The 123,144-nt window shown below is 51.0% G+C and overlaps 5 protein-coding genes and 1 long non-coding RNA gene across 7 annotated transcripts; 3 read left to right on the plus strand and 3 right to left on the minus strand.

Annotated features, from left to right (window-relative positions):
• Window positions 1-31,182: 31,182 nt before the first annotated feature.
• On the minus strand, window positions 31,183-39,440 carry LOC131584197 (uncharacterized). Its single transcript, XR_009278678.1, has 5 exons — window positions 39,357-39,440; window positions 37,785-37,835; window positions 36,594-36,709; window positions 35,492-35,604; window positions 31,183-31,332 (listed from the first exon to the last, which is right to left on the minus strand). It is a non-coding gene; the product is annotated as an uncharacterized LOC131584197 (long non-coding RNA).
• Window positions 39,441-47,726: 8,286 nt separating this feature from the next.
• On the plus strand, window positions 47,727-65,979 carry DELE1 (DAP3 binding cell death enhancer 1). Its single transcript, XM_058848791.1, has 11 exons — window positions 47,727-48,226; window positions 48,324-48,435; window positions 48,515-48,665; window positions 48,855-48,998; window positions 55,343-55,398; window positions 56,791-56,884; window positions 57,601-57,743; window positions 58,566-58,724; window positions 59,572-59,664; window positions 62,959-63,115; window positions 63,970-65,979. Exons 1-11 carry the CDS (start codon window positions 48,120-48,122, stop codon window positions 64,212-64,214), a joined length of 1,461 nt encoding a protein of 486 aa, XP_058704774.1. The 5' UTR covers window positions 47,727-48,119; the 3' UTR covers window positions 64,215-65,979.
• Window positions 65,980-66,824: 845 nt separating this feature from the next.
• PCDH12 (protocadherin 12) lies at window positions 66,825-77,079 on the minus strand. Its single transcript, XM_058849006.1, has 4 exons — window positions 74,035-77,079; window positions 73,509-73,603; window positions 72,203-72,390; window positions 66,825-67,537 (listed from the first exon to the last, which is right to left on the minus strand). The coding sequence occupies exons 1-4, from the start codon at window positions 76,885-76,887 to the stop codon at window positions 67,179-67,181; spliced, it is 3,495 nt and encodes a 1,164-aa protein (XP_058704989.1). The 5' UTR covers window positions 76,888-77,079; the 3' UTR covers window positions 66,825-67,178.
• A 6,036-nt stretch (window positions 77,080-83,115) lies between these two features.
• SMIM33 (small integral membrane protein 33) lies at window positions 83,116-85,177 on the minus strand. Its single transcript, XM_058848804.1, has 2 exons — window positions 84,926-85,177; window positions 83,116-84,485 (listed from the first exon to the last, which is right to left on the minus strand). The coding sequence occupies exon 2, from the start codon at window positions 84,467-84,469 to the stop codon at window positions 84,062-84,064; it is 408 nt and encodes a 135-aa protein (XP_058704787.1). The 5' UTR covers window positions 84,470-84,485; window positions 84,926-85,177; the 3' UTR covers window positions 83,116-84,061.
• Window positions 85,178-87,219: 2,042 nt separating this feature from the next.
• ECSCR (endothelial cell surface expressed chemotaxis and apoptosis regulator) lies at window positions 87,220-104,471 on the plus strand. Of its 2 annotated transcripts, XM_058849122.1 has the most exons (11): window positions 87,220-87,356; window positions 95,674-95,715; window positions 96,201-96,251; window positions 97,587-97,703; window positions 98,175-98,237; window positions 100,002-100,070; window positions 100,579-100,677; window positions 101,400-101,498; window positions 102,071-102,107; window positions 103,192-103,291; window positions 103,826-104,471. In XM_058849122.1, the coding sequence occupies exons 1-11, from the start codon at window positions 87,305-87,307 to the stop codon at window positions 103,832-103,834; spliced, it is 738 nt and encodes a 245-aa protein (XP_058705105.1). In that variant the 5' UTR covers window positions 87,220-87,304; the 3' UTR covers window positions 103,835-104,471. The 2 variants fall into 2 exon arrangements, with proteins under 2 accessions (XP_058705105.1, XP_058705104.1); XM_058849121.1 differs by lacking the exon at window positions 103,826-104,471 and having other exon boundaries at window positions 103,192-103,817.
• Window positions 104,472-105,911: 1,440 nt separating this feature from the next.
• On the plus strand, window positions 105,912-120,117 carry DNAJC18 (DnaJ heat shock protein family (Hsp40) member C18). Its single transcript, XM_058848369.1, has 7 exons — window positions 105,912-106,028; window positions 106,150-106,295; window positions 107,596-107,781; window positions 110,465-110,577; window positions 112,301-112,410; window positions 114,049-114,221; window positions 117,658-120,117. Exons 1-7 carry the CDS (start codon window positions 105,991-105,993, stop codon window positions 117,780-117,782), a joined length of 891 nt encoding a protein of 296 aa, XP_058704352.1. The 5' UTR covers window positions 105,912-105,990; the 3' UTR covers window positions 117,783-120,117.
• Window positions 120,118-123,144: the final 3,027 nt, after the last annotated feature.

Raw genomic sequence — 123,144 nt, forward strand, 5'->3', positions numbered from 1 at the left:
GGAGGTTCAGGTGCTCTGATAACCCCAAATCCAGAGTTCTGTGCTCTCCCCATGGCAGAGCAGTTGGGAACAGGCAGAGAAATCCTGGGAATGAAACAACTCCAGTACCTCCAGGCTTTCCTGCTCCTCCAGCCCTCCAAGGGAAATGATTGTGGTGCCATTGTTGAGCAGGGGCTGTTTGAGTTCCTGGAGGCTGCAGCTCATCACAGGTCAGCTTTGATGGGATTTTGGCCAACTGGAACTTCCCTGTGTTTGCATCACCCCGTGGAATCCATGTTCTCCTGGATTCTGGGCCAGTGGCAGCAGAAGCTGAAGCTTCCTGGGATTTTGGCTCTTTGAGGTGGATCTTTCCCAGCAATCCTGGAGAACAGGAAACCCTGAACCCCCACCCAAGCCTTTCCCAGCCCCTCTGGCTTCCAGGCTGGAGAAATCTGGATTGGATAGAAATTAGATAGAAATCTGGATCAGATAGACCAAAACTATTTAAAACAAGCAGGAAAACCCCATTTTCTGGGCAGGCCCCTGAGGGCAGCAGGAATTTCTCCCATCTCTATTCCGTGGTGTCTGGCTGGTTGTGCATGGGCAGCCAAAGCTCCCAGGCACCTGCAGGAGGGAATTTTCAGCATCCACGATGGTCTTGCACATTCCCAGCGTGTTTCCTGCCCTGGGAAATGCTGGATTTGTTCCTGAAACCCTGAAAAGAACAGGTTTTTAGGTCTTGCCAGGGAAGTCAGTGCTCTGGACAACAGGAAAACAACACAAGGTGTTTTTCCATGTCCTCAAGAGTGATGGCAAAGCTAAAACAGATGGATCAGATGGATCAGAAGCCTTTCCAGCTGAAGAGTTTGGTTTCCAAGCTTTGGATTTCAGATTTATTTTAAAAATTCCTCTCTGAGGGGAGGCAGGAGTATTCCACAAACCATTCAGCACTGTCCAAACCAGGACCTGTCCATTTAAAATAACCACCACAGACCCTCTGGAGCAGCCCTGCCATGCTCCCTCCTCGCAGGAGCTGCCAGGACACCTGGGAATCCAAACACGGGTCTGGGAAACCACCTCTCCATCTCCACTGAGGCTTTTTTCCCAGCTCAGGTTCTTGTCAGGCCCTGTTTGCATCCCTTCTTTTCTGTCCAGTGATTGTTGCTGTCAGCTTGCTCTTATCCCATTTTTTATATAGGTTGCTTTATTTGGTTTTATTGCTTCTTTCACCTCTTATCTCATCAAGGTGCATTTCTTCATTGCTTTTGTGATCAGCGTGGCTTTTTGGAACACATTTAGGGCATCTTTTAAAAGGGTCTTCAACAGCTCCAAATTAATCACCCCAATCATTCTGATAATTCTCCTGCCAGTCCCTAAATGTTTTCAGCAGAGCCTTTCCCCACAGGTATCCAAGCCCAGGCAGGGATTGTGTTTGGGCAGAGCAACAAAACCGGGGCCTGGTGGATGAGAAATGATTTTGTTTGGTGATCAGTTCACCCCAATCCATGGAAAAGGACTGAACCAGCAAGACTGGGAAGGTAAGGAACAGTTTGAGCTGGAAAATAATCAGGGCATGTTTGAAAAGCTTTGAGGATTGTGGTGAGGAGCCAGCCCCAATGCCCCAGGAGCTGTGCCTGGAGCCACCAGCACAGCTGGGAGTCTCCTTATCCCCCTCCAGCTGCTGCAAAACTGGAGCCAACCCCTCTCCATCTCCTTGGGTACAGCCTGGGGATGAGGAGGGAAATCCTTTGGAAGGGGACCCCAAAACCCCCAGCCCGTGGCTGCAGGCGGAGGAGCAGTGCCAGGGCTGGTCCTGCCTCTTTCTTCCGGAGCAAAGAAATCCTCAGCTCCCTTGTTTCCATTCCCAATAAACCTGCAGGCTGGCAGGTGCCTGGAGCTCTGCCACTGTGCTCCTGGGAGTGTCTGGAGCCTGGGAATGCTGGCTCTGGGTTCCAGGCTGACACTGCAGGGCTCTGGTGTTGTTTTCCTACCACTCCATCGTGTTCCCAGAGCATCATCATGAAGAGAAACATGAAAGCAGGCAATTTATAATAATAAAAATAAATAAAAGGCATAATAACATAAATTATGCACATCATTAACCCCAAGTGCTGCTCTGTAATGGACAGAGATTCTGCAGCAAAATCACTGAGGTTGTGCCATGACAATTTTCACGGAAGGACAGGAAGGGCAGGAATCTGTGGTGGACATGGACCTGTGGTGGACACAGACCTGTGAGGGACATGGACATGGGGTGGATGTGGACCTGTTGGGGACAGAGACCAGTTGGTGGACAGGAACCATTGATGGACATGGACCTGTGGAGGCCATGGACCTGTGGTAGAAATGGACCTGTGGTAGAAATGGACCTGTGGTGGCCGTGGACCTGTCACCCTCGCCTGTTTGAGGCAGATGAATCCTTTGCACAACTCATCTCCTGCAGCAGGTGCCAGGTGAGAGCAGGGGAGCTCCACACCACCCCAGAGCTCCCATTGTCCCCTCTGGCTGTGGAGGAACCCCACAAGTCCAGCTCAGATCCCTCACTTTGCTGTCCAACGCTTCCAGGAGCAATCCCAGGGCCGTGTGGATTTTTTTATTCTTGATTTTTGAGGAATATAAAGGAGGGGATGGGGAGGGAGCTGGTGTTGGATGTCTCCTCCCTTCCAATTCCTCCCCTTTCCTTCTGCTCACTTTTTTCCCTTTTCAAAGAAGAAAGAATCACTTGAAACTCTTTCATCAGCTCACTCTCATCAAAGGCAAGTGGGCTCAGCCTGAGTGGGATTTCCCAGCCCCCTCCCATCTCCCAGATTCCTAAAGCTGCTTTAAAGCGCCTTAAACCCTTCCTGCGTAGCGTTTTTCCTTGCAAAAATTAGACCTCATGAAAATAAATAATTCCCAGAGGAAATTTCAATTTGATTACAAATATTGACTTGCTTGAGGAAAGCTTTTTTTAAACAAAAATCCATTTGGAATCAACATTTTCAAATTAAACATGTATGTTCGCTCTGTCAGAGTACTTAACTTGGAAAAACACCAATTTTCTTTCCAGTGGTTGGGGATTTTAGGAGTTTCTCCCACCCATAGGTTTCCTTTTTTGGGTGAGAGCCGAACAAAAGCGAGGCCTTGAAATCGGGCGAAGTCGGGAAAAGATTTGTTTTCATTTCGAGGGATTAAAAAAAATGCAATGTGAAATGTTGTAAATCATTTTCATGCTTCTAAAAAAAAAAAAAAAAAAACCAAAACAAAACCAACAACCTACAAATGCAGAAATACATGGATTAAAGCTGGAGCTCCAGGAGGTGCCTGAGCTGGAGGAACACCAGGCAGAGCTGACAGAGGGTGCTGCAACTCTGATGTCACTTGGATGGTCCCCATGACCCCACTGCTCCCAATTCCAGCAGTTTGGGAAGGATTTTGCAGGGATTGCCAGCCAGGAGATGTGGGAGAGGAGCAGACAGCAGGGAAAAACTTGGGGGTTTGGCAGCTGAGTGGTGACATCAAGTTGTGCATGGGCTCTTCATCATTTCTGGGCTGATTCCAGAGGGTCCATCAGTGTCCCACAGGTGCTTGTGCAGAATTAGGGACTCCCAGAATGGTTTGGGATTGGGAGGGACCTTTAAAATCATCCCATTCCACCCCTGCCATGCCAGGGACACCTCCCACCATCCCAGGCTGCTCCAAACCCTGTCCAGCCTGGCCTTGGACACTTCCAGGGATCCAGGGGCAGCCACAGCTGCTCTGGGCACCCTGTGCCAGGGCCTGCCCACCCTGCCAGGGAACAATTCCTGCCCATATATCCAACCTAATTTTCCCTTTCAATTTGAACCCCAAATTCCCAGTTCAGTGACCAGTATGACCAGTATGAGCCCAGCTTAGGCTCCACACCCCATCAAAGCAGAGCTTCAGACGCCCCTTCTGGTGTCCAGCCCCACTTAACAAGGCTAAACCCAACTGCTCACAGGGTGAATCTTTGCTGTGTTTCCCCAAGACTCTTCCTGTGCTTTCTGGAATCCCTCTGCTCTTGGAAACTGGAATGGAGCTGAAACATTTGGGAAACCTCCCCCACTTCAGGACAGGGAGCACTCAGGTGTGAATGTGCTGCTTTTGCCACTTTACGGATTAAAAAATGGAAGAATAAATAAACTTATCTTCATGCAATGTAGGAGCTGTGTCAGGGGAGAGGGTGGATTGTTTTCAGTGCAAGAAGAACCCGGTGTCCTGCTCATTTTGGGAGGGGAAGGAAGAAGAAGGAGCTGGATGAACAGCGACTTCCTGATGCAGACAAGGTTTCCACACCCTTGTCCTGGGAGAGGTTCTGAGGGGGCCTTCAGCCATTGCCTCTGCCGAAACAGAACACATCCACTCATGAAAATAAATCAATTTCAGCACCGAAAGTGACCCTGGCAAGGGCTGGGGGCTCTCCTGGAGCCTGAATCGAGGGGCAGAGGGGTTGGGAGGGTCCCCAGCAGCTGCAGTTTCTCAGGACCCTGCTGAGATGAGGCAGCTCCAGCAGAGACTCTGCTCACCGGAGGCATCCGGGGATCAGCCAGGAATGACTCCAGATGCTGGAAGAGCTTTTAAGGAGCACTTTGTTAACAAATGCACGTGGGAAATGGCCGGTAACAAATGCAGCGAGCCCTGGGACGCCAGGCCTGCTGCCCAGGCAGTGGCCCCATTAGTCCCAGCGGGAGATCCGGGAACGGCATTCCCAGCAGGAGAGCCACACTCCCACATGAAAGCAGGAAAACAAATGCTGAACTGTTTTCTGTTCAATTCCAGCAACTTCTCAGCCACATCCCAGCAGGTCCAGCAGTGCCTGAGCCTGATTTACCCCACAGGGGCCCAGCAAAGCTTGAGGAGCCGCTGTGGCCCCCATGGCTGGTGCTGCTCCTTTTGCTCTGATGTTCCTCCATCCTTTTCCCAAATAATTGTGTTCAAGCAGCCCATGCAGACATGATGAAGCTGTTCAGGACAATGGATGTTGTCAGTGAGGACAACTTCTCTTAAGGTTAATTAATCATTTGTAAAGCGACCTTTGGGGGGATGAATTATTCATCAGTGCTCCTCAACCAACACAACACAGAATTTTCATCCAGAGATTTTGGTCCAAGTTTTCCATTTTCCCATAACTGAGGGACAGGAAGAGCTGTGCCCCTGGCTGTCATCTCTGTGTGGGACGCTCTTGCTTGTCCAGAATTTAAACCACAGCCAGGCTCAGGCTGGACCAAAGCCCGACCACTGCTGCTCTTCCCTACCTGTATTTCTTCCTTAAAGCCTGGCTGACCTTAAACTCTCTTGAAGACTCCTCTCCAGGAGCTTGACATTTAAAAGTGCAGTGACAGAAAATAACTTCTTCTAAAAATACGTGTAACTTATTTACCAGCAACCAGGAGAGGAGGAGAGGAATTCAAATGAAGGCACACATTGACATCACACCGCTGGTTGTGCCTTCTCCTGGGGGCAAAGCTGCTTCCTCGGCATTCCAGGCCTTTCCCCCACACCCAAACCTGGGACTGGCTGGGCAGGGATCAGGAGAAAAGGGATCCATCCCCATTTTCCTTTCCCCCATATCCAAACCTGGAAGTGCCTGAGCAGGAGCAGGGATGAGGAGAAAAGGGATTCCTCTGTACCCTTCCCAGGCTGCAGGGAGGGGCAAGGCTCCAGTTTTGGGGCAGACAAGGAGATGATTTAAGATCCCACCGCCTCCAAAAGTGGGAGGCAGGAAAAGACAAGCCAGTTTATTGGGAAAATATCCCATGCATCATTCTTTGTCAGGTTACAGAAATGAAGGAATAAAAGAAGAGAGAAAAAAGAAATCAAAGACAAAACACAGCGCAAATCTGGGAGCTCAGTACTTGGAAAACTGCTCATTTCCATAGGGAAAAGCTTTCTCCACCCCACATCCCCCCAGGAGAGAGCAGCTCCTGCCCAAAGGGGCTCCTCACCCCCTTCCCCACCCAAAACTCCAGCACAACCCTGGGGGATTCTCCTGAACGTGAGGCATTCATGTATCTTTAATTATTGTTTCAGCCACATAAATCCATGCAGAATTAAAATTCATGATGGTTCTAGGGTACAAGTGCAAACAATTTGTTCGGTAAACTTTGCTCTAATTGGCATTCTGAAAATTTCCTGTTAATCAAGCCCCCTGGGCTCGGTTTACCAGTGTAGCTGTGCCTGGGAACGTCGGTGCTCGGAGGGTGCACGCGCCAGCGCCGCTTTCAAGGGTCTTTAGACGATATTAACTCACACACTTTGTCCTCCCGTTAATTTGCAAGTAATTTTTTAACAACCTTCCATGGCCCTGTCTTTTATCTCGCTGCTTCGTTACTCGAGGCGAGCGAGAGGGAGAGCGCTGGTTAAACCTGAGACTAAATCACATCCGGGAGCCGAGCGCGGAACATTCCCGAGGGCACCTGGAGTTCCTCCCTCTGGGAGACGCATTTCCAGTGGTTCTTGACTCCAAGTGGCCACAGGAGACATAAAAAGCTGTTTGGACAATGTAGGAACCTCAGGAGGGTGAGGTAGGGACCCCAAAAATGGGGGTATGGAGGTGGGGACACCTTGGTCCTCTTGAGCTGAGGAGATGAAAGTCCTGAAGAGCCGAGGCATGGGCAGAGCTGATTTTCCATCCCTTCCGTGTGCAGGGGGAACAACGGGAGATGCCAGGCTCTGGCACTTCCCACACGCAATCTGACACGGAAAAATTGGCCAATTCCAGATCTCTGTCCCGCAGGGAGCTCCTTCTCTGCTCAGGGTCACCACCAGAATTCCAGGAGCTTTCAGCCATCCCCTCCCGTCAGTTTTGCAGCGTTATCATGCCAGTCCTTAACTCACATCCCGAGAGATTTGGGAGTTGGAGAAGCTTTGGATCACCTGAGCGTCTCTTCCCAGCGGCACAGCGAGGCAGGATGATAGAAATAACAAAATAATGAGCAGCTGACAGAGATCAGGGCTGCACTGGAGGAGCTCTCCTGGATGGGAATGTGCAAGAAGGAAACGCAGGAGAACTGGCGGCTCCCAGAAGACACCAAAGATGGTGCACAACAACAAACTGCTTCCCGGGAAAGCTGATAAGGAGCATAATTAGATGGCATTATGGCAGCAGCGGGGTCTGGGAGCTGGAAAAAATCATGTGGAGAGTGGGAACAGGCACATTCCTGGGGGGAAAAAAGAGGGATAATACAGGGTCACACAGTGAGAGCTGCTCAGGAGGTTTTGGAGGCAACCAGAAGGGCCCACAAATAAATCAGATGTAAAACGAGAACAGGAAGATGTGGAGGGCCCTGAATGTCTGGGGAGGCAGAACAGACTGAGCATTCCAAGCAGGGATTTGTCCCATCTCCATTGCTTCAGTCTTTATCCAAAGGTTAATTGTGGATGAAATGTAATGAAACAGCTTTGAAGGGAACCGTGGGGAAGGCCAGAGGAAGGGAAGGGGTTTGGAGCCATTTGGATGTGTCAGATGTATTCAAAACGAGAGGATCTGATGAAAAACACCCTGAACATTGAACCCTTGGTGGTTATCTTCAAAACTGATGAAGGTGCAGAGGTCCCTGGAGATGAGAGAAGCACCTCTCTTTGAAGAGGATACTTAAAATTAAAAAAAAAAAAAATTAGAAAAAACCTGAATAATCATTTTAATCTAAATTCCCTGAAAGAGGCTGGAGGAAAGGTTAAAATGAGCAACTTGTAAAAGGATGAATAAAATCAAAGAACATGGGTTTGTCAAGAGCCAGCCATGTCAACCCAATTTAATTTCCTTCTTTGATAAGGGAACAGGAGGACCTGATGATGGGGAGCAGCAAACACACAAGTGAGGAGAACTTTTGCATTTTCCCACTAAGAAAACACCCTCTAAATGCAATCAGAGCTCAACTGGCACAGAAACCACTCCTGAAGAGGAGGGGTCAGGGGACAAGGAGATTCTCCAGCCTCCACTTTGGCTCTAGAGGAGGGACTGTCACCTTCCCTCTCCATCCTGCCTTTCTCCAGCCTGGTAACCCCCAGCTTTGCCCAGGAAAATTGAGATTAAACCTTTGCTGTGCTGATTTTTAGTCTCTGGTGTTGGTTTGTCCTTCATTTCCCCACAGCCTCAGCATCCCCACAGATGTTCCAGCAGAACCACCTTGACGTAGCATTATCCCACAGTAACCTGGGACGCTGGCACGGAGCTTTTGGTGGAGCTTCAGTGACTCCAACCCGTTTGGAAAAGGTGCAAATCCCTACAAAAACAGCCTGGGAAAGCTGAGTGGGAGCGCGGAGGCGCCGGAGCTCCACTCCTGGAGGGCCAGATGGAGCGAGGGATGGGGACTCTGCACACCCCAGCCAGGGACTTGGGGAGCTGCAGGAACGGCTGCTGCAGGAGTGGAAGCTTTTGATAGAGTTTCAAACAATGTGTAATTATCAGGTAGCTGAAAATTAGCCCATCTGTGCCTCAGGAGAAGACAATGGGAAGTTGTGTGTTACTAATGGCTGAAAAGCGCTGGCAGCACAAGACAGGAAATTCTCAGGCAACTTTTTTCTGCAGGTAATGTAATTACACGGCATAATCCCCAAATCTCCTGACTTTTTTGGTGGGGTTTGATAAAGCTTAGGAGGTCTTCATCTCCCTTTCTGTTTCCTCTCCTCGCTGCAGCAGCACAGCTCTGGGGATTTCAGGCCCGCCTGGGCAGCAGCAGATGTGGGTGACATAAAACTGCCTTTAAACACCCAGCTAAAGACAATCTCAGGTTTTACTAAAGCAGATTGTAAATTCCCACCTGCCTTTGCCACAGCCTCGCTCTCTGAATGCAAAGCACAGAGCTTGGAACATTATTTTGGATAAAATTTTCTTGCTGGTAGAGTCGGTCAGAGCCTGATCCAGGTCAGTGCACACACAGGCTTGGGTCAGATGTGGGACCTCTTTTGTTTCCTCTGATTTTGGGCCCTGCTGATGCAAAAAAAAATAATCCCCCAAGCCCCCTTGACTTCTTTAAATGCCTCAAGGATCCGGTGATGAGGTCTTTGAGGGTCGGTGAAGCAAAGCTGGAGTGGCACAAACCTCATGCAAACAGTCCAGGCAGGGTAAATAGCCGATAATTTTATTTTTTTTAATATTCATACTTGTGTCTGAGGAATAACCAGGAGCAAATTGCTTTTCCCTTGCCTGGTTGGAATTATTCAGAGCAGGGGTTTTTTTCTGCTGATTTTTGCTATTCTCCCTTTCAAGAGGTTGGCACCCGAAGATGGCTCAGCCCTGAATGGAAAGCGAACGTTGTCTTCACCTTCAGTGAACTTTGAAGCGATTGATTTTCACCGGGCGTGAAAGAAAAGCTGAGAAGTGACAGCTCGTGGACTTTGGGGAGGGAGAACTCTGCCATTTCACGCCTGTTGGTGCAGGAGGACTCGGGGTGTCCCAGCACAGGTTTGACAGATGCTCCTTGGGCTCATCCAGCCCCGGCATCTCCCGCACGGGGGGTCCTGGCCCAGCCAGAACAGGGAGGAAAACGATCCTCGCTGGTTTTTGTCTGGTAATCTGAGGTCAGGAAAACAAAGTGCTTCCTCTCAGCTCTCCCCAGCGCCGTGGTGGGAAATACAGCCAAGCTCCAGCACCGAGAACAAAGCCAGAGCTGGCACAAACACAGCAGCTCCTTAAATGAGTTTGCCATTAGCCGGAAGGGCTGCAAATTGAAGCGAAGATAAGCCCCTTAGCATTTCCCTTCTTTAATCCCAGCCTCATAAAAGCAGAGATGTGTTCCTATTCAGTGGGCTTTATACAGAGGCAGGTATTTCATTTACCCAAAAAACCCCTGGATCGGATAAATTATTAATGTTATTTATAAAGGCAATTCTGCCATTCAGCAACTTCTTTTGGATCCCTCCGCTTAATCTCGCTGCTTAGCATAAGATACACTCCAGTTAAAAGGCAAAATCACATTCCCTTACAAGGCCTGCAAAATAAGGGAGCGCTGAGGTGCCTGGAAAAGGGTTGTAGTTGAAATTCTGCTCTAAAGATTAATACATTTATCAGTGGCAAACATAAGCCCTGATTTCTACTTGCTCGTACCCTCCCTGCGTGAGGATGGGGCCTCACTCACACACAGCAAGAGCTGCTTTAAGCTGCTCAGTGACACGCTGGTGCTTCCAGAGCCTCTGTGAGGCTGCCTGGGGGCTGGCTGGAGCCCTAGGGAGAGAAATTCGGCATCACTGAGGTTGGAAAATCCCTCCCAGCCCATGGAATCCCAGCTGTGCCCCATCCCCACCTTGTCCCCAGCCCAGAGCACTCAGTGCCACCTCCAGCCCTTCCTGGGACACCTCCAGGGATGGGCACTCCAAACCTCCCTGGGCAGTTCCAATCCCTGAGCTCCCTTTCCATGGGGAAATTCCTGCTGCTGTCCACCCTGAGCCTCCCCTGGCCCAGCCTGAGGCCGTTCCCTCTCCTCCTGTCCCTGTTCCCTGGCAGCAGAGCCCAACCCCCCGGCTGTCCCCTCCTGCCAGGGACTTGTGCAGAGCCAGAAGGGCCCCCTGAGCCTCCTTTTCTCCAGGCTGAGCCCCTTTCCAGCTCCCTCAGCCCTTCCTGGGGCTCCAGCCCCTTCCCAGCTCTGTTCCCTGCCCTGGACACGCTCCAGCCCCTCCAGGGCTCTCCTGAGGTGCCCAGACCTGGACACAGCCCTCAGGGGCCTCACCTGTGCCCAGCAATCACCTCCCTGGTCCTGTTCCCAGCCCCTCTGCCCCAGCCCTGAGCACTCCTGGGGTTGTGTGACCCAAGAGCAGGAGCCAGCAGAGCAGCCCGGTCCCCTCCCGTGGTGTGTCCTGCAGCTCTGGGACACCCAGAGCACAAATTCCGCTCTGCAGGCTCAGCCCTGCACCACCCCATGGGCACGTCCAGGAGGTGTGGGGAGCGGAGCTGGGATGCTCAGAGTCCCAGAACAGGTCCTCAGATATTCCAGGGGATCTGCCACCAGGGTGCATTGGGGATCTGGGCCCCAGCAAGGCAGCGTGGCACAGAACCGTGAGGAGCGGTGGAATAAACACAAGAATCTGGGAGTTCTGCTCAGCATCCCCCTTCCAGCTCCAAGAGCTCCCACATCCTCCTCCCAGCAGCAGGGCAGCAATGGCTGTGTTGGTGTTTTGGGAAGATCCAAGCCAGCAGATCCTGTGGCAGATGTGCCCCTGCGAGGGGAACAGCTCCTCGCTCCCACATCGGGATTTCACTGGGAATTACCTCCATCCCTCCCACCCCACCATCCCAGGAACATCCTGGGAACTGTCACAAGCCACTCCACATGGCGATTGCAGGAGCTTTGGAAAAATCCCTCCTGGAATGTTTCCTTCTCCTCCCGTTCCCTCAAATCCTTTTCCCAGCATTTCCCTCTCCCAAGGCCGCACAAGAAACGGAGCAGCCAGGGCTGGCTGAGGTTTTGTTGCGGCACAATTCGAACCCAGGCAGAGCATTCCTGTTTGCTAAACTCGCCCAACCTTTTCACAGGAGGGTTCTGACAGCAGTGTGTGTTTTCCATGTGTTTTCCATGGATTTTCCACGCTGTTTCCCCAGCCCTGGGGATGTTCAGGATGTGTTTTTCCTCCTGGGCTGGGTGTGGGGACAAGCAGGAGCTCAGGGGTGGCACCTTTGATCATTCCCTGGCACAGAGGGCTCCTGCAGCTGCACTTGGAGCCGGAGATGTCTCAGCTCTGGGCACCACAGAGAAGCTCACTTTTATGTCAAAATGCCTCCTAATAAGATTTTAAGTTTGTTCAGGGAGCTGGAATGAAATATTTAACCACGGCATCACAGCAGCATTTTATTCTCATGAAAATGCTGAGATGCCATTTGCAAATCAGAAATGTTTTCAAATTTTGCTTTGAAATCGCAGCGTCTTTATGCAACTGTTTTGTGTGGGGGTTTTTTATTATTTTTTATTTTTCTTTCCAGGAAGAAACAAATCATGGGGAAAAATGGCAGAGATCTTGGGCACTTCTTCACAAATCAGGTGTCTGCTCCTGAGTCTGTCCTGGTGAGGCTCTTTGGAGGCATCATTCCCACTTGGAGAAGGGAGAAGCAGCTCTGTTGTTGCATCCAGCATTCAAATTCCATTATCTTTGTTTCTTGCACTGACAACGAGACATTTAGGTTGGAGAACTCCACTGGGCATTAGTGCTGCTCTGAAGGGTTTGCATGATTTGAGATAAATGTCATAAAAGAAATAGCAAGTTCTGCTAGAAAAGCAGAGCTGTCCTACTTTTTTTTATTATTATTGGGGCAGTTTTGCCTTTTCTTTTTTTTTTCCTACACAGTTTATTCACTTGCAGTTCTTCATCTCCTTATATATAAATTATATCTTGTTAAACATGAGAATCCAGCTTGGATAATCCCTCCTCAAGACTTGGATACTTTCTTATCCCACTCCTTTCCCTGCTCTAGGCAGGTACCCAGAGCCATCCAAAATCTCTGGGTCTGGTGATGTTTGGTCTGTGAGTGGCTGAATTTTGAGACATGAATTAAACTGTTTCCAAAAGGAAAAGCAGGTTTTTTTAGGCAGTTCTGGCCACACACTGTATTTGAGGTTCAAATTGTTCTTAAGAAAGGGTTATTCTATAATAGTGACCAAAATATTCTTGAATTCAGCATCCTAGGATCAAAAAGCCCCAAATCCCTTAAGATGTCGCCTGAAGTTTATTCATGGGGGTTTTTAATACAAAATTCAAAGAACTGCAAGGAGAAAATGTTGGCAAGCAGCATAAAAAAACTGCTTAAAAATAACATATGAAAGTGTCAGAAGGAATGTGTATCATTTATCCAAAACACTGAGGATCCAAAATAGCTGAGAGAGGAGGGGAGTGGGAATCAGAAAAATCCTTCCCAACCCAAGGCAGGTCTGAACACGGAGAGGAGCCAGGGCTTGTCCTGGCCAGTTCACACTGAGGATGTCAGTGTGCTACGAGGTTTTAAGGCACAAAAGGCTGGGAATTTTCTGGTTCTGGGAGAAGCTGTTGTGCTCCTGGAGGACTCTCCTTGGATCGAGCTGTTCCATGCAGAACAAACTTTCAGGAAAAAACATCAGCAGCCTGCAAACACTGCTCCTTCTTGAGGCTTGGGCCAAACAGGGCATGGGGAGGCCTCTCAGGAGCTGGAAATGTATTGGGAAATCAGGAGATCAGCTCCTTTCAGCACTGCCATAACCAGGAGCTGGTGCTGGCTCCAGCTGATCCAAATTTCCCCCTTTTCACCAGTTCTTGATGTTTCAGGTCCTGCTTTGCTGCTGCTGAAGCTCCCCCAGCACCCAAAGCTGCTCCAGCCTCTCCTGCTGCTTCTCCCAGAGCTTCTCCCAGGGTCACCTGCACCACAAGTCAGGGAATCCAAGGGAATTCAGTCTGGAGGAGAGAAGGATTTGGGGAGACCTTGTAGCAGCATTTCAGTCCCTACAGGGAGCTTCCCAAAAAGATGGAGAGGGCCTGGAGTGCCAGGACACAGGGAATGGCTTCCCACTGCCAGAGGGCAGGGATAGATGGGATACTGAGCAGAAATTCCTCCCTGTGAGGATGGAGAGGCCCTGGAATGGATTTCCCAGAGAAGCTGTGGCTGCCCCTGGATCCCTGGAAGTGTCCAAGGCCAGGCTGGACAGAGCTTGGAGCAACCTGGGATAGTGGAAGGTGTCCCTGCCCAGGGGACTAATCTTTAATGCCCCTTCCAACCCAAACCACCCCACGATTCCATGAAATCTGGCTGTGATTTCTTCCACCCTAAAAGCAGATCCTGGTCAAAGCTGTTCCTACAGAACGATTTGGAGGGATCAGCACTTCCAAGGCAGCCAACACCTGGAAAGCTGCATCCAACTGGTGCCTTCCCCCCTCACCTGAGCCCTGCTGCTCCAAACAGGGAGGCAAAGCTCCCTGGGAGCACCGTGATTCCCACTGCAGAGGGAATTGCAGTGCTGAGGCTGCAGCTCCTGCCTGGCTCCTGGGAAGCTGCCAGGGAAAGGGAAGTACAGGCAGAAAATGAATAGCAGAAGAGATTGCAGGTAATTATGTTTCTTAAGCTGTTAACAGGATTGGCCATTTGATAAATGAGAGGATTTGGGAATGTTTTGTCACTGACAAGGCATTGTAAGATCCGGGTGGAAACGGGAACGTTTCTCTTCCACAAGCAGGAAATTCTCCCGGGATGCTCACGCACTGTGAAATCCATCTGAAACCTGGCTGCCAGCACGTGGAGGAGAGAGGACAGGCCCAGGACTCAGGCTGAAAAAAACCCCCCAGGTTTCTCACATATGGAATTCAGTTGGGTTTGGTGCCCCTCCTGTGTCTCCAGAGGCTTCTGCTCTTCCATGGTGAGCCCCACGTGCTCCCATATGGATTTTGGTGCCACCAGGGCCCCTCAAATCCCTCCATCTGCTTTGCAGTGCTCTGAATCCCTCTGCTTCCCTCAGCTCTTGGTTTGCTTTTGTGTTCCCTTGATGGAAAGGGAAGAGGAGAGGCAAGAGGGAGAGAGCAGAGGGAAACCAGCCCTGCTCTGTTTGTCCTGCTCCAACTGTGCCCCTTGGGAGCATTTGGATACCCCTGGAGCCCCTCTGTTTCTTTTGCTGCGCCCTCAGAGGCCTTGATGTGATTTTCAGGGTGTCCCAGTGCTCTCAAGCTGATTCTCCCAGGAAATCTGGGCTTGGGTGCCCTCAGGAGCTCTCTCCATGGGCTCCGGGGGCCCTCGAGACTCTCAGTCCCATCCCACAGCAGTGAGGCTGGGCAGGGACCCAAAGCAGCACAGTTTGTGTGCCAAAACAAAGGAAACGGGGAAGACTCACCCAAACCTCCCCCACAGCTTTTCACTGCTTGGCTTTGGATGTGTTTTAGCAGCCAGGAGCTGTGGGACAGGCTGAGGATGAGGAGCAGGAGGGCAAGGCCTGTCACAAGTAAACAGAGCATTAAATAAACCAAAAATCATCTTGTCTCAGCTTGTGGCTCACTCCATTTTTATTTCCAGGAGGAAAACGATCCCAGCATGATGGTTGGCTCCTGCTCAGGCCTCCTGAGTGCGACTCCCCAGCCAGGAACTGTTTGCAGGAGCCTTTTCCCCCCTGGGGCAGCTCCTTAAGGGGTAAATGAAGGCAGAATCCAGCTCCTGCTCCTTCCCAGAGAACCTTGGAGCAAGTTCTCTGGAAAACAAGGTCACTCTGTGCAGCTCCAGCTGAAGTCTAAAATGCTGGCCCCAAGCAGCTTGGAGGGCGGGCAGGAGGTGAAGCAGCAGTTTATTCTTAGCAATAAACACCTAGGAAAAGAGAAAGAGCAGCAAAGACACTCCCGGCACTTTTTCTTTACAAACAACTGGACTGAAAGCTCTGTTTTCACCCAGTCAGGGGCAGATGTGAGCATTGGGTTTGTGGATTTGTGCCCTTCTGCTCCGGCACCCCCAGCCCAGGCTCCCCTTCCTCAGCAGGAGGAAAAATCTCTGCTAAACCTGAGCCCCGAGCCCAGGGCAGCCCCAGGGGCACCGTGGCCACCTCCAGCACGCTGAGCTGCAAGCACAGAGAGGTTTGTTCCTGCCAGCACCACTAGAAAAGGAAGGTGGGTTTCCAAGATGTTGCTGTGGATGGGTGAGAGGGATTTCCCAAAGAGAAGGATTTCTCTCTGACCCACAGAGGCAGCCTTGGCTGTTCATTAACACCTCGCCCCTAATTAACTGGCTGGCTGAGGAACTGGGCACCAGATCTGAAGGCAGCTCTGAGTGATGGGAAAATGAGACAGGAGAGAATTACAGTTTCATGGAATCATGGGATGGTTTGGGTTGGAAGGGAATTTAAAGCCCATCCAGTGCTTTAAATGGCAGGGACAGCTCTCACTGTCCCAGGTTCCTCCAAGCCCTGTCCAGCCTGGCCTTGGGCACTGCCAGGGATCCAGGGGCAGCCCCAGCTGCTCTGGGCACCTGTGCCAGGGCCTGCCCACCCTGCCAGGGAACAATTCCTGCCCAATATCCCATCCAGCTCTGCCATTCCCTGTGTCCTGTCCCTCCAGCCCTTGTCCCCAGTCCCTCTCCAGCTCTCCTGGAGCCCCTTTGGACCCCGGACAGGACTCTGAGCTCTCCCTGGATCCTTCCCCTCTCCAGGTGAACATTCCCAGCTCTCCCAGCCTGGCTCCACAGGGGAAGAGCTCTCCAAACACCAGCCCCACTCTCCAGCCAAGGCTGGGAAGGGCAGGACCATCCTTGGGCAGCTCTTGAGAGAACAACTGAGAATTCCTCGTTAATCTACCGGAAAGAATTTTGGAACAAGGGGAAGGAAGCCACATGAATATGCAGCAAATCCAGTGGGAAGCTGCTGGCTGCTGCAATGGCTCATTAGAGCTGCACAGCCCCAGCCCAGCAGCACCACAGCTCCCTCTGAACGTGGCAGGATGTGTCACCCCAGATGGCTCTGCCTGGAGAGGCTGCTTCACAGGATGGTCCTCACGTTTCCATGGAATTTCCATATTCCCCAGCAGCCACCTCGTGTGAAGCAGCAGAATGCAGGGGACTCGCAATTAAAAGGGGATTACAGAGAAATAATCGGGAAGTTCAAATTGGAGAAGAAGGATGCCTGAAATGTTCTCACTGGAATCAGGTTAGGGCATCTCAGGTTTCCACGGGATTTTTTTAATGGTGAGTGTCACTCACAAAATAATTTTATGTACCTGAATGAAATTAATCAAAACCAGTGGAAGAAAAGCAGCACAAGATTAAATATCCAGAAAATAAACCCAGAGACCTCTTGGCAGGAAGGATGGGAGGGAAGGACTGGGACTCACACTCCATCTGCTAATAATGAAAATGAAGAGACACAGTGGTGGCAGAACAAGGAAAGGTTCACTAAGGAAAAACCCTGCAGATTGGGAGGGCTGCAAGTGGAGCTGTAAAAGAAAAGAAAGCCAGGGGCTTTCAGGTGCAAAGAACACAAAAATCCTCCTGCTCAGACCAAGCAAAGGGGCTCTCCCTGCTCACACCATGCGGCCTTTAGTGAGTGCTGTGGGAAACCTAACAGAGAGGACAAATAAAAACACTTTTCCTGGCTAATTGTCTGATCATCAGTTCCTGGCCTGATTTACAGCCCAAAGCAAACACCAGTGACACAAGGGAGAGGGCACAGGGCTCTGCGAGCCATGCAGGAGCAGATGCACCCAGGGATCTCTCCAGGCAGGAATTCTGCCTGGAATCAGGGAATTCTGATTGAGCCTGCACAGGGAATCAGCCAGGCCAGGGCAGACAGGGTTAGGGGAGGTGTCCTTCCCATGGCAGAGGGTGGCACTGGATGGGCTTGAAGGTCCCTCCAACCCAAACCAGTCTGGGATTCTGTGACTCCATGAGGAGGCTGCTGGGAAGAGGAGATAACAGCTCTGATAAAGGAATGAGATTTGATAAAGGATCTCTGGCAGCTGGAGATGGACCACGAGGCACAGGAGAGCCTGGGGAATGTGGGAGGGTTTGGAAAGGGATGGCCTGAACTTCAGGGATGATCTCCTGTACCTGCAGCACTGCTGGGGATGGATCAGGGGCACAGCACAGGTGGCCCTGAGCTCCTCCTCATGCACTGATGAGGAGGAAAACAGCCCTGCAGTGTCCTCATCCCCTTCTGTGAGATCTGCAAATAAAGGGGGTTCTGAGATGGGCAGGATGCTGTCACCCTTGAGAAAGACTTTAATTTGGCTGAATCTGGAGGCACAGGGAGGTGCTGGGCTCCATCCCACACTCTCAACAGGCATCACACGTGGAAAAGCACCAATTTTCCACCTCTACACTGCAGATTTTCCCTGGTCCCACCTGTGCCTCTCCAGCTATTTCTGCCTCTCTTCCTACCTTACATCTGTTTATCTTCTGCATCCTCCCTCCTGCCTTGGCTGTGGGCTCTGCTGGCACATCCCAGCCCCTCTGCTCTGCCCTGCAGGGCAATCCTGCTCCTGCTCCAGCCAGGAACGGGGCTGGTGTTGGCTCCAGAGCTGAACATCCACAGGCTGACATGGAGGGAGCCTCAGAGCATGGCAGATTTCAGAGGAAAAGGAAAAAAAATAACCCACACATTTTTCACTGGGGTTATTCCTTTCCTAAATTTCAAGCTTTTAATTCAAATGTTAAGACTCTGGCTTGGCAAATTTGGCATTGTTATTGGGGGGGTTATTTACATAATAAATATAAATAAATACATTACAAATGGAATCACAGAATCCCAGAATGGTTTGGGGTGGAATGGACCTGAAAGCCCATCCAGAGCCACCCCTGCCATGGCAGGGACACCTCCCACTGTCCCAGGCTGCTCCAAGCCCTGTCCAACCTGGCCTTGGTTGGCATTTCCAGGGATCCAGGGTTCCAGGGATTCAGCTTCTCTGTGCCAGGGCCTCCCCACCCTCACAGGGAACAATTTCTTCCCAATATCCAACCTAAATTTCCCCTCTTTTAGGCTGAACCCTTGTCCTACTGTGCCGTTCCTGATGTATAACACATAATAGCACATTATACAGAGATAGATATGTATCAAAAACACTGGGAAAATGGTGTCTTTTCCCTAATCCTCTTGCCATTTCACCTGACACTTTAAAAAAATATCACAGAGTCAAACACTTGGTGTGAAACCTTAAAAAAATTGACTGGCATGGTCAAAGTTTGGTGGTGACATCAGCAAAGGAAAACAAAGCCCCAAAATGTCAGACCTTGCTATGACATCGAGCTGGTTGTAAATCAATCGCCAGGAAAAACTCCTGACCTACATGAACAGAAGCAGGAAACAAAGAAACCTCAGAATAAAATCCATGGCTGACAGAGCTTAGCACAGGGAAGTTATGTTTGCAGAAGAAATCCTAGCAACAGTACGGGGTCACTGCCTGGTGCAGACGGCAGAATTGGGAAGGATTATGCAGAAAATGCAGGAGGGTTCAAACAGACTTTTAGTCGGGGTTTGGAAAGAAGGCTGATTTGCTTTCATTGCTCGAGGATGATGAAATACTTTCCAGTCTACCAGGAAGCGAGAGGGATGTTAGGATCTCTCCACAACGAGGAGTTTGAAATCAGCAGGCAGAGGAGCTTTGGGCCCCGCTGAATCTTCACAGCAGCAGATCTGGAAATGCCCAACTTCTCAAAATCCGTTCAAGCAGAAGGGAAGCAACAGGAATCAATGAGCCAGGAGGAAAGAGCAGCTCTGGGTTACAGTGAGGGAGGGGTTTTCTATCCTGTCTGTCATTAGCACGGGCAGTGGAACTTGGAGCCACGTGGAATCAGGGAATCACGGAGTGGGGAAGGCAGGGAGGGAGCACAGGGGTCACTGCTCCCCCTTCTGCAGCAGGGTCATCCCAGAGCACACAGCAGAGTTCAGAAGGTTCTGGAATATCTCCACTTCTGGCAAACCAAGCCAGCCTCCTCCCCAGGCTGGTGGCTCTGAGGTATGGGGATGTCACCCAGCACTCGCTCAGACCAGAGTTTTCTTCTCCATTACAAAACTTTGACTTCTTGGTCAGCTCAAAACGTTCTGCTGGAGGTAAGAGTCAAACAGAAAAGGCTCTGGGCTCGAGCTGTGCTCTGTTTTGCCCACACACAGGAGCAGGAGTTTCTGACCAGGGTTTTTGTGAAGCTGGTGCTGGTCCCAGTGTCTGTGCAAAGCTGGTTTGTGGCCATGCACAGTCCCAAAATGGGCACACAGAGAGGCAGGAGCGCTGTGCTGTGGCTCTCAGAGCCAGGAGCTCTCCCTCTCCCAAACCCAGAGCCAGCTGCAGAGCTGCTCCAGACAAGCTGGGCTCCCTGTTTTCTCCAGCAAGAGGTGGATTAAATCCTTGTTCACTTTACACCCCTGTGTAAGCTCCAAAGAGCTGAGGGGGCTGGGAAGCCTTAAGAGACACCAGAAACCTTTTCTGCTTCAGGGTAGCACCAAAGACCACCCCAAAAGCAAAAGTTTTGTGCATGAAACTTCCCCTTTGCGACTCCCTGGAGTTTTCAATCCCCCCAAAAATCGTTGCCCTAAACAAGGCTGTGCAGGGTGGAAGTTTTAAAACACTTTTGGATCTCCCATTAACGTAATGAAGCTCCACCAAAAACAGAGGAGCAGAAGAAAAAGATTAATCAAAACCCTACGTGAATTTATTTATGGATCACAAAAAAATGTTTCCAGAATATCCAAGACATGGTCGAGGGATAAAGTTAGATGAAGTTCGGATTTATCTCGATTACCTAACCTGGCATTAAAATCCTTTCCACTGATCAGCAAACAGAGGGATAAAAAGATTTTAGAGACATTATGTAGGTCTGGAATAATTCCCAGTACGAGTTCCTATAAGAAGAGGAATTGTGGGAGGAATACAAATATTAATCAGAAGAAAAGGTTCTAAATTGGGAAACTGCTCTGGCAATGAGACAAAAGTCTAAGTCATTAGTGTAACAACCTCTAATCCCTATCAGAGCAGCCAGTCTCATGACAGAGATGGACGTGAAATGGCTTTCTCCATAAATATTTCAGGTTTGATTAATTCTAACTTTCTATGTCTGGACGTAACAAATATGTTGTGAAACATATCATGAAAAAGCAGAGACATTTGGCTGAACAATCCAAAACCGTGTAGAAACCTCATTTTCGAGGAAATGGAGAAACACATTTTAAAGCTGTTTTCCTCTTAACTCCATGCAGAAAATTCCCCAGTGTCCAACTCTTTAAAATAACTTCTCCCCAAAAGCAGCAGCCTATCTAATTAAGTCCAGAACCATGCTACCAGTTTGACCCCGATTTCAATTGGCAACTCCCTGACAGGCACCAAAATACCTTATTAAATTTATTTTTTTTTTCCTAGGGATAGCAGTTCTGATTTATAGGAAAAGGAAAAAGAAAAGAAGTAAATATTTTCTAGGTCAGAAAAGGCGAGAAATGCCAGGAAGGGTCCTGCAGTGCCAGGATTCACTCAGAGCGTCAGGCACTAAGCTCAGAGTCCTGCTTTGGTGACAAGTCCTCATGTAAAGCAGATCATCCCTACCCAGAGACTGGAGCACATCCATATGCATAGCAAAGCTCCGAGATTACTCCCAGCACTCCCTTTTTTCCCTGTAATTACAAATCTTTTCCCTTTCAGAGGCTGCAGAAGAAATATTCTTCAGCGTAAGAAGCTCCACGACACCCCCACGGTTGTGACAGCTCTGCTGTGTTTGGGCTACACCAGATCAGGGTGGATCCCACCCATTTTTGGGGGGAAAAAGGACTTTTTGGGCAGCTCCATCTGTCCCAGACTCCTGGGCAGCCTCATTGTAGTCAAAGGGGACTGGGGACAGAGTGGAAACTGCTCACGTCTCATCCTGCAGTGGGAGAAAGGGTGATGGTGGTCTTTGGCTGATAAATAAAACAGAAATAAATAAATATTCCTTAATAAAGCAGGAGTTTCCTGTGGGACAGGGAAGCTGCAGTGTTTTCCTCCCAGGCTTGTGCACTTGGGGTTTTCTGGGAGAGGTTGGTGCCTCCTCCATCGGCACCAACACAATGTACAGAAATTTTAACTTTGAGCTGATGGATCCCAGAATCCCAGAATCCCCTGAGTCAGAAAGGACCCACGAGGATCATCAAAGTCCAGCTCCTGGCCCTGCACAGAAAAACTCCAAGAATCCCACAATGAATAATTCCTGACTAAAAGAAAATCCTGAAAGGACTGAAGGATTTTGGAAAAGCAGAGGGGCAGCTCTGAGCTCTGCTCCCTGGGACAGGGACAGCACCCAGGGAACGGCTGGAGCTGGGCCAGGGCAGGCTCAGGATGGATTTTGGGAGGAGTTTCTTCCCCCAGAGGGTGCTGGCACTGCCCAGCCTCCCCAGGGAACGGGCACAGCTCCGAGAGTTTGGACAGCGCTGCCAGGGATACCCAGGGTGGGATTGTTGGGCAGAGCCAGGCCTTGGACTGGATGATCCTTGGGGTCCCTTCCAGCTGAGGATGTTCCCTGATCCTGTGGTTTTAGCATGTTGCAGCTCGACCTACTTTACAATAAAGTTGCCATCCAATTTCCCCTCATCTAAAGGTTTCCACTTCTGATGTTATAATGGGCTCCTTATGTAACGCTGGAGTGCAGTTTAAAGGCAGCTGCATTAGATCCCAATTTTGCTTTTAAGTAGTGCTCCCAATCTAATTAAATCATCATTCCTCGAGTTTGCACCCTGCAGATGAGGAATCCTGCTTGCCAGAACACTCCTTGTCCTTCCCAGCTCCCCGAGCCAAAGCCGTGGCTGCCCAAGCACACAGCAAATACCTGCAACCATTTCAGAGCAGGTGGAAACACCCTGGGGACAGCTGGCACAGAAACTCCCAACAGGAACAAGTGTGCCTCTAAAGCATGAAATGAAGGATGAAAATACAGCTGAACAACATGGAAAACAAAAGCAGGATGGAAAGAGGGAAGTTTGGGATCACTAAGCACGGTTTTAGACTAAACCAACTGAGCTACAGTGGCAGGCACATCCATAATTCAGTTCTCCCCCATGTGGAGGAGCTGGAGATGCTCTCCATCCTTACTCTCCACAGCCCTGCACAACTTGTTAGCTGCTCCTCTGAGCCAATCCATGTAAAATCGCCGTGTTTGGATCATTCTGGATTGTGCTCACGTTCCGTTCAGTGACAAGAGCTTTGGGACAGGGGTCACCATCCCTGGAAGGGCTCAAAGAATGAGGAGATGTGGGCATGGGGGAGTTCACCCAAAGGCTGCATTTGATGTCCTTGGAGGTCTTTTCTGACCCTAACAATGGTGTGATTCCCTGATAATGAAACACCGCTCACCAGAGAAACCAGGGCGTTTGGAGAGAGGGAGATGAACCGGGCTGAACGTGGGTTTGAGCAGTTTCAGTCTTCAAAAAGCATCTGGCACAGCCCAGAGTTATCAGGTGCATCCCAGTGCCTGCATTCCCAGCCCCAGGCAGGAGCGTGTCCAGCCAGAATCCCTGGGAAGAGCCGCAGTGCTCATGGATGGTCCCAGCCCAGTCAGCCCCAAGGCGCTGAAGATCCTGGCTGCAAACTCTCCTGATTCCATGCTCTGGACATTCCCCCTACAAGGAATGTTGGTGGATGGCTGGCACTGATCTTCTCTCCTTTTCCTCTCTCTTTGCTTTTGCCTCTCCTTCCCCAAAGTCCATCCCACACTTCCCGCTCCCGAGATCCCAGCTGTGTTTCTCTCATCCTGGTGCCCCCCTGCTGGTGGGATGCTCCCCAGTTCCTCACTCACAGTGGCTGTTCTACCCCAAAAATTGCCTTTATCATCCCCCTCACTTGCTCCAGGTCCATCCCAGGTCCCTCTGCCTGGCTTTTGACAGCTGAAGGAGCCTCCCTAATTCCATTTGGCAGGACAGTGAGTCCCCATCAGCCTCCCAGGAATTCTTAATTCGTTTCTACTTTCGACCTACACACCAGCCCGAGGCAGTACAATTCAGTAATCAGTTATACGAGAACATCTGACTTTCTGATTTAGACCTGATGCCTCGTGATTTCATGGGGTATCCTGAACTTTTCCTATTCTTAACTTTTCCTGTTTCCTCTTATTTTTTTCCTAGCTAGGAGACCTCAAGGTTTCTGTCCCATGCCTGACTGTTTCCTGTCCTGTTCCCAAAACCATTCTGTCCTCACCTAATTTTTGAAGGTGGAATTCAGATTAAAAATCTTTGATTTCCTTGCTCTACCTCATAGATTGACACCTCCAGGTAGAAACCTGAATTTAGGAGTCTCAGTCTCTGAGGTAAAGAACTCCCACCCATCCTTTTTAGCTCTGTTTTACTCTTTATAGAGACAGGATGAACAGAACTGCAGATATTAATCAATAGGTGGGTTTGCCAAACATTTATACAGTGACATGATCACATAATCGTGTTTAACTTTTTTTCCCCTCTGCTAAAATTTTCTTTCTCATTCAGCTGGAATATTTTAGTGCTGGGGCCACTGCTCCAATGTTTTCATGGAGTCTTCCTACAGCAGCTCTGAGTGATAATAATACCTTTATATTCAGTATAATATAGAATGGAATATGGATATTCCCAGACAAACTATTCTGCATTTCTTAGCTCTGACTTCCCCCACCGCTCCTGAGAGCCACAGGAACCATCTGCTTCTCTTTCCCAGGGTCACACTGGACTATCCCAGCTGATTTTGTATCACCCCAAGCCTTGCCAGCGCCACCCTCATGGTGAAGCTGCAGAGCTCCTGTCTCTGGGAAAATCGAGCTTTCCTCCCACTTTTTGTCCCATTTTATCTCAATCTTATTTCCTTACAGAGGACATTTGATTACCTCAGCCAAACCACTTGAAGAGTCTTTAGAGAAAGACTTATTGACATTTGTTTGGGAGTCCATGTGCACTTTATCAGCCGCATCAGCCTTACCTACGAGCTGGGTGACATCTCCAAAGAGCTCCAGGAGATTTATGAGACACGGCCTCCTTCTGCAAGAACTGTAATGACTTCTTCCAAATAAATCACATTTATGAAATTGCCTCCTGGTTCTCTTCTTTATTATTGTAGTTTTTACCCACTTATTCAGGCTGAAGGGAGATTTACTGATCCTGCTTTTCCCCATTTGTCCTGGAGACCTTTTCCTCAAGGCTGGAGACACATTTGCCACCGTCCATCCCTCTTGCAGTGTGGTCAACTCGAGTGACACTTTTCATGCTACATTTAGCTTTCTCTTAATCTACTGTTTGAGGTCTTTCAGAGCTCCTGATCGAGTATCATCTTATCTTGTTGCTTTCTGACTGCACCTTTTATTGATTTGTTCCAAAATGTCCTCTGCTGGAACTTCATTTAGGGACAATTCCTCATGCCCTCCACTGCTTCACCACTAATGCACCCCTTCCCAGCCTTCCTCTGTAATTTGCTCCCTATTATTACAGTTTCCTACCCTTCTGCCAAGTTTCTGAGGCATTTATTATGTCAATAATTTCCTTTAAAATCAGTCTAGTTCACCTCTTTGGGGCTCCAGAGTTACAGCATTTGTATAGATATATTTTTACATTTTTTATTGATCTCATTGCCCATTTTTCATGGGACCTGCTTAGCTGGGACTTTAATTGCTGAACCCATTCTCTGCTATTTCCTTCCTTGATGTTATTGATTTCAGCGTCTTCCATTTTTCTAAATCACATGAATTTTCTTCTTTCTCTTGAAAGAGATCTGGAGCCATGTGCCGTTGTTTATTTGGTGAGTTTCCACAACTGCCAGCTATAAAAATCCCTCCTTGCTTTGGAATGCTAAAACCTAGTTTGCAATGTTGATTTATATAGCTTATCTCTCCTGTAAAAACTACCTCACCAACGACTCAGGATCTGCCTGTCTGCTGCTGTGACAATTTATAACTCAGTGATTTCACTTCCAAGTCTCTTTCCTACTCACTGCTGACGTTGGTACCCACATCCCTCACACCACCAGCTCCCTCTAGCACCAAGTGAGGACACTGAAGTCCAGCAGAGCTCAAAGCACTGCAGAAAATGAAGATTTTTTTTCCCCCCTCCCCATGTTTCAGTAATACATTTCATTAACACCTCCTGGTCTGAGACTTTGGCGATTGCTAACTCTCATTCAATTTTTTATTTCCTCTAATTCCCATGTCTGTTCCTGGCACGCTTCAGGCAGGCAGTTGGATCTTTTTTTATATATTTTGGTATCTGTTTCTCCTTTCACAAATGCAGTACAAAGCATTTTTTTCTATTTATCTGTTGATTTTTTGATCACTTTCTTCTCCATGTTAGAAAACCTGATCCCAACCTTCAAAGTGGTTTTACCCCAGCCTTGGAGCCAGCTCTCTGTTAAATCACATCGATGATTAATTAAACAACTGAACAGAACACCAGGACACACCAGCAGCATCTCAGCCCATCTCCAGCCTTACAGGGCACCCACACCACGATAAAAACCTCTGGATGGGGAACTGCCAGCTCGGAGCCGCCAGCAGCAGGAATTTGGCCGGAGCCAGGGCTGCCGGAGGGGCTGCTCTGGGCAAGTGCAGCCCAGCCTTGCTGGGAGCCCACCCGGTGCCTCTGCTCACGGACCTGCCCTCACAAGAGCAATAAATCTCCACCCCAGGCCCGTTTCAAGAATGTCTGTGACATCCATCAGGGCAGGGGCTGCAGCAGATGGGCTCTGCCTCACACAGAAACAAGGTAAGAGTCTGGCCCAGCCAGAAATGCTGGGCACACTGATCCAGACCATATTTCTTTAGTCTGCTTCTCAGAGAATCATGTGGAACAGTTTCAAAAGCTTTCCTAAAGCAAAATATGTCCCATCTGCTGCCTCCTCTTCATCTCCTAGACATTATTTTCTCAAGGAAAGAAATTACAGTGAGCTCGCATGATTAATTCTTGCTAAATCTATGTCTCTGCCTTTCTATCTCCTATTTGCTTTAAATTGATCACGTAATATTTTATTTTTTTTCAGACTTACTTGTTTTTATTTTTTTTTCAAACTTATTTCTAGTCCCTCATCCCTTGGTTTGTCTTTTTCAAAGGAGAGAACTGTGTTTGCCTTTGGACAGAGCTCAGTGATCTCACCTGCCTTGCAGGAGCTTCCAGGGCAGCCACTAAAGCTTCAATAATTGCTTCAGCTCCTGCCTGCGCTGCCCACACGGCTCTGCCAGCACAGCCCCAGAGCAGTTTGAGGCCAGAGCTGCTAATCTGGAAAGACAAAGAGAGAACAAATCTAAAGCACGAACCCAGTGTAAAAGGACGTGAGGGACGAGGCCTCGCTCACCCTCTGCTCTCCTCTCACAATAAATGGTTTAGCCCAGCGCAGAATCGTGCGATGGGTTGGGTTGGGAGGACCTTAAAGTTCGTCTTGTTCCACTCCCTGCCATGGTTCCAACCCTTCCAGGCTGCTCCAAGGCCTGTCCAACCTTTCTGTCCAACCTGGGGCGCTCCCAGGGACGGGGCAGCCGCGGAAGGAGGTGGGAAACGAGCACAAAGCCGCCTTCCAGCTGAGGAGAAGCTGCCATCCCCAGGAAGGCTCTGGCTGAAAATCCATTCTGAACTGAGAATTTTTGGTCAGCTGCACTGCCGGGGATTCGAGCACCGGGAGCACGGAGCTGCCGGATTCACCGAGCGCCAGGGAGAGCACAAAGGGGCCTCTCCTGAGACACCTGCCTGGAGATGCTGGGCAGCAGCAGGTCCTGCTGCATGTCACAGATGCTAAAGGGAAAGTGAAGCATCCTGGAAGGCAAAGCCAGGCTGCTGGCTGAAGATTTAGCCCCAGGGTGCTGTCGGCAGCTTTCTCAAACAGCTCCAATTAGGCACAGGGGGAGGAGATGCTCTCCGGAGCTGATGGGCTCCATCAGAACTCTGCAGAAATCAGGCTTTGGGAAATCAGGCTCAGGAAAAAATATAGGATGTGTTTAATTAAGTGGGAGCTGGGGGAAATCTGTCATGAGCTAAGGGTAAACAGATTGCTGAGGGTTGGTACCACACAAATGCTCTGTGTATTGAGCTAGTGCAGAGAAAGAGCTTGGTACAGATAATAGGGGGAAATTTTATATATCAGAGTGCACTAAGAAGTTAAACAAAGCTGCCCCCTTAATTAAGAACCATAAATACATGTACATAAAAATGGGGCGGTGTTAAATTAAAGGGAGAAAAAAAGCTAGATGGAATAAAACACGGGTGATAAAATCAGCAGCAAACAGCAAATCCCAGTGACAAACCCAACAGAGTGCTAAAATATATGGCCATAAACTACAGAAAAGTGAGTGTAAGTCATAAAAGTGAAAGATTCTTTTTTTATATCAAAGAGAATGTTTTAAGGAATCTAGTCAGACTAAAATTCTTCCTGGAAAAGACCATACCCTGAAAGTGCCTGGCAGTGAGAATGTAAATACATGAGCAGAGTTACCCCATCAGTCACCAGAGCAAGGAGACTGAGTGCTTAATGCTGAGAGGTGAAATACCAAACATGGGCCCCTCTATTATTCATAAAATAAATGGATATAATGGCACAAAGGGGAGAGAAGGGTCAGAGAAGCAATTTCCAGGAGCAGAGGCGGCCGTGCACAGCTCGCGGAGCCCGAGCAGGCACCCAGAGGCTGCTCCGCTTCATCTCCCGCGAGCTGCGAGAGGAGCGAGCGCCAGGAGAGGCAGGGGATGAAGCAACAGAGAATTTGGGCAGCTCTGGGAGCACCAAACCCCTCTTGGAGTGCAGATCTCAGAGGTCTCAGCGGGCACAGGACTGCCCACGATTCAAGGTGGAGCGAGATGAAATGGGAGTGGTCAGAAATAAGGAATCCACTCGTCCCCAGCAGCACTGAAACAGAATCCCACAGAATCCAAGAATTCACTGGGCTGGGAAAAACCTTTGAGATCATCGAGCCCAGCAGTGAAAGCTCCAGTACATCCAATTCTGGTGTTCCTATCGAACATGTGTGGAAGATTGGATTGGGGGCAGAAGAGAGCCATAAAAAGGATATGAGGAGAGGAGAATGTGTAGCTGGGAAGCTTAAACAGCTCAATTGTGGGGCAATTCCATAAGAACTTTCACAAGGGGGAAATATCAACCGAGGCTTTTTAATCTCGCCGAGACAGAAGAAAGACTGAGGACTGAAAAATGAAAGTGATTCAAAGCAGAAATGAAACCCACATTTTTTAACAGCAGTGATGATTAAATTTGGGAACAAACTACCACCTGAAGTGATGGATTTTGCAACTCTTGACATCTGGAACATATGTTCCCGTGAAAAGTTCAAGTTTTGATAAATAAGGATTTTTTTCCTTCCCTGAAAAATAATTTTGTCAGAAAATTCTTCGCCACTGTTCGGGTTTCTTGTCTACTTAAAAAAGATAAAAGATGAGACAGAGAAACAGCTTTGTACGTTGAAAGTTGGTCAAAATGATAATAAAAGCAGAATAATGGAATTCCTAGATAAGGAGTATGATATGGCAGGAGTTAATTATCACAGCGACTGTAATGAAAATTTCGCATCACTAATATTCCAGAACTATTTGAACATTTCTTTATAATAATGATCAAAAGGGAGCTGCTTGACATAATCTACTTGAGCACTCGAGAGCCTTCTGATAGTGTTTTTCAGGCAGGGCTAATCCCGAGGAATCCTGAAATTGTGGATGCTCCCAAATATGCAAAGCCCACACCGGGCACCAGGCACAAACAGGAATTTCCTCCCAGCTCGGGCTCCTCCTCGAAGGTGTTAAGTGGCATCGTTCCAAGGATCGTTTTTAATTGCAATCAAGGCACCGAGAACTCTTGTACAAGTGCTTTTAATACCCTACAGGAATGAGAAATGACACACGACAAGTTGGGGAGCATCATTAACCACACCACAGCCACTAACAAACGTGCCAAGGCTGCTACAGCTGTGTGGAGTTCAGGAGCAGTCGGGCTCCACATCCTTGGATTTCTTTTTTTTTTTTTTCCAGTCAGATCCTTCAGAAGAGTGAAGCTCATCCTGAATCAATAGGATGTGAAGCATCACCAAAAAAAAAAAAAAAAAAAAGAAAAAAAAAACCAAAAAAAAAACATCCTCTAGGGATTTTTTATTGGCCTGAGAATTGTGGCACTCCTCAGAAAATGTCAGGCTTATCAGTGCTGTGAGTAAGCATCAGTTAGCTCTCAAACGAGCTGACTCTGTTCATTTTTCTCAGAACTGTGTGTAATATTCTCCTGGCAAGGAACAGCTCTTTTAGTAGACTGCAGCACAAATTTGTAAAAGGAGCTTGTCTCAGCTCTGATCCAAAAACCAAAAGAGATCGAGATTAGATGCCTGTGGAAAGAGCTGCTTTTCGACTACAAAGCCCAGATCATTTGGAGTTAAAGCGATGCAAGAAGTACAAATTTCTCCTTTTCAGATCACGACAGATGCACCAATTGTAAGAAAACTTTCTTCCCCAGACTTGTTTACCTACTTCAAATTACATCAGTAGCTTCAAGTGTATTTTTGACCCGTGAGTGGTTAATGACATCAATCTCTCCGATACATATTCATCCCTTTCTAAAGACCCTCTCGTTATTTCTCCCATGTAGCTTTCCTCTTTCTAGTGCTCGCTGAGCCCCAGCAGCCTCGTGGAGAGATCTTCATTAGCATTCAAATAAAAATTCATTGTTTGCCTGTGCAGTGGGGAGAGGAGCCATCACGAGTGTTTACATTGCCAGCCCCGTTCTCTGACAAAGCACAGCAAAGGCTGCACAGGCTCAGGTGAAGGTTCCCCTGCTCCAGCAGCAGCTTTCCAGCCTGGATGATCAGGGAAGGGGTTTAAGAACACACCAGGAATGCAGCAGCGCCTTCCTGGAATGTTTTTCTGTTTCCCAACAATGTGTGCCTTGGGATTTTGCGAGTCACAATCCTTGGTTTTACTGGCGAACAGGTTCTGCTTTAACTTCCCTCCATTAACTTCTCCCGCTTCCCCCGGAGCACGAGTAAACTTCCAGCATCCGTAATACCCCGTGGCGAGGGATTTTACAGCTCCATCACAAGGTTTGGCAAGAGCCATCAACCACATCATGCTGATTTCCAGTTGTTGCTTTGGAAGAGACACTAAAGGGGTTCCTCAGTTTGGAGACAGTGAGGAGGATATGAGAGAAACCTGTAAAATTATGGTGAGGCCACAACTCCTGTGCTGTGTCCAGGTCTGGGCACTTCAGGAGAGCCCTGGAGGGGCTGGAGCATGTCCAGGGCAGGGAATGGAGCTGGGAAGGGGCTGGAGCCCCAGGAGGGGCTGAGGGAGCTGGAAAGGGGCTCAGCCTGGAGAAAAGGAGCTCAGGGGGCCCTTCTGGCTCTGCACAAGTCCCTGGCAGGAGGGGACAGCCGGGGGGTCGGGCTCTGCTGCCAGGGAACAGGGACAAGAGGAGAGGGAACGGCCTCAGGCTGGGCCAGGGGAGGCTCAGGGTGGACAGCAGCAGGAATTTCCCCATGGAAAGGGAGCTCAGGGATTGGAACTGCCCAGGGAGGTTTGGAGTGCCCATCCCTGGAGGTGTCCCAGGAAGGGCTGGAGGTGGCACTGAGTGCTCTGGGCTGGGGACAAGGTGGGGATGGGGCACAGCTGGGACTCCATGGGTTGGGAGTTAGGTCTCTTCCAACCTCAACAGTTCTGGGACTATGGCAATCTCTGGTCACACCTAGGACAGGTGGACAGTGCAGGCAGAGGAACCAGGGTCTCACCCATGAGATCATTTCTTCTGTAGCTCTGAGTAGGTCCTTTAGTGCCCTTTCAGGACCCTTTCACGAGCTCCAAATGTGTGAATTGTGGTTTCTCAGGAGAAAAAAAAATCCAAAATTGGTTGGGGTTTCTCCATTTATTCTGTTTTTTCCTTATTATTTCTCCTTCCTTGCTCAGCACAGCCTCCACCGTGCCCATCTGCAGTTCTGCACTTCACTCCTGGGGACCTTCTCCAGGGTTGTTGTGACATCTCCCAACTTCCATCCCTCCTGCAGGGAAACTGATTTAAGTGACAGGTTACACACTATTGTAGCTCCATAATTGCATATTTGTTTTCCTCCAGAGCTCTTGAGTGATTACCAGATGGTCTTGGTAATTTCTGACTCTTCATCTTATCAATTAGTCCTAAAATGAATTTTATTGTCATTTAATTTGAGACGGTTCCTTACACTTGTCCCCATAAGTTTGGCTCTCATGGGAGAACAACCTCCCTCAGCTACAGACAGCACCAACACAAAGCTCACTTCACGTTCCTCTCCGACAGGAAATCCTATCACAGACTGGTCATCTGTGTACCAAACCTCTGCAAAAATGGGATTCTGGCAATTTTGAATAGAGTTTTACAATATTTTTGTGATTCTTTATTGAGTTTGCACCTTAAAATTTTCCCTTGGCTGCCCTACAGGTTTAGCTTCACAGTTAATGGGTTTTTGGGTTTGTTTTTTTTGCCATAGTTTCTTTATTTGCTCTGAAACCCCTGATTTTGAATACTCTCTTTCCACTCTGCTGTTAGAATATTGCCTTTTTGGTCCCTTGTAGAATTATTTCACTTAGTGATATATTGCTCTGAGCTTCAGATAGGGTGGGTTTATCTCCTTTCTCATCTCCTGCATCCTTAGAGCAGCTGCTTTTAATTTCCTTTTAGGAAGCTCCAGCACTTTTGAATAGGTCTCATTTTTAAGTTAGGTGGTACTGTGAGGGAGTTGGGGGGGAAATCAAATATTCCTCAGATAATGTCATGAATCCCTCTGGAAAAAGAGAGGGGGATTCACCAAGGTTTCCAAAGCAGGGAGGAAAGGATGTGCAGCACCTGGATGAAAGGGAAAGGGAAGGATGGGATGGACTCTGCCCTGCAGGGAGCAGGACCTGGATGCCAGGAGAGGTGGGCAGAGGAACTTCCAACACCAAGCATCCAAAAGGGCCTGGTAAAAAACAGGGAAGGAATTCAGGGAAGCAATTCCCAAAGGAAAATTCCTGTTCCAAGCAGGAATGCACCTGTGACAGCAGAATGATGTGAACTCAACGTTCAGCTGGAAGGATCTCCTGTAATTCCAGTCACACAGAGAGGGAGTCAGGGACAGAGCTGTCACACGTGGCCTCTCCTCAGCATTCCAGGTCTGGCTTTAACAGCAGGATCTGGGGGGCTGTGGGAAGCTGGTGGTGAGAGCCTGAGTGCCCCCTCACCCCAGCACAGCTCCCAGTGCTCGGGAATCCTGCTTGGCAGGAGCTCCTGGCTCAGCAGTGCTGGAAAAGCACCCCTGGATCTTTCCTGGGTGCCAGCAGCTGGCCACACCCAGGGAAGTTGGGATGGCACCTCTGGAGCGTTGGGTACTGCGTGGATGGGAAGTGTGTGGCTGTTTAAATGAAAACACAACAAAAGCTGTGTCCAGGCAGTTCTGCCCAGAGCTGCAGGTGCCCAGGCCCTGGGGACAGGCTCCGAGCTGCAGTGACCATGGAACAGCAGCTGGCAGATCCCACAAACAAACCTGCCAGATGTTGCAGCCCCACAAGGGAACCACTCTCCTGTCCTGCTGCAGGGACTGTGCTCTGCCTCCTGCTGGGCTGGCTCCTTGCAAAGAACTCTGGAAAACAGGGCTGGCTTGACAGCTCCTCAAAACTGGTGCTACCACAGGTTTGTGGAGTGAGCAAACATCAACAAGAAATAAATCAGAGCTGGGAGAAAGGCTGCTCTCCACTCTCCCTCCAGCGTGGCTTGTTTACACTCTGCACTGCAATCTGAAAAATGCCATCTCTAATGAATACTAAATAGTGGGAGGCTTCTCCTCAGCAGCCTGGTGCTGAGGCTGATTGCTGTGCAGGAGAATGGAGGGAGCGGGGGCTTGGCTGTGCCTCTGTTTCGTGCAGTCATAGAAACTGTCAAGCTCAGGTGCCTCTGTGATCTGCAGGCAGCCTCGCTCCCTGCACCCTTTCCTGGCTGCCCATTTATTTTTAAAACCTTCCATTGTTACTGGTGCTCAGGTCTTGCAGCCAATTTTCACGTCATTATTATTTCTGCCGCTTTAAAATTTATCTACTTATGCAATTTTAATCCTTTTTTTTCCTTTTTTTTTTTCTTTTTTTTTTTTTCCTTTTTTCCCCTAAACCAATTCACAGTAATATGTTAACAGCTGCCTTGTAGAGGAAGTCACTGGGAGTTAATACTCCTGAGCCCTCTCTGGTAAGAACTGACTCACCTCAGTGTTATAAATCTGTTCTACACTGCCTTGTACCCCTCTCCTCAGAACATTCACATGGATCTGCTTCGTCACCAGGAACATTCCCGACCCTGCCTGTGCAGGGGACATTAAAAAAAAGGAACACCAGCAAGCAAGAACAGTTCTCCATACACAAACTGCTTTGAAAATGCTTCTGCAGCTCCCTAAGCTGTAAGGATGAGGAAGCAGAAGGGGATCTCTATTGCAGGAGATGGGGGATAATAAAGGAAGGATCATAACAGAGCCCCTGCTCACTTTTCAATATTCCTGCACGGAATATCTGCCTCTGTTCTGGGAGTTTGATGATATTTTTGGGTTTTTTCCTCCACTAGCAGTTCCATCTTCCCTGGGAGGGTGGGAGGCCCTGAGGGTGCCCAGAGAAGCTGGGGCTGTCCCTGGATCCCTGGGAGTGTCCCAGGCCAGGCTGGATGGGGCTTGGAGCAGCCTGGCACAGAGGAAGGTGTCCCAGGGGTGGCACTGGATGAGGTCCCTTCCACCCCAAACCAGTCTGGGGTTCTGGGGTTATTCCAAACAACCCAAGGCATTCCCACAGTGATAATTCTACACAAAATCTGTCAAAATCTGTCTGCAAAAACGCAGACAGAACAGGCACTGACCCAAAGACTTGTTGATGCACAAATAGCTGAGAGTTTGCTGGGTGATATTTTTTTGTGAAACACCAAATTCAGGCAAAATCAGTGTTTCTGAATAACAGCAAATCGCTCATCCCAACTGCAGTGGTTATTCTTTCTTCCTCCACTCATCTGCCGGAGTGTTCACATAAATATGCATGCACTTCCCACCCACACAGTATCAAACACTCCACAAGTGCTACAGAGCCCAGGATAATCCGTTGTTTTGGAGGGATCAAACCTGCAGCCACGTGTGTGCAGCGAGCAGGAGATTCTAAAGCCCAGCACAGGGGCACTTCTCACTGAGCTGTGCAAAGGTCACCCTGTGCTGTGATTAAGCTCCTGTCAACACTGAGCCTGTAGGAGAGTTCAGAAAACACTCTGCAAACAAGAGCCAGGCTCTCTGGGTTAAAAGGTTATGAAATTTAGTCTAATCTCTAGTTCTGTTTTCTTAGATGTTCACTACCAATCTATTACAGCAAAAAAAGTAGTCAGTGCACCCCAAAATTTGGTTTCCAGACTTCTTCTTTCACAATTTCTTCTTTTACATGGCCCTGGCCATATTTATTGTAGAATCCCAGACTGGTTTGGGTTGAAGGGACCTTAAAAATGACCTCATTCCTCCCCCTTCCATGGCAGGGACACCTTCCACCATCCCAGGCTGCTCCAAGCCCTGTCCAGCCTGGCCTTGGGCACTGCCAGGGATCCAGGGGCAGCCCCAGCTGCTCTGGGCACCCTGTGCCAGGGCCTCAGCATCCTCACAGGAAAGAATTTTTTCTCAATTTCTCATCTACCAGACAATTTCTACAAGGCTGCTCAGACTTGCAGTTCAAACTGTTCAGAATTCTCTCAAGACTCCCTTGAAATCTCTTTTTTAAGTCGTGCTGATTTGCATCATCATTTCTCAGACTGAAATGAAATAATTTCTTTTTGTCAAAACATTCCTTCCACCACTCTCTTGAAAACCACTTGTGACTCTGTGAATTATCACAGGAATTTCACATTTGGCACAGCATTTCTCCCAGTGAGAGATTGGATCTGTTGCCTTCCCAACCGTCCACAAAGTTCTCACACTTTCAAACACTGGGAGTTGTCCACAAATCAAACAGGACAAGGAAGATATCAAAAGATTTAACACCCAGGAAACGTAAAACAGCAGAATAATCAGAATGTTTTCTGTATAGAAACTAACAGGGAGATAAGTCCTTGTCTACATGAATCCCTCAGGAACAAAACAAGCTGATGCAACCCAACTCTGCTCTCCAATGGATGAGGCTTTGTGGGCAAGGAGGGAGCAGCAGATCCCACACACCTGAGGCTCTGACATTGTCCCACGTGACATCCATAAGTGAAGAATGAAAGTCCTGAAGCCCTGACACGAGTCTGGTCAGAATCTGCAGTCTGAGAGCAGTTTCCAATGGCTCACTGTGAAATGCAAAGGACAAATCGAACGGTTACTCAGCTGCTCAGAAGATCCATTCAATATTTTATTGATAGCCTGGATGAGGGAATGGACTGGGTGTTTATTAAATCTGCCAAGATTAAATCTGTGAAAAGCGGCTGCAAATACATGGGGGAGAGCAGTATTAAAAACTTTTGACAACTTGGACAAGTCTATAAATACAGAAGGCATCTTGCTGGTAAAAAGCAGAGTGGTTTCACTCGGGCAGGAGTAAAGTGCACAAATCCAGAACAGACAGCAGCTGGCAGAAAGCAGGCTGGAAAAACAAACAGGAGCACAGGCTGTCTGGGGTTATTATCCTGAGCAGGAGAGGGGTTGTTATCCTGAGCAGGTCTACCAGCAGAATTTCCTGCCAGACATCTCACAGGTTCTCTGCTCTCCTCTGAGACGCCTGAGAGCAGAGGCACAGCCAGCTTTGGGTGCTGCTCCTCGGGAAAGGCTGACAGGCAAAGCAGCAGGACAAGGAAAACACCACCTGAATCAGAGAGCAGAGCATGGAGAGGTGCAGGAACAGCCCTGACAGAGCAGGGTTGGTGCAGGAACACCTCAGTGCTGGGTCTGCTAAGAAAGCAAGGGAAACAACGCTCTGCACATGCCAGGAGCACCACAAGCAGTTCTGACTCTGCTGTGGAAGGAGGAGATGGACTCAGTGATCAGCTGAGAGCTCATCCAGCTTCACTTTTCAAGGGTTCTGTGCCCTTGAAGGCTAACTAGAGTTTGTGTGTCCCCAGTTTGCCCAGATGGACCCCAGCAGCTTCACACAGCATTTGTATCACTTCTGCACTAACATCCTCATTAAGGTTAGTGGTTTATGTTCATCTTACCATCTTAGGACTCCCTGTCTCACAAACACCTTATCAAAATGCTATTTGCCAACATGACTCACAGCTTATCCATCAAAAGCCATTTTAATAATTAGTCCTCAAATACTAATTCAATAAAATCTTTGTACCTTGATTTTCCTTCCCGCCCAGCGCAATGGGCAAAAGGGCTCGTAATCCTTTGGCACTGCTTCTCTCAGACTCACAGGATCCAGATCAGAGCTGCTGGTGCCAGCCTCCCATCCCACTGACAGAATTTTAGAAACAAGGACAATTTTAGAGAACACTGTAGACATCTGGGGCATCTCAGCTGCAGATTCTCACTTCTCTCTTCTCCAGAGACACCAGGTCACTGCTGCTGCCTCCAGCCCAATCCCTGGCACCAAGGCAGGACCAGCTCTCCCTGTGTCCATTCTGACATCAGGAAAAAAATCTTCAAATACTTTAATATTCCCCAGATTACCCATTTCAGTGATTCTACATCCTACATCAACCATGTATTCCTGTTGTTAGTGCAGTTCAGCCTGTTTTCTCCAGCCATTTTCCCATGGAAAGCAGTTTAAGCTGCAGTGGCCAGGCTAACACGACACCTCTGAGCCAGATGAATTGTCAGGGTGTCAGGGAAAGCAGTCCTGCTTTATCAAACAATTATAATCAATTACCAATATTGATCAGAAGCAGCTACAGTTGCAGGATCCATGGAATTAAATGGCAGTGCTGGAAGAAGAGCAAAGATCCCTGTGAAATTGTGCAGGTTCTGAGATTTATGAAAACACAGCTCGATTTCATTGGCATTCCATCAGTTAAATCAACATTATATAAACCCTTATATATAGGGGTTCTTATATAAAAGAAATCATGCAAGTCACAGACCTCGTTAGCTCTGTGTACCCTTCTACCACTGCTAAATCGAGTTGATATGTCAGAGAGTATAAACCCAAAAGATTCCTGATTTATCATCTTAATTCTTTACATCTCCTCTCAAGAATTCACAGTGCTGTCACTCTCTCCTCCATTCCCATTACCTTCTTTGTAACATATTGGCCTTCTTACTTTTACTGAATAATTCCTGGTCTATTATATCTATAATTATACTAATAATTAAGCATGCCTTTTCATCAGCTAGCAGCTAATTACTTCTGTTCCTACCCAGCTTGCTCAGAAAACAGTCAATTCATCTGTATCCCCATCACTCTCGCCGTTGCTAAGCACTCGGTGCCACTCAGCAGTGCCACTGTCACCGTGTGCGGTGGCTCAAGGTGCTCTGCAGCCTTTCACCCTCACAGGGGTTTCTCACCTTGGAGAAGGCTCTTCTCACCCACCTGGCATCGCTGCTGAGCCCCAACAGCTCCAGAGCTGGCCACGAGCAGCTCCTGCAAAGACCAAAAGAATTGGATTCCAAATCATCCCGCACCCACCCGTGGGTCAGAGCATGCCCAAGGCTGTGTTAGATGGGAACTGAAGTCATGAGGTCTAAACTCTTCATTATTTGGAGTTCTGGGAAGCTTTTGGCACAGAGGAATGGAGCACTTCTCCCAAGAGGAACTGGGAATGTTCACCTGCAGAGGAGAAGCTTTGGGGTGAGCTCAGTGTGGCCTTGCAGGGCCTGCAGGAGCTGCAGGAAACATGGAGAGAGACAATTGCCAAGGGCTGGAGGGACAGGACACAGGGAATGGCAGAGCTGGATGGGATATTGGGCAGGAATTGTTCCCTGGCAGGGTGGGCAGGCCCTGGCACAGGGTGCCCAGAGCAGCTGGGGCTGCCCCTGGATCCCTGGAAGTGTCCAAGGCCAGGCTGGATGGGATTTGGAGCAGCCTGGGATGGGGGGAGGTGTCCCTGCCATGGCAGGGGGTGGGAATGGGATGAGCTTTAAGGTCTCTTCAACCCAAAGCAGTTTGGGATTCCATGGTTCTGTGATTCTCTGGTGTGAAGAACCCCTTGCTCTCACACCTTGTCCCTCACACTGGATCGTTCCTGATCTGCTGATGTGACAGCTGGACATTGTCACTGTCCCTCTGCTCCTTACTCTGCTTCCCCCCAACACCTGCCTCAAACCATTCACACCAATTAGCACCAAACTCCAGTGGTTTGGTGATAAATCAGCTCAGATTGGTTTTATTTCCCCAAGTTTCTGTCATTTGGTTCATTGTAGGGTGCAGACAGAAGTTCCAGGGCAGGAATTTCCACCATCACCAGCACTGGCAATCTGCTCCTGCCTGTTCCTCAGGTAATGAAATCAGGGAAATTACCATTAGTGAAATGTTAATGGCTGGTATTTCCAGCCTTCCCAGGGACTGGGTTAGGCTAAACCCTTAATCCTTTTATCTGACTCATGACTGCATCCTCTGAAATGAAGCAATGTTGGCAAATGAAGTGGCTGTGCCTGATTCCAGCAAGAAGAAAATTGGAAAATGAGGGAATTTGTTACAGAAAACACTCAGAGTGGCAGCCAGAAAGGTAAAATGTTTTCAGATGGCAGGTAGACTATTTTAGGATTTTATATTGGAGGCTCAAAGCAAATGCATATAACCTGTCAAAAAAAAAAGACTTGAGAGGAAAACAAAAAGCTTGCATCATAAAACAGCAGGATCAGGGAGGCTCTTGGAAGTTAAAAGGTATCCTGCAAAAAGCTGAAGTTGTGTCTGAAAAAGGAAATCTAAAAAGAACATAAATTCTGGCAGACTAAATGTAAAAGCACAAGAACATAGATGGAAGAAAGAGTTTAGAAGCAGTTTGCTAAAGAAATAGAAAAGAATGTTATAAATCCTTCTTGAACACATCAAGAGCAAGGGGCTTGCAGGAGCCACACAGGTGCGGAAGGAGCACTCGCAAAACGCGATGCAATCACAAAAAATCCCAAATTCTTGGGTTTTTTATTTCAAACCTCTGCTTACCTGGTGAATCCTGGAGAATCCTGGAAACTCCAGGGCCAGAATCTTGTTTATAAGGCCTTCACAGAAGGCTTGTCTTCATTTAAGGGTGTTGAGTGGAGATTACAGAGCAGATAAAAGGAATAACAACATTTCACTGGGCGCCCGATGGAATTCACACGAGGTTTTTATAGAATGTTAAATATGAATCATCACTGAGCTAATACCCTGAGTATGTAACCTTTTGCTGAAAATTGCTGTGATTATCAAAGGACTGGAAGGTAACTAATAAGAAATAAGGTTTTTAAAATAAATCCAGTGGCGATTCAAGAAGCCTCAGACCACTAAGCCCAATGTCCATACGGGTCATGTTGGCTGAAGCTCCAGTAAAGAACAGAATTAGTGAATACATGAATAAAAGTAACATGTTAAGGAAAAGTAAACATGACTTTTGTAAAAGGAATCCAAGCCTTCTAAATCTGCTGGAATTCTTTGAAGGAGTCAAAAGCATGTAAATAGCAGAGCTCCAGCTGAGAATTTTCCCCTGCATTTCCAACTCACCCCAAGCTTCCAGGAACCTCATGCATAGAAGGTCTCATCAAAGGCTTTTAAATAAACTAAACCAGCCAGGGACTACAGGTAAGGACCTCACAGAGTTACAATTTAGCATTGGAAAAATAAGATTATCCTAAAGGATGAGTTTTCACAGTGGAAGGTGATCAGCGGTGGAGTCCCATGGGGATTAAGGTCCACGGTGTTCAATGTGCTCAGAAATGATTTGAAAAGTTGGGGGGAAAAGTGAAGAAGTTTTCTGATAAAAACTAAATTAATTAGAATAATATTTACTGCAAAAAGCTCAAGATGCCATGACACTGAGCAAGCCTCGTGACAAAGTGGAAGGTGCCCTGACAGCTGTAATCTGGGTATCCACCAAAAGCCACACTTTACACGCAGAGTGATGGGCTCTGAGCTAGTTTGCCCAATTTAGGAAATGCACCTCAACATTGTAACAGCTTGTTCTATGAATACATGACCTCATTGCTCAAGAGCAGGCCAAAAAAAAAAAAATAAATAAAACCAAAAAAAGCCCCAAAGTTTGGAATTGTTAGGAGAGAAAAGCACAGCCCTGCCCCTGTTTACGCTCACGGTGCCTCTGCTGCTCCAACAGCCAGCGCATCTCTGGTACCCTCACCTGAGACAAAAAGAAACTGTAACAGCAAGAAGAAAAGCTACATGGCAGGATGACAAACATGGGTAGTACAAAACTGCTTTCATGTGAGAAGCAGAGCTAGCATGAATGAGAGGCTGGGTAGGAAGGGATCGCTTGGCATTTGTCGTTGCCAATTGTGCCGAGCAGGCCAGGTGCCAGCGAGGGGAGACGGACACCGAACACGAGCTCTGTCGTGTGCCTCTTTGTTCAGCTGCTGAAGCCTTCATATCCTGTCAGGCAGCAATTCCGAGGGCTCCGGGAGGGCTGTGACAGCTCCGTTTCCTACATAATCCCAGCGTGCTTGCAGGGAGATGTAAGGGGAAAGGAGGAGAGGAAGGCTTGCAGTGCTTTTTGTGCCCATTACCTCAAAATCGTTGCTCTTTAGATGTCTCCACTTGCTTGCCCAGCTGCCCTCCCCCACCACAATTTCAGAATTAAAACAAATAAAGGTAATAACCTCACACACATGCTTTGGCTGGTGTTTACTACCATGTGCCCACGGTGACCCAGCTGCTTCTTGCCAGCCCCTTCAGGGATGTGCTTTAACACGGCTCCTCTCACCTTTTCACACTTCTCTCGTTTCCCAGCTCCTCTGAGCGCTGGGGGTTCAGGCTGTTAACTCAGCTCTGCCTTTCAGTCACTTGTGCACTGACTTGTAGCAGCTGGTCCCAAACCTGGTAACAGCCTGAGACTCCTGGCGAGCCATTAATAATACACCAGCAATCATTTTAATTGCGACCGGGTGTCTGGAATTTTGGAGCTGCACGCAGAGTTCCTTCTCCCCACAATATTATTGTCCCATTGTGCATTTTGGAGTTTAGCTCTCATTAAAAGTAATAGAGGGAAATAGTCTGTGGCAAAGTGAATGTGTTTGTTTTCACAGTTCACCTCCTGCTCCTCTGCACTCAAACACTCTCTTGCTCAGTGACAAGACCACAGCTGCTGCCATCGTTTACTTACCTGAGGAGTGCAATATTTAGCTGGAGGGACACTGGAGCTTTCTGTTTGTTAGTTATCAGGTCAACAACTCTCACCTTATCACTTCAGTTTCCATTCTGTTGATAAAACCTGTCAGCCTTCCTTGAGTGGTTCCAGGCCCTCAGAAGAAATCACATTAAATTGGCACAACCAAGTCAATCTGTAAGGGATGTGCTCCTGCCTAACCAAAGGGAAGGGGGGAGGGCTTGGATTTCTTTCCCTCTTCCTCCTTGCACAGTCCCAGTGTCCGAGCGCTCGGAGCTGTGTTGAAATCCTCCCTGAGGATTCAGCAGTTCAAGTCAGATCAGGTCTTTGACTGTGGCCCAGAGGAGATGTCTGTAGAGCCGAAACTGATATGTTTAAGTGCAAGAGACAATAATCATTTCTTCAAGTAGAAACTAAAAATACCCACAAGAAAGTGGAATTCATAATGGAGATTTTAAAGATCTGTGACACACCAGGGCCTGCACTGGGGTTTTAATGAGGGAGAGGCTGGTTTAATTGGGCAGGGCCAGCGATGCTCGGCTGGGTGAGGGGCTCTGAGGTCTCACACTGCGGCGTCACCGGACGAGCCGGTGTCACAGCCAGGGACAACCTCCGTCAGCAACATCACACGGCCCAGCCACGAGGAGAAGGCACTAAGAGGAGGAGGCAGAAGCTGGCAAAGGAATGTTCCTAAAGGTTCCTAAAGGTAATGGCAGCGCTGACCATCTCCATGTGCCGTTCTTTTCATCAGAGCTCTGGGAACGCAGCTAAAGCAGCCCGTTAAGCTTTAAAGCCTGTTAGGGCTGACTTAACAAGGTCTTGCTGAGCACCTCACACCCTTCCCCTGTGAGAAGTCTCCTGGAGTGCTGGTGGAAACCCAGAAATAACTTCTGTGGACCATTCAATTACAGACAATCACCACACAGAGCTCCCTGGCCTCATGGCACGGCTCATCAATCAGGTTTGCTGTCACCGTGTCTCTTCTCATAGCAGTCACCAGAAGGCTCTGAGCTCCCTCAGAATCCATGTGACATTTACTGTCAGGGGCTGTCAACACCAAGAGATTCTCCCAGGGCCTCGGAGTTCATCACAAAGCAACGAGATCTATCCCCAAAGCTGCTCCCAGTTCCAGCCCAGGATTACAGTGACTGGCTGAGGGGCTTTGCAGCACTCAGGGAACAGGGAAGCAGCAACAAGAGCTACAGCTTATACCCAAATACCTTTCTTTTCTCATTCTCTTCTCTTTTCCTACTGTACAGCTGCTTTAAGACAGCTCTCAGGCATGTGATTAATTAGTCTTCCTCAAAAATATCCCTTATAAACTTATTAAGAAGAAGCTGAGATTGTTTACTTGGAAATTTCGCCTTCCCATCTTTAGCATTGATCCTGCCTTCACTCTCTGTTTAACAACATAGTGACCTAGTGGAAAAAATTTATAAAACTTAATAAATTGCAGTTGGCAGTATTGACAGAGTGCGTATATGCGCATTTGGGTTTGTATGAACGTATTATAAGAAATCTAATAAAGTAAAACAAACACATTTGCTTTGTCTGTGAGCTGTGAAACGAGATATCCCCTGTAATTACACTGTTTGAAGTATATGTGGTCAAAGGGGGATGGCGAGACTTTTGGCCATAAATTTCTGGGTTTAGATTAAAAAAAACAGCTATTATCTATCAAAGTTTACATGGTCCACTAAGTTAGTTTGCTGAAGATGCAGAAAAATAAAAATGCAGATGAAACCTTAAGTTACCAGGAGGCCACTATAAGATGGAACCAGCTCCAGAAAATAAAGTTCCAGTGCCAAATGTGCCTGAAAAAAACAATCAAATCCTTGGAAATATGTCCATTTTTTCTGCACTTTGAGGGGGAATGGGCATTAATGAGTGTCTAAACCAGTGACTGAAAGAGTGATTTCAACTGCAAAGGTTTTTAAAAGAACTCACAATGTGTATAACCGTCTAGAAATTCCATGTCTATTTTTAGCTGGATTTCCACAACCAGCCTGGTTCCCTCTTCCAACCAAAATAAATATATTTCTTAAGGAGCACGGTATTTATTTCCCTCAAGAGCAAAGTATTTATTTTCCTAAAATTATCATGATAACAAGGCGAGTTTTTTCAGCCCCTTCTGGTACTTTCTGTGTGCTGCTAACCCACTGCTGACCAGCAGCTGAGCCCAGCAACCCAGGCTGTTTCCATCCAATTTACAGCACATTTACCCGACCCACAGCTCGCCCACCAGGCTGGTAAAATGACACCTCCGTGGCAGAGTCCAGTAAACAAAAATTAAAGTAAACCCATTGCTCTCCCCTTGTGCCCTGAGCCAATCTCATCACAGAGGCAATCGGGTTCCTTTGCCATAATTGTCCTTAAAACCATCCTGGCTGTTCCAAACCTTGCTTAAAACAGTGTCCAGCAGAAAGCTCCCCATCACCTTCCCGAGAGTCAGGTTAGATTAAATGTTTTAGAATTGTCCAATCCTTCCTTTTACCCTCCTTATAAAATCCCAAATTGCTTTGGGTTGAAGGGACCCTAAAGATCATCCAGTCCCATCCCCTGCCATGGCAGGGACACCTTCCACCGTCCCAGGCTGCTCCAGCCTGGCCTTGGACACTTCCAGGGATCCAGAGGCAGCCACAGCTCCCCCAGGGTCTCCCCACTCTCCCAGGGAAGAATTCTTCACCGAGTGTGTGCTGTTTGCCCTTTCTCAGTCAGCAGAATCCTCTCCTGATTGCTGTGACCTTGCAAAGGGGCCCTGCAATGACATCGGTCACTTCCCCCAGCGCCCCTGGGTGCACAGAACAAAATCCCTGCAGCAGCAGGCAGAAAAGCAGCAGCAAGACACTGCACCTGCAGCAGCTCCTGGGGCTGGTCACCTCCTCCTCCTCCTCCTCACTGTCCTTTCCACTCTGCCTTCAAGCTGCAAGGACACGAACGGGCTGAGCTGGGCAATCCCAGCAGCAGAACCTCAGGTGGAAGAGTCTGAGCATTCTCCTGCCTCAGCCTGAGCCACTCTTCAGCATCTCCTCCTCAGGCACCTTCCTGCACAGCAGCTCCCAACTCTGAGCCTTGCCAGCTCAGCTTTGCCTTGCTCTGGACATCCCTTCCTGGAATCTCAGACCAGGTCAGGCTGGGAGGGCCCACAGGGGCTCAGCTGGTGCCACCTCCCTGCTCCAGCAGGGCCATCCCAGAGCTCAGGACACAGGAATATCTGGAATATCCCCAGAGAGGGACACTGCACAGCCTCTCTGCACAACCTGCTCACTGCCCAGGGCAGAAGTTCTGCCTCTCCCTGCTCTGACCCTCCCTGTGCCCAGGAACACCCAGGGACACTCAGGGACAGCCAGGGACAGCCAGGGACACCCAGGGACAGCCAGGAACACTCAGAAACACTCAGGGACACCCAGGGACACCCAAGGACACCCAGGACTGAGGGCCCCTCTCAGCTTTGTCTCCTCTCCAGGCTGAGCAGCCCCAGCTCCCTCAGCCTCTCCTGGGCACGGAGATGCTCCAGGCCCTTCCTCAGCTCCAGGAGCTCCTGTCCCCGCTGTGCTGAGCATCCAGAGCTGGACACAGCACTCCAGAGGTGTCCCCAGGGCTGGGCACAGGGGCAGGATCTCTCCCTGACCTGCTGGAAAAGCACCCCAGGATCCCACTGGCCTCCTCAACCACTTGGTCCTTTCCCTGCAGAGCTGCTTCCTCATCTCTCAGCACCCCCTCACCTTCATCCAGCAATTTTCCTACTCCAGAGTCACAGACACAAACACACAACTGCAGCTCTTGGGGTATCCTCACACCCAGAATCCAAACAGACCAGCTCTGCTCGTGCCTTGCCAGCCACAGAAAAGACAGAATATCCCTCACCACCCGGCTGGGGACTTGAAATGAAACCAGGACCAAAGCATTAAAAATTCAGTGATCAACTGAGAAGATCGTGGATGAACCAATACCAACAAATGCAGGTTCCGTTTTTGGAGCATTAATTAGTGGTATCAACCTGATGAGCGAGAAAATTAAGGCAAGATTATGGAGTGGAGATGCTGATATTTCTATTTTGCATGTAATTTTCATCCCCAAACAAACTGTAGTAGCTTAGCAAACACCAGTCTACTAACATGAGACAATTACAGACCCATTTAGTGAAACAGGCAACTAAATGACTTTGTAATTACACTATTAAGCCAAATCTGGGGTGAAAAGGATAAAGGATTTGCGTCCCATATGACACTACAAAAAATAAAATAACAAAAAAAAACAACAACTGTGGAACACCAAGAGAAATTTGGTAGTTTAAAGCAAGTGTTTAGGCTGATGAAGGAGAGCGATTATGGATCTTCCACAGTTGGAATTAAACCTGCAGCCATTCAAGCATAAACCACAGCTAATACTGAACAAGGATTCTGAGCTCATAACAGGAATTAACAGCACAGAAAACACCACATTCCAGAAAGAGAGACAACTGCTGGAATGACCAAGAATTTCTGTTCCTATGGAGCAAAGAAATAAACCAGAGTGTTCAGCTGGAATGAGCAGGGCAATATTCCTACCCCTGATGGAAGCCCAGGGTGAGGAGGACATGGAGCTGATTTTTTCTCAGACCATGGCGTGGTCTCTGCTGGGTACAGCTCTGGGTAAGGAAAAGGAACTTTATTCAGTTCATAATGCAATAACAGGAATCCTTCAGCACTCCTCACTGTTAATGGTTCCTGTATTTTGTCACTTCCAGGGCTTGAGGAGCACTCACAGACTGAGTGAGACCCAAAGCCACAGGAAGAACCTGGGTGTGACAAGCCTGGGGTGTGTCCCTATCCCTGTTTTCCAAGGAGGAGTTATCCCCCCACCCCAAGCAAGAACAGATCCCCAGGAACTCTCCTGTTATCCCAAAACAGGTTCCTTCCCCGCTGTGCAAGAGGCTGATCCAGAGGGAGAGGCAATATTTGATTTATTTACAGTTCACATTTTAGCAAACAAAGGCAGCAGTGTTCACTAGCTACATGTCACCTAGTTCTCCTATTAATTAGTATTCTATCTTCTATTGGTTAACGAGTCTCTCGCTTCTCATGCTAATTAGTCCCACGCTCAGCCTTTCTCTTCTTTTGGGTCAGTGGTTTCTTGGGCCGTGGGTCAGTGGTTGTGACCGGCCCTGCTGGAATTGCAGCTGATTGCAGCCCCATTGCTGAGTTGGCTTTATCAGTTTCTTCCTCATCTTGTGGGTTCTGCCAAGTGTCTTTGTGGTCTATAAATTCTGCCTCGTGTCCAGCAGCAGTGGTACATCCTTCTTCCCAAGCTTCCTCAACCTCCCTGGGGACTGAGGTCATTGGAACATGTCCAGCCCTTAAACCTTAGCGAGGCAATTCCAAGTAATTTGTCCTTCTAACACTTGGACATCACTTAGAGCTTGTTAGGTGCTATTTGTTCCAAGGATTAAATCTCCCTTCTTGTTGATGTGGCTTAAAAGTATACAAAGATCAAGCACCAATCCTTTCTTAATTTTAATTTATTCCTGAGAGGAATGACGGATTTGTCTTTACAAACAAGCTGTGGGTTTGCTGGTAGATAAAACTAGCACTGAGAGATAAAAGAAACAATGGGAAGGATTCCACTGATTGATGAACGGGAAAAAGATATTTGCCTTTACAAACAAACTGTAGGTTTGCTGATAAATGAAATTGGATATTGAAAGATGAAAGAAACAATGGGGGAAAACTATAAATTCCATAAGAATTAAAAACTAAGAGGGAGGGTTATACATTATAGGGGAATCTCGGGTATCAGGCATTGTGGGAAGTCTGTGCCTCTCAAGTACCTCAGGCAATGAGGAAAGAGAGAGGGACATGGCTGGGAAATTGGGATAAAAAGGAGTCTGTGCCCTCCAAAAATTGGAGAGACCCCAGGGGAATGGCCCATGGCCTCTCCTTTTATTCAAATAAAGTCAAAGGACTCCTCTGTCTCTTTTTGGGACATAAACCTCTCGTGTTTGTGGACTAATTTTCCTGACATTCCACATTCTGCACCAATAAGAAACGTATATAAGAAACAATAAGGTTTCATAACCCCCTTCTCATTCCCTGTTACGTTGTGGATGAATTGTTAAGGATTTCTGACTGGAAATGTCAGCGTCATTAACAAGGTGACTCCACCAACGAGTGATGACTGTTTGCAACACCCGGCCACAACACCGAGCTCGAGAGCTGCTGTCCCACGGATAAAACCACCCTTCTTGTGGACGAGGCTGGGAAGCAGTCAGGCATCAAAGGCGTGTGAACACCTTTTCTTCAGAAACGTTTCACAAACTCCGCATTTTGCAGGCCACGGGAGGCCGGGCGGGTCCTGCGCTGCGGGCGGCGCTCTGTGCGCTCCGTGCCGGCGGGGCCGCTCTAGCCGCGCTCTATGGTGCTGCGGCCGCTCTGGCCCCGCTCCACGGCCGCCGTGCCGCTCTATCCCCGCTCCGCGGCGATGCTGCCACACGTCTGCAGCCGCCCTTGTCCCCGCTGTGTCCCCGCTATGTGCCCACTGTGTGCCCGCCGTGTCCCCACCGTGCCCTCACTGTGCCCCGGCCGTGCCCGCCCGCCCGTCTCTATGGGCCGCGCGTTGCCGGCGGGGCGGGCGGGATGTGGCGGCTGCTGCTGCTGCTGGGCCGGGGCCGCTGCGCGCCCACCCCCGCCCGCCCCGCCTGTGCCCCCGGGCTGGGGAGCGGCCGCGGGCACAGTCCCGAGCGGTGAGTGCGGCTCGCCCGGCCCCGGGCGGGGAGCGCGGCTCGGGTGGCCCCGGCCCGGCCCGGCCTGACGGTGTCCGTGTGTGTGCGGCTGTTGCAGGGCGGCCGCGTGTGAGGATGGCCCGCAGCGAGGAGGAGGAGGAGGAGGAGGAGGACGGCGGGCGCTGCCCGGCCTGGTACCCCGCTACTCGGTGCGAGAGGCCGTCACCTGGGTGAGGAGCAGCGGCGGGGACAGCCGGGGGGATCCCGCTGGCAGCGGGGCCCTGCCCTGACCGTGGCCGCTCTCCGCAGGGCGCTGTGGGCGCGGTGCTGCTGCAGCTGCTCCGGCAGATCGCGGGGCTCAGGTCGCTGCCGGACCCCCGGACGGAGCGGAGGCTGCCCTGGAGCTCCTCGCTGCCCCCGCAGCCCGCAGGTCAGAGGGATTCCTGCCTCGGTGTGCCAAGTGAGCCTGGGAGGGCCTGGGGAGAGTGTCAGGAGAATCTCTGCTTCTTAATTACCTTTGTTTTCCGTTCGGGATTGTGCTGCACAAAGTTTGCTCCTGCTTGTCTGTGTGGTCAGAGGACACCGAGTACATGCACAGAGCGGTGTTGTCGCCTGGAGCAGACACAGTTTTTGTGCTCTGTATTAACAGTGGTGACTGAAGCCTCAGCCGGCTGTCCTGGCGAGCAGCTGGGGTCCCAGTTCCTGCAGAAAGCAAGTCCAGAGGCTGTAGCAGAGAGTTCATCCTCAGGCATCCCCTCGGGGCAAGGAGAGAGCCAGCCCTGGGCAGAAGCAGGTATGTGCCATGTGCTGCGGGGCAGGAGCCTTGTGGCAGAAGGACCTGGGAGTTCCCCCAAGGCAAGCTCGGAGCCAAAGAGTTTGTAGCCATTTATTGACACTTGAGGAGGCAGGTGAGAGTGGAAAGGCAGAGATGAATCAGAGTCCAGAGACAGGAGGAAAAAACCTCCTGAGGGCAGAGGCAGGGCTGTGCTGTAACTGCAGGTGACAACAGCATTCCCAGCCCTGCTCTGCCTTAGCAGACTGACTGCAGCATCCAGTCCTGTGCTTTTATTGTGGACAGATGTTTGCAGCCAGAAGGGTTCAGGAGGATGCTGCGCCATTGATCTGGGAGACTGGTGTGAAACTGAAGGAATTATTCTCTTCCTGCAAGATGAGGATGCGCTTCTGAGCTTTTCTGCCATAGATAAGACAGTGGAAGGAGGTATCAAAGACATTATTAAAATGAGTTTTATAAAAATAGAGAGATAGACTCCAACAAAATTGAAATCTCACCCAGGAAAGCGTGTCCTACATAGGGAATTTAAAGTCACACCAAGGAAGATCAGATGAGGCCTGCAGCTCACTAGATATAGAAATGGATATAGAATAATGACCTGAGGAAAGCTGTTGGAAGCAGGGAGCCTGCTGGAACAGGTGGCAAGGGGGCAACATTCAGTAGTGGTGTAGAAGAGGCACATCAGGAAGCCAGGCACAGATGTTGGCTAAATCACAGGATCACAGACTGCTTTGGGATGAGAGGGACCTGAAAGCTCTTCTTGTTCCCTGCCATGGGCAGAGACACCTTCCACCATCCCAGGCTGCTCCAAGCCCTGTCCAGCCTGGCCTTGGACACTTCCAGGGATCCAGGGGCAGCCACAGCTGCTCTGTGCCAGGGCCTCAGCACCCTCAAGGAAGAATTTAAATAATGAAGGTGCTGCAGAAAAGGTCAGAGCTGTTCCACATTTTTTGCCTTCTTTCAGAGTTTTGGCTTCCTTATGTGCTGATTTCAGCTACTGCCCATCACTGCTTATCAAACCTTCTCCTGCCAGAGGTTACCATTCCCATCAGTTGGCAAATGGAGCATTTTGTTTCCATGTCTCCTAATTAACTCCAGGAAAACAGCCAGGTTAATTTACCTAAACTGCCAATTAGACTGTTTAACCCATCTGCTTTAGCCTGGAGCATATTAAGAAGCACTCCAAGCCTGGCAGGTGACTGGACATGGACCTCTGGGAGGAGTGGTGGGGAGAAGTGAAGACAGCAATGCCTGCAGTTGGCACAGCTGAACGTCCTGGAGCGAATGTGTGTCTGACAAACAGTTCCTGCTGAGAGTCAACAGGAAGAGCTTTTGGGCAAACTGATAAATTCAACAGTGACAAGTCACTAAGGCCACGTGGTCTTTGCTCAGATGTTCTTTAGAAGCTGGGAGATCACTGAGCCTCCAAGGATGGTCTGTAATCCCATGTTCAAACCTGCTCTGTGACCAGGGGAATGAGCACAGACAGATTGCACAGCTTGGCTTTTAAAAAGAGGTGGGTGGGTGTTTGTTTGAGGCACAGAACTGCAAAAAAGGTGATTCTAATTTGATAAAAACTCCGTTACAGGATAGTGGTGTCAGATGCTGGGATGAGTGGGCTGTATCAAAGGTCTTGGAAGGATTTAGGAAGCCATTTCTCAGGCCAGCTTGCCCCCTTGCAGAGACTTGAGAGAGTTGTAAATCTATTAAGTCTTCTTTGGAGAAGTCAACAGGCATGTGGAGCAAGATAATCCAGCTTTTAGCTTTTGGAAAATCTTCCAGACAGGACCTAAACCAAAGCTATCTGAAGAATTAAAGCTGATGTGAGGGAACATGGAGGGGTTGGGAACTCCTGAAAGAAAGTTTTCACAGTGGAGAGCCATTGCTGTAGGATCCTCCTGTCCTTTGTTAAACCTGTTCTGTTCAGCACAGTCAGCCGTGATTTGGAAAAAAAGAGGTGACAAATGAGGCAGCAGAAGCAGCAAATGGTACAAAATTTTTCAGGACAGTCAAATCTGAAAGTCACAGGCAAAGATTGCATGAGAACCAAAGCCAGGGTAATCCCCAGGTGGGTAAAACGAGTGTGCACAGGGGAGTGGAGCTGTAAATACACAGCCAGAGTGAGGAGTGTCAACTTAATAATTGTCTTGCAGAGGGAACATTTAAAGTCACTGTGGATGTGCTTTTGATAAGGTTAAGTCAGTGCTCGGCAGCAGTGAGGCCAATTAAATGTTAATTATAGTGAAGGAAGGAGCTGAGGACAAGGCAGTGCTGTGGGTTTGTGTGAGTCTGGGATGCAGCCACGTCTTGAACACTTAAGGAAAAGACAGTGCCTGAAAAACAGGGACAAAACTGCAGAGAAAAGATGACAGGGAGACAATTACATCCAAACACAGACTGACTCTTCAGCTTAAAAAAAAAAAAAAGTGGCAGAGAATGTGCTGGTGCTCTGTGAAACTAAAAGTGTTGGGAGAAAGAGAATAGGGACAGTCTTTTTCATAATCCTGATATTAAAAGGCAGCTCAGAAGGGTCAGGTAGCAAGTTTGGAAAAAAGCAAAAGGCATTTTGTGTTTGGCCAGTGCCCAGGTAAATTGTGGAACTCGCTGCTATGGGCCAGAAGTACAAGTGGGTTCCAAGCAGTGATTAGGTAAAATTACACTTTGAAATGAGACTTAATTGGTCCAGCCAAGCCTCCTGCTCAGATCACAGAACAGCTGATGGCTGGAAAGTTCTGCCAGGGAGAGCGTGACTTTATAATCCCTGCTCCTCACCCTTTCTGCCCAAGCATCTCCAACTGTCACTTGTCAGAGATAATATATGTCAGAAATAATTTGATTTTGCTCCATGCATAAGTCCTCGGGTTACATTCCACGTAATGTTTTGCATCCATTTTGTGGGAACTTATGGAGGAAAGTCAGGAGGAAGAGATTTGGTAAAGAGATTTGCACTGAAGAGCCTGAAAAAATGCAGGGTTCTGTCATGTGAGAAGTCCTGGGAATCTTTCTGTGGAAAGTGAAGCTTGATGATCCCTTTCTTTCACTTCATTTTGCTTTCTTACAGAAAAACCTGCCTGGGGTACAGAATATTTTTTTTTTCCCCAGGTGTTTATTGAGAGAGAGTGAGGCTGGCAAAACGAGGATGCAGCAGGAAGCTGGGGAAAGGGAAGGGAAGGGAAGGGAAGGGAAGGGAAGGGAAGGGAAGGGAAGGGAAGGGAAGGGAAGGGAAGGGAAGGGAAGGGAAGGGAAGGGAAGGGAAGGGAAGGGAAGGGAAGGGAAGGGAAGGGAAGGGAAGGGAAGGGAAGGGAAGGGAAGGGAAGGGAAGATGCCTGGCAGAGGATGCAGGGGGAATCTGGTAGCAGAGCACAGCAGAATGTCTCTTCCCTGCTCCAGTCTGCTGCTGCCAGCAATGGCAAGGGATCTTCTGGAGAGAATTCCACAGCCTTCCCCTTTCTCTGGGTGTTCCAGTTCATTTCCACACTTGCTGGTTCTGGTCTCCCTGTGCAGTGACAATCTGCTGTTGTTGTGGGATGGATCCCAACATCTCAGCTTTCCACAAGAGCCATTCCAGTTTTATTGGAGCACAATAGGGTCAAAATCTATTCCTTTGTTTAAACAGAAAACTTCAGGAAATTAACTTAAACTTGCTTTAAATAGCATTCTGGATATTGCTACCAGCAAGTCCTCAGCTCTGTGTTCACATCTTATTTTTTTCCATGTAATTCCTGCCTCACTCAGAGGCTTTTTGCAGGAAGTTAAAGGCACAGAGTGAGCAAGCAGGTGATTACAGCCAGTCTCAGTGTTACAGCAGCTGAATGATGCCCTGGGGAGTTGTATTTTACCCCTGGCAGAACTGTAAAATTCGTTATTTCAATTCTGAGATTACAGACATTGCAAAAGTGTGTTTTCATTTCAAAGCACAATGAAACCAATTGGAAACAGTGAAATTTTCCATGAGGCAGAAACGCTGGATTTTGGCCAGCTCTTGTTGTGACTTCGTTCTCGTGGATGTTTTGGGATGAGCAATCTAGGCTGTCTAGGAGAAGATTATTAATTCTTCATTTGGAGCTAGCTGTGAGCAACACTTGATTAGTCCAGGATGAACAGTGAAGAGAGGCAAAAATATTTATTAACTGCTGAAGATGTGAGCGTTGGGCATCCAGAACACTGAAAGCTGCAGGACTGCATGGAAAAAAGAATGTGCAGTCATGTTGCATCATGGCTTGGGTTTGAAGGAGTAGAAATAAAGTTGCACAGAAAATTCCAGCTGGGATATTCCCATCTTTTAAACATAACCTGAAGAATAATTTAGGTTGCCCAGCCTCAGAGGTGATTCTGAGGGAATTCAGGTCTCCCAGAGCAGCTGTGGCTGCCCCTGAATCCCTGGAAGTGTCCAAGGCCAGGTTGGACAGGGCTTGGAGCAGCCTGGGATGGTGGGAGGTGTCCCTGCCATGGCAGGGGTGGATCTGGGTGAGCTTTAAGTTCCTTCCAACCCAAACCATGCTGGGACTCTCTGATCCTTCAGGAACTTCAAGGATCAGTTGGTCCCTGTGCTTTTTTCCAGACATTCTCTGGGGTTGGTAACCCTGATCCGTGGAGATCTGGGTGAGGAGGGGTTTCCCCTGGTAGAGGGGCACAAGATGCTTCCACAGGCTGGCAGAATTCAGAATCAGTGGCTGTTTATTTTTCATGGTTCAGTGGGTTGTCCAAATTACAACATTTTCACAGTAAACGAGGAGTCTCTGATTTAGGAGGAGGCATCTGTGCAAAATGTACAGTTTCTTGAAAGTGTGGATGTACTAATGCTGTTTAAACAAGTGGTGGGAGAATTCCTAATACAGACCATTTTTTTCCACGGGATTTGCAGTTGTTTGTGTGGCAGAAACCCAAATTACATCACGAGGGAGATACACGATAGAGCCTTACAGTGAGAAATATCAGATAATTTGATGCCTGCTCTGCAAAGAAACAGAAAGCACAACTGATAAATTCACAAATTCTACTACTTTTGGTAGAATGCTGCATAGAAATCATGTTTGCCACAATGATCTCACTTGTTGGGTGAGTGGGGCCTGTTCAGATAACACATTTCAATACAGCCAGGGGGGAATTGTTTGTCTGGAATTGTTTGTCTGGGAATAACAAGGCTGCAGCTGGCACCGTGGCACAGTGCAGGCACTGCAAGGAGCACTCCTGCCTGCTGCACACCTCATTGCTGCTGCTTGTGGAGCCAAACACTGCCAGGAATGGAGGAATCAGGCCCTAAAAGGACGTTTTTCTTTCTTCATTTGTGTTGGCTCTAACACAGCTTGAGAGGGAGACGCTGGGAGGGTGCAGCTCTGGCACAAAGTGATGCAGGCTCCAGCACCTGGTGTTAAATCTCCAGTGGGATCCAGGTTAAAAATCCTTGGCCTCAGGCTGTGGAGGTCACTGTCCTCTCAGAGTGGCAGGAGCAAATGCCACTGCAACCACTGCCAGCCCTATCCTGCTCTGAGCAAGGTGCCTGAGCTGGAGATGCTCTGTCAGATAATTCTGATTGATTTAATACAATTTAAATTTGATAATTCTGGTCACAAAAGTGCTGAACACATGGCTGTCCCAGTGTACCTGGGAGGGCTGGTGGTCCCCTGGCAGAAGCAGAGCTGTACCTGGAGGAGTTGGGGAGGGCTGGGTGTGATGCCCTGGGCAAGCTGGAGCTGCAGCAGTTCTGATCCAGGCAAAGTGGACATGAGGAGGCAATGTCACCCCTCCTGTGACACTGCTGAGAGGGGCTCCACCTCAGCAACCCTGATGGAAATTCAGGAATAGTAGCAAAAAAAATCATAAAATTAACCAAGGCTGGCAGAAAAGTGCCGCAGTTGAAAGACATGAATGGTGCAGTCTTTTTAGAATCACAGACAGGAATCAAGAGGGGCTGATTAGTCATGTCAGGACTTTCAAAAGAAGGAATTGGCTTTTTAGTAAAGAAGAAAAAACCTAGAAGAGCCAGTGCCTGGGAGCAGAAACCCGGAGTAGAAGTACTTTAATTTGAAATGAAGCACAGAGGTTTAAAGCAGTGATTACAAGTTACTGGAACATTTAGGAAAAGCAGGAGATACTCTGCTTTTGGTGTCTTCAGATCAAAACCAGGGGCCTTTCTGGAGGAGCTGCAGCCACAGGGCTGGATTCCAGCACTTGCTGTTGCTGCAGAGGTCAGATTGGTTGGGATTGCTTCTGTTCCTGATGTCCCTGACTGAATGGGAGATCAGATCTGTAGGAAGGAGCTGTGGAGCAGAGAGGATGAGAAGAGGCAAAGATGCAGCACTGCTAAACTTTGCTTTTTTGTTGGATTTATTTTTTTAATGCAGGAGAGTTCCAAATCCCTGTGAGCTGCAGGGTGGGGCCAGTTCTCCACAGTGCAAAGGTAAGGTTTCATTTTCCACCCCTCTGTGTGCACCTTCCCTGCAAGAACACATCCCAGAGCTGCCCCAAGCACAGCCTGAGCAACACTCACACACAGGACTGGGGGGAAAAAAAGGAGATGGGATATACTGACCTCTGCTTTAGCCAGAAAATTCCAGGATTTACCAGCTGCCATCCCCATCCTTTGAGGTGTCTGTGGAACGGGGCTGCTGGCAGGGAGGCACCAAAAGAAAATGGGGAGAAACACCAAACCAAGCAACTAAACAAAGAAATAAATTCAGCAGCACCAGTGCGTTCTGTGTATTTGCATTTTGATGCAATCTTTCACTAGGTGATTACATGCTGTTGCTATTTTGGTGTTTACCAGACAACCCATGACTGGAGAAGGTGGTGTCACTCCAAAAGCTGCAAATCAGGGCTGGCTCTTGTCTGGTAAAGAGGGAAGCACTTGGGGCTTGAAGAGAGTGCATCAGCTCGAGAGTCACAAGGCCATAAATTATATTATTGTTCTTGTTGTGATTAAACCTGCCAATTTTTTGCAATTCATATCTGAGATGCAGATAATTCCCTTTTTAAAAAAATAATCATTCGGCTGAGCAATCATTCAAGGACACTGTGAGCAGGGAGGAGGTAAATTTGGGTTTCAGCAGGGTAAGGTAAATTCAGATTTTAGCAGGGTGAGTTCCTGCAAGAGGCACTAAGGAGGAATTTGCTCCATCTGCACTGGGCAGGGGGCTCAGCTGGAGTTGGGTAAAGCACTGCAAAGGTTGGGAGGGTGTTTTGGCAGGGACTCTGCTCTGGGCACGATGTGGGAGAGGGAAAAAGGGGGAATGTTGTTTTTGGAGGAGGAATTGTCTGTGAATCATGGAATATCCTCATTTGGAAGGGATCCACGAGGGTCATCAGCCCCAGCCCTGCACAGCCCCCATAGCAGTCCCCCCTGTGCAGTGTCCAAATGCTGCTCCTGGAGCTCAGGGAGCCTTGGGGAGCCTGTTCTGTGCCCCAGCACCATTTGGGGGAAGAAACTTCTCCCAAAATCCAGCCTGAGCCTGCTGGCCCAGCCTCAGCCACTCCCTGGGTGCTGTCCCAGGAGCTCGGAGCTGCACACTGCTGTGAGCAGGATCAGGTATTTGCTGAATTCTGAAAGCTCTGCTGATGCCTGAGAGGCTGCACCAAGCTCCCTGGCCAGAGGGCAGGGCAGCAGTGTCCATCCAGCTTCCCCAAGGAGATGCTGTGTAGGACAGGGAGGTTTTTGTGCGGACACATGACCTCACCTTCCCGATGACTGAACTGCCATACAAACAGGTCTCACTGCTTGGTTTCCAAGCAAGAATCTCCTCTGGGGTTGATATGGTTTAGCTGTCTCTAAGAGCTTTTTTCTCTGACTCCTCAGGGTGACCCAGCTCAGCGAGGGCAGTTAGAGGAAGCCGCTTTCCAATTGCAGCAGATTTTCCGAATTGATATTTCCATTGCATTGAATATCCTCGGTAATGTGGAGTTGGTTTTGTTTTGCCCTTAAACCACAGGTTTCTCATTTTGGAGGACCTCCAAATGGTTGCAGGTCTTGTGAGAAGGCAGGGATGGCAAATACCCAAGCTGAAGCCTCCTTTCAGCAATTTTAACAGTACTTGGAGAGATTTATTGCCCTTTGTCCCATCCTGCCACCTGATTTATCTCAGCATATTTCAATCCAGGCTTGCTTGAAGCCTGCACTGTTGTCCTGACATCTGTAGTTGGAAATTAAGCCATCTCTGTCTTTTTTGCAACACAAGATGTCATATCCTTGTATCCTTCTTTTATTGTCTAAGCTCACAGTTTCCCTGGCAAGCTGAAAAAGCAATTGCAGGATTGCAACTCTAAGAAAAGCAGAAGGAAGATGCAATGAGCTAAGAAAAGTCCCTGCCCTATATACACCACTAGTTGCAGCACTGAAAAGCAAGTTGTTTCTGTGTGAGCCATACGTTGTGTTAGCCTGTGATCCCTCTCTGCCACGAGCCCAGAAAAATCCCTAAAATGCAGCGTTGCCATTTTTCTTAGGGAAGCTGTGGAGTGAGGGGTGGTGAGCCAGCTGGAAGTGGCCCAGAGCACTTGGCTTGAGCCAAGGAAGGCCCAGTGGCTGTGGGGGAGGTTGCTGCATTGGAGGCTGGGTTGTGGCTCTGTGCTTTTCCCTGTTTCCCGTGGTTTTAGGCTGTGTTTTCCGCAGGCATCGAGAGCATGAGGGCGGGGCACAGCCGGGTGGCCTTCACCTGCTTCAAGCTGGCAGCGGATCGGGGCTACAGCAAAGCCCAGTTCAATGTGGGGCTGTGCTACGAGCACGGCAGGGGCACGGAAAAGGACTTGGAAAAGGTATCCAGGGCCTGGGGGGTGGCTGTGTGTGGGCAGCACACATCAGGAGAGGGAGCTGTGCTTGGAGCTTTGTTCCTTGTACATGGCTGTGAGAGTCATGGCATGTCCTGAGCTGGAGGGAGCCCACAGGGATCATTGATCCAGCTCCTGGTCCTGCACAGCCATCCCAACAATCCCCCCTGGGAGCGCTGTCCAAGCACTCCTGGAGCTCCAGCAGCCTCGGGGCTGTGCCCATTCCCTGGGGAGCCCTGGCAGTGCCCAGGCTCTGAAGACTCAGTAGAAAGTGCTGGGAGTAATAAAAATTGCAGCTTTGCAGAGCTGCTTTCAGTGCCACCAGTCCCCTCAGAGAGGTGCTGGAGATCCCTTTCCCACAGCTTCTGAGGGTTCTCCAGGTGCACAGGCTGTGCTACCAGCACCCAGCAGGGTTCCAAGGAGAAACCTGTCATGTTGCTGTATTTAAGACACCACTGCACATCCCAGGGCTTCTCACATCTCCAGTCTGGCTCCTGTAACTCCAGCCTGCCATCTAGTGCAAGCTGGCCAGCAGCTGCTGGAGCTTGGGAAGAGCTGCAAAGGTTGGTTTGAGTCATGGTTGGCCCAGGGCCACCCCCTTCAGCTCGGGGAGTCGGAGTGGAGCAGGCAGGGGGGTTCCAGGGCTCTGGGGCACTCACAATCCACTGTCTCAGCTGAGGCAGCTGATGTTCTGGTGTGGGAGGGCTCTGGGGAGGGATGCAGCTTGTGATGGGTCTAGACAGAGAGGTTAAGCTTGAAGGGAGCCATGTCATGTTGAGGGCAGGCATTACCTGGATTTCTCTCTCTCAGGCAGGTTTTTATTACTGCCAGGCAGCCAGCAGCCGTCACCCCATGGCCCAGTACCGCTACGCCAGGTACCTGCTCCAGCACGGCCCTGGCAGCCTCTGGGACAGGAATCACAAGGCTGTGGCACTCCTGGAGCAAGCAGCAGGGGCTGGCATCACAGAGGTTGGTGTCCACAGTCAGCAGAGAGCCCTGACGGGAGCGTTGGAGCCACATCCTAGAAAGCAGCGTCTGTGGCACTGGAAGGAAAAGCCTTCCAAGGGGTTTATCCCTGCTCACAGCAGGAGGGTTGGAACTGGAGGATCTTTAAGGTCTCTTCTGACCCAAAGCATTCTGTGATTCTCTGTTTCTGTTGCTGGCAGTGTCTGGGAGTCAGCCCTGCCTGCAGAAGGAGCCACTGTGCCACACCGTGGCTGTCTGTTGTTAACGGGGCTCTAACATTAAACCTTTGGCTCGGCAGAGCTGACCTGTGCCGGAAAACACAGCTCAGTCTTCATCTCCTTTCAATTCCAAGAGTACAGGTCACTGTACTGGAGGAACTTCCAGTGCTTGAAGCAAGAACAGATCCTCATTTTGTATCTGTGACTTTCTGAGATGACTCATCTGCTCAGACCTGTGTCTCCTGCCCTCCTCTCCCACTGCAGAGATGTATTTAGGCATGTGCCACCTCGTCCTGGGAGTGCCAGGCTGGCAGTGCCCCTGCCTCCCAGAGCTCACTGGCCAGGGGGTGCATCTGCTGGATCTTGGGGACACGAGCGGGAGCCATTCCCTGCCTCTGACTCCCACAGGGAGTTTGAAATGATGCTCTGGGTCTCAAATGTCGTTTCTTTGTGTTTACTGTGTCATGCTGATTTTTCTTAGAGCAGCCTTGCCTCTCCCAAGAGCCCCTGAACAGGCAGGGTCCTCACCACACTGCCACAGCAACCCCAGTATTTGAGGAGCTTGAAAAAACAGTAAAAAAACCCAAATAATTAAAGTCCTGGCTGATCTGGACTGTGTGGTTTTGTTGCAGGCACAGGCTTATCTTGGAGTGTTCTACATGAGGGGGCTGCAACCCCAGGAGAAGAGAGGTCTGAAGTACCTGCTGCAGGCAGCAAACAGTGGGGTAAGGAATCCTTCTGCCAGGGATTGTCCTCAGCTTGGGATCTGCAGGTGGAAGATTTTGGGGGTTTTTGGGAATGGGAGAAAGTGTTGGGATTTTACTGCCCAGTGTGAAGGGACAGAGTGGAGCCTTGGAGAGGAGATGGGCCCTGGGCACAGACCCTACAGAGACAGCCCTGTTGGGCTGGAGCAGTTCCCACAGCACCAGTGCCTGTTTCCAGCTTCCAGAATTGCACAGGTTTCCCATCATGGAGCATCTACACCCTCTTCAGTCAAAATCTTTCACTACTGCATCACTTGGAGAACTTTGTTGTGTTTATCTCAGATCTGTTCTTCAAAATTGGCCCAATGTTTCTGTCCTTCTGTAGAGAGGATAGAAAGACTCATTTCTGGATTTATTTTTTAATTTGGGCACCTTTAACACATTTAAGCACTTGAATCTCCATTCAGCTCTCCCCCATTGTTGCTGTTTCTCTTCACAGGTCATGTTAGATCCCCAAGAATCTTCTTGCTTGCACTTTCCCCGAGTGGCCCAGGCTTCTCTTTCTTGAAGGGCAGTGCCCCAGTGTGGGCACAGCACTCCCCTGAACCCCCACCAGCATTTAGAGGAGAAGTGTGGATCCCATGTCTTAGCAGCCAGGTTTCTGCATCCCACAGTTCTGTTTCTTTCCATTGTCCCCTTGTTTTCAGCTGCATTGTAATGGCCAGGGGGATTTTTTGGTTTGTTGTTTTTTTTTTTTTCCTGAAGAACTCGTTCATTTTAACTTCAGTTCTCACAGCTTTTGTGCAGTGGGAAATAATGAATAGCTGTTGCCTGTTCTGCTGGCTAATAGTTGTGGTTGTGGTGCCCTTTAGTGTGTCCTCTCTGAGTCATTTCTTTTGCAGGCTGCAGAGTGCTGGTTCAGTTTGTGTCTCCGTGTAGTTAAGCTGTTCTACTTCGCTTGTCAGTCTTCTGTCTATTTTTCTAATTCTCCTTTGACCATTTTAAGATGCTTGGACTAAAAGTGGACTCAGGATGGAGGTATGCCATGGATCTCACATAATGAGCTCCTCTGCTTTGTTCTGCATTCCCTTCCAATAATTCCTAGCCCTGCTTGCCCTTTGCCTGGCACTGAGCAGTGATGAGATGGTCTCAGGGAACTATCACAGTGTGAGACCCAAATTTCTTGCTTTCAGCCCTACTTTGAACTTGGCAATACTGTTTCCTTTGTGATTGTGTTGCTGACTCCTTAGTTGTGTGAGATCTGCTGTAATTAATTCTTTATAGTAGGTTTGACCATTTGGAATGGCATGACATCATTGTAAACTTTGCCACTTGGGTTCTCACCCTCTTCCCAGCATGGAGACGCTCTCAGGCTGCTGGGACAAGGCCTGACTTGCCCCAGCAGCTCAGACATCGCAGTGCACAGTGTTTAATTCTCAATCTGCTAAAGATCTCTCCTAAGCTTCATCCTTGGCTCCTTTTTGTCCACCCTGGAGTCAGAGGTTTATGCTGAACATTGATTTATTCCATTAAATAGATGGTTGGCATTTACTGATAATGCCTGAACAACACCAAAGCTGTCAGGTGACTGCAGGTCCTCAGGTGCACTCCTGGCATGTTTTGGTCAGAGTTCTTAGACCTCAAGCATCTTTTCCCCTCTCTGCTGCTCCGTGGATGCTCCAAGGCCTCAGCCTTGAGGGCAGGCTGATGGTGCAGGGTCCATCCCTGGCATGTACCCATTTTCCTGGGAGAAAGGCTCCATGGACAGCATCACTTCCCATTACCCTGGAGTTGGAATTTATGTTTGGTTGGCTGAAAGAATGCTGGGTGTGGATGAAGCAAGGACAGCACCGTTTAGTAGAAATCCAAAAAAAGGGGAAACAGCACAAAAAGTCAGGGATTCAGCATTTCTCTGGCTGTTCTCTCTGCTAGAACCTGGCTGGGAACTCTGACAAGTGTTTTTCCAACACAAGAACCATCTTCTACTTTGTTTCCCGCTTTCTGTCCTGCCTGATTTCCTACGTGCAGCCCCAGAATATAAACCCCTATTAAAGAGCTCTGTTGGAGAGCTGAGCCTGACCTCCAGATTTCCAAGAGTGTTGCAGTCACTCCTGCCATGCTAATTTGGGGATCTCCCCTCGCTGCAGTCTTGGCTCTGAGGTGTTCATGCTGTGAGAGATGGTGGTGCAGTTCTGATTGAACCCTATCTCTTGTCACAGCTGAAGTGCCAATCCTTCAACGTGTTTATCTCATCTCCAAAGGACTTTATTGCTGTCATAAACTGAGACTTGCAACATTTTGCAAAGCACCCACTCACTGAATTCTTCACTTGCCTCTACCAGCTACATCCCAGACAGCAACACTTGCAATATGTTCTTTTCTCATGGCTTTATTAAAACTTGCTACTTACTTGGGGGTTTTGTTTCTTTTTCTTCCTTCTTCCTTTTTTTTTTTCTTTTTTTTTTTTTTTTTCCAAGGCCTCATTTAGGTCATGTTTCTGGCAGTCACTTTCTTCAGGTTGTGCTGCTGGCTTTGTTTCTGGAAAGGTCTGTGTGACCACAACTCCATGCAGTCTTGAATGTCTTCAGGAGTGTCATCCTGCTCTCCTGCTCTCTGAGCCCCTTTGCCTCCCACTGGATCTCAGAGATAAAGTGCACAGCTGACACATAAACATGTCATGGGTTTGGATTTGGCTTCACTGCAGTGCCAGCCTTTGATTTCCAGTTCATTCCCAGCAGTTAGATACATCTGACTGGTTCAGGTGCTTTTTCTCTAGTGCATATTTGCTTCATTTACTTCATTTCTGCTGCCTGAGATTTCTTCTGGAATAGAACGAGGTGGGGCTGAGCAGGAGAGTGCTGCACTCTTGTGTTAAAGGGGAATTTCCCAACCCTTGGCAGCAAGTACCTCTGTGCAATTTGTGATGTTTTTACAAGACTTGGGCTTGAACTCTCCTAGGGCAGTCTCAGGGCGTGCTCAGAGTTTGGGTGGGATCAGGATGTGGCGCAGTCAGGGCTGCCCAAGACACCTCAGCCCTGACCTCTGAGACAACTGGGATGCTCTGCAGAGCCAGCTGCTCCTTTGTTCCCCTGCCACAGCCCTGGGTGTTGAAGGGAAATCAGTGAATTTAATTGGAAAGGGATAGGAAGGAGCAGAGCCGGAGATTCTGCTTCTCTCCAGGGGCCTCAATTACTGAAGATCCAGACTGAGGGACGGAGCCCTAAACTTAAGAAGGTGACCAAAGATAGAGCAGTAAACTCTGAAGAAGGTGCTAAAGACTCTGTGTTTCCTTCCCTGTGCTGATTGCTGGGCCAGGATGCCCAGAGCAGGTTCCACGTGGGTGTGTGCCACGAGCAGGGCCTGGGGGTGCAGCAGAACGTGGCGGAAGCGCTGCGGCACTACCGGCAGTCAGCGGCCGCGGGGAACAGGCAGGCCCAGGACAGGCTGCGGGCATGGCAGCAGGAGCTGCAAGGTACAGGGCACCAGGGGGCTGCACGGGGAGGTGACCCCATGGAAATGGGGCCTGTGGTGCCAGAGGAGGGGTGGAACAGGGCCACGGCACAAAGGGAGTTCTTTGTGTGGAAGGGAAGGCACCGCGTTTCCTTCTCGGTTCTTTCCAGCCCAGCTGCAGAAGCTGTTCCCATAGTATGATGTGTCACAGAATCATTCTGCTGTGCCCTGGGGGACACCAGGCCCAGCATCAGCAGCTGGGCCAGAAGGGGATTGTCCTGCTGTGCTCTGCACTGGGACAGCCTCACCTCCAGTCCTGCGGGCAGCTTTGGGCAGCACAGTATAAAAAAGACATGAAACCATTAGAGAGTGTCCAAAGGATGCCACGAGGATGGGGAAGGGTCTGGAGGGGAAGTCTTGTGAGGAGCAGCTGAGGGCACTTAGTTTGTTCAGCTGGAGAAGAGGAGGCTGAGGGCAGAGCTCATTGTGGTTTTCAATGCCCCTCCTAAGGGGCAGCACAGGGCCAGCTCCAGTATCTGCTCCCTGTGACCCTCCTGTGAGGGAGTGGCTGGAGCTGTGCCAGGAGAGGTTCAGCTTGGATTCCAGGAAAAGGTTTCACCCAGAGAGTGGTTGAGCAGTGGAACAAGCTCCCCAGGGCAGTGGGTACAGTCCCAAAGTTGTCTGAGTTCAAGAAGCATTTAGACAATGGTCTCAGGGATGGGGTGGGATTGTTGGGGTGTCTCTGCAGGGCCAGGAGCTGGACTCAATTATCCTTAGGGGTCCCTTCCAGCTCAGGGTATTCTGTCATTCTCTGGTTGTATGATCAAGTCCAGCCTTTGCCAGTGTCATTAACACCTTGTTTTTCTGTACTTTCAGATGTGCACACAAAGCATCCATTCCCTTCAGGATTAAGAGCCTCCTCCTCCAGCCCCAATTTCTGGACTATTGAGCCTGTGTCTGCAGGTCAGCCAGGACAGTGTGGCCTGACCCTGCCCCACTCGTGGAGCACAGGCAGGCTGCACGTGATGCTGCTCAGCAGTGCAGGGTGGAGCTGTGCCTTCAGAGCCAGGACAGTGCCACTGGAGCTGCAGGGCTGGGAGCCCCAGCACTGCTGGCCCTAGAGCAGGCAGAGGGCAAGGCAGCCCTTGGTGTGGGCTGGAACCAGGCTGGCAGTGAATGGAAAGAGAATGCTCTCTGTTCATGCAACAGGAGGCATTTTTAAATGCCTGGGGTTTGAGAATAAACTTTGTGATATCTCCTACACTACCAAGTCCTCTGGTCCTCTTTCCTTGCTCACAATGATGTTGCTTCTGCAGCTGCATTTCTGTATTAGAGCCAAGCTGTGGCTGCCCCTGGATCCTGGCAGTGCCCAAGGCCAGGCTGGACAGGGCTGGAGCTCCCTGGGACAGTGGGAGGTGTCCCTGCCATGGCTGGGGTGAGACAGGATGAGCTTTAAGGTCCTTCCAGCCCAAACCATTCTGTGGTTCTGCAGCACAGTGGTGTGATCTGGGCTGCTAATTCCTGCATATCTTGCTCATGGTCCCCCAGGGAGGTTCACAAGCCACCGTATTGGGATGTTGGCAACTAAGCCTGGGGCTGTCCTGGCCCTCAGCCTCTGAGGCAATTTTCTCTCTCTCCAAGGCAAGTCCCCACAGTGCCCCTGCTACCAGCACAGTGTGGGCTGGCTCTGTGTCACCATTCTGGCAGTTTAATCTGCTTTCAAACCTGGGCAAGCCAGAGAGTGAATTCTCAGCATTAGGGCACAGTTTTGATGGGATGTGACAGATCCAGCTGTAGCACTGAGGTGGCAGCTGTCCCCAGCCATCCTGCACCATGTCCTGTGCCCACTCCTGCAGCCCTGGCAGGGAGCTGCTCCCATGAGCACACCTCTGTGAGACACAGCAAGCAAGGTTTGCTTCAAAATCCATCCTGGCCCTGTTTGTGAGCACGCCAGCTCGTTTGCAGCAGAGTGGATAAGGGATGCTCCCAGTGGGAAGGCACCACTGGCAGGCAGCAGCAGCAGGCAGCTGGTGTGATAATTTCTTCCACTGGGGCAGCTGAATCCGGAAAAAGGCATTTGTTCACACCAGTTTAAACTGGTTCAAGGGCATCTGTGCAAACTGCCCAGCTTCCTGTGGCTCTGGTGCTCTGTGTAGGTCGGGCTCTGCAAAACAAAGGCAATGGCCCTGTCCTGAACTTCTCCATGCAGCAAGGGAGGGGCACAGCCAGCCCTCAACACATCTGATTGTTCTTCTGGTCTGCTCTCTCCTTCTGCTCAGACCAAACTTACTTAGACCATTTCCTTTATGAAGCAGGATACAAGGAGCAGGAAATTCCTGGGGTGGATTTCCTATGCTGTGATAATCCAGAGCGTGCTTACGCATCGGTCAGGATGGGAGAGGGGCTGGGGGGGCTGAAAGCAGTTTGCAGAATCAGGAAATTGAACCAAGAGGGAGGAATTTGTCTCCTTTTAAACCTGCTTGTTATAAGGTATTTTTGTGTAAGGATTGTCCTCTAACAGGGACATCAAAGCAACTTTGCAGAAGGAGATGTGAGGCTGTGCCAGGTGTTTGTCCCACTGCCTGTGCTCCCAAGGTGCAGAGGAATCCCACAGGGCTCAGTCATGAGCCATCAAATGCCTCCCTCATGGCTTGCACAGCTGCATCTCAGCTAGAATCTGGCTCTCTGACATTGTTTTGGTGCAAGAACCTGTTTTGTTTGTAAAACAAACCAGCAAGAGATTTGTGTTAGCAGAGCAGCAGCACGAGCAGGCCAGGCCAAACCCATCCGTGGATGGATGCCAGACATGGGCTCATCTGCACAAGCATTTTGGAGACTTGAAAGAAAACAGAACATTTTGGATATTAAAAAGTCCACCTGGGGAAATCACACTCTGTTGCTCTTGTCATCTAGTCCCAGGAGCAACAGAAAGGGGGAACTTCCTCATTTGCTCTGCTTTAAACAATCTGTGTGATTGTCTGGTGCCGTGGCTCGGGTGTGTACACACCTAAAGCTGGGAGCTCTCACCTCCAGGTGCATGGGAAAGAGCAGGGGTAGTTCTGAGATGGTCCAGGAGAGCCCAGAAGCCCTTCCCTGCCATCCCCACACTGCTGCATGAGCCTGTGGGTCAGCACTGCCCTTCCCTCCAGCAGGAAGGCACAAACACCTGTGTGCTTCTTCCTTTGTCACCATATCTTGGTTTTTCCCACCCATGCTATTATCCCAAAACTGTCTTACAGCTCCCAGACAGACAGATCAAAGTGAAAACCCATAAAAAGGGTGAAGCTTGTGACTGAATATTTCAAAACAGTGTTCTCACACTTCCCTTTTCCCTGGTTACCTTTGGCAGACTCGAGCCATCTGGTGTCTGCTTTTGGATAAGGACTGTGCTCCAAAATCCAACAGCCTCAAAGGACAGAACAGACTAGAATGGAATAGTTAAGGTTGGAAAAGACCTCTGAGATCACCAAGTCCAGCCTGTGATTGATCCCCACCTTGTCACTCAGCCCAGAGCACTGCGTACCACATCCAGTCCTTCTGGAGAAGGAAGCTGTGGGCACTTGAAGCAGCCATAGGAGAGATGCCAGTGCTGATTTTGGGGGCTTTTACAAAATGCCAAGTTCCCAGTGGCAGAACCACAGAAGCTGGAAGGACCTGTGGGAGACAACAGGCACATCTCCCCTTCCCCAGCTGCCACTTCAGGCTTTCTGCACATCTTTAATGTCAGCTACGCTGCTGACAGAGAGGGTAGTGTTAGAAAAAGATTGGTTTTATTTAAATTACTGAAACCCTGGAGCCCAGCTGCAGCAGTGTCCGTGACAGGTATTTCCACAGCCTGTGATCACATATCTCCCTGTGCTGTGGTTGTTCTCAGCCCCCTTGTCCTGTCCTGGGAGGAAAGGGCCCTCCTGCTGCTGGGTGGGACGGGAGGCTGGCAGAGGAGGAGGGTGAGGATGGGCAGGTGAAACAGGAGAAATCAGTCATGGAGAAATCCCACGGGCGAGGCAAAGGAAGAAATAAACCTGTCTAGGCATGGCTCCTACAGTGCCAAGCCCACCCCAAACCTCTTTCCTGTTCTCCCCCAGCTACAGCCCTGGAGCAGCATCCCCCAGGCCATGGCCACGGGCCGACAGCTGCCGCAGCAGCCCCGCGCCCGTCTGGCCGTGCTCCTGCGCCTTCTGGGACAGGATCAGCTCAAACAGGGTGCTCATCTCCGACAGGAAGGTGCTGGCCAGCCTCGTCCCGCTGCCACCGGCGTCAGCTCCAGAGCCTTTGCCAAAGGTCTCAAAGGTCCTGGGTTTCTCCTGCCTCGCAGCATCCTCATCCTCGAGGCAGCGCGGCGAGTCGGGCGAGAAGACGTTGTCCTTGTAGCTGCTGGTGAGGGGCAGCGACAGCCGGGCCACCCACGCTGGGTCTGCAGCTGTCAGCCTCCTGAGGGCCAGCTCTGGGGAGGGACAGCACAGAACAGGGGGGAAAATAAATTAATAACAATATTGATAAGTGAAAATATCTAAAATCGGCCGAGAGGAACGAGTGTAAATGCATCACCGGCGACGCCGTGCAAAGCAGCAGCTAAAAAAAGCCAAACAAACTAGAACTGGTTTGAAACTATTGGGGGTTTTGTTTTGTTTTTAATATAATAACCATTAGAATCGCTGTGCATTCTCATTTGTTGCAGTCTCAATTGGCACTTCACTAAATTGTTAGCAAAGCCTGAGAGAGGGAGGCTTTAGGACTGGCTGAAGGGGAGCAGACAATGAAAAGCTTTCCAGGGGGAAGTGTTGGACACAAAGATAGTGGACTTCCCTTCAGGGTCACTCCAGGGTGGGAATTTGCTGCTAAGGAGGCAGATTGAGACCGAAAAGAAATGAGTCCTTGTGAAAACAATAATACCAGAATGAAATTGTGGATTATAAAATGCACGGCTGGATGGTTGGAGCCTGGGACCGAACAATTGAGCACTAAAGTAGTTGTTCCTCGATTGGAAACAGCTGAGGAGCAGGGGGAGCCTGGGCTGGGGGCTGGGGCAGGCTCGTTAGTGCACCACTAATTTGATTGTGGCCCAAAATGGGCAACTGGAATCGCACAGAGGATTGGTCAAGGCATTCCCTGCTGGCAGGGAGGCACAGCCAGCGTGGATTGTTACTGGCTCTGATTAGGGGAATTACACACAAATCTGATTATCCATCTGTGGGAGAGGGAGCTGAAACGACACCGGCAGGGAAAACTGGGGAGATGAAACCAGGAGCGATCCGGGCTGACACAATGGAGACCCCAAGAGCCGGGGGTTGCTGCTCCTGAGGAAGCAAGGAGCTCTCCAGGGATCTGACTGCAACCTGTCGTTTTGCTGAGGAGATAAGCGCCAGCAGAGGAAATCTTTATGCTTAAAATAGCGTTGGCAAGAGAAGAAGTGATTATAGCTGTCCATGAATAAACATCTCCTGGAAAATAAAGGAAGGACCCCATAGCAGGGAGAGCCTGGAATAGCTTCCTCGTCAGACAGCAGGAAGGGGAGCAGGGATTCTTGTTTTTTGAGGTGGCTGGTAAACAAGAGTCCGTGCTGTGGTGCACAGAGGCTGCATTCCAGCCCCTCATTGTTCCTTCCCAAAGCACATCCCAGAACCTCAGGGGGGTTCAGAGCAACCACCCGGTTTAGGAAAGGTCTTGGGAGCAGCAAAACCTCGCTGGTAACAAAGCCCAGCAGTCCCAGGGTGGCAAAGGCTGGTGTCACTGTGGTAATAATTTTGTGGTGCTGATTAAAAAGTGGCATCTGAAAGGAGGGTCCCCATTCCAGTGCTCTTATCCTGCAGGTTCCAGAGGGTGATGAGCACCCTGCCACAGCTGGGTTCTGCATGGGGTCTGCAGCCAGTGGCTGATACAAGGCTCCTTCCCCAGCCTGCAATCGCTCCTTGTTCTCCAGAGAACCCCCTGGGATGGGCTGGGGTTGAGAGCAGGGACTCCAGCCTGGCAAGGAGAGAAGGGCAGCTACATCCCTTAGATTTTTGTTTCAGCTGGAGCCCCAAAATTCCTTGTGTGTTGCTTCACATGCAGGGCTTCCTTCTGCAACCTCGGTATTTGAGTCACAGTGCCCGTTCCTGGAGACACCACCCCAGTGTGCTGCGGGTTTTGCTGTAAAACATGCAGGTTTCTCCTCCTCAGTCTGCAAGAAGCCACTTCATTCCCTGAATATTTGGCTGCTCAGCTCTGGAGCAGGGCTCAAGCGGTCTGCTCTCTGCAGGGAGAGCTGGGCTGACAGTCCCGTGGCCATGAAAACCTCATAATTAGGGATGTTTAATTTGACCAATAACTCTTTACTGCCTTGTTTTAATGGTGTTTGGGGAGCAGGGGTTGTTTTTATCATCCATAAAGTTCTATCTCTCATCTGCTGCTGGGAGTGCTGTGCTGGGGGATCAGAGCTAACAGACGGTGCTGGGAGTTCATCCCGCAGCATCAACAATCCCAGAGCTGCCTGGGATTGCAGTCCCCCCGCTGGGAACAGCACAAAGGCCCAGCCAAGCCTCAGCCAGCTGTTAGGATGCTCCTGAGCACCAGCAGTGCTTCCTTCCTCCCTCTCAGGATGCAAGTCCACAGCTCTGTTTGTGTTTGGGAGAGGAGGAAGGAGCCCGGCAGCTCCGGCGGCTGCGCTCGGCCGCCTTTGCGGGAAGGTCTGGGCTCCTGGGGAGGGTTTGGCAGGTCTGTGCTCCTGGGGAGGGTTTGGCAGGTCTGGGCTCCTGGGGAAGGTTTGGCAGGTCTGGGCTCCTGGGGAGGGTTTGGAAGGCCTGGAAGAGAGCAGTCTCTTCGGGCATTCCAGCAGGAATCCACGCAGCCTCAGCATTCCCTGCTGGCACGGAGCAGGCTGCCCAGGGAAGCAATGGGATCATCATCCCGGGAATGGGGATGTGGCCCTGGGGATGGGTCAGTGCTGGACACGGCAGTGCTGGGGGAACAATGGGCTGAGAGGGCTTTTCCAGCCCTAATGATCCTATGGAATTCCAGGACTTCAGACAAAGGGATTTTTGTCCTATCAGATCCAAGAACTACAGGAGATGGCACTTCATGGATCAGCCTCACCATAGCCCAGATTTTCCATTGTTGTGTGGGCAGGACTGGATCCAGAGGTCCCTTTTCTGGGATCAGGGTGTGTCAGATCACCTGGGATGGAGCTGGGCTCCCCTCTGCTCCCTGCTCCTGGCTGCAGGACCTTGGAATCCAAGGAAACTTTTAGGTCTCAGCCTTTCCTTCGTTTGCTCCTTACCGGAATAAAAGAGCAGGGAGGCAAAGGTGGGGAAGCAGAAGGTGCTGTCCCTAAGGAAGAGCACCAAAAATGCCCAGCTCTGGAATTCAAACCACCCCAGCAGCAAAGCTCAATGAGTTTCTCTTCTGTGGAGGAGCACAGAGGCTCCACAATGAAATTTCTGCTACAGGACATGAGTCAGCCCAACTCTTTCAAATTGAAATGCCAGGAGAGGAGATTTTTAGAACAAATCAATAAAAGGAACATGTAGAAAATGTCAGGCCCAGATGGTATTCACCCCGGAGTGCCAGAGGAACTCAGATATGAAATTGCCTGGTTTATTAGCTGCTGTTCATTAACTACTGCTCCAAATGAATGCGGGATCAGAGCGGGGGGAGGTGGAAATGGTGACAGGAGTTTTTAAGCGCGTGAAGGTGAATCCAGCCCAGGCAGATTCAGAGAAATCCTTCTGTGCAAGGCTCAGCAGAGAGAGCCATGGAGCTGCTGCTCCCAGAGGAACCCCCTGACATTATCACACAAGGAATTGTCTTCTGGAAATTTGGAAGGGCTGGATGGAGAGCCCTGAATGACTTTGGACAAGGGCTGGAGGGACAGGACACAGGGAATGGCTTCCACTGCCAGAGGGCAGAGTTGGATGGGATATTGGGCAGGAATTGTTCCCTGGCAGGGTGGACAGGCCCTGGCACAGGGTGCCCAGAGCAGCTGTGGCTGCCCCTGGATCCCTGGCAGTGCCCAAGGCCAGGCTGGATGGGGCTTGGAGCAGCCTGGGATGGTGGGAGACGTCCTTGCCATGGCAGGAGTAGGATGGGATGATTTTTAAGGTCCCTTTCAACCCAAGCACTTCCAGAATTCAATTCTGTGAAGGCAGAGGTCACCTGAGCTGGTGGAACAGCAGCAGCCAGATTTGCAGGGGACCTGAGCCGTGTCTGAATTTACAGCCAGGATCCATAGGGACTAATATGTGTTAAAAGCTGGGAAGTGAGGCTAGGAATAATTAATCTTCCTCACCAAGGGAGGTCATTAGCAGAGTCCCACTGCTCAACACAGTGATAAAAGACATGGAAAGGGGACAATGTTGGTGTTGACTCCACTAAAACACCCAAAAGCAGAGGGTTGCTGAAGGACCTGATAATGCTGAGTGCCATGAGCTAAAGGTGGCTGGTGAATTTCAGTGTCACCGACTTGTCCCAGGGAACAATGACCTGTCATGTGCTTATGGCTCTCCCTCCACGCAGAGGAGGGACTGGGGAGTCAGAACAAACAGGGCTCAGCGTTGGGCAGGACAGGAATGAGGAACAAACCAGAAAAGCTCCTCAGACCCCCAGTGCACAGTTCTGGTCACTTGTCTCAAAAAAGATAAAATTAGCAGCAGGTTGGTCACAGGACACGAAGAGGAGAGAGGAACCTGACGGGGCTCTGAGGGTAGGTAACATCTTGGGGGGTTTGACAAGGACAAGTGTCCACCTTTCTCACTCTGCAAGGACCAGGAGAGCGTGAAGGGAGGGCTCAGGCCAGCGTGGGAAGCAGCTCAGCAGCTGCAATGTGAAACTCATCCCTCAGCAACAACAGAGACCGAGCTCATCACTGAACCCTAAACCACAGCAGACACGTCCATGGGAGGGAAGAGCACCCATAAACACGTGGAAAAATCCAACATGAAGCTCTCAGCAAGTCCCTTGGTACCAAAAGCCCGGGAGGGTCCAGACCAAACCCAGAGCCTCCCCTGGAGGTGCGATGTGCCCGGGCTGTGCAGGACAGCTGCACCTCCTGGGGGGGTGAATGTGGCTTTCCTGGGGAGATCCCACTGCTGGAGACCCCCAACCCCACCCTGTCCCAGCAGCGAGGTCACCTCACCTGCCTGTGGCTCCAGGAGGGTCTCCAGCTCCTCTCCCACGAGCTGCTGCACGGAGAGCTCGAAGGCGCTGTCGCAGTCGCGGTCCCCGGCCTCGCTCTCGCCGTGCCCGCTGTCCTTGGTGCTCAGGCAGTCGGTGTCCAGCCCAGTGTCCAGCCCCGTGTCCAGCCCCGTGTCCAGCCCCGCAGCCCTGCCGGGGTCACAACACCCAGGTCACTCCAGCCCCCAGCACAGCCCCAAGGAGCCCTTGGTGGTGTCTCGGTGTCCCCAGAATGCCCCAGAGAGGGGCTGTGGGCACCCATGCATCGCTCTCAGAAGCGAAGGCATTTTCAGTGTCCATCAGTTAATGAGTTTTGGGGGTTTGATCCCCATTTCTTGCCTGGAAGGGTTTTTATCCTTCTGCAGAAAGATCTTAGAACCACGGGAGGGTTGGGAGGGACCTTAAAGCCCATCTCATTCCACCCCCTGCCGTGGGCAGAGACACCCTCCACAATCTCAGGTTGCTCCAAGCCCCATCCAACCTGGTCTGGAACAATTCCAGGGATCCAGGGGCATATCCTGAGCAAACAGGGGCCTGCTGGCTCCTCCCCATGAATGCAGAGGAGCTTCCCTCCTGCAGGACCAGGTAAGGAGCACCCCAGAAAGCCAGAGCTGCTCTCCCTCCTTCTCCACCCTCTGCAGCTGCAGGTGAGAAAGATGAAGAAAGCTGTGGCTGCCCATAGCCTGGCCAGGTGGGGACAGGGGATGTGGCAAGGCAGTGATGAATACTCAGGAGTGTGCACCCAGGACACACAGCACAATTTAATGGGAACACCCTGAAGTTTGGGGATATCTTTGGCACACAGCTGGGATATCTCAGTGTGTCCAGCCCTGCTGCAGGTCCTCAGCCATCTAACCCCTGGCAGGGTCAGGTGTCCCAAACTCATGTTGACAGGCACCAAGAAAATGCCCAGAGCCATGGGAACACTCATCCTTGTGCTGCTGCCTCCAGAGCTGGGCCCCTCTGTGCTCCTGAGCACCCAGAACCATCAGAGGTCTTGGCAAGGGATGGTTCATGGCCGTGGAGGAGCTCAGGTGAGTATGGAGGGACTGCCAAAGGTGCCCCAGGAAGGAAGCAAAGAGCAGCTGGGAGCCAGGACCAGAGGAGTACAACCAGGCCCTGAAGGGAGAACCTCCAATCTTGGGGGGATGAGGCTTTTCCTTGTGTGTCTCTGCCGTGGTGTCTCCTGCCCTCGGAAGTTTAGGATTGGTGGGGCTGGAGCAGGGGAAGGGGGCGTGGGGAAGGGAAGTGCTGGGAGCCAGCCTTACCTGCTGCCGTTCTTGGCTGTGTACTTGTTTCCCCTGTAGTTTGTTTTGGGCTGGAACTGGCCCTGGTGCAGCAGGGAGAGCAGCTGGGAGATTTGCTGCAAGGCAGGAAAAGCCTGTTGAGCCCCGGGCTGGCCACTCAAGCTGCTTCCTGCCAGGACGTCCCTCCGAGCCCCCCGGCCTTTTTATAGCGTTTCCTCCTGCTGCAGATGGCTCAGCATCCCCACACCGGGGGAAAAACAAGCCCTGGCCAGCCCACCTGGGCCTTGAGCTTCCCCTCCACCCTCCTGCTGTTCCTGCTGTTATGGGATTGTCCCCTTGTCCCTGCGACAGCCCCGCTCCCACGCGTCCTGCTGGGGTGACATGTTCATCCCACCCAGGCTACTGAGGCATCACTGCCCCAGCCCAGGGGAAGGGACCAAGCAAAGACCATCAGGTCACACATTCCCACCACCCCAGGGTGGGCAAGGCCCAGGCAAGGAAGGACTGGGAGTGTCCACGCTCTGGGAATGGCCGGAGCAGCTCCTACCTGCACTGGGGGCGACTCCATGGCAAACTCCCCGGTCGGGCTCTGCTCCGCCAGGGCCACCAGCGACAGCCGGACCAGGCTCCTGAGGATCTGCTGGTGGGGCTGGGGCTGCTCGGGGGGCACCTGGGGCTCTCCCGTGGGTGGCTTCAGCAGAGGTGCCTCAGTGGGGCTCGCAGCCTCCTTCCCTGCGTGTTTGGGTCTGTGGGGCTGGCAGGGCCGGCGCTGCAGGATGGGCAGCTCGAAGGCGCCCTGCTGCTCCTCCGAGTCTTTGGGTGTCCTCTGATTTCTCAGGGTCCTGTAGAGAGTGGGGGTGAGGTGGAGGGGAGCCGGTGGGGTGGCGGGGGCGGCCGTGCCAGGCTGCTCCTGCTGGTGGGGCCGGGGGGGCTCAGGCTCCCGGGGGCGGCCGCGGAGCAGCGGCACCAGGTGGATGTCGGCCTTCTGGATCTGCCTGTGCGGCTTCTTGAGCTGCTGCTGCCTGCGAGCGTCCTCGGCCTCCCGGCAGTTGTAGGCCATGCCGTCCTTCTTGTCCTTCTTGCGCAGGGACAGGGTCAGGGCCAGCAGCAGCAGGCAGGCGCCCAGCAGAGCGGCCAGGCAGATCACGAGCACCACGGACAGGCTCGGCCAGCCGGGATCCCGTGCTGACATCTTGGAGAAGGCCCCGTGATGCCGGAAAAGCAAGCGGAGCCGGGCCAGGGTGTGCAGGGGGGTGTCCCCCTGGTCGCTCACCCGGACCAGCAGCTCCCGCTGGCTGCCGGCCAGGCTGCTGGCATTGCTGGTGTTGAGGGACACCTGCCCCAGGAGGGGGTCCAGGATGAAGAGCCCGCTATCATCCCCACCCAGCAGCTCATACCGGAGAGCCCCATTGACACCAGAGTCCACATCCCTGGCTATGATGGTGAAGAGGAAGGGGCTGCCAGGGCACGACACGAGTGTGGAATTGGTCACTGCCGCAGCCCCTTGGGTGCTCCCGTTCCCAGGGACCACCCAGCAGCACCCAGTGTCCACATTGACCAGGACAGAGAGCGTGGCCACCCCTCCCACCAGCGCTGGCGTGGTGATGATGGGTGCGTTGTCATTCCGGTCGAGCACAGCCAGCCTGATGGAGATGTTGGATGCCAGCTTGGGATGCCCTCCATCCTCCGCTGTCACCAAGAACTCCAGGCTCCTCACCTGCTCGTAATCAAAAGCTTGGAGGGCAAAAACATCCCCAGTGACGGGGTCAACTGAGACCAGCCCCAAAGCAGAGGGGTCCAGGATCCTGTAGGTGACTTTCCCATTGAAGCCCAGGTCGGGGTCGGTGGCACGGACAGTGAGCAGGAAGGCAGGGGCTTCACTGTTCTCAGCAACAGCAGCCTCGTAGGCGGCCTTCTCGAAGGCCGGGGCGTTGTCGTTGACATCGCTGATGCAGATGGTGAGGTGTTTCAGCACTGCCAGGGACAGGTCCCCCATGTCCCTCACCACCAGTGTCAGGTTGTACTCGGCGCGCCGCTCGCGGTCCAGCGAGGCGTTGGTCAGCAGCGCGAAGCTGTGGCTGTTGGTCCTCTTCAGCCTGAAGTGCTCGTACCCCTGGCTGAGGGAGCAGAGCACCTGCCCATTGCTTCCCGAGTCGGGGTCGCTGGCTGTCACCAGGGCCACAAAGCTGTCCTTGGGGAGGGCCTCAGACAGCACGGGCACCCGCGCGGCCCAGGTGACGTGGACATCAGGAGCGTTGTCATTGACGTCCAGGACCTTGACCAGGACCTTGCAGTGCGCCGGGATGGGGTTGGCGCCCAGGTCCCGCGCCTGCACGTCCAGTTCGTAGGCGTGGGTCTCCTCGTAGTCCAGAGGGAGCCTCAGGAGGATGCTGCCCGTGCGGGTGTCGATGCTGAAGGTGCTGAGCACCTCGGGGGGCGCGTGCCTGCTCAGGCTGTACTCGATCTCCCCGTTGGGACCCTGGTCGGGGTCAGTGGCCGTGACCGTCACCAGGAGGGTCCCGGGCTGGGCGTCCTCCCGAACCTCCACCGTCAGGGAGCTCTCTGCAAACACGGGGCTGTTGTCATTGGAGTCGAGGACAATGACTTTAATCAAAGCAGTACCTGATTTTGGTGGCTCCCCATGATCTGTGGCCGTCAACACGAGGTCGAAGGAGGAGTGCAGCTCCCGGTCCACCTCCTTAACCACGACAAGCTCCGCATGCCTCGTCCCGTCGGAGCCGGAGACGACCTCCAGAGCAAAGTGCTCGCTGGGGGAGAGGGTGTAGGAGCAGTGGGCATTGGGGCCGGCATCAGCATCCAGGGCTCGATCCAGCGGGATCCGAGTCCGCAGGGACGCGCTCTCCGAGATCTCCAGCTCCAGCTCGGGTGTGGGGAAGCGTGGCGCGTTGTCGTTGATGTCCACCACCTGAACCTCCACGTGGATCAGGGCCGGGTTCTGAGCTGCCAGCACGTCGAAGGACACCCAGCAGGGATCAGCGTGGCGGCACAGCTGCTCCCTGTCCACGCGCCCGGCCGTGCTCAGCATCCCGTCCCCCCTGCCCACACGCAGCGGGAACCTCCCGGGGGTCTCCATCAGCTGGAAGGTCTCGGCCGCCTCGCCGCTCTCGCCGCCCTCGAAGTGCTCGGCCAGGCTCCCTATGACGGTCCCCGGGGGCACCTCCTCCAGCACCCGGTACTGCACCGTGAACGTGGCCACCTCCTGGGCATCGGCGCTCAGGAACAGGTACCACCACCAGAGCGCCGGCAGCTGCAGCGCCGAGCGGCTCAGCCCCAGCACGCTGCCGGCAGAGCCCCCGCGGCCCCGCCGCGCTGCCATGGGCTGTCCCGCCGGCCACCGCATCCCCGGAGAGCCCTCAGGGCCACCGCAGCGCCTCGCCATCCTCTCCCATCTCCGAGCGCCGCGGGCTCCAGCCAGAGCTTGGAAAGGAGGGGAAATGAGGAGCGGGGCTGGTGGCTGCTCCCAGCGCTGCCATCACCGGGAGCCCCCCGGGCCGGGACAGCCCGGAGCGGAGGGACCGTGCCCGGAGCAGCCCCCGGCCGGCTGGCCGGGCTGGGGATGGAGCGGCCGGGATCCTATGGAAACCCCACCTACAGGAAAAGGGAGGACCGGGCCGGTACAATGCCGGGGCGGGGTGCGGCGGCCCAGCTGCGAGAGGGTGTGGAAGTGTCCCCCGATCCCGGCCTGGGGGCACCGTCACCGCTGTCACCTGCCCAGAAGGTGGGATTCCTGCAGTCCCTGACCCATCACAAACCTCTCGTGCTTCGGGAAGAGGTGACGGACTTCTGCTCCTGCCCTGACCCAAAGCCTTGTTCCCCACGCTTTTACATCTCAGACTTTGGCACATTCTTATTTTGCCTAAATTCCAGTGCAATCCCTGCTCCGTGCTCTGCGCGGGTCACCTTTCCCAGCACAAAGGTGATGGATGATGTCACCATTTCCAGCTGGACACACCAAAATGAGCTGATGAATCAGCAGGAGTGTGGCCACATCACCCAGAGCCAGGAGGGTGCGAGGGCAGGAGGGAGGCGCTGGCAGACACGACCTGTGTCCGTTCAGGCCTCTCCCCATCCCTCCATCCGTCTGTCCTGGCTGCTCCCTGTCTCGGCACGTGCTCCATCCCAGCTTGGCTCTGCACTGATTTCCCTGGCGTCACTCCTGCCCCATCAAATCCCTTCTTGGCCTTATTTCAGCCCTGAGCCCCCACAGTCAGGCTGCCCAGCTGCTGCAGCAGTATCACCACAGCTGGCCAGCTGTGCACACACAGGGACCACAGCCTGAAGGTGTTCCATGGATTCCTCCTGAGCCTGCAGAGCCCCCAGACCCCAGGCTGGGTTTGCTTCAGTCTCGAGGTGACTGAAGGCATTCAGGACAGGGAAGGTCATGTGGGATTTTCCCTTGGCTGTTAGAGCATCCTCAAGGTCTGGTTGGAGCCTCACCAGCCACTTCATCTCTGTGTCCCCACACCTTCCAGGCAGCCTCCAGCAGCCTTCATCATCCTGCACCCACCTCGCCCTCTCCTCCTGCTTTGCAGCCTTGACGGGCACCCCTTGTCCCCCCAACCTATTCCCATCCCTCCCAGCTCCCCTCACTGCTCTGGTTTTCCCAGGTGAGGCTCCTGCATCCCTGCTCTCATCACTTTTCTTTGTCACGGTGAATTTTGATGCCCCAAAGAGCAGCAAAGCCAAAGCCCCCTCAGCCCGGCAGGAGAAAGGGCCAGAGCCTTGCTGCTATTCCTGGGCTCAGCCCCAGCTCCAGGTGACCTTTGCCAGGTCATTTCCCTGCTTTGTGCTCGCGCTTCCTCCTGGAATCATCTCCCGGAGGGATGATCCCGCTCGCTCCCACTGCCCGCGGAGCTCCGGCTGGAGAAGCGGATGTCTCCCAGCCCATGCCCAGTTTTGGGAGGGGAGGTGGGAAGGGCACTTCCTTCTGCTGGGACTCTTATCCCTCCAGCTCCCAGTTTGTGTAATGCTTTTCCTTTTCAGGAATGGAGTGGAACAGAAGAACCACGCTGGAACATCGCAAGGGAAAGGAAATCAGTGATACCCCCTGAGGTGATACCTTCAGGGGGTTCCCTGAGGAGCCTGGAGCTCCTTCTCCTGTCACCTCCCAGTCCAACAGCACAACAAACCAGCCTCCCCCAGGGCCCCATGTTTAACCCATCACTGACACCACAGGAGGTGAATCCCCCTGACTCCAGACCCCACTTGCTGCCATCCCCACCCCTCAGCTGGGAGGATTCCAAACCTCCAAACCACTCGTTTTTCTCCCCAAAGACAGGGACCAGGTGGGATTTTGAGCATCGGTTTGCTCAGGGAAAGGCTGGGAGAAGTCACAGTCACTGAGCACTGTTCCCAGCCTGGCTGTACAGATCCCAGCACTGGTGACAGGTCTGGCCTGCCCAGGAGGAGCTGGAGGAGCTCCTGCATGAATTATTTATGGTTCTTCAGGAAGAAATCCCTACAGACCAGGCCTGTGACCCCCAGCCATCAGAATATTCCCAGCTGGCAGGAGGATGCTGCAAAAGCATGGCTGAGCTGCAAATCAGTGCCGTGGAGGGAGATGGACAAAGTAACGCTGCAAGAAAATAGAAAAGAAAAATGGGGTCGAGCTGGGACTTGCCAGAAGCACAGGCAGGGAAATGAGATCTGGTGCTAAAAACAAAACGTGTCTCCTCCTGTTTCCTGTTCACACCCCAGCTGGCTCCCGACGTGCTTCAGGACCTCCGTGGACACCGTGGTGGCTTATGAACACAAAATTCCTCCTCTAAGGTTTAGCCTGCACCTGAACCCTTTCATTTAAAGCTCAGAAGGAGCCTCAGCTACACTCAACCCCCACAGCCTTTCATACATTCACTGTGTGCAGTGCTTCCCTCAGCTCCGGGGCTGTCAGTGCCCAGAGCAGCTGGAAATGCCATTCCCAGGAATGCAAACCCGGCTCCAGCTGCTCTCCAGGCTCCAGAGCAGGACAGGGCACACCCTGAGCTCCCAGGGGTGCCGAGCTGTGCTGGAGGCACCGCTCTCCCTGTCCATCACCTGGCAGAGAGCAGCACCACCAGGTTATTTCGAGCTCCGCTGCGCAGCTGGAGATCTTCAAACTTTGTCATTTTGGGCTGCCACAGTGTTAGCCTGGGAGCAGGAGCTGTGCCATGGCACAGCAGGGAGCGGAGGGCAGCTGGAAAGGAGAGTGAAGAGGCTTTTTCAAACCTAACCACTTTCTCTGATGAGGACAGGCTGAGAGCTGGGGATGTTTGCCCAGACAAGAGGAGGCTCCAGGCAGACCTTAAAGCCCCTCCAGTGCCCGAGGCTGCCGGAGCTCCAGGAGGGTTTGGACAGCGCTGCCAGGCTGGGATTGCCGGGGTGTCTGTGCAGGGCCAGGGGCTGGACAGGACCATTGTTGTGGGTCCCTTCCAACTGTGGATATTCCGCGATTCTCTGAATTTCCAGCCCTTTAAAGACAGCCATTGCTCCTCTAGGAGTGTCACTGCCTTTTCAGCAGACGGCAAATCCCTCCCTGAGCATGAGGTGTGTGAGGTGCAGCTGCACAAGGCAGCCCAGAACCTTCCCCGTGCTCAGCTGCCTGCAGGGACCTGCGAGGCTCCCGGGGGGAGGAGGAAGGACGCGATTCCCCCTCTCACACCAGGCACAGAACCCTGCAAGAGGTGACGGAACCTTCCCTTGGGGTGCTCCGGCTCACCCTGAGCTCATCTCCGTAAAACCGGCAGGTGACACCGGCCGCAGGTGACATCCCTGTGCCACCCGCTCCATCACCATCACCGGGCTCCTCCAGCGGTGCCTTCCCGGAGCTCCCGGTGCCTGCTCTGTGCAGTTGGATCGCTCCACCACGAGAGCCCACTGCTGCTCCGCGCTCCGCTCCGCCTGTCCCCGCCTGGCCCGAGCGGCCGGGGGTGCCGAGCCCCCCAAAGTGTCCCCGGGGAGCGGCTGCCCCCGCGCACGGTCCCCCCGCCAGCCCGCGGGGAGGCTCCGGGGATGCTGCAGCTGCTTCCCCTCCATCCCCCGCGGGTACTCTGGGTGCCTCCCTCAGTCTGGCACGGCTTTCGGGTGTTCCCCTCGGTTTCACACGGGTTTTGGGTGTTTCCCTGGGTTTTATATGATTTTAGGGTGTTTCCCTGGGTTTTACACAGGTTTAGGGTTTTCCACACTTTCCGGGCGATTTTCCCGGACTTTACACGATTTTAGGGTGTTTCCCCCGGTTTTGCACACTTTCAGGGTGTTTCCCTGGGTTTCACACGATTTTAGGGTGTTTCCCTGGGTTTTACACGATTTTAAGCAACTTTCCAGCATCACAAGCAGAGTCTCCCCCCAAACCCCGCTGTACCCCCCCAACCCTTTCTCTGGGGGGGTTTTAACGGTGCCTCCCCTCCTGCAAGGCAACACCTGAATTAGGAGGGAAATAAAAGGGGGTGCAGGCAATCCCTGATGAGGACAGTGTTAATTATTGATGCAGCAGCTCCTGAAAGCTTCCCCAGGCAAAAAAAAACTGGTTTTGAGCAAAGCAGCTCCTGCCTGCCAGGCTCCAGGAGCTGCCCTGCACAGAGGGGACGATAAGGAGAGTTATTGTTGCTCCGTGCTCATAAAAGGATTAGTATTAAGGAGGGGAAGAAAGTTATAAGTGAAGTAAATTGGGCCAGGCTGGATGTTTGAATAGAGAGGAATAATGTTATGGTAATGTCATGCACGGCTCTGCTGCTTCAGGACCCTGACGTGTTTTATAAAAACCAATTCTGTGAGCACAGAGAGGGAGAGCTGGCCAAAGAGAAATGAGGAGAAGCTGTAAAAATGATGTTTTATTGTGTGGGAGAAAGCAATGAGTTGAGATCTAACCCTTGATGTCCTTCTGGAGGAGAAAGCTGGCAGCATATTGCCGCTTGCTTGTATGATTTAATTTGCTATTCTAAGTCTTACAGTAATTTCTTTCCTGTGCTCCAAAAGCTTGTATCTAAATTTCTCTTTGCAAATGAAAGACATGGAAGAACTCCCCAAGGCTTCAGTGCTGGATCTTTGCAGAATGTGGACGGGGCTGCTGGCAGGATGGGGGCACCCAGCAGCAGCACCTTTCACTGCCAGCTCGGTTTGATTTCAGTTTGACAACCCAAAACACCTGAACAGCGACTGGGGCTGGGTTCCCTGCACTGCACAGGGTAAGTGATGGATCCGGGCCACGGCACACTGTGACATAAATCAGACCTTTACGAGTCCCCAGCGGCTGCAAATCAATAAGTGCCAGCAATAATTACCCATTTTGTCTTGCTCTTTATTAATATTTAGACGTTTTTAATCTTTTCTCTCTAAACACGATGTTTCCCTGCTGTGGGTGTCCTTCAGAGGGAGCTGCCAGGAAAGCTCCTGTTCCTCTAATTAAAGGCTTTGTGCTGGGCAGCAGGACTGAGCAGGACTCCTGAGCAGGAATGACACAGCCACAGAAGCTGGGGATGACTCTGCTGTCCCAGCCTGGGTGGGTGACACTGCCTGATGTCCCCAAGAGGAGGGTGCAGCCTCTCTGGGTGTCACAGCACAGATCTTGTGATGCTCACAAGCTCCAGCTCTTGGTGGGGGTGACCACAACCCACAGATGTCATGTAAAGAGTTCATGGAATAGTTTTGGTTGGAAAGAACCTTAAAGCCCATCCCATTCCCCCCCTGCCATGGCAGGGACACCTCCCACCATCCCAGGCTGCTCCAGCTCTGTCCAGCCCGGCCTTGGGCACTGCCAGGGATCCAGGGGCAGCCCCAGCTGCTCTGGGCACCCTGTGCCAGGGCCTGCCACCCTCCCAGAGAGGATTTCTTAATTAGGACGAGTCCCTAGAGGGGATTATCTCCTCAGGGGTGCTGTTAGGGATGTGCAGGTTGCAAACAAAGGCCTCTTTGACATGGAAAGGGGAGCAGGACTCCACAATTTTCAATGGAAATGACAGTCCTTATCTCCTCTGCCATGGGTGTGGGAGAGCTGATAATGCCCTACCGGCCCTGGAAAACAAATGGAAGCAAATTCAAAACAGAAAACAACCCTTCCAAAAAAGTAGTATAAATTATCTTTGTTGTGGAGACAAAAAGTTTTCAGCAAGTCCAACCACTACCCAGCTTTAAAGCAAGAAAAGGGCTGGAAAAGTGAGAGGAGGGATCCTGGAGCATCTGCCATGTCGAGAATCCCTCCAGCACCTGCAGGAACAGGTAAAGCCCATCTCTTGTCCAGCTGTGCCCACAGGGATCTGTGCCAGGACCTGAGGGCAGCTGCAGACCTGGCTTTTCCAGACTGGGAGAGGTGGGAGCTGTATCCTGACTTGTGGGGCTGTCCAGCAGAATAAATCCTCCTGGGGGATCTCAGAGGCTGCTCCCTCCCCAGGCACTGCAGATCCTGCAGTCCCCCATGGGAGGAGAAACTGGGACTGAAGAGATCTCCAGCAGCAGAGACCCCAGGACTGAACAGGGACCGTGCTCTGACACCCCCAGGAGCCTGCAGAGCTCAGGTTTCACCTGCCCTGATCCCTCTGTGCCACCTCAGCACCCGCCCACAGAGATGGCAACCCCAGCATCGCTCCCTCCTAGGGACAGCAGCCAGGGATGGGGACAGGGAGGGGACACAGTGAGGGTGACACAGTAAAGGTGACACATTGAAGGTGACAGTGGGGGTGACCTCAGGTCTCCCCGTCCCTTTGCACAGAGGTGCTGCAGGCTCTGCCCAGAGTCACATGAGCTTCCCCTCTGGTGCCAACGCCTCCAGATGTTCAGCCAGCTGTGCTGTGCCATTATCACCTCTCTGGCCTCTGCTGTGTCACCGCTCCTCTCTCACCCACTCCACTGGGGACAGGACGCGTTGTCCCCGTCCCTGGCACCGCCCCACACAGAACCAGGAGCTGCATCCTCTCCCCCCGTCTCTGGCTGTTTGCCCGAGGGGCTGGGGGGGCTGGCAGGGGCAGGACGATGTTCCAGCCCCCCACCGTGGGAAAAGGGGCTGTGGTGAGAGGCAAAGAGCGGCTGGAAGCTTCTCTGTGCCATAGAAACAGTGTCACGAGGACACATCGAGTGTGGAAACATCTTCACCGGAAAACAATTCCAGGTGATGCAACTTCCAGCTAATGCCGGGAGCCAAGCACAGCCCCAGAGCTCTGCAGCTGGGGCAAGGACCAAGGCAGCTCTGCTGGCCCCTCCCAGGCAATGTGGGACAGGTAAAACCAGGGCAGAAGAGATGCTAAAGCTGTCCCAGGTAGGCTGAACCAGCCCCAGAGCCAGGGCTGGGACCCAGCTCCTGCCTGGGGACAGTGGCACCCCTGGGCTGGACTTCTGGGGGCCACTGACGGGTCCTGAACCTCCTGGCTGAGCGTTCCTGGGGCCAGACACAGCTCTGGGGTGATGCAGCTTCCAGGGACACTGCAGGGACCCTGAACCTCCTGGCTGAGTGTTCCTGGGGCCAGACACGGCTCTGGGGAGGTGCAGCCTCCGTGTGTGGGCAGCGGCGAGTCCCGGGATACAGGAACATCCCATCCCAGCCTTTCCCGAGGGCCACGTGCCTTGTGCCCAGGTGGCCCAGGGCCGTGTCACAGGTAGGTGATCTCGATGACATTGGGCTCAGCGCTCCCAAGGGGAAGGTGACGGCTGCAGGAGCAGTGGCAGATCACCCCAGCAGAGTCCACGCCGGGCAGATCCCGGCCCGGCAGCTTCCCGTGGGAATCCAGCTGTCTCCAGTGGGTGAGGAGCACGCTGTCCATGAGCTGGGGCATGGGCTCGTGGTACAGCGTGATCTGCACGGTGCGCAGCTGGGGCCCGTAGTGCACGGCCAGGACGATGAGCACGGCCAGCAGCACGAACGCCACCACGATGGCCGAGATCACGGGCAGAGCGTCCGATTTCTTTGTCACACTCTTGACGATGGAGACGGGAGTGAAGGCGGCCACGTCCTGAGGTTCGGGCTGTCTCAGCTGGCTGCCGGCCAGAGAGGCGTTCATGGCTCCGCGGGGTCACCTGGCACGGGGACACGGGGGATGAGCACCGGGCAGAGGGTGGCACGGTGAGGGTGACATCTCTCATCATCTGCCCTCATCTCCTGCCCTCCAGCCCGCAGCTCCTGCCCGCTCCTGCAGCGGGATGATCCCGTGGGTGTCCCCTCCCTCGGGCTCGCAGCACAGGATTAATTTCGGTGACGTCTGGGGTTTGTAGGATGAGGCAATGCCCTGCCTGTCCTTGTCCTGGGAGCCTTTGGACGCTGCTCCTGGCCCTTGTGTCCCCTGTGCCCTCCCCTGTCCGGCCCCAGCCCCGCGGTGCTGATCCAGCACCGAACCTCACGGGGGGACCTGGCCAGAGCCAAGACCCCGTGGGATCCAGCACGGGGGAGGCAGGATGGATGGATGGATGGAAGGAAGGAAGAAGGAAGGAAGGAGAGCCCTCCCAGCCCCACGGGGTACCTGCGCGTCCCTGCTGCCTGCGAATCATCATCTCCGGCGCTGGGCAGCTGCCGGCGGGGCGAGCAGGAGCTGCGGGCTGGCTCTCCGGGGAAGGTGCAGCCGGAATCACCTCGGAAGTTGCCACGTCACGGCCCGGCCCGGCCCCGCCGAGGCTCCCGGGGCACACGGGGGAGCCCCGCTCATCCCTCCCCCGCCGCTGCCACATCAGCGCCGCTGTCCCCGCTGCGGGACAAGGGCCCCTTTGATCGGGGACAGGCGCCATCCCTCCCTGCTTCGGCTGCGGGAAAGCTCCCCGCTGCCACCGGCGGGGCGGGCAAAAGGAATGTGCTGAAGGAATGGGTGGGAAAAGTCCCTTTGTGCCCGTGAGCTGCCCCTCCGGGCTGGAAGGGCCCTGTCGCCAGGGATGGCACAGCCCGGGGGTGACTGTCCCTGCCGGGGGTCCCGCTGCCGCAGGAGGAGATTCTGCCTGAGGGCTGAGTCCACGGGGAGCTCTGGATGCTTCGGCCCCCCGGTTCAGTGGTTGGACTCAATGATTTTGGAGGTTTTTCCGAAATAAATGATTGGGTGAGCTGCTGGGGGTCACAGTGCCCGGACAGGGCTGGCACATCCCTCCCCTGACACGCCCTGCACACAGGTACATCAACCCGGGGTGCCGTGTGTCACACCCTCTGCCCCAGCAGTGACCTTCAGCACATCACAGAGCAGAAAATACAGATCCCTCGGAGTTTCAGCCATTACAAAACACATCTTCCCATCCTTCCACCCCAAAACACCACTGCTCTTACCTGCAGGCTCTCAGCAGACAGGCTGGGGTGAATATTTGGGCTCTGTCCTTCCTGCACGTGGGGAGGACAGGGTGGGAAAAGCCTTTTCCACCATCCAGCCGAGCATCCAGAAGAGATTTAACTGCGTGTGAGCTTCTGGGTATTTGCACTCATTTCAGGATTTGGTAAAACCTTAATCTACAGCATAATCTCTGAGCGTCACATCTGTGCAAGGGACAAAAGGATGGGGGGGCTGCTGGCAGGGGGTTTGTCCCAGCAAGGGCTGCTGTGGAGGCCTCCAGCCTTGGGCCTGCTGGTTTTCCTGGGGGGTTGGAGGGGTTGGAAGAGGCCCATGGAACGTGAGGAGCTGTGCCATGCCCGGGGGATGGTTCCCTCCAGTCCTGCTGCTGTCTGCCAGCTGTGGGAACCAGGATCCTGCTGGCAGCATGGGACACCCTCGGTGTGCTCCACGCTGTGAAGGAGAATCTCCTTTGCCTTTGGCTGAGGCTCTGTGGCTTTTGGGGGGCTGGACCAGCCCCTCAGACCAGGAGACAAAATCTTCTGGCCTTGCATCCTGAACACCCACACAGACCCCCCCGGGAAGGACACAGGAGCCTTTCCTAGGTGGGGAAACACTAAAATGCTTCTCCTCCTGCAAACATCCACTGGCATCCAGCACAGGATCAGTCAGAACCTCCAGAGCTCACACTGGGACAGGCAGGACCTGCACAGACCAGCACAACACGAGCTCAGGGCCAAGAAACCAAATCCCTGAACCCCTTGGGCTGGATTGGGGCAGCACCAGCCCAGTTTTCCAGTTCCTCCCCTTCCTCAGGAACTGGGGATGGGGCAGGTCCAAGCCCAGCATGTGCTGAGTGTACTGCAGGGAGGGAGGCTGTGCTGCCTGAAGAGGAGCATCCCAAAGCCCTCATCCCAAATCCCTCATCCCAAATCTCTCATCCCAAAGCCCCCATCCCAAATCCCTCATCCCAAATCACTCATCCCAAAGCCCCCATCCCAAATCCCTCATCCCAAATCTCTCATCCCAAATCCCCCATCCCAAAGCCCCCATCCCAAATCTCTCCTCCCAAATCCCCCATCCCAAAGCTGGTATGTCCCAGCTTCCAGACTCGCTGGAGTTGCCCAGGGAGGCACGGGGCATGGGCAGGTCCAGCTAGCCTGGCCCCACAAGGAGCAGTTATCCCTAAATTCCTCATGGATGTGTAAGAAACCCCTTCTCGGGTGGCAGGGAGGCTCCTCCAGCCGCTCTTACCCCAGGGAGGGTGATGTGGGGGGAGATGGGACCTGGGGCACATCCTACCCCACACAAAACACCTCCCAAAAACCCCAGCCCCATAAAGAAGCCACTGAGGCCCAGAGTGGGGCATCCCTCGGTGCCGAAAGCCCGGCGAGGTTTCCTCTGCCGCCGGCGAGCGATGTCTCACATCCTCCCCGGCCATAATGGGTAGAAAAACACAGTTCCCCTGTGGATTCAGCCCGTTTCCTCCTATTCTTTAACAGGAAGCCGTGTGAGAGTCAGCCCAGGCAGGCGAATCGCCGCTCTGGTCCCTCCCGGGATGGCCAGAGCCTCTGCGAGCCACCGAGCAGCGCCGAGATGCTGCTCCTGTCCGTGCAGGCACTGCTCGGGCTCCTCCTGCTGCTCCCAGGTGAGCTCCCCCCACACCCGGGGGATCTGGGGGGATCTGGGGGGGTCCCGGCTTCGGGGGGCTCCGAGGGATCCGGGCAGAGGCTGGGGAAAGCTGAGCCTCGCAGCTCGGCTCGCTGGGGAAAACGTGGCTTTGTCAGGTTTGCTCAGTGCTGGGATAGAAAGATTTGTTTCCTGGTTAATGAGAGGAGTGTTTCTGCTGAGGAGTTCAGAGTAAGTGGCTTTTGTCAAATAAGAGTAAAGGTGGGATGTTTCAATGTACAGGAGGATATTGTTTTCCTCAAAAACACTTTTTATTTGCACTTTTTGCTCTCGTTAATACAAATACAAAGCCCACGTGCAAGGTTGGTGCAGAGCACATCTTGTCCTTGCTGTAATAATTCTGCTTTGGGGTAATTCTGCTTTAACTTCTCTCTCCTGTGTGAGTCGAGGTGTGGGATGAAGGAGCTGGTTTCCGGCTCTGAAGGATGACAGGTTGCCTTCCCCTGCATTGTCAGGCCTCTTTTGCCTTGCTGACAGCTGTAGTAGCTGGGAGCTGGAATACATTCAAAGGAATATAAAATAATGTGTCTCCAACTCCGAGGTTTTATCATTAAACCATAGAAGTTGCCTCGGGTTACAGCCACTGTGCTGGTAATAATGGGATTTTTAAAAGGCAGGGAATCATAGAATGGTTTGTGTTGGAAAGGAAAGATCAGCTCATTCTGTAGAATACAGAAAGCAATTCGGTTTGTAGCTGTATAATTCCAAGAAATAAGAGCACGTGGATTGGAAATTTTCTCTCTTTATTAGCGGGCAGCACTGCTGCCTTCAGCAGAGGGGGAATTTGTGCCTGGGATCAGAGCAAGGATCACATCAAGGGCCTTTGAGCACCTTGGCCACCCTGTGACTCTCCTTAAAGCCCACCCAGAACGCAGCTTTCTGTATTGAAACTACATGGAAGGGCTTTTATGGGACAAGAATGGCATAGAGGGTGTCAGGCCCTTCCCTGGCTGGGCTGCACCATGCCAAGATCCATGCAGTGGGAATCCCAGAGGTGCTGCCCAGAATTCCAGCTTCCAGGAGCAGCTGGAATGGGATGCCACCCTCCACCCTTCAGTCTCGACAGCATCACTCTGTCCTCTCAAAGCCACCTGTCTAAAACCAGGGGCAGGGACCATCCCCCTCTGTGGTGACAGCACCGTCACACCTCTCCCACCAAACAGCCTTCCCTGGAAAGTGTCCTGGCTCCCTCTCCTGCTGATCCAACAGCCCAAAAAGGGCTTCTGAATTTCATTTTTAATTTGACAGCAAGTCCCTAAGGTGGTGCAGTCCCTGGGAGAAGCATCTGCACAAGACAAAGCAGCAGCTCAGTGACAGGGGCTCTGTGCTGCCACTGATTTCCCAGCAGCAGGAAAAGGGAATTAGGGGCTCTGGAACGAGGCTCCCTGCCCTGGAGAGATAGAGATAACCTTGATGAGACAGAGAATCAGCTTTGGCTGGACACTAACACCTGCCTGCTCCCACATGGGCCTTTCTCACTTTTGCTTGGTGCAAATTATTTTATTAATTTATCATTTCCTAAATTAAACTTTTCCATTCTCATGGTTATTTCTGAAGGGAGATTCAGATAAGGGAGGTTCAAACTGTTATTTTGAAATTGCTGGTGAGAAGGTCTGGAACATTTCCAGTTTGTTTTTCCTCCCCCCAGAAACACTTAGCAGAAAATTTGTCCAAACAAATCTCTTCCTATGGACCCTTTCCATTACAATGGGCAGGAGTTTTCCAGACAAAAGATTTCCACTGAAAAAATTCCTCCTCAAAGCTGATGAAAACCCAGCAGGATTTCCCACTGTTGTTGTTCCATCCATCGCTCTCCTTATCTGTGCCACAGCTTGTGGATGGATAATGGCACCAGAAATGTGGTATTTCAAAACCAGACACGTATTCTGAGATATATTTTTGATACAATCACAAACGGGGTGCAGCTGAAGGGCAGGCACCCCCATTCCAGACTTGTACCCTCAAACCAGGCCATTCTCAAGCAAATTTCTCAGCCAAGGGCGAGGCCAGCCCAGCCCTGACGTGGTGAACAAGGAAGAGAAAGCAGGAGGTGCTTTAGAAATGTTTGTTCGCACAACAAACTGCTCCCTTCGGTAACCCGAAACCCCTCGGTGAGCGCAGATCTGAGCGCAGCAGCTTCCAGGAATTCTGTCCCGTTTACAATAGGTGAGTCAATAACAGGTGTCCCGAGGGCAGGAACGCTCCTGCAGGGGAGCCGGGCTGGAGAAGGGAGCTGGGGCTCCTCCAGCAGCAGCAAAGCTCAGCTGGGACCTCTCCTGTGCCCAGAGGAGCCCACCCAGCACCACCCAACCACCTCAACAAGGGAGCAGCTCCCATCTGAGTCCAGGATGGTCCAGGGGATGGAGCAGCTCTGCCGCGGAGCCAGGCTGGGAGAGATGGGGGTGCTCACCTGGAGAGGAGAAGCTCCAGGGAAAGCTCAGAGCCCCTTCCAGTGCCCAGAGGGGCTCCAGGAGAGCTGGAGAGGGACTGGAGACCAGGGATGGAGGGACAGGACAAGGGGGAATGTCCTTAAGCTGAAGGAGGGAAGCTCTGCAGGTGAGGTCCAGAATCCCCCTGCCCTGCTGCCCGCACTGTGGGGGATACATGAAGAATTGAGAAATGTGGGGGTGAAACTTGGGTCTTTCACCCAAAATCTGGACTCAGATGAATTGTCAGGCCAAGATGCTTTACCTGGCCTGTAGCTGTTGCTTCTATGAGACTGAGAACTCTTCCAAGCAGGGTTAACCTTCAGCTGCTCCCCTGGCACTCAAGCCAGGACACTCAAGAAAAGCAGGTGGAAAGAACAGGAATTATGAGAAATCCCTCAGCCACCAGCCCCTTTCACACCTCATCTCCTGAACCAGCCCCAGCAGATCACATTCCTGCCTGATGGTTCATAAACACCATAGAGCAGCACTCAAATAAACCTGGGGAATCTCAGAATTACTGGAAAGAGTAAGCAATTTGGGAAGAAACTTGGAAAGTCTCCTCTGTAAAGTGCTTTGAGCTCTGCTAATAAATAGTATTATTAAAAAACTGTAGGTAGGCAAAAAGCACAGGCTGGGCTGCAGGTCCCATCAAGCCTGGACTGGTAATGCTCCCATTTTTCATTTGCACTGGGCATGGAGTGATTTCCCCTCCAAAATCCCAGACCCAGCTCCAAACCTGAGGAGCAGCACAGCCAGGAGAAGGACAGGAGCCACATCAGCAGGAGCAAACCCAGAGCTCTAAAATAAACAGCTCAGGAGGAAACTGGAACCAGTGAGCAGCTGGGAGGGTGATGGAGCAGCAGCCTGGTGGTGCAGCCAGGAGAAATGCCAGGCTGCTTTTCCTTCCAGGACAAACCCTTTCCATGGGCAAAGCAGCCCTGGGCAGCACAGGGACGCAGCGGAGCCGCCCCGTGCCCGCAGCCTCCCCTCGCTGTTTGTCTCCCGGGTTGTTTTCTACATCCAAGTGGGTTTTAATTGCCTCCCACTAAGATCTGATTCCAGACTGGCTCACCAGAGAGGAGCATGGAATGTGGTGCTTGGAGAGGATGCCCAGGCCCAGTCCTTGAGGACAGGCAGAGGAAGGCAACGATTAATTTTAATTGCTGATGAGATCCGGGATTAATTCCCGGCTTTCTAAACTTTCCATAACACTTTGACTGAGTCATTACAATTCAGAACAACTTGGCAGCCAGTTGCCAGCCCCCCCCCAGCATTTGGGAATTAGGCACTTGAGCACTTCTGTGGATCTGGCCCTAATTTGGGCTGTCAGTTATCACCCTGCAGAACAACACTTTTCCTCTCTCTCCTCCACAATTCCCACCCCACCTGTTCTGCTGTGAGACCCTCAAGGCAGAGACACCTTATTCAGGCACTTAATAAAACAGGGCCTAGGCTTTGGCAGAACTCTCTGCTTTCCAGGTTTCCTAAAAGAGGATTTTTTTCCATGTGGAAGCCCTGAGTGTTGCTCAGAGCTGTTTCACCCAGGAAGCAGCTGCACCTGTGTTAAGTGGTTGGTATTTTTTTTGTCTTGGGTCATCTGACAGAAGTGCCAATATCTGAGTTGCAAAGCCTATTTTTATCTCTCTTCTGAAAGTGTTCTCAAGCACAGGGTGACACAGAGGGTGAGCCCTGTGGGCTCTGCAGGTGGGACATCCCCCAAAACTGCCAGGGAAGGGACGAGTCCCGGGCTCCTTGTCACGGGGAATAGATGCTCCCTCCCCATCAGCAGTTCTGAGTGGACAGGAGCAGTCCCTGTGACTCCACACCGGTGCCAGAGATCCTCCCCAGTGACCCCAGCTCTCTGTGAACACAGGCTGGACACCACAAACCTGTCATGAGCCTGATCTAAACCCTGCTGAAACCTTCCCAACAGCTGCCTCAGGTCTCTATAGGTAAAGTTTGGGGGTTTAAAGTATTCCCTCTCTTTGGTCAGCAGCTGGAAAAACCATGCTTTAAATGTCTACAATTGCCAAAAATAATACCAAAGCAGAAATACCTAAAATTCACCTGTCTTTTGGTTGACATCACCCTCTTTGTGCTGAGGAGTGAGTAGGGTGAGGTGGGAATACCTCAGCTGCCACGAGAGAAGGCTCCAGGTCAGTCTAGACACACCCAGCCCCACGGAAAAAACAGCTGCCAAAACCAGAAATCCAAAATTCTCCCGTTTGCCCTTTGGAGAAACGAAGCGGAAAGCAGCGAGTGGGAAATGCAGCGGCAGCCCCGACATGCTCCTCTGCAGCCCTGCAGCTCCAGTGCCTAACTGGGACTTTCCCATGACAGCACGAGCACAAAGCCGTATTTCCCATCGTAAATCCCTCAGGCAGCTCCCGGTCTCCACCCAGGACTGCACAATCCAGCTGTAAATCCTCTGCACCCAAACACGCAATGAACTCCTTGGCAGCGCTCGCCCTCGTGGAAGGGCTTTGATGTTTATTGCGATTCCAGCTGCGCCAGCCGTGTCCTGATTATTGCTGGGAGCTGTTTATAGAGCCAGGGCTCTCCATGCTGGCAGCAGCACGGGGAGGGAATGGTTTCCAGCTCCAGAATCCCCTGGGATATCTGCAGGGAGCCGCGACACGTGGCGCGTTTTGTTCATCCCCGTCCTGCTGCGCAGCCCCACGACGGGAGTTTGCTCTCCTCCTGCTTCGCACAGATCCAGCCCGCTCCTGCGGGGTCTGGGATGCTGAGCACCCTCCCCGAAACAAAACACCCAATAGAACAGGAGTTTTGCTTATTTGAGTTGGCAGGGAAGGCACAACAAGCAGCAGTGGCCAGAAGTCGGAGCCAGGCCTGCTCCACTTTGAAATGAAGTGTGGATGTGTTTAGAAAAGCCAGGGGCGTTTATTCCGGAGCAGAATGCCAGAAGGGGATCTCCAGCCCTCAGCCTCTGCACAGCAACACTCCAGAGCAGGGCAAGCATCAGCCCAGCCTCAGGAGCTCAGGAACTGAGAATGGGGGAAAACTGCTTTTTCATCTTTTTTACAATAAGCAGTGGGAGCCTCTGTGTCAGGACGAGAAAGTTTTGAGTTCAATAATTTCCTCCTGTCCAAGGGATGCTGGAGCTGGCCCCTGGATGGTCCCATCAGGGATGGCAGTGTCACCTCCCTCACCCTCAGCTTCCTGCCATCCCCAGAGGCTCTGTTCAAGTTCTCAGATTTCTCCTCATCTGCACCAAAAATGGTGGAATAAACGTCCAGCTCAGCACCTTCATTCCCCTTTTCCTTTGGCAGAGACTAGGTGAAGATAGCAGCTCTTTCTCCAGCGATTCTGGGTGCTTCCACATGCCATGTCCATGAAAAAGTACCTGTGAGCATTCCCATAAATGCTCCATAAATCTCTTCCATAAATGTGCCACAGCTACTTCTCCCCACAGGAAAATGAGACAATGGGTCCTGCAAGAGAATTTTGGAGAAAGAGGAGCTGTTTGAGTCAAGCAGCTGCTGGAGGATATTGACCCCCCCATGATGATCTCAGCACTTTATTTTTTGTGCTGAATGTAGAGAGTATCTTAAGGCATCTGCAAAACAATGTCCAGAATCATCCCCTTTCCTCAAAAGAATCATCTCTACCTCTTTAGGAAGGGCAAACATGTGCCTAAAACATTCTTTTTTCCCCATGAAATTAATTGGTTTAGTAGGTGATGGTACAGCTGCCCATAACCCTGTCTCTTACTGCCCTGATGCTCCTTTGAGTTGCTCTTCAAAACCCTCGGGGAAGGATATCCCATAAATTCTTCAACATAGCCACACCTCGCTATCCCTGTGCTAAGGCAGGTTCCTCTTTCCCAGCCTCCCTTTTCCTTGCTGCAGATAAAGGTCCTTGTTTCCTGATCCTGCTCCAAATTGAGCTGTAAATCAACCAGTCCCTTCCTCTCTCTATGATTAAAGATCTGATCCTGCCTTCTCTTTCATGGTTTGAACAGGACAGTTTTCCCAGCCTGCTGCCCAGTAAATTAGAAGAGAAAAACATGGAAAAGGTCTGAAAAGTCCAGTCTGACTTTCACAGCCAAACTGTGTCTGGGAATAAACCACATTTTATTATGTATTCACCGTGGTTTACACACTTCCTGTCTGGCTGGGATCATTGTCATAAAGCCTCAGACACAAAAACAATTAAGTCTCCAAAGCAATTCCATGAGGAAAATGAGATCAATCAGGAACTTGCTACACCCAGAGGGTGCTGAGGGTGAGCTCTGAGCCAGACCCCCAGTCAGTGCTGAGGCTCTCCTTCCAGACACCCCTCCCTGCCAGGGCCCTCAGACCCCCTGGGCTCATGGACCTACCCCAAAGTTCATCTCCATCCCCCCTACAGCTCCTGGCATCAAATCCTGGAATCACACAGTGCTTTGGGCTGGGAGGGACCCTAAAGCTCATCCCATCCCACCCCTGCCATGGCAGGGACACCTTCACCATCCCAGGCTGCTCCAAGCCCCATTCGGCCTGGTCTTGGACACTTCCAGGGATCCAGGGGCAGCCCCAGCTGCTCTGGGCACCCTCAGGACTCCCCACCCTCCCAGGGAGAATTTCCTTGCAGGAGGGCAGGCTCTGGATGCAAACAGGCACTGCTGCTGTGCCCTGGCTGCTGCTGCCTGGCTGGAGCCTCCCCTGCACCTCCTGCAAAGGCTCTGCTCCCACCAGAGCCATGAGGCACCATGAGGGGACAGTGTGCTGGAAGGATTCAACCTTCCCTGCTGTCCTTTTTGCCCAAATCCTTTTTGTCCCATGGGACTCTGGTGAGATGGATCACCAGGGGAGTCAGATTCAGCTGCTTCCTGTAGTGCCATTTCTTTCATTAAACTTAACCATGGAGAGCACCAGGGGCACCAACAATAACCATCTTAAAATCCCAATTAGGATGTACATTCCAGCAATGACAGACTCAAAGTCACCTTCTCAAAGTTAAACCAGCCAGGTAGGATTTGAGCATTTAAAGTGTATTTACATTTTCCAGGTTTTGTCCTCGAGTGTGGGACATTTCTTTCTCCCATTTTCAAGGGCAGCATTTTTAACTGACATCTCATCTAACCCCTGGGGCTGTACTAGATGAGACTGAAAGTTCCATTCCAAGCCAAAATACTCTGCTCTGTGACTCTGGGAGCTTCAAGGAAAACATCATGAATGCTGAGAGCAGGAAATGTGGGGGTTTGGAGCAGGGATGCATCATCATGAATCCAAAAGAAAAAGAAACTAATAAAGCAAAGTCACCTTTCAGCTGAGGAACTGGGGACCCAGTGAAACATCTACAACCTTGTGTGGACCTCCAGGACTACCCAGCCCTCCAGGGAAGGCAGCTCCTGAGGGCTGCAGCTCTCTCCAGCCTCACAGCTGCAGGCCTCAGTTTCCCGGGATACACAGGACAGGAAGGAGAACGGTCCCATCAGCTCCTGGAAGCCTTTACAAACCTCATCCATCCATTCCATAAGGTCTCAAGGGAACAAAGTGTTCATATGTGTGTCTTACACAGCTCCAGAACAGAGGTCCCACACCCTTCTGGGCCAGGGCTGGGGAGGGAAAGAGCCCATGGATTTCTATGACCCCCAAAGGGGAGGAGCACATTTATCCTGGCTGGATAAACTCCACTATTCATTTATTCAGAGCCTGATAGTTTTAGTGGTCAGTTAAACTTCTTTGCTAGTACTCCTCTGCTAATACTTTTGGGGAAATTCCATATTCCAAAATCATTCAAACAGAAGATGAGGAAAATGCAAACCACACAAGGAACAAGAGTAGCAGTGGGTTAGTGACCACCACAGATCAGCATCACTCACACTCTGCTCTTTCCTTTCAGGTTCTACAGCTTCCACAAACTCCTCCAGCCCCACTGGAACAGGTACCTCTGCCTTGTGATGTGCTTTATGTGTCTGTTTGGACATGGGTGCACATGGAAATGGGGGGATGCAAATGGAGAGGCCCCAAGTGGGACCCTGTACCTGTTGAGGGATCCTCTCCCAGGATCCTTCCTCTGCCCCACCCATCACCCCCAGATCTCCAGGGGACATGGAGGGCACTGTGCCCCTGAGGGTGGCCTGGCTTGGCTCCCTTTTGCCTGGATGGGAGCGAGGCTGTGCTCCAGGAAGCCTGGGGAAAGCAGAGGGATCCTGCCTCACCTTTGCTCCCTGCTTTCCCAGCTGTTTCCTATATGGATCCATGGAGCTGGTCCCTACAGCCACACCAGCAACAAACCCTCTCTTGGCATCTCTTGTCCCCCTCACCCTTTCTGCTCTCAATGGCCCCTTTCTGGCCCATTCTCCAACCCTCCCTGTGGGATCCCACCAGCCTGGAAATGTCACCTCCGTGCCTCTGCTTGTGTTCCAGGTCAATCCCAACCTACAGTACCCACCCCTGCAGCAAAGAACCACAGCTCAGGTAATGCTCAGCTGGAGACCGAGGAGAGAGGCTTGAGGACATCCCAGTGGGGAACTGCTCTGACCTCAGTCCAGCTGGGCCACCCCGCAGTAACTGGGGCTGTGCAGAGGCCAGTGGTGAGGAGGAAGGAAATTTTGTAGTGTCAGGGCTTCTGATCCAGCCAACTCACCCCACAGGGATCAAGGCATGGGTGTGAGCAAAACCAGGGGGGAAAAAAATCTTCAGATTGAGTAGGGAGAACAAGAAGATCATAGAGTGGAATCCCAGAATGGGTTGGGCTGGAAGAGACCTTAAAGCTCATCCCATTCCATTTCTGCCATGGCAGAGACTCCTTCCACTATCCCAGGTGCTCCAAGCCCCATCCAACCTGACTGATCTTTAAGATCCCTTCCAACCCAAGCCTTCCTATGATTTTTGGCATGTACAGAAAACCGATTACACAAGAAATGATCTCTCCAGCTCCACAGCTGCTAGTGCCCATTTGGATCTTTGGAGACAGATCTCTTCCTGCTGTTTCAGGAATAAACAAAAAAATATAAGCATAGCTACCCTTCCAGAAGGACCCCAAAAATATCAAGGAATAAGATCTCTAAAAGATCTCTGCTGCTTCCAAGCGTTTCAGAAAAAAAAAACCCTAAACCTTAAACTTAATCCTAAATTCTAATATTTCAGTGAGGTATTTGGATGAAGGAAAAAAAAAAAAAAAACCCATCACACTAATCTTGAAACCATTTCATCATTTTCTCAATTTACTGGAAAGCCAGGAGCAGTATAGGCAAGGAACTCACCTGTAAATTCCCAGCTGGTGATCCACTCTTCCTTGCAGAGGGATTATTGAAAGCTTTTCCCCCTCACAGCTTGCTCTGGATCAAGTGCAGTTTGGAGCAGGTTGGGGCAGAGGATGGAGCCTCCAGACCACTTCAAGAGCTGAATTATTTGTGTTGGAGACTCTCAGTGAAATTCAAGGTGAAAGTTGGCATTTCAGAACACAAGGAAATGATCTCAGGGGTGCCAGGCAGCTCCAGGCAGCTCAAGTGTCCGGTGACAAAAACACCTTCACTTTTCAGAGCAGGGAAGGAAGCAGCAGCAAACCCTGACTTTCCCCACATGTTTGCTGAGCTCTGCCAGCTCAGCATCTCTTCACTGTGAAAAGACAAAAGGAAATTCCAAAGTACAAGAGCTCCTTGACTCTGAGCAGGATGAAGGCCATTTCCATGCTTTCCTCAGCAGATTATTCCTAACTCTTGAGGAATTTGAGGGTTCTGCAATAGCTGTGTCCCCTCTCAGCTGTTTCTGAGCTGAACTTTTTGAAGTAACACCACAATTTCCCTACAGAACCATCAGTAAAATCAACACCACCGACCAACCTAAGCCTCACCTCTGTGGGTCAAACTACTACAGCCAAACCCTCCTCCACCATTACAACAACCCTGACAGCAACCACCGAGCAAGGTAAGGATGGAAAACTTAAATATTTGCTCAGGCAGGACCTGTTTGTGCCTCCCTCTTTATCCAAGCCAAACTGCAGGCATCAGAGTATTGGGCTAGTCCACACTGTGCTGGTTATTCAGCAATTATTGAATTGCAAATATTGAATTTCTCAGAGTCTTTGCTGAAAGAGCAGCTCATTCCAACTCCCCAGATGGACACAGCCAGGCCAAGGCCATATCAGAAAATCCAGATCATGCTTTATCAAACATTGGAGCAGCTCTAGCCTCCCCAGGCTCCCTCTCCCAAGCTCACCTGTCAGGTACACTCTGAGCTGCCTCCACAGCTGGCTAACTGGGCATCCTGATGGATGGCTGGAGGGAAAATATCCTGCAAATCAAGATTTTTACTCCATGGACACCCAACAGCTCTCCATGGTGGAATCTGCAGCGGCTTCCCCAGTTAATTGTCCTTTCCCACGTTTTCTTTATCTAGATGAGAAGTCTGGTGGAAACAGAAGCACAGCAGCTCCTTCTCCAACTTCTCCAACAAGTCAAGGTACTTTGTCCTTTTAGAGTAACAAGAGGATCAGATGATTTGATGGCAATCAGTGGCACAGGTTCTCTAAGCACGAGCCTGTTTGGGGGGGAACCATGCAAAATCACATCTGGTGTCTTTATAAGCAGTGATAAAAGACAAGATAAATGCTCTCAAAATCCTCTGCTGGGATGAACTTGAGCAGCTGAACACTGGATCTATGTTTAGGAAAGGAGAGCCCTTTTAAAATCTTTTTAAGTAAATATAATTTTGCTTTCGACAGTTTGTTTAACCCAAGCTGTAAGCACAAATTAGAGAATTCAGTAAGAGTTTTCTCAGAATAAGGGCAGAATCCAAGTGACTGGAAGACTGAAATCTGACAACTGAGCTGATTCTCCATTAAAAATTCAGCCTCAAAAACCTGCAGTGGTCAAGAAACTGCTCTGCCTCTCCAAGTACCTCTCAAATCTCTAACACAAGCAAGGTGAGGAAGCTGTGCCCACCCAGCATGGCTGTGCCCAGCTAAGGCAGGAGCCCTTTGCTCAGAGCATACTGCTGTTCTTTCCAACCCTGAATTACCACTGAGAAGCTCCACACATCTCTGACTAAAGATGCTGAGGCTTCCAAAAGCCAGGTCTCGCATTGTGTGAGACCAAACATTTCCCAGGGATGGTGTATCCATGCCAGGCTCAGCAAACCCCAGCTTCTGCCAGAGGAACAATGTCAGAATGAAACAAAGAATTTGATGAGTGGGGAAAAAGTTGTACAGCAGCAGACCCTGATTCTCCAGACTGTTCTGCTCCTTGTGGCTTCTGAAACAGCTAGATTTATTATTTCATGCCTTTTCACCTTCTTCCCCTGGCTTTTGGCAGAATCCCAGTCCAAATCAGGGATGTTTGCTGCAGGACAGGACCTGGGTTCAGCTGCTCCCCAGGGCAGTGCCAGGAGCTGTGCACACCTCTCCAGGCACCACAGCCCCTTGGCCAGTGCTGCTGCTGGGAACGTGGGGCTGGGAAAGCAGGGAGGAAGATCCTACAGGTGATCTTCTGAAGCTCTGAAGTATCACTTTGAGTCTCCTGGCAGGGCCTGTAGCTGCTCATTAAGGTCGATGCAGACACTCTGGCTGTTCAACAACAGCCTGGAGGCAGCAAAGGATGTTTTTTCTCTGTACAAGTGAAACATGGGCTGGCTTTACATTTCCTTGCACAGGCACTGGAAGCAGCTGTCACCTACTAGACAGCTTCACACGAGCCAATTTATCCCACTGAGAACTGGAGTCCTTGCTTGGACAAACCTCTGTGCTGCCACAGCCAGACCACGTATGGTGTACTTCTAGATAACCCAGCATAGCAAATCCACTCATTTCAAATCCAGGGACAAGCCAAACACTCAATTCACACCCACAGTCTGCAATATTTTTTCCCCTAATCAGACTTATTTTAAAGTCTCAATGTTCATGACCTGCAGCACATCTCTAACCTTCCCAGCTCAGTCTTCCAGCCTTGCCTTGCTGTTTCTGCCCCAAACCTGTACCTGGGACTGCAGACCCTAAAGAGTTTACAAAAGGGTATTTGAATTTTGGTTCCCTAGGGTTTCCATTTGGACATGGAAAAGAGTAAAAAGTATATTTGGTGGGAAGCTTTTAACATGGAGGTGGGAGTATTAATTCCATGTTTCCCCAGATATCGCTGGCACTACTGTGAATCCATTCTCCTCTCCATTAATTCCTTTGTTTCTCAGATGTCACTGGAGGTCAAGACTCACATTCTGTGTCTCTTTGTGCAGGTCAGGATCCCATGAGGAATGAGAGCACCACAACAGCAGCAACTCAAGGTGCTTCCTCTTCACAGAGAGGTAATTCCTGCTCCATATTTTATATTCCTGTGCACAGCCAGCAGCAGGGCCATCACACGGCTGTCTTCAAGGCAGCGTGGACGCCAATGATTTCCTGAGGGGTGATGAACATCCCATCCAGCCCTTGAAAAGCCTGTAAAGCTCTACAGAAATAGCACTGCTGGGCAACCTCTTGAGTCTGGGAACAGAAGGAAAGGTGCCATTATAGCAAAAGGTTGTAAAAGGAGGGAGACAGGACAAAATCCCTCCTCAAAAGCAGTGCCAGAGCTGACTTTGACCTTTCCTCGCTGGGGTCTCAGCTTGTCCATAAAAGGGGCCCCACCAAGGCAATGATTCCACACAGGTCTCGCCCTCTTTGTTGTAAAGATTGATGGGCCTGGCCAGGATCCAAATTTGGTCTCTTTAGTGAAGTGCAAGTGAGAGTTAGGGCCTCTAGCATTGCTAGGAATCCTCTTCCTAGCCGTGGAAGAATGACTTTTATATAAATCTGCCTTTCTTCCCTCTGTAGGCACCTCAGTACACATCACCCCAGCACCCAACTCCTCCAGCCAACTGCCCGAGCCCACCCCGACAGACGAGAAATCACCGCTGACAGTGGCAGCTTTTGGTAAGGTTTGTGCCACCTGGGCAGAGGAGGGGGCTCTCCTTCACCAATCCATGATGGTTTGGACACCCAAACAGGAGCCCAGAGAAGCTGGGGCTGCCCCTGGATCCCTGGCAGTGTCCAAGGCCTGGCTGGACAGGGCTTGGAGCAACCTGGGATACTGGAAGGGCAGGGAGTGGAATGGGATGATCTTTAAGGTCCCTCCCAACCCAAACCATTTCGTGATTCCAGGATTATAAATCCAAGGGAATCTTAGCAGGACAAATTTCCTGTGCAAAGAATTGTGTGATTGATTGAGGCCTGATGTCAGTACCAAATCCACACTTGATTTGAAGTGTCTAAAGGTGGTTTACGGGACAGATAACATCACCCACAGCTCTAGCTTGTCTCTCCCTGTTACATTACTTATTTATTTGGCTTTACACACTTTTGGGATAAGATTTACCAACTGTAGCAGGAACATACAGACTCTTATCAATCCCCAGTGTAATCAGCTGACTTCTGCCTTCCTGGCACTGCCTTACCAATTAATTATTTATTGATTAAGTATTCATAGAAGTCCTTTGAGGTTAAAACACAGGAGGATAAAGCTATTTGTTCTAACAACTGTTTGCTTCTCTGCCTGTTACGAACCATGCTCACATTAATGGAAATATTGATTTCCTAGCCAAGTTTTGATGTCAGAGTCTCTCTGCTACTCAGACACTTCTTTCCTCCATCCCCAGGTGTCATCAGCTTTGTTGTTATCCTGATAGTGGTGGTCATCATCCTGGTCAGTGTGGTCAGCCTGAGGTTCAAGTGCAACCACTCCAAGGATTCAGAAGGTATTTGTCTGGGGGAATCTGTGCTTCCCTAAACAACAATTCACCAGTTTCCATGTGGATCTGGCAGTTCCTAAAAGATGCATCTGAAAAGCTTACACAGTGGTGGGGAGGTTTGGAAGCCAGACTGGAACATGGATTGAGCAGTCAGGAGTGCAGTGTGACCTCCTTGCTAGAGCCCCAGCCCAGCCTCATCTGGATGTGGTCTCAAATTTCCTGCAGCTCAAATTCCAAGAGGTGGGCAGTTCTTCCAGCAAAAATCGTGGACTTTGACACTCCTTTTCCTTAGGAATCCCATTTCCCACGATGCAGTGCCCAGCAGAGGGCAAGGCTGCTCTGCTGCAAGGCAGAATCCTTCCTAAAGGAATCCTTCCTAAAGCCTGCAGGGCCAGCAGGTCCTGCCTGTATGTCCCCTTAGCCAAAGGGTTTTCTCTAATCAGCTCCCAGGTTCCCCTCACAGTGTCTCCAATCTCACTCAGACTTCATTTATATCCCTGCACGAAGTTATTCAGAATAGGGCTGGCTTATTTTATGACTTCTCACCTCTACTTCACCATCTGCTTTTCTCTCCCCAGACAAACAGAAACCAGGAACCTCAATGGTATCAGAGAGGTAAGGCTGCTCACGCCACCCACATCTGATTGGGAGCGCCTGTTTTATCCCAGAGCTAATTTTAGCAAGGGAAAGAGTCTGCTTTGGTTATTTCAGGTGGAAGGAAGCTTGTCAAGACATCTTTGAGAGTCTTTGAGAGTTAGAAAAGCAAAATCAGCTTTGAGAACACCTCTGACATAGATAGAAGATCATTATTTAGGGGGTTCATTTCAAAGCCGCACTAAGACTCATCACCTTCCCAAAGCAGATTGTCTTCCTTGCCTAGATAGAGCCTTGAGGTCTAAACTCAAGTTTCTGGATCTCAAAGCAGTCTTAGATATCTCCCAAGATGCCCATTACTGTTTCCCAGTGAGAGCAGGACAAAGGAGCCCCAGTTCAGAGACTTTTAGAAGAGAATCATCAAGCAGAGAATGGTCCATCAGAAACCCATGGTCCCCCACTGCTGTTCCAGAGGAGAGGCTGAATGTGGGAAAACAGCAGGAAACAAGAGCTGGAAGGGACCAAAACATATTGCTCCTATTTTTCCATCTGATAGTTTCCTAAACCCTGCTTTGGAAAGGGACACAGGGAGCAAAGTCTGTAAGTATTTAGGTGCCAAATTTGCATCAGCATCAGTGGTCATGAAATACCCTTAATGATCATGATCCAAGGGATCTGAAGCCACTGAGGCAGAACATGCCTGAAAATAGGACAGTGCCTAAGGTTCCCTGACCCCCAAAGTCATCCAGCCTCCACTGGCAAGGAATGCACATCCCAGCCCTCAGGGTAGGAAAAGGGAATTCCACCTTCCAAAGCCTTGTAATGCCCTATGGATGGGCCCAAATCAGGACAGCAGCTCAGTGGGTGGTGGAAACCAAACCTGGTCACCCGTACCTTGCCTGTTTGCCTCCAGCTCTGTGCAGAGAAGTTTTGTCCCTGAAGGTGTCTGAGGAACACCTGGATGTAGCTCTGGTCTGCTTGACCAGGTGGTGATTGCTCAAAGGTTGGACTCAACGACCCTGAAGGGCTTTTCCAACCTCGGTGTGATTCTGTGATTCTCTCTCGTTTCCCAGAGTAATTAATTATCTCCTTCTCTCCTTGGCAGCTGCTCGGCAGACATGAGCCAGAAGGGGAACAGCATCACTCTGATCTCCATGAAGAACATCAACACCAACAACAGCATGAGCTACCCCCCATCAGAAAAGGTTTCCCTTTTCAGCTTTGCTTTTTAGGGAATCAGCTGGGGGTCATTTCTCTGGCTGGATAAGAGCATGCCTTGAGGTATTTCTTTGCTCTTTTATATTCCTGCAAAAATATGACAAAAACCAGCTGCCACCAAACTTCTAAAGGTCCAAACTGCTTCCATGAGCCTGGGTGAAAAGTTTGTGTGCCCATCTCAGGTTTGACAGGGCTGGCTGAACTCGAGGTGCCAAGTTTACCTCATGTGTACAGGTGACATCACCTGTGGCCACCTGCAAAGCTGGAGGGGTTTGCCATGAAATTAAGAGATCTGTGAGAAATCGAGGTGTCACCCTCCAGTCCAGCTTATCCCCTCCTGCCCCACAGGTAGGGACATGGAAGCACATCCCCATCGGTGTTCTCAGGTCCATCCCACATGAGGAATTCATATCATTTTTGGCTGTTTTAAAGCTGGGACTGAGTTGGGGAGAACACATAGCTCTACTCCCTTTGTCAGCCCAACCATGCCGCTGATGAGCTGTGTTTTGTTCTTTTGGCAGGTGCTATGAAGCCAAGAGCCCAGAGATTGAAGCTGACATGTGACAACCAGCAGTGGCTTCCTAGGTTCTTTTTTTTTTTTCCCCCCTTCGGGGAAAGAGCAAGGGTGGACTTTATATATAAATTATTATGTCCTTTCTGATCAGTACATTTGCAGTAGTGTCCTACATAGCTTCCCCACCTGGGGCCTGAGGGCTTTCTCCAGTTACAGCCTGCCACGCTCGGTGGTTGATATCTAACTCTATTTTTGATATGCCTTCAAACACTCAGATAATTCCAGCAGCAAGAAGCACCAAAGCACCATCCACTCCGCTAATAAACCTCTGCCTTAGATTAATGGCCTTTATAGTCTGTGCCAGGCAGTCACAGGCTCGTTAATCAGCATAGCCCCACGTCGAGCCAGACCCGCAAGCTGGGAAAGCCTGATCCGAAGCTGAAGGCCTGATGGGACTTAAATGCCCAAGTTCTAGGTCAAATCCCAGCACGACTGCTCCAAGCCCCTTATCCCTGGTGCTCTCATTGTCCCCACAGCAGTGGGATGGTCACATCCACCTACCTCACAGGGTTGTTGTGAGGCCTTGTTAATCTCTGTCTGTAAAGTGCATGGAGAACCGTGAATTAAAGGTGCTGCTGAAATGCAAATCGCCATCTTAAACACTTTATTATTATTAATAATAATAAAAATAATAATAACAACGGAGCTTCAGGAAGGCAGATCGTTATCTTCCCACATGCTCAGGGACTCGGCTGAAGTGTAAGGAACAAAGTCCCTGCTTAGATCGTGGTTTATCTCAGTGTAAAATGAATGGTCACAAGCAAAATGCTGAGCTCCTTCAGCTCCTGGAACGTGGCAGCCCAAGTTTGCCAGGAGAGATTCCATCATTTCCAGCTTCCCCAAAGCTTCCTGAGACCAGGAAGAGCAGCAGCCCCTTGTGCAGTGCAAGAGGCAGCTGTGCTTTGCAGCTGGCAAGGAAATGTTCAGCAAATAAAAAATGCAACATTTTCAAAGCTCCTGGTAAGGGCCAGTGCACTTTTAACCTCTGGCATCTGCACGGGGTAGTTTGATGTTTCTTAACAAATGAAGTTTTTCTGGTAACAATTACAAAAAGTAAAATTTTGTCGCTGACCCAGGCTCCACCAGACTGGTGAATCTGCTTAACAGAGAATCCCAGATAATTCCCAATTAGATGGACCCAGATAGCTCCAGTTCCCAAACACCTGTGACTCCACACATGGAGCACAGCAAGTAGATTTTTAGTGAAAGCAAAGCTTTAACAAATCTCCCCAGACCTCTGAGATTCCGTAGGATCTCAGCACTGCTTTAGTTTTCCTTTTTTTGACCTCCTTCTTCCCACAGGCCCTTGAGGGTCCTAAAATGAGGGTGGGAGGCCCTGGCACAGGGTGCCCAGAGAAGCTCAGAGAATCCCTGGATCCCTGGCAGTGCCCAAGGCCAGTTTGGACAGGGCTTGGAGCAGCCTGGGATGGTGGGAGGTGTCCCTGGCAGGTGGAATGAGGGGAAAGCACCAACAGCATTAGCAGCGATGAAGGCAACCGGGAAATGTCTTGTGGCATGTGGCCAGAACAGGAACATCCTTCGAGGGGCCCCAGCAGTGCCAGCACAGGGGACGGGCACTGCTGCAGAGCCCAAAGGAGGGAGCCGGGGCTGGGGAAGGGTCTGCAGGGACCACCCGAGGAGCGGCTGAGGGCACTGGGCTGGTTCAGCTGCAGCAGAGGAGCTGAGGGCAGAGCTCAGGGAAGGAGGGAGCGGCTGCAGGGGGAGGTTTGGGATGGAGAGCAGGGAAAGGTTCTTCCCCCAGAGGCTCCCAGGGAATGGGCACGGCCCCGGGGCTGCCGGAGCTCCAGGAGCGTTTGGACAGGGATGCACAGGGGGATTGCTGGGGGGTCTGGGCAGGGCCAGGAGATGGACGGGGTGACCCTGGTGGATCTTTTCCTGCCCGGGACACTCCACGATTCCATGACATTCCACGATTCCATGACATTCCACAATTCCATGACCCCACGACCTCCCGCTCCCCTCAGAAACCCCTCATGACGTCACCGTCCTTCGCCGTGACGTCACTGCCCCGCCGGCCCCTCTCCCAGCAGCCCCCGCGCACAAGATGGCGGCGCGGGGCGGCGGGCGGTGAGCGAGGGGCGAGGGGCCGACATGACCTACACGGCCGAGCAGCTGGACGGGGTGCGGCGGTGAGCGGCAACGGGGGGCCCGCGGGAGCGCGGGGGGCGGCGGGGAGGCGGGGGGTGGAGCCCCGGGAAAGGCGGGGAGCGGGCCCGGGGCGGCCCGGGCTAACCCCGTGTGCGCCCTCAGGATCAAGCGGTGCCGGGATTACTACGAGATCCTGGGGGTGAGCAGGGACGCCGGCGAGGAGGAGCTGAAGCGGGCGTACCGCAAGCTGGCCCTCAAGTTCCACCCCGACAAGAACCGCGCGCCCGGAGCCACCGAGGCCTTCAAAGGTGAGGGGGCCCGGGGGACACCGTGAGGGGCAGCGGCGCCCACGGAGCCGGCCGGGGTTCCGGACACAGCAGCGTCCTCACAGAGCCCTGCTGCGGCTCGGAAGGGTTTGCATTTCTGTCTGCAAAATACCCGTCTCCCTTAGAAACCATGGGAAGTGCATCCCAGGTCTCATTCCCAGGTACTTCTGAAGAGCTGGAGAGACAGGACACAGGGAATGGCCTCTACGCTGGCAGAGGGCAGGGATGGATTGGATATTAGCAAGAAATTGTTCCCTGTGAGGGTGGGGAGGCCCTGGCACAGGGTGCCCAGAGAAGCTGCCCCTGGATCCCTGGGAATGTCCAAGGACAGCTTGGATGGGGCTTGGAGCAGCCTCGTCAAGTGGGAGCTGTCCCTGGTGATGGCAGGAGATTGGAATGAGGTGATCTTCATAGTTCCTTCCAACTCAAATCATTCTGGGATTCTGTGGTACTGAAGAAAGTTCAGAACTTGGAACTGACACTGCCCATGCAGGAGGGTTGGGTGTTTGTCATCAATAACTGCTCCTTGTCATGAATAAAATTTTATTTTTTATCATTATGTATGGAAGTATGAAATGGAATCCAGTGTGCTGTGTCTGGAGTTCTCAGTTATGCTGCAATGTTACTGTCTAAACTCATACATATTTCCCCTTTCCACGCAGCCCAGCACGAGGAAAGCAAGTGATTCATTCACAGTCTGTTAAAACAAGGAGCTTCTGGAGGGCTACTCTTTATTCATTTGTGTTTGGGTTGTATTTCTCTGTGAACTTGTTCTGTCAAAGATCAAAGAAGAAGATGAGGCAAACACTTCTGAGTGGTTGGATGTGAGGTGTGAAATAGATGTGCCACACAGATTCAGGAGCATCTCTGCCAGCAGGAAAAACCTGGGATGGCCCTGTGCATTTTAATTGGTCCCTGCAGTTATTAACTTCATATTAATTGTATGTGGGATATGGAGGTGCACTCGGACCAAACTTGCATTTGGCCTGAGCTGATAAAATGCTCCATTCTCACCCAATTTCTTGGCTGAACTCTCATGTCAGTTTTAGAAATATTTCAAGTCTCTGTACACACGGACACTTTTGTCTTATCCCCAACATCAGTGAGAGCAGGAAGTGGTTTCCATCACAGGTAATGCCAGAGCTGTTACGTGCCTTTTGTCAAAGTAGCTCAGTCTTCGGTCAAGCACATATTCCTTGGGCTTCTTTGGGCTTTTTTTTCTGCTCCACTTAGAAAAGTGTGAGCTCTGGGAATATAACACTGGTTTTAATTCCCTCTCCAGCAATAGGCAATGCTTTTGCAGTTCTGAGCAACCCTGAGAAACGGCTCCGCTACGATGAACTCGGGAGCAACCACGAGCACGCCAGCGCTGGCCAGGCCAGGCACTACAGTTACTACACAGAATTTGAAGCAGACATCACACCAGAAGAAATATTCAATGTGTTTTTTGGTGGGCACTTCCCTACAGGTCAGTACCTGTCTGAGTGGTTTCAAAGGGCAGTGGACTGACCAACCCTGAGGGAACAGCTGGAGCTGGGCCAGGGACGGCTCAGTTTTGGGAGAAGTTCCTTCCCTCAGAGGTGCTGGCACTGCCCAGGCTCCCCAGGGAATGGGCACAGCCCCGAGGCTGCCGGAGCTCCTGGAGTGTTTGGACAGCACTGCCAGGGATGCCCAAGGGGGATTTCTGGGGGGTCTGGGCAGGGACAGGGGCTGGGTGATCCCTGGGAGTCCCTTCCAACTCAGCATATTCTGTGATTCTATGGATCATGAGGAAGTTCAGCTTCCCTTGGGACTGCCCAGGGAGTTGATGATACATCAGAGAGGAGCAGAAGCCTTTTCACATTTGATTTCTGCCTTTCTTTTATTCCCTCCATCATCTGAAGCCAGTAATGGTATAGAAGGTAAAATAGGGTGTGAATGGGAATGGATCATCAAACGGATGATTTTGGTGATGGCTGGACTCAGTGACCTCAGAGGTCTTTTCCAGCATGAACAATTCCATGACTGGCTGTACTTGAGGCACCTGACAGCATTCCAGGCCAGCATGGCCCAGCTCCTGGAGCTGTGATCTCAGGGGAAGCAGGAGCTCCTGTGCTGTACAGGAGCCTGTGCTGTAGTGAAATGACAGCCTGGGAGCTCAGCAAGTGCTGCCTGCCAGGAGAGGAGCCAGGATCCAGGGACGTGCAGGATCAGGGACACAGCAGTGGAGCTGCACCTGGAGTAGCTCCGTGCATGTCTCAGCCCAGCCTTGGCACTTGGATTTGTAGGAAAAACAGGTCCTGCAAGATCAGTGGATTAAAAGGAAATCTGAAAGGTGTGAGGACTTCAAGGGCCTTCCTGGCAGCATCTGAGGAATTGCTTTAGCACTCCTGGGAACTTTTCACCTCCAAGGTGTCACAAAAAGTGAGGTACACACCAGTTACTACAGCCTGAAGACACCCAGACAAGTTCTACCTGAACCCTGTTGTGAATCTTGCAGCTAAGGGAGTAAGACTTGCACCAGTGGATATGCAAAGCCAACCCCAGCATGGTGTAATTCCAGCTGGAGTCTGCAAGCTTTCCATCTCTGCCTGTGCAAGGAATTGCACCTGGATGTGCCCTTTGTGGGGTATCACCCTCATGGCATGGGCCTGTGGGGAACAGGAATTCTTGGAGTTGAGGACAGGAAACTGAGGAGCTGTGGGAGGAGTTTGGCTACTGGGCAAGGCAGGTTTATCAGGGAGACGGGCATGAAGGAGAAAATAGGAATTTTTAGCAAAGCAGGAAAAAGAAAAAATACAATTTTGTTGTAGTGGATGTTGGTAGTAAACAAGAGTTTCCTCACTGGGCTTTTGAAGGCAGGTTTATGGCTTTGCTTTTACTGAGTAGTTTTCCTCTATGGATATTCCATGCAAAAATAGTTAAATTTAAAATGTTAAATGTGATTAAACTCAAAGCAGACTCCACATGGCAGAGTGTTGCAGTTGTAATGAAGAGAGGCTACAAGTTCTTCTTCTCATAAAAAATAAATGCACATGGAACAAAAGAAACTGCTGTCAGAAATTCTTGCAGAAACTTAAAATTTGGGAAAAGTTTTTTCTGGGCATCCCTATAAAAGCCATTCTTCTTTTCCCACACTGGCTGCTTCTTTTCACAGCTTGATAAAATCCTATCTGAGCAATGTTGAAGGGTAGAAATAAACTTTCTTTTTTTCCCCAAAAGAAACTTTCCTCCTTGGAGCCAGCCTGGCGTGGCTCACTGTTGGAGCTCTGACTGCACACATGCCTAGAGCTTGGAAAATCTTTGAACAAGCAGTGGAACAGAGGTTTTGACACAAAAGCAGAGGTCACCTTTGCCCAGGTTTCTTGCAGAATTCTTTGGGAAACTCAAAAAAAAAAAAAAGGACAGGATAAGAGTATAAAATAATGTGACATCTTTCCCAGGGCTTAAAAATAGTTTTGCGTTTCTGTTGTGATGATAAGCCACAGATTTCAATTCTCTAACACAAAGACATTCTGAATTTCAAAAGAGGAAAGCACAGCTATTATTGAGATATTCATATGGTGATAAAATCAGATCCTGAGCTTCAAATTGAAGCAGCAAATGCAATTCTTCCTTCATTTTAGATTTTTTAAAAATAAATCAACTGCATTCTGTGTGCAGGAAAGAAAATCCTGAATTGTTCTCCTTTTTTTACTCTTTTTAAAATCTCTTTCTTTATTATAAAATAATTAAGTGAAATTATTAATGGCTTGAAGGCAGAGGAATTGGAAATGAGGGTAGAATACTACATTCAGTAATTATGGGAGACCATAATTCACAGCCCGAGCCTGGTGAAGCAAATTCATTTTCCTGCCACAGCCTTGCAAGTGAGTGTGACAAGAACAGCATTAAAATATGAGATACAATCATAAAAATCAGAACATGTTTCTGCAGCTTGATTTAAATTAAGATGGATTGGAGCACACTACAATTTCTCTGGTAGGCTTTTTGGAATAACGTCGTGGTGGTGGTGTTTAATTCTGAGGTGGTGTGTGCTTTTTACTCTCTGATCTCCCAGCTGTAATTCAGGCTGTGGAGTATAAACCTGGATGATTTCAGTAGGAACTGAGGAATGCAGGTGAGCACCAGCAACTGGGTGAAACATGAGTCTGTCCTGGTTTCTTTTGCAGGGAATATCCACATGTTCTCCAACGTAGGCAGAGATGCTCACTATTACCCACGGAGGCACCGGGCCGAGAGGGCGTGGACACAGGAGCCAGAGGAGGAGGAGCACAGGCCACAGGTCAGGAGGAGAGATCTCCTCAGCTTAAATATTTAAACATCTCAGCAGGGCAAGGGATCCTCTTCCAAAGCCAGGCAAAAGCCTCCCATGCTTGAGTGCTCAGTGTTTATCCTCAAGGGCTGCAGCCACAGTGGGTGTTTTCTTTGTCATTGGATTGGCTTTTATTAATCACTGCTGTAAAAATCCTTTGTATTTATAGCATCTCAGGCCCTCCAGTTTCTGTCACTGAGGGTTTTGCTGCTTCTTGCTTTTTGCGAGCTCCCGTGCTTGGTAATGCAACAGCAGTTAGTCCAAATGGGAACTGGTGATGGATGTGGAAGCAGTGCCTTGTCCTCAAGGTGTATTTAATCCTTCAATAAATGAGCACCCAGGGGCTGCACAGGCCTTTTCCAGCTGGGGACAGGATGGGCTTAGGACACATTTCTGCCAGCTGAGGCACAAGGTGTCCTTTGTTGTCAGTGCACATACACACCTGCCACCTGCCTTAGCAAGATCTTCCTCTGGAGACAGTCTGTTAACCTCCAGGGATCATTCTCCAAGGAGGATGAGATTTTCCTTGTGAGTCTCAGGCTCAGAAAAAAAAAAACTGGTACAGCTGACAGACAGCTAAGCTGGGGGAAGTGAATCCAGCCCCTCACTTCAGGAAAGTGAAGCCCCCCCCACCCCCAACGGGCTGGAGCATTGCCAGGGAAGGGAACAGAGCTGGGAAAGGTCTGGAGAATTCCTGAGGGAGCTGGGAAAGGGACTCAGCCTGGAGAAAAGGAGGCTCAGGGGGCCCTTCTGGCTCTGCACAAGTCCCTGCCAGGAGGGGACAGCCAGGGGATCGGGCTCTGCTGCCAGGGAACAGGGACAGGAGGAGAGGGAATGGCCTCAGGCTGGGCCAGGGGAGGCTCAGGGTGGACAGCAGCAGGAATTTCCCCATGGAAAGGGAGCTCAGGGATTTGAACTGCCCAGGGAGGTTTGGAGTGCCCATCCCTGGAGGTGTCCCAGGAAGGGCTGGAGGTGGCACTGACACAGCTGGGACTCAATGGGCTGGGAGGAATTTTCCAGTTTCTGATCCTGAGATCTGTGAATCCCACCTACTACTGCATAAGGAATCCTTGTTGCTATCCCAGGGCAGAGGCCAAAGCCTACATAGCTGCATATGATATTTTCCTCTGCATAAGAAAAGACATTTTAGAAGCCAGTTTGGAAAGAAATGGAAGAGCAGAAGGAAAGATCAGTGTTTTCTCTTTGATAGTGTTTCCACTCTTTTGTTCGGCTAAATTAATCCAAACAAAAGCCCCAGTGCTTGCATCCTGTCTGAAGTTACACTTCATGGGAGCTCTTAACCCTTTACTGCTTGAGCAGAGGCTGAGATCTTTACAATGGAGAGCAAATTCAGAGGGTGCAGGAAAGCCACAGGCACACGGGAATTGCAGGGTGTTCCTGCGGGCTGGATTGGACACTGACAGGTACAATAGTGCCATGGGCACTGTGAAGGAAGGGGCAGAGTAAAAGATAATGGAAAGAAAATGGTGTTCAGGAGTGTTCTGATATTATTAATTAAGGTTGTTTAGAAATTACAGTGTCATGCCTCTCAAAATCCCTAAGTACTTTCTCATTTTTCCTCAAAGTTTACATGTAACGTGTTGTAGATCTGTGATTGATAGCCTGGCTTCTGTGAACAGATGCCTTTTACCATCTCTGTATTTTCTTGACTGCTAATCCTTGTACTTTTCAGAATTCATACTCTGCATTTATCCAGCTGATGCCAGTTTTCATCATTATAATAGTGTCAGTTATAACCCAGTTGATGGCCACCAACCCACCCTACAGCTTATTCTACAAATCGTAAGTCCTTTAAAACCACATTTTGCTGCTGTTGCTGCTTGCTGTATGGAGGCAGATGGAAGTTGGGTTTGATAGCAAAATGCACGTTGATGTTTTGCTCTTTATAGAAAATGTTACCAGTTTGTAAATAAGGAAATAGCAACAGCCTGCACTGGTGAGTTGTGAGCACTGTGAAGTTACCTGTGGGGAGCTTTAGTGCACAGGGTGCTGAACTGAGAGGGTCAGAAACCTTCCTCAGCTGGCATGGAATGGTTTTGTACAGTGATACAGGATGGGGAGTGTGGATGTAGATCAGCCTCTGATCTGACCAGCCCCCAGAATCTGTGGACCAACCCCTGAGGTTCCTCTGGAAAGCAGCTAAAAAATGAAACCTGTGGTTTGCAGTATAAATCCAAATCTTTTCTGGAGGATGAATTCCACTGGAAGCTCAACAAATCATTAAAGCCTTGAAATGCCTTGGTTTAACCTCTCTAGAGAAACAGGGCCCTGGGGGCTGGTGGGCTCTGGGAGCTGAAGAACCCCACCAGAGCTGCTGTACTGGGCCAGAGGAAAACCCACGTGCTGTTCTCAGCATCCTGGGCTGGAGGAGGGAAAGAGCTGAGCTGGGCTGGCCCTTACTGAGAGAGGAGTGGGATTGGCAGGTTTGGAGCAACCAGCAGAGTGCTCCAAACTGTCCCCTTGTTCCCTTCTAGGAGGAAAACTGCTCAGGTCCAGCTTTCCCCTCCTCTCCTCTGTCACAGCAGCCCAACACCCTCATTGTTTTACCACACAATGTCAGTGTGAGGCCCTCAGAAAAGAACAGGAGGGTGGATGTTTTTAGGTTTGTTTTTTTTTTTTCTAGAGAGTGTTTTTTGCTATCTGCCAGTCCCATGTGAAACCTCCCACGCTGCCCCCACAGCAGCTGAGATACTTTTCTTCACTACCTCCCCTTCTGCTGGTGATGGGAGATAGGCCTGAGCCTGGTTCAGTTAGGCTGTTCAGCTAAATCATAGCCTTAAAACAGCCTAAAAACTAAAAGAAATTGGGGACACCTCTGAGACACAGGGAAGGAGAAGAGGAGTCCAGGAAAAAGGAGCAAACAGGACTCCTGTGAGTCGAGTATAACCTTTGTGTTTTGGCTGCCTGCCTCTCTCTGTGGGCAGTGATTCAAGCAGAGGCCTTGGATACCTTTGCTCAAACAAGGAAATTCACTCCATGACTGTGGTTTAACCCAGTCACTGTGTCAGAGGGGCTGATTCTTCCTACAGTGTATTTTCCAGCCTGTTCCATGCTTTGCTTACTGATGATTTTAAAACCCTGACGAAAAGTATAACTAGAATCTCCCCTAAATTCCATTAAAGAATCCAAAAAATGGGAAAATCCAGATCCAACTGCATTGTGCCCTAAGTTTTTATAAACTCTGGGATATTTTCCTATGGTTGCAGCGAGAGGGTGGATTCTGTTTGTACTGCACAGCTTGCTGTCCCTGAAACTGTAATTTCCTGACTGGATGGTTGAGGGAGCCATAATCCTACAGAAATGAGCTGTAGAAACTGCTGTAAATATTTTCCTCTGGAAATGCTAATATGGAGAAATAACTCTTGATTTCTTGAGGTCTGAACTGCTGAAACATCTGATTTCTCCCTGCTGCTCCCACAGGTCCATAGGCCACGTTGTCAGCAGAGAAACAGAGAACTTGCAGGTGCCTTATTATGTTGATAAAAACTTTGAAAAGAATTATCAAGGAGCAGAACTTCAAGAGCTTGAGAAAACAGTTGAGAAAGATTACATAGACTATATTCAGACCAGCTGCTGGAAGGAGAAACAGCAAAGTAAGTTATTTCTGTCCCAAGGGTGTTTCAGGGGCTGGGGGGTGGTTGTGCTTCACAAAGCTCTGCTGTTTTTAGCCTCAGTTTCCAATCCTTGTAACATCTCAGCCTTGCACTGGCTTAAGGTGTCTCACATCTACTCTTTACACTGAATTTGCTGTTCTTGAGATCTGTCAAAATCCATTTTAGGTGATTCTGAGATGAGTGGAAAGTAGACTTCACCATTTGAGACACTTTTTTCCGCTCAGGTTTTATGCTTGAATAACCCGTAGTGATGTTTTAAACATACAACCCACCACATTTATCTAGCCCTGACAGATTGCTAGGCTGGAAAAGATCTTGAAACATCACCTCTTCCATGTTTCCTTTGCTGGAGCAGAATCAGTTTTGCTTTGACTGGCTCCACAAGAAGTTTCTGTAACTTTTTCCTTAAAATTTATCCAGGAGAGTCCAGAGCATGTCCAGGTGCTCTTGGCTCCCTTGCAGTGGGCTGTGTTCCTGGTATCAGTTTTCAGGGCATGCTTCTGTGGTTTGGGTGTTATTTGCATTTTCTATCTTTAGCTGAGTTGGAGATCGTGTTTTTCACCATTTTCAAGCCTTTCAAAAACAAGAATTGAATGCAGAAAGGGAGAACACAGATGTGAGCATTCAAAATCGTTATTCTCACTCAGCCCAGAGTGGATCAGTGGCACAAACAAAAGGCATGTTAACCCCATATTTCATTGCTTGTTAATTGCTACTAATCTGGTTCATTAAAGAGACAGCAAATTCCTGCTGCTTGCAGAATGGTAAGAAATAACAAATCAAATCACAAGGAGTGACTTAAGCTGGGATGTTGTGACTGGTTTTATTCACTGATTTTATTCAGTTTAAGAACTCATCACCTTCAAATGAGTCAACAGCGAGTAGTGCTGTGTGTAAAGGAAGCTGGAACAAGTTGTGTCTGTGTGAATGTTCTGCTTTCACACACTGGTGGGGGTTTTAAATTGCTCTGTGCAGAGCAGTCAGCACACTGCTAAAAAGTACCTCTGCACTTGTTTTCAGTTTCTTTACCAATTTATCTAAAGAAGACTCATTTAAACCTAAAGGAGAGCTAACAATAGTGTTGTGACTCCAGGCTCTTTGCAGGTATTTGATGGGAAGGCTTGTTCTGGCTTATTTGGCATGGAAGTTACCAATCCTGCTTCTAAAGAGAAATTAAAAGATGTAGGCTCTGAAATTAAAAAGGGAAAGAACATGTATTATGAGACCATAAAAATCCTTAAGTTTTTGGTGTGTTTGATTTGTGAACTTTTGAGTATTTGTGGCTGGCAGGAGCAGCTTCCAGGGATAATGTGGATGTTCATACTCATAAATGTAGGCTTGTTAAAGGGGAGATTTTATTTCTTACAGAAAAATTCCTTTGACCTTGTGCAACTGAATGTTTTCACAGAGAGCTGGAGCAGAGGAGAGCCCAGCCCCAAAGAGGGGACAGGGTTTGTGAGTCCTAGAGAGGCCAGGAGTCAGAGAGGGGAGATGATCCAGCCTGGAATGCCAAGTGCCTGCCAAGCTCCTCCAGAGCTTTGTACACTCAGGGGTTGTGTTAGTCAGCAGCTGCAAATACATTTACAACAGCCACAGTTAGCACAGCCTGAGGCCACTGCTGTCATTAAAAACTCCCCATTTTCAGAGTGCTTCCCATCCAGGCCATAGCTGAGACTGGGCTGACCTTAGGACAGTCATGTTTGTAAAAATAAACTCTGAATACAGGATGGAGTGCTGGGGAAAAGTTCTGCAGATGCTGAGGCAGTTCTTAGTCAGCTGTTGCTGCACAGTGTTGGTCCTTTAATCCTTGCTGAAGTGTTGGATTTGGTGTGAGGAGTTTTTCATCAGTTGAATGTCTATTTATAGAACATTTGTTGTGTTTACTGAGGGCACGTTTCCCTTGAGCACCAGCAAAACAGACAGAGATGAGTAGTTCAGGAGCAGTTCAGGTTTTAAAGTCCTTGATTGTAACACTTGAAAAGCGTTACCTGGTGTCCAGCAACCTTCAGGAAAAGGTTTAAAATAATGGATTGGTTGCACATTGTTCAGCCAGTTTTACAGTGCTGCACCAGACTCCTCAGCAGAGCAGTGTGTGCAGGCTGGGTGTGCTGTGGGTTTGGGTCTCCTGACATCTGTGGCACAGTTAAGTTCAAAAAGCACATCCCAGGTTTTACAGGAGATGGTTCAGCTGGGATGGCTCTGTTGTAAACTGAGGCTGCAGAGAGCTCAGGGTCACAAAGAGGCAACTGAAAACCGAATCAGGATAAGTATCACAGGATCATGGAATGGTTTGGGTTGGAAAGGGCCTTAAAGCTCATCCAGTTCCACCCCCTGCCATGGCAGGGACACCTCCCACCATCCCAGGGTGCTCCAAACCCTGTCCAGCCTGGCCTTGGACACTGCCAGGGATCCAGGGGCAGCCCCAGCTGCTCTGGGCACCCTGTGCCAGGGCCTCACCATCCTCACAGGGAGGAATTTCCTCTGTATATCCAATGTAAATACAGTTGGAATTCAGAACCTCCTTGAAGAAAAGGCTTCAAAGGAACTACTCTGTAAAGATTGAAACCCACAAGGAGCAAATGTGATGGAATGCTGTCAAAAGTGCAGGGAATAATTTTCCCCAGTTGAATAAGTGTAAACTGAGATTCTCCACTGCACAACTCCAGGGACTCTGGGCTCAGGGACAATTACCTGAGCCTGGCTTTTGCTGGAGGCTTGACAAGGCTGTGCCCAGCACTGCTTGAGTGGCATTTTGGTTATAAACCTGTAAATGGGTTCTTGCTCTAAAATGAACTGTTCCTGCCTGTCAGTTTGTGAAGTTTTCAGTGAGTGGGAGGAGGGTTAAATAGCTTTAAATTTCAGTGGGACAGGGACAGAGGACGTAAGGCATGAAAGGATCTATTGAAGTTCTTTTCACTCTGAATAATTTTGTAAAATGAGGGGCTTGTAAGGTGTATAAAAGCTCTTTGAAAAATTGAGTGTCATCAGGTAGCCTGTGCTTATGGAGATGTTGACCTTTTCAGAAGTAAATTACTGCTGTTCTCCTTGGTGCATCTAATCCTGCAGCCAAATTACTCTGCAGGGAGAAACCTATATTAAGACTCCCTCAGCTAATCAGCAAAAGAAACTTCTCTGAATTACTAGGAGGAAATAATTTAAACAATGGGATTATTTCTGTTTTATGTGGCTTTTGAGAAGAAGGGGAACAAAATGCAATGTACATTTGAGATTGTTAATGAAAGGGCAGGGAGGCCTTTCAGACGAGTCCCTTGGGTAGCTGTTCACCTCACTGGCTCAATACCCACCAAAATTAAAATTTACAAGTGCCACAAGGATAACAAAGCACTTAGAAACAGTTCTTTAAAGGAGCTCAGGGCTTCATCCTAATACATCTTTTTTTTTTTTCATCTTTCAGAGTCTGATTTGTCAAATTTGGCCAAGCTCTACAGAGATGAGCGGTTAAAACAGAAAGCAGAGTCCCTGAAACTTGAGCACTGTGAGAAGCTCTCCAGTCTGATTGGGATGCACAAAGGGGGCTGACCAGGAGGCACACGTCCCATACTTTTATTTATTGCTGTTTTAACTTTTGTTTTTATTTTCCTTCATGTGAAAAGGGAAGGAGTCTGTTGTAAAGAGTCTGGATATTGGAGTCCCTCTGCAGGCGGTGCAGAGAGGGGCCAGCAGGAGCTGCAGCACTGCTGTTTGCTGTAATATATTCTGTACATTAGATTTGGTTCCAAGGACCAGTGGCACTTTGTAAATTCATTCCCCAGGACACGCTCTGCGTTTGAACCCCGTCTGCCTGGGTGGTGTGTCTGCCATCCAGGCTGTGTGTGCTTCCCAGGAGAGCAGGCTCCTCTCGGCTTCCCGTGTTTCCTACGGACCTGCAGCTCCCTGCATCCCCGGACAGCGCCGTGCTGGGGCTGGGGCCACCTCCCCCTGTCCCTCCAGGCTGTGCCACAGAGCTGGGCTGCTTCCAGTGCACGAGGATGCTGAGCCCCTGAGCACATTCCCAGCTCTTCTGCTGTCCCAGGGATCGTGTGCTGCTCCAAGGGAGGGCTGTGCCCATCCTGACACCAGCACCGGAGCCTGGGAATTGCACAGATTCCAGTGTCTGCCCGACTGTTGGGAAGGCAGAGCTGTGGTCATTCCCTCGTCTGTTTGCAGTGGCATATCTTAAAGCTGGCTATTCCATTTTGGTTTTGATCTGCTCTTCCAGAGCCCTGCTTTTTCCGGTACAGTTCTCATGTAGCATATTTTTACTCTGTTGAGCAGCTATGAATGTTTTACTGTAGACATGATATTGTAAAGAAAAAAGATCCATGTGGCAATGTCCTGGTTTTTCTTGATCCTCCTTTACACAGCTAGGCCTTGAAGGGTAGGTTGGTGCTGGATTGTCCTCGTGAGCAGCAGACCAGTGTTAGACCAGTGTTGCTCCAGTTGAGCACCGTGAACTCCCTGAGGCAGTCTGGTGTGTGCCCTGCATGGAATGGGCTGCTCTTCCAGGGAATTCCTGCCCAGTGTGGGGGCTCACACACTGCTCCCCTCTGACCCTGGGAATGGGAGTCAGCCACACCTGAGCAAGGTTCTGCTGTTGCCACATGCCTGAAACTCAAGTCACACAGGATGAACAGGTGGCCTTGGCTGAAACCTGGACAGAAAATGCTCAAAAGCTTGGGAAACGCCAGAATTAAACCTGCCTTTAAAGCTCAGGCTGTCTGTGTGCTGGGCACTGGTGCAGTGGTGTAGGAGTCCCACTGGATGGAGCTGGGAGTGTTGGGATCGCAGTGCATCCCCTCCATGTCCCTGTCCCATCTGTACAGTCGTGGGAGGTTTAGCAGGAAAGAAAGCTGGAAAAAAACCTTTTCTGGGGTCTGCACAAGAGTGAGGGGTTGGTTTGAGACCTGGTGCTTCTGCACACAAGCCTTAAACATCCCGGCTGGGAGCAGAACATTCCAGGTACAGCAACAGTGCTGTGATGGGATGTCATAAAAAGGAAAAAAACCAACATACTCTCTAAATTACATTTTTATGCCTCATTTGTAGGAAATCTTGTAGGAACATGGGGAAGTTGAGTAGGAAATTTTGGGGCCCAGTGAAAAGGGCATTTTGAGGGGGTTGGTGTGCTGGAGTTTAAGGGCAAGAATGGGTGATGATTCCAGGCTGGTGGCTGGCAGAGCAGGCAGCCTTAATTCTGGTATTTCCCACTTTTGAGCACACGACTGTGTACAAAAAGCGAAAATAATATTGCTTTTTATATATTAAATAGCTTGTAGAATATATTAGAAATCTATTAAAGTGGTTGGACTGCGTTGCAGGGTTGGGATCTTCCCTGTCATTCTCGTGTGACTGTAGAGGGACATGGGTAGGGAGACCAAATCCAGCGACTTCCCGGACTCACAGTGTCCTGCACAGAGCTTGAACTCCTCCATAGCGTTTTGCACTGAAATCAGATTGTATCTTTCATCCAAAGATCTCGAGTACTCGATGGAGACCTCCTGTGGGAAGCACAATCAGCTAGGAAATGCAGGAGGGAGGTGAAAACATCCCCAAAAGCAATAAGTGTTTTGTTCCTATCCAGGGTCAGGGTGCTGGGCCCGGTGTGTGCTGTGAGGGAGGGCGTGTGGCTTGGGACCCATGAGGTGACAAACGGGACGAGTTGTGTTTGTTCGGTGCTCCACAGGGAAAAGGAGAATCCTCCGGAGCTCCTGATGTGGAAATGCATCGCTGTCCTTCTCCAAAAGGTACTTGGGATTCTCCCTTGTGGGGCTCTGACGGGAGGAGAGGGTGTTCCAGGGTGCACCAAGCGCTTGAACATGAGTTTGTGTGTGTGTATATATATTTATTTATTTTTAAATTAAAGACGTGACATCGCTGTGCCTGTCCGTGGTGGTCCGAGCCTGGCGCCGGGAGGGTTGACGGGGATGGGTCTGGGAGGAGGAGGAGGAGGAGGAGGCCATTTGCCGCGGGGTGCGGGACATGGCCGAGGCCTTGGGTTCGGGACTGGGATCGGGATCGGGGCTGGGATCGGGATCGGAATCGGGGCTGGGATCGGGCTCAGGGCTGGGATCGGGCTCAGGGCTGGGATCGGGATCGGGGCTGGGATCGGGATCAGGGCTGGGGCTGGGATCGGGATCGGGGCTGGGATCGGGGACTGAGCCGTCCCCTCCGTGTGAGGGGCGGGAGGGTCCGTGTGGGCGGGGCCTCCCCATGGGCGGGGCCTGTGTTCCCGCCTCCATGATGGGGCGGGGCCTGGGCGGGCCTTCACGTGACGTGGGACCCATCGGGAACGGGACTGGGAATGGGACCGAGGGATGGAAATGGGACCGAGGGATGGGAATGGGACACGGGACTGGGAATGGGACAGGGGACTGGGAACGGGACACGGGACTGGGAATGGGACACGGGAGTGGGAATGGGACACGGGAGTGGGAATGGGACCAAGGGATGGGAATGGGACACGGGACTGGGAACGGGACACGGGACTGGGAACAGAAGAGGGAATGAGGCAAGGGGCTGCGAACGGAGTTTGGAACGGGACAGGTGCTGGGAACGGAGCGGGGAGAAGGACAAGGAACGGGGCAGGTGCAAGAGCAGAGGTTTGGGAACGGAGCAGGGCACTGGGAACGGGCTTGGAACAGGATAGGGATCTGGCAGTGGGGCTGGGAACGGGATAGGGGGCTGAAAATGGGGCTTGGAAGAGGACAGGGGGCTGGGAGCGGGGCTGGCCCCTGACACCCTCCTGCCGCGCCGTGTCCCAGCCCGGCCCCGCTCTCTGGCCCGTGGCTCGGGGGGCACAGCCCCGGCACGGGGGAGGCGGGTGGGTGCCTCTGTCCCAGCACCCTGGGGTGTCCCGGGGCCTGAGCTCGCAGGGGCTGCTGAGAACCCTCCTGAACCCCAGAGGCAGCTCTGAAAGCCCCTGCCAAGCTGGGCCGGTGTTTCCTGCTCCTCCGGAGTTGCAAAAAGTAGCTCCAGCGTGGGAGAGGCACATCCTGCTTTCGGCAGCTACCAGCAGCCTTTCTCCTCCTCCTCATCCTCCTCGCTGCCCGTGCCAGGCTTGCCAGCGCTGAGGTGAGCACGCACCGAGCTGGCTCGAAATCCAGGTTAATAAGCAAATGCAGTGGTGAGGCTGCAGGCAGTATCACGCTGGCTTAAACATAAATCAGTGTTTAATTAGCAAGTCTGGCTCAGCCGGGGTCCGCGCGTTGTTCTGTAACGTGTTTGTGCCCCACGGGCTGCTCCCACGCACAGCCCAGCCTGCTCTGGCTGCTGGGAGATGCTGGTTGGCTTTCATCTGGCCCGAGGAGCTCTCTCCATGGCCTCCACACTGAGGGACAAACCCAGGAGCAGCAGGAGGAGGTGCAGGTGCTGCAGCATGGCCTGGCTTGGCGGGCTGGTGGCAGCCAGGGCAGTGCCAGCAATGTCCAGCCGGTTCTGCTGCCATCCCACAGCACCCCCAGACGGGTTGTTCATGGCATCCTTGGGATCACAGGGTCACAGACTGGTGTGGGTTGGAAAGATCCCCAAAGACCACCCCCCATGGGCAGGAACACCTTCCACTACCCCAGGCTGCTCCAGCCTGGCCTTGGGCACTTGCAGGGATCCAGGGGCAGCCACAGGTGCTCTCGGCACCCTGTGCCAGGGCCTCAGTGTCCTCCCAGGGAACAATTCCTTCCTAACCCTGCCCTCTATCAGCAGAAGCCATTCCCTGTGTCCTGTCCCTCCACCCCTTGTCCCCAGTTCCTCTCCAGCTCTCCTGGAGCCCCTTTAGGCCCTGGCAGGGGCTCTGAGCTCTCCCTGGAGCCTCCTCTAGCCCAGGTGAGCACCCCCAGCTCTCCCAGCCTCTCCCCTGCCTCACTCGTGCTCGGCACGTCCTTGCTGCTGCTGTTCCTCCGACAGCCAGCTCCTGCTACAACCACAATGGTCACAGTGACAACAGCTGTGACAAGTGACACAGCAACACCGGAGGCTGCGAGGGTGGCGGGAGAGCAGCACCGGACACCCGGCTGTCCGTCCGGTGTCTGTCCGGTGTCCGTCCGCTTCACAGGAGCTGGGATGGCCCCAGACACACCCTGGAGCTCGGTGGAGAAGCAGAGCCCGGGATGGCGACTCCACCACTGCCCTGGGCAGTCTGTGCCAGTGCCTGACCCCTGTTTTCCTTGAAGAAAGGGATTTGGGGGTTTGGAGTCCCACATACACACAAGGCCACCACCACAGTGAGCAGTGACCGTGGCAGGTCCCCTGCAGTCCCTGTGGGCACAAATGCCACCTGCAAACCCAGCCGAGCTCAGCAGGGAAGGGTTAAGTGCCAGCCCAGTTCTGCGGGAAGCTTTCCTCTCCTCCTTGCCAAGGTTTAAATTTAGTCCCTGCATGAACCCAGGGGACTTGGGCATCGGGTTGCTCCGGGGCTGGCAGTGCTGGGAAGCACCTGCTGCTGCTGTTTCATGGCAAAAATTCCCCCAAAAGTGGGGACTAGGCTGCACCAGAAGCACTTGGGGTGGGCAAGCTGCAGAGACCCTCCAGTCACTCCAGCCACCCCAGAACTGGCTTGGGGTGTCCCCAAAAAACAGATGGTTGCAGTCCTTTGGTCAGCTCCTGTGAATCCCAGGGGTGCTCCATGCCCAGCTTGATCCCAAGCCTTGAGTTTGCTCCTGGATTAGATATGGATATAGATAAATATATAGAGATATAGATATTTGGATTAGATCTGGGGGAGCTCCTGCATGGGGTAAGGGTGTGTTTAGGGGAAAGCCCAGTGTGGACGCACCATTGCCGTGGCGAGGTGGGCGGTGGCACCGGGAAAGGAGCCGTGGTGAGAATGGATCTGCAGCTCGGGATCCTGCCGTGCCCTCAGCAGCGGGGATGGGACATCCCCAGAGGGCTCTGCAGGTCCCCCCCGCTT

The sequence above is a fragment of the Poecile atricapillus genome, chromosome 13 (genome assembly GCF_030490865.1).
Source record: "Poecile atricapillus isolate bPoeAtr1 chromosome 13, bPoeAtr1.hap1, whole genome shotgun sequence".
NCBI lineage: Eukaryota > Metazoa > Chordata > Aves > Passeriformes > Paridae > Poecile > Poecile atricapillus.

Coding starts and splice junctions, on each gene's coding strand:
- DELE1 (XM_058848791.1), top strand. CDS start 48,120: ATGTGGCGGCTGCTGCTGCTGCTGGGCCGGGGCCGCTGCGCGCCCACC. Junction 48,436..48,514: donor TGCGAGAGGCCGTCACCTGG/GTGAGGAGCAGC, acceptor CGCTCTCCGCAG/GGCGCTGTGGGCGCGGTGCT. Junction 48,666..48,854: donor TTCCTGCCTCGGTGTGCCAA/GTGAGCCTGGGA, acceptor CTGTATTAACAG/TGGTGACTGAAGCCTCAGCC.
- PCDH12 (XM_058849006.1), bottom strand. CDS start 76,887: ATGGCGAGGCGCTGCGGTGGCCCTGAGGGCTCTCCGGGGATGCGGTGG. Junction 73,604..74,034: donor TGGAGTCGCCCCCAGTGCAG/GTAGGAGCTGCT, acceptor CCTGCCTTGCAG/CAAATCTCCCAGCTGCTCTC. Junction 67,538..72,202: donor CCTCCTGGAGCCACAGGCAG/GTGAGGTGACCT, acceptor GTCCCTCCCCAG/AGCTGGCCCTCAGGAGGCTG.
- SMIM33 (XM_058848804.1), bottom strand. CDS start 84,469: ATGAACGCCTCTCTGGCCGGCAGCCAGCTGAGACAGCCCGAACCTCAG.
- ECSCR (XM_058849121.1), top strand. CDS start 87,305: ATGCTGCTCCTGTCCGTGCAGGCACTGCTCGGGCTCCTCCTGCTGCTC. Junction 98,238..100,001: donor AACTTCTCCAACAAGTCAAG/GTACTTTGTCCT, acceptor CTCTTTGTGCAG/GTCAGGATCCCATGAGGAAT. Junction 101,499..102,070: donor CCACTCCAAGGATTCAGAAG/GTATTTGTCTGG, acceptor TTCTCTCCCCAG/ACAAACAGAAACCAGGAACC.
- DNAJC18 (XM_058848369.1), top strand. CDS start 105,991: ATGACCTACACGGCCGAGCAGCTGGACGGGGTGCGGCG. Junction 106,296..107,595: donor AGCCACCGAGGCCTTCAAAG/GTGAGGGGGCCC, acceptor TTCCCTCTCCAG/CAATAGGCAATGCTTTTGCA. Junction 107,782..110,464: donor TGGTGGGCACTTCCCTACAG/GTCAGTACCTGT, acceptor TTTCTTTTGCAG/GGAATATCCACATGTTCTCC.